Here is a 136,293-nt window from a genome sequence, read left to right as displayed (position 1 = left end):
GCGTGATACACCCCGATACGCACTCGCTGCCTTGGATCACCCCAAGGATCAACCAGGCAAGAGGTTTCAATTTGACTGTCACAGCGATGATTTACAGATGACCAGTCATTTAGTGAAAATGGTAGTGGCACAGAATTGGTGGCATATGGTTCTACCACAGCTGTAAGTCATAGAAGTTCATTGATTAGCCAAGATCAGTTTGTTACAACGCAACACTTGCCACCCCCTGCTCCAACATTTATCTTTAACAGTTGCAACTTTTCAAGCTGTCCAATATCTTTTTCTGGTTCATATCAAGACAGTACAGATGACATTGATGAGCTTTTAAAAGACATATCAGTTGATCAGCTGTTTGACCCATAAAGGACAATATAGAGACAGTGAGAGACTCTCTATATGATTATATCTATGTGATTATATACAAAGTTTAAATGTACAATTATTGCTTAATAATCAATCAAAATAATTATTTCAAAGTCTAATACAACTATAATTGCCATAGAAACAGGCCTCTTATAAGTATCACCTCCTGGGTTGAACAAGTTGCATAATGTTGTTTACTAGACTTTATGGAATGTAAATATTGGGAGTTTGTTGACTGTTGAGACCTGCACATGGAATGCTGTGGGACACCACAAAGTGTGGTATATCAGTTATATACAACAGTCTGAGCCTTTGATCTGAGGTGTGAAAGTGGTAGACTTTGAAATATTTTGATTGATTATTAAGCAATAATTGTACATTTAAACTTTGTATATAATCACATAGATATAATCATATAGAGAGTCTCTCACTGTCTCTATAATGTCCTTTATGGGTCAAACAGCTGATCAACTGATATGTCTTTTAAAAGCTCATCAATGTCATCTGTACTGTCTTGATATGAACCAGAAAAAGATATTGGACAGCTTGAAAAGTTGCAACTGTTAAAGATAAATGTTGGAGCAGGGGGTGGCAAGTGTTGCGTTGTAACAAACTGATCTTGGCTAATCAATGAACTTCTATGACTTACAGCTGTGGTAGAAGAACCATATGCGGATTCTAGACTATATCAAAACTTTCATAGTTAAGGCGTTTCGGTTAAACGATTACAATTCGCCTAAAAGTCCTTTTGTTAAAAGCAAAAATGCTACTAGGTGAATACATGTCGAGTTAGAACGTTTCATTCAAACCCATATATTTGGCTAAGATAACAGGAATTCGCAACACGTTTAAACAAAAGGCATTTCAATTGCAGAGATTCCAGCAGTTGCTGCAGCTACTAAGTATTTTGCTACTTAAATGCCTGTCATTCGCTGAGATCTTGGCGACCTGCATTTCTTTTATTCAAAGGAAATGCTATTCGCTGAGATCATGGCGACCTGCATTTCTAACCATATGCCACCAATTCTGTGCCACTACCATTTTCACTAAATGACTGGTCATCTGTAAATCATCGTTGTGGCAGTCAAATTGAAACCTCTTGCCTGGTTGATCCTTGGGGTGATCCAAGGCAGCGAGTGCGTATCGGGGTGTATCACGCGCTTGGACTTCCTGGGCTTGCTGCTTAGCAGCCTTTGTACATTCTCCAACAGTGTTCACAGCACTAGTTGTAGCACTTAATTGCCTTTCGCTTCAACATCAGGCGGTATGACTCACGATTCATGTTGCACAAATCGTCTTTAGCATTGTCTTTAGCCAGCAGAGAAACGCTTGGTGGTGAAAAGTCGCGGCAGTTAACACAGGGACACCAGCCAGGCACTTGTAAACAATAATGGCTTGCTAGTTCATCTTCAGGTAACAATCCAACGTTGTCTTTAACAATCAATGTTTTACTTACGACTGTATTACTACCGGGAGCAGTAGACATGACAATGAAAGTAGTACATAACAGTTATAACCCGGATACTCGGGATATGACAAAAATATATTATGCAACTCGCGCCCTGCGGGCGCTCGTGCATATATTTTTGTCATATCCCTCGTAACCGTGTTATAACTATAAAATATATCTAATCCAAAACAGCCAAGCTGTAAAAAAAGAGTGCGGCCCTCAGAAAGGCTATGGTAAAAAAAGATGTGAAATCTAAGGTGGCGGCCAAGAAATGGCTGTGATGGTAGGTTAATGGTAAAAATTTTAATAACAACAATTCAGGTGAATTTGGTACCGCTTGGTCTTGGCACAAATTCACCTGAATTGTTGTTATTAAAATTTTACCATAAACCTACCATCACAGCCATTTCTTGGCCGCCACCTTGGATTTCACATCCTTTTACACCATAGCCTTTCTGAGGGCCGCACTCTTTTTTACAGCTTGGCTGTTTTGGATTAGATTTCACTTCTTTTTGTATTTGTATATCCCAAAGCTGGACATATTAGGGCTTTTTAACCTATCATTTTTTTCTTTACCACAGGAAGAAGAAAAGATGAAGTAGGGTGATTTCTTTGTAGCTGAACTGTCTACAAGGTGATCCTTCTAGCTAATCTCTCTACCGGATGACTTGTTTGTAGCTGAACTCTCTACAAGGTAACTTCTTCTAGTTGATCTCTCTACAGGGCAATTTGCTTGTAGCTGAATTCTCTACAGGGTGATTTGTTTGCAGCTAAACTCTCTACATGATGGTTTCTTTGTAGCTGAACTCTCTATTAGGTACCTTCTTCTAGCTGATCTGACTACAGGGTGACTTGTTTGTAGCTGAATTCCCTACAGAATAACTTGCAATGTAATATAATTGAGTAAATTATAAACGCAGCTGAATGCTTTATTAGGGTGACTGTTCTATTAGAGTATCTCGATCTCGCATTTGCTACAGGTAGTTGCCTTTCGAATCATAACTCAGTGGTTTGTAATCCGATTCTTCTGTACTACTGCAAGGACTTTCTATGATGATTATTCCAGCTACATACTGATTTTCAGCTCGTTGCTCTAAGCGGTTTGCCCGGTAGACACGAAAACTAATAGTTTTTTTAGGCAGGTTATATAGAGCCGGTACCGGTTACACTGCTTTGCCGGCTATTTTGCCGGCAGTGGAGGGTATAATACTTAGAATGTTACGTGCATTAAAAATAACTTGTACAAAAAACCTAAGAAAGCGAAAAAAAAAGTTGTCTAAGCGAGGGTTCGAACCCGGGCATCCGTACTCATACGCAATGTTTGTAACGATTATACCACCGGTGCTGCAGCTAGTCATATTATTTAGTTTCTACGTTAAAAACATCCGACTGAAGTGACTTCTATATATAACAAGAGTGAAGAAGAAACCAAAGCTGAACCCTAGCCTACCCCTAACGCTAAGGAACTACTTTTCGCATCCCCTAAAGTTGAATGCTCGGGGCAACCTACTAGACGCGTGCCCTAAAGTTGAATGCTCGGTGCAACTTACTAGTGCCGGCACAATAGCCGTTAGTGTTTGCAAACCGGTACCGGCTAAATATACACTTCGTTTTTTTTATTCATAAAAATCAATCGCGTAATTTTGACACAGGTTGGATTTTGTGTAATGCACCTATCAATGTATTGCCCCACCACCCCCCTCCTCGGGCGTAAGTGGGGCTTTACAGAGGGAATTGACACGAAACTGCTGCCCCACTATGGGGCATTTGACGATCGTTCAGTAAGTGCCCAAATATTTTTTGTTGTAACTTACTTCGCTATGTCAAATCCCGAGTTAATCCCGCGTTGCAACTGGGGCCAACGGTGGGGATTTGACACGATAGGTTTGCCCTACTATGGGGCATTTGACATTCGGCTGTGTCAAATCCCCACTATAGCCCCATATATGCCCGAGGGGGGGGGGTAGTGGGGCAATACATTGATAGGTGCATAATATCTCCATGGTTTATATCCCAATTCCTTTCAAACCACAAAAAGGCACTCCTGCGATGGTTGCTCCATCTAGCTACATATCAATTTTCAACTGATTCCTCCAAGGTAGGGTCCTGTCACGGAAATATCGGTCCGGGTAAAATCGGTCCGGCCGGACCGATTTTGGATACCAAAACTGGTCCGGCCGGACCAAATTTGGTTGACCAAGTTTAGTCCAGCCGGACCAATTTTGGCATCCAAAATTGGTCCGGCCTGACTAAATTTGGTCCGGCCCAAACTTTGTTGGCCACATGCACCCCCTGACCACCTGGACCAATTTTGGTTGGTCCGCGGGTGTACCCGGCATTGTGTGGACAGGTCGGTCTGTGCTAAGTATATTGTGATGGATCACTGCAACCGACTTAGCCTGGAAACTATAGAAATGAGTAGCGTAGTTTAATTTCCCGAGTTGATTTACGGAAAATGCATATAGTAGCTAGAAACTAAATTCCATGTCATATAGCTATATATGCAGCGATGAACACAGTCACAAAATTAATGCTGTTTTAATTTAAAGTAGTGTGGTATGATAAAAGTCCTGCATTCTTCTTCTCCATGTCAATAACTTGCTGGGAAGTAGAGGTTTTCTTCCAGCATACATCAACTCAAATGCATGGTCAATGCTGGATTCATGGTGGTCAATGTTGCATGCAAAAACACAGGTATCAAAATATTCTTCCCAAGTACGTTTTTATATGTTCAACCACTGTTTGAATGTGAAAACCTTTTCTTGTATTATTGATATAAATTACCAATTAAATTTTTTTTTAAAATGTTCAATAAACTTCACAAGCATCATCAGCTCTGCAGTGTTTGGTTGAATCTTTCATCTAGCCTGTTTGTGTTGATTATGACAAACAACTATAGAAACATGATGGAAATCACCAACCTATGCTGGATCACTTATACTTGAGGATGGTAAACAATATATAAAATCTATCATTAAAACATGTCTTATCTTCAACTTCTGTATATATAGCTCTGAATTTAATTTGTTAATTCTGACCCTTGGTCAGTTTTTTATTAATCTGGGAATACCCATGCATGCATTGTCATAAACAGATACACATATTATTTCAGGGACTGATCCAGAGGGGTGGATGAGGTGGCTAGCCACCCACCATGCATGGCCTTGTAGCCACTCAGACATGCATTATTTAAAATATTACTGATCATGAACACTTTTGTTATATCAATATGAACTAAATCCCTACATTCAGTGGCGGATCCAGGATGGGGCATTTGGGGCAAATGCCCCCCCCCCCCCCCCCCCCCTCAAGAAATTGCATACAAGATCGATATACTCTAATAGAGCAGTCAATTACTCTAATAAAGCAGTCACAATGTTCATGAGGCAGTGTAGCTTACCTATGAAGCTACAAATAGGATTTTATTTTACATAACAGACGTGATATAGTAGGTAAGGATAACTAGCTATTATTGTTGTGACCTTTTTTTTTTTTTTTTTTTTTGGTCTTCAACTGGTTTTCAGCAAGTTTTTTTTGGTCTTCAACTGTTTTTCAGAAAGGTGCCCCCCCCCCCCCTCTTTCGAAACTCTGGATCCGCCCCTGACATTGCATCAGATTCCAATGCTAGCTGGCTATAACCTTACAGTAGATGGTAGCAGTATACATGAATTTATCTATGATCATGGGCAGTATTAACTATCACCAGGCAGAGGACTTCTTGAAGGAAAATATGGGGTCTGCTTTAGGAGTCAATTTTACTTTTATGTCTGCAGCAACTCACCCTAAGGCTGTGGAATAATGCAACTGCATGCCTCAAAATTTTAAGTTGGCTAAGTAGTAAAAAAACATACTGAGAATATTATAGCTATAACCTTTATAAGGTGATGTTTCTTCCTGTGGGGCATGTCATTAGTAGGAGATGATAGTTCACATTTAGTTATTCAATGGAGTAAACTTAAACTATCATCTCCTACACATCACATATGACAGAGAGGAATGTGCAGTATGTACACATGTGAGTGTTACAGATGTATTGTTCTAACCATTAGTGTTAACTCATGATCAGACATTATATGTGCATAAGAGCACAGTGCACATGCTACTGTGCATGCGCTTCACTGTACAAGCCAAACAATAACATGCAGTGTCAGCTTTTCCTGATGTATATAAATATTAAGACATTTAGGACTCTCAACTTAAAATCTGGGCCAGGCTGGGTAGCCACCTATCTTCATTTATTTCTGGATCAGTGCCTGGTGATGAATGTTATAGGTGACTGCTCTATTAGAGTATCTCGATCTTAAGCACCTCCAATGCGGCTAGCTGATCCTGTACATGCAATGATCCGTGCCCTTGTTGGATAACCTTTTAAGCACAAATCCATGCAGTGATAATGCCTGCAATGCTCATTATTCGAGATTGATAAATGAGAATAGCTATAGCTAAGTCGGCTGCAGTGTTCCGTCACAAACAATTTATAGCTATGCATCATTGGCTGCATGCGTTAGTGGTCCACGCGGACCCATTTTGGTCTACCAATATTGGCCGAGAGGTCAGGAGTGCATGTGGCCAACTAGGTTTGGGCCGGACCAATTTTGGTCAGGTCGGACCAATTTCGGATGCTAAAAATGGTCCGGGCGGACTAAATTTGGTCGACTGAAAATGGTCCGGCCGGACCGATTTTTGCCCCGGACCAAAATTTTCGTTACAGTCCGCAACGTGAAAAATGAAGTAGCAAGAAACAAATCCCCGACTGTCGTAGTATGTTACCCTTAGTGCCCCATCACTAATACCACCCTTGGTTTGGAACTGAGTTCCCTTGTTGGAGAGACACGCGGATTTTAATATCTCACGTGATTGATCTTTATTTCGTGCGCTCCAAAGAAGACGTCCAGAGCTCCCAGATTCTGAGTGTGATATCAAGTGTTGTTGGCCTACCAAACCATACATAGAAGTGAGTAAAACTTTGCCTGTGTTTTCCACGGAGGCTGACTTTCTGCGGATGGGTCGAGAAAATTTTTCGTTCGAGGTGCTCTACCAGCCAAGAGAAGAGAAGCCAATCCTATCACATAAGATGGTAATGAAGTTGGATGTATAAGTATTCTACACACCAAGTTTGAAAGAGCTGCGACCTTTCTAACCATCTGGCTGGCAGAGATGAAATTTTCAGTGTAATGATCTTCAATGATTTTGGTGGGTTGCCTCCTTCCTACTGTTACAAACTGCCCGGCTTCCTAGGAGCTTTAAATCAGGGGAAGATCCAGAAGAACATCTGAGGCTTCTAAGAAGTGGTCAAATCCTTGACCTTTAAAGTTAAAAGGTCATTGGAAGCTACTACTCTAATAGAACATTCACTCTATTAGAACAACCATGTATAGTCACTATACATTTGCCATCTATTATTAGTTGTACCAACTGAACAGCTGTAGACAAGTTGCTTAGTTAATAAAAGTTGCACAGTCTTTATAATATTATTGTGTAAATAATGTAGAATATAATTTCAGATCAAAAACCTTGTGTATCGGTATGTCAATAATCCTGCATAACCTAGCTAGCTAGCAACTTCTTCAATGTTTAGGGCAAAGGCTATAGCTTTAATCATACTGAAGAACACAATTATGTATAATTTGCAATGTTTGAGGTGCATATTGTGCACTTTGATATCCTCATGCAGTGTGGTTGGGTGTTTTATGTACAAGTAAAGTAGTCCTCCAGGGATGGCATCCCAGACATCCTGCAATGTACATGATGATAGAATCGCTGCTAGTTTTCACTAATTGTTGACATGTGTAGTTACATTTTTATCCAAACGCACTTAGTTATAACTGTAGGAGTGTATCTAGCTATAGTTTCATTTGAAACAATGTGGTATATACTTTTAAAAGTTGTACAATGTTAATTTATAGCATTACAATTTCCATTTTGTCATTAGCACTCTCAATCAAGGTGTTAAAGCACAAAAGTGTTCTAGGATGGAATTCCAGACCCCTGCTGTGTAGTTAATCTCATGCTAGGACCAGCACACTGAGTGTTGCATTTCCCTGTGTTCTATGTTGCATACTCATCATCTCACTCACATTACTTTGGAAAGCATTCACCAAAGCTGAATCATCCATGATAGCTGTCAATCTAATGATAGTTCATGGAATGATTGGCACTATGATTTTAATGCCGGCAGGAATAGCAAGGGCGGACATTATTTAAGGGGGAGTCTAGATTGATGATACCATGGTCTAACAGTAAGTTGAAGACCAAAAAAGGTCACTGTACTACCTGCTGGCAATAGTTTCCCTCCACCAACTAGACTATATCTCCTTATTTATAACTACATACACAGCTTGCTACACTGCTCCTCTAAGAGTACTGTGACTGCTCTATTAGAGTATATACTTCAATCTTGACTGCTCTATTATAGTATCTAAATTATTGATACTATTGAGCTAGGCTCTCCATCACAGCTATAGATACCTTTAGGGGGGCTAAGCCCCCATAATTCTTTTCACAGGGGTTGCAGCCTCCTTTCTCTGCTGCCCCTGAGGAATAGACCGTTTTACCATAAAGTTGTATTAACAACTTTCAAGTGTAGTACAATAAGCACATGCTAAATTTATAATTATGAGCATAAGTAAGCATGTTTATCACTGCAATGACTCCTTCATATAATAATTATCTATATTCAGTAGTTGCATTGTGCTCAATAAGTAGATAAATTGCCAGGTCTTTCATTTCTTATTCCAGCTCCTGCATACATTTCCCACATCCTATTAAGCTATATAGTGAGGCATACCATATATACTTGTACATTAACCTACTCACATTCTATAGGTCGCTTCAAGAACAAATTGTGTGATTAGTCTATTACATTACACACATGTAGTTTACAGTAAACAATCATACATATGCATGACCATACGCTTAAATAAATTACGTCACATAAACTCAATCATCAGTTTCTCATCCATCAATACTCAAAATATTGTGCAAGCTTATAGCCAATTATTCTTTACAAACTAGTTGGCTGAATTGATACCCCAAATGATTTGTAATGCTACGTTTTAGTCTGCTCTAGCCATGCATTTATTAACTTTGATGACAGCTTCATACAGCAATCAATGGAACAAACAATCATTGATATGGTAAGGGAAACAATGACATAGGTAGAGATGTAAAATTAATAGATCTAAATGAACAGAAATTTGGCTTCATTATAGCAGAGAACATTGCAGATTGATGAGTATTTTCAAGATAAGTTTGTTATTTTGAACGGGTGTTGTTACACAGAGCAGTCCAATGCATATGGACCTGTGACAAGTAGAAATCAATACAACAGGATAAATGTGTTCTTTGGACAATAAAATTCACTAATGTGTTCAAGGAATTATTCAACCACGCACATCTCCTTACAAAGTACTTGCAATTAAGAAATATGCCAGCATAATAAAAAGCATAATAGGCTGGAGTGCTATGCTGCATAATGCTAGCATATTAGGTGGATATTTCAAGCTATGGAGCTTAATTCCATGAAAATAGATTGATACTCTCCAATAGAACAGTCAGTGCATAGATGCTACAAGCTGAGCACTCAAATGCATTGTAGATTGATACTCTCTAATAGAACAGTCACTTTTAGTGAAATAATCCAACAGAGCATTCACTGATTAAAATGTTCAAAGATAATTGTCAGAATTGTTGCTAACCTGGCTAAGAGCATAATGCAAGCATAATGGGAACATCTGATGAGCATAATAGGTGAAAATTTAGGGAAATTCCTGAAAGAATTTTGGGCAAAATTTTGAGCATATTTGACTCAGGCCTACTTGCAATTGAATGTAAAAAGTTCTTTAATTAGCCCATACAGACACAGATTCCATCTGGATGTATGCCCCAGGGCTCTGCGACAGTACTTTGGGTGTCACTTTAAAAATTAAGCAGTTTGTGATTGCTCTATTAGAATGATTAAGAGCACGTTGATCTTTTGCTACAAGAATTGACCACCAAAACTGGGGGACCATGCATGGCTTGTGGTTCCCTGCCCTATTTTCACTACCTGTGCAAAACATGATAAAAGGACACTTCAAAAATGTGTGTAATCTATTGGTCTACCACACCTATCAAGTAATAAACTACTCTAATAGATAGTGCTGGGTGGTATTGAAAAAATAGCAAACGATATACCTTCCATAAAAAGTATCACCAAGAGTTAATAATAAGATAGGTATCACGGTAGGTACCAGATAGGTACCTCTCTTATTATTAACTCTTGGTATCACGGTATTACTAAATATCACGGTATTGATGTAAAAGCCATTAGTATTAAAGTAACTGCCATTTACCTCAACAAAAACACCAAATACCCATGGTAGCTCAGCATGCCTCAGGTACCAACTACCACTAACAAATTTGCTTACATAGTTTGGGTAGCTGACTACATCAGCACCTGCTTACAAACATTGTCACATGTCTGGTTACCTTCTAAATATGGGATGAAACAAGCCCACAGGGAAGCCATAGTGCCCAGACGGTATAGCAGTATTAAAAAAAACAGGCAGTATCAAACCCGGTATGACTTAAATACCAGATTACTAACAATACCAGTATATTTCCCAGCTCTACTAATAGAACACATTGACAGATAAAACTGTGAAGCTTTACCTCTGTCTTAGTCATGAATCAATAATTTCACAAACTCATAGGCCATATACACAGCAGCATTAGGGTATTATGGCTATATTGCATTACTGAGTTGTTATTTGTTTAGGCAGTTACACAAGATACATTATTATTGTTGTTAATTTTCGTATAGAAAACTAGGTATGTAAAGTGCGAAGTTAATGAGCTGGTCCTGCAATAAAGTGCTCTAGCTCATACAAAATAATTACTCCATAACAAATGAATGGATTTCAAATACTATTAGACTCTCCAGCATCCTGGACTCTGCATTACTTGCATCATCACAAGGTTAAAATTTCAAGATTTAAACATCCATAAAATGCACACTTGCCAAGCAATCTATACAGCTGTTCAACTGACACAATAAAAAGAAGATGGTAAATGTAGTGACTACATGGTTGTTCTAATAGAATACTGAATGTTCTATTAGAGTAGTAGCTTCCAATGACCTTTTAACTTTAAAAGTCAAGGATTTGACCACTTCTTAGAAGCCTCAGATGTTCTTCTGGATCTTCCCCTGATTTAAAGCTCCTAGGAAGCCGGGCAGTTTGTAACAGTAGGAAGGAGGCAACCCACCAAAATCATTGAAGATCGTTGCACTGAAAATTTCATCTCTACCAGCCAGATGGTTAGAAAGGTCGCAGCTCTTTCAAACTTGGTGTGTAGAATACTTATACATCCAACTTCATTACCATCTTATGTGATAGGATTGGCTTCTCTTCTCTTGGCTGGTAGAGCACCTCGAACGAAAAATTTTCTCGACCCATCCGCAGAAAGTCAGCCTCCGTGGAAAACACAGGCAACATTTTACTCACTTCTATGCAAGGTTTGGTAGGCCAACAACACTTGATATCACACTCAGAATCTGGGAGCTCTGGACGTCTTCTTTGGAGCGCACGAAATAAAGATCAATCACGTGAGATATTTAAAATCCGCGTGTCTCTCCAACAAGGGAACTCAGTTCCAAACCAAGGGTGGTATTAGTGATGGGGCGCTAAGAGTAACATACTACGATAGTAGGGGATTTATTTCTTGCAGCTTCATTTTTCACGTTGAGGGCCCTATCCAAGGGGTTTACCTTGTAGCCGTGACAGACCTTCGACCTTATTTTACGCAAATAATCGGTCATAACTCCGTGAATGTTCATCGAATTCTTACTAAAGTTGGTAAGGAGATCCGCCTTAATGAACCCTTTACGTGTGCCAAATTTCAGCCCAATCCGAGCATGAATTCGTGTTTTATGGCGAAGTTAGCGAAGTGTGCGAAATGAAGAAGAAAAAAACGAAGAAAGTAAAACAAAATTTAGTTCGCTCGTATCTCGGAAATGGCTCGAGCGATTTTCTTCACATTTGGTATGTAGACTCCCCTAACTGGCAGGCACTTCTCTAGCAAATTTGGTTCCAATCGGAGTAGGGATCACAGAGCTACATAGGTGTGCAAAATGTGTTTTCTTTCTTCCTGTTAATATACTCACGGTGTGGCGCGCCAACCAAATCAACCTGCAGAGAGATCAGCTACAAACAAATCACCTTATAGACAGTTCAGCTACAAACAATTACCTTGTAGAGAGATCGGCTACAAACAAATCAACCTGCAGAGAGATCAGCTACCCACAATTCAACTTGTAGAGAGATCAGCTACAAACAAATCACCCTGTAGTGAAATCAGCTAGAAACTAGACACAATGTAAGGAGTTCAGCTACAAGCAAATCACCCTGTAGAGAGTTCAGCTACAAACAAACCAACCTGTAGAGCGATCAGCTAGAAACAAATCACCCTGAAGAGAGGTCAACTACAAAAAATCACCCTGTAGAGATATCAGCTAGAAACAAATCACCCTGAAGAGAGGTCAGCTACAAAAAATCACCTTGTAGAGAGATCAACTACAAACAAAACACTTTGCAGAGAGTTCAGCTACAAACATATCAACCTTTAGAGCGATCAGCAACAAACAAATCAACCTTTAGAGAGATCAGCTACAAACAAATCAGCTTGTAGAGAGATCAGTTACACACAAATCAACCTGTAGAGAAATAAGCTAGAAACAAATCACCCTGTAGAGAGTTCAGCTAAAACAAATCAATCTGCAGAGAGATCAGCTACAAACAAATCACCTTATAGATAGTTCAGCTACAAACAAATTACCTTGTAGAGAGATCGGCTACATACAAATCACCCTGCAGAGAGATCAGCTACACACAAATCAACTTGTATAGAGATCAGCTACAAACAAATCACCCTGTAGAGAGATCAGCTACAAACTAGACACAATGTAAGGAGTTCAGCTACAACCAAATTACCCTGTAGAGAGTTCATCTACAAACAAATCAACCTGTAGAGCAATCAGCTAGAAACAAATCACCCTGATGAGAGGTCAGCTACAAAAAATCACCCTGTAGAGAGATCAGCTAGAAACAAATCACCCTGAAGAGAGGTCAGCTACAAAAAAATCACCCTGTAGAGAGATCAGCTAGAAACAAATCACCCTGAAGAGAGGTCAGCTACAAACAAAACACTTTGCAGAGAGTTCAGCTACAAACAAATCAACTTTTAGAGCGATCAGCAACAAACAAAATCAACTTGTAGAGAGATCAGCTAGAAACAAATCAACCTGCAGAGAGATTAGCTACAAACAAATCAGCTTGTAGAGAGATCAGTTACACACAAATCAACCTGTAGAGAGATAAGCTAGAAACAAATCACTCTGTAGAGAGTTCAGCTACAAGCAAAACACCCTGTAGAGAGTTCAGCAACAAAGAAACCACCATGTAGAGAGTTCAGCTGCAAACAAATCACCTTATAGAGAGTTCAGCTACAAACAAATTACCCTGTAGAGAGATCAGCTAGAAACTAGACACAATGTAAGGAGTTCAGCTACAAGTAAATCAGCCTGTAGAGAGTTCAGCTAAAACAAATCAACCTGCAGAGAGATCAGCTACAAACAAATCACTTTATAGACAGTTCAGCTACAAACAAATTACCTTGTAGAGAGATCGGCTACAAATTAATCAACCTGCAGAGAGATCAGCTACACTCAAATCAACTTGTAGAGAGATTAGCTACAAACAAATCACCCTGTAGAGAGATCAGCTAGAAACTAGACACAATGTAAGGAGTTCAGCTACGAGCAAATCACCCTTTAGTGAGTTCAGTTACAAACAAATCAACCTACAGTGAGATCACCTACAAAAAAGCACCTTGTACAGAGTTCAGCTACAAACAAATTACCCTGTAGAGAGATCGGCTACAAACAAATCAACCAGTAGAAAGATCAGCTACACACAAAGCAACTTGTAGAGAGATCAGCTACAAACAAATCACCCTGTAGAGAGATCATCTAGAAATTAGACACAATGTAAGGAGTTTAGCTACCAGTAAATCACCCTGTAGAGAGTTCAGCTAAAACAAATCAACCTGCAGAGAGATCAGCTACAAACAAATCACCTTATAGACAGTTCAGCTAAAACAAATCAACCTGCAGAGAGATCAGCTACAAACAAATCACCTTATAGACAGTTCAGCTACAAACAAATTACCTTGTAGAGAGATCGGCTACAAATTAATCAACCTGCAGAGAGATCAGCTACACACAAATCAACTTGTAGAGAGATCAGCTACAAACAAATCACACTGTAGAGAGATCAGCTAGAAACTAGACACAATGCAAGGAGTTCAGCTACAAGCAAATCACCCTTTAGTGAGTTCAGCTACAAACAAATCAACCTGCAGTGAGATCACCCACAAAAACGCACTTGTACAGAGTTCAGTTACAAACAAATTACCCTGTAGAGAGATCAGGTAGAAGAATTCACCTTGTAGAGAGTTCAGCAACAAAGAAACCACCATGTAGAGAGTTTAGCTGCAAACAAATCACCCAGTAGAAAGATCAGCTAGAAGAAGTTACCTTGTAGAGAGTTCAGTTACAAAGAAGCCATCATATAGAGAGTTCAGCTACAAAGAAATTACCCTGTAGAGAGTTCAGCTAGAAGAAGTCACCTTGTAAAGAGTTCAGCTACAAAGAAACCATCATGTAGAGTGTTTAGCTGCAAAAATCACCTGTAGAAAGTTCAGCTAGAAACAAATCATCTTGTAGAGAGATCAGCTAGAACAGGTCACCTTGTAGAGAGTTCAGCTACAAAGAAACCACCACATAAAGAGTTCAGCTGCAAATAAATCACTTGTAGAGAATTCAGCTACAAATAAATCCCCCTGTAGAGGGATCAGCTAGAAGAAGTCACCTTGTAGAGAGTTCAGCTACAAAGAAAACATCATGCAGAGAGGTCAGGTACAAACAAATCATCCTGTAGATAGATCAGCTAGAAGAAGTTACCTTGTAGATAGTTCAGCTACAAACAATTCACCCTGTAGAAAGATCAGCTAGAAGAAGTCACCTTGTAGAGTGTTCAGTTACAAAGAAACCATCATGTAGAGAGTTCAGTTGCAAACAAATCACTCTGTAGAGAGTTCAGTTACAAAGAAACCGCCATGTAGAGAGTTCAACCTCAAACAAACCACCTTATAGAGAATTCAACTACAACAAATCACCCTGTAGAGAAGAAGTTACCTTGTAGAGAGTTCAGCTACAAAGAAACCATCATGTAGGGAGTTCAGCTACAAGAAACCACCATGTAGAGAGTTTAGCTGCAAACAAATCACCTGTAGAGAGTTCATCTAGAAACAAATCACCCTGTAGAGAGACCAGCTAGAAGAGGTCACCTTGTAGAGAGTTCAGCTACAAAGAAACCATCCTGTATATAGTTCAGCTACATTTCAAGTCACCCAGTAGAGAGATCAGCTGCAAAAAATACCCTGTGGGGAATAATGGGCATGTAATAAATATCTAATCCAAAACAGCCAGCTGTAAAAAAAAGTGTGAGGCCCTCAAAAAGGCTATGGTGAAAAAAGATGTGAAATCCAAGGTGGCGGCCAAGAAATGGCTGTGATGGTAGGTTAATGGTAAAAATTTCAATAACAACAATTCAGGTGAATTTTTGTGCCGCTTAGTCTTGGCAAAAAATTCACCTAAATTGCCGTTATTAAAATTTTTACCATTAACCTACCATCACAGCCATTTCTTGGCCACCACCTTGGATTTCACATCTTTTTTCACCATAGCCTTTTTGAGGGCCGCACACTTATTTTACAGCTGGCTGCTTTGGATTAGATTTCACTTCTTTTTGTATTTGTATACCCCAAAGCCGGCCATAGGCCGGCTTTGGGACTTTTTTAACCTGTCTTTTTTTCTTTTCCACAGGAAGAAGAAAAGATGAAGCAGATGTACTTTAAATATTTCTGATTTTATCAGTAAATGTACAAATTATATATATATAATACATTATATTTATTACAGAACTCTCCATGGTGGTTTCTTTGTAACTGAACACTCTACAAAGTGACTTCTTCTTGCTGCTCTCTCTACTTGGTGAATTGTTTGTATAACTGAACAATATACAAGTAACTTCTTCTAGCTGATCTCTCTACAGGGTGGTTTGTTTGTAGCTGAATTCTGTGCAGGTGATTTTTTGCAGCTGAGCTCTTTACAGAATGGTTTTTTTGTAGCTGAACTCTCTACAAGGTAACTTCTTCTAACTGATCTTTCTACAGGGCAATTTGTTGGTGGCTGAATTTTCTACAGGGTGATTTCTTTGCAGCTGAACTCTCTACATGGTGGTTTCTTTGTAACTGAACTCTCTACAAGGTAATTTCTTCTAGCTGATCTCTCTACAGGGAGATTTGTTTGTAGCTGAACTCTCTACAGGTGATGTTTTTGCAGCTGAACTCTCTACATGATGGCTTCTTTGTAGATGAACTCTCCACAAGGTAACTTCTTCTAGCTGATCTTTCTACAAGGTGATTTGTTGTAGCTGAACTCTCTACAAGGAAACTTCTTCTAGCTGATCTCTCTACAGGGAGATTTGTTTGTAGCTGAACTCTATACAGGTGATTTGTTTGCAGCTGAACTCTCTACATGATGGTTCTTTGTAGTTGAACTCTCTACAAGGTGACTTCTTCTAGCTGACCTTTCTACAGGGAGATTTGTTTGCATCAAAAGAAAGACTACACTTAATAGTACCTACCTCACCACCGTGTGTAGGAAGTATTAGGAAGAGTACACAGAACAATAATGGTAACCCAGTAGATGTCCTAGTTGCTGTACAATTCAATGATTATTAAAACTACCAGATCATTGTGTAAATTCAAGGTAACTACCTCACCACAATGTAATGAACATATCATAGTCAGTTTAAATTACATATTGACATTGAAAAAACAGGAAGATAAGGGAAGCTAGCTAGATTCCGCTACTGATACTAAGCATTGAAGCTTAATACTAAGTGATACAAAAAATTCACTGTTAGCTATATGATACATAGCTAGCTAGTTGTTAAAATATCAGATTGGGAAAAGTGATGATATCTCAGTTCAGTCAAGTATTCATGCTAAACACCATTGTGGATTACTAAATGCCGCTTAATATAAGGTAGTTTTCTTGAAATAGGTAATTAATTGCGTGGGCGACTGATAATATTTGTTAGCTACAGCCTTGCAACCAAACTTTTTCATGAAAAAACAAGCCAAGTAGTCACTTTTTTCTGAGGAACAACTTAACTGCACTACCATTTAATCACAAAAGATTCACCTGCTCTAATACATTAGAATACACACGGAGCAATTGTGACAATACTTGGAAAAGAGTAACTAAGGCTCAAGGGGTCGCCAACGCCCACGAAAACTTCTCTAAGGCTTTGTATTCACTACTTTGTTAGCCCAACCGACCTGGAAACTTAGCTAGAGATGGTTGAAGATACAATAAATGTGTTGAGTGTCTCAGTAGGGTGGCATCTCAAGGGGTAGCCAACGTCTTGGGGCTTTCGTACACTATCTGAGAAATCCAATTAGAAATCCGTTAAATATTTAGAAATCCCAAATCCCGATTTACGTACAAAATAGATTATTCTCATTTTCATTCATTCATGAGTTCAATTACGGTCGCTGCTCTATACAACGTTTCAAATCGACAGTGCAAAAGTACACCTATGTCTCATCTGAAGTTCCCAGCTACTCTCTCAGGTGTCCTTTACAAAACCTCGAGGTAAAAATGTCACCGAAAATAGAATTATATTGTATTACCAAATATATTTTAAATACAGGAATATTTTGAAATACTTAAATATTGGGACTCTCGTACACCATATTGGGTTTTTGCGTGGGCGCTGGCTACCCCTTGTGGCATCTGTAGCCATTTGTCAGTATTACCAATACCGATCTGATACCATTACCATTAGTATTAGCATCAATACTGATACCGATATTGGTATCAGTACAATTGCATGAATTTTGCTGTAGGCTTGTAAATGTTATGAAGATGAACAATATGGTCAAAATTTGCATTTTTGCATGTCCCCAAATTTCACCCAGCCCTTTTTTATCATAGTAACACCAAGTTACACCATGTGTCTAAGTTACATAAGTGAGTGATAATAAGTCTTCTGAGATTTGTTACATGTCCAAGCTACTTTCTGAGGTGGTTTTTAGTTGACTGCTCTATTAGGGATTTGCAAAAATTCCAGTTATGGACCAATACTAGTCTGGCAGCGCCCGCCCCTTCGCATAAAGAGGAAGGGTCTGGTCACTCTAGCATTCAAAATTTGTAGCGCGTTACCGAAAACAGGTAACACCAATCAGATTGTGTTGTTGTAATTACTAAATATTTGTGACGTTGGTTTTGGAGTTACCATAGATACCGTAATGCGTGAAAGAGGTTTTGTGAAGATGCGATATGATTTAGGCTGCTTGTAGTCGCCAATAGGATGTTCTTTAAAAGAACAAAAGATGGAGGTGGTGAAAGAGCCTTGTAGTTAGAATTGATGTACTCGTAAAGCTGCCTAATCAATATGGAAAGAATCTTAAATCACATTATTGGCATTGAAAAATAGGAACATAAAGCAATTGAAACTTTATGTGCCATGCAATCTTGCACACAAGCATAGAAACAATTCTCAAGTTCTGTACACTTGACCCTTCAAATTTCAAAAACTGCTACTGCGAAGAAGCATACATCCACACTCAAGCACATCACGATCCCATTGAAGAGATCATTGTATAAGATTTCATCAAAGATTGCTTGGATACACTACTTCACTATCTGATACTTGTTAAAACTGGAAGGAAAGATAAGAAAGGAGAGTAATAAGTATGTCTCACTGTTACTCCTTTTTATCTTTCACTATATTTGGGATCACGGGATACATCTGAGGTTTGTGGCTGCAAATAGTGTCCATTTTAACCCATACTTGATGACCTACTGATGAGTACCACACACTACTCAAGCATATAAAACCAGATGTGGGGGCTCAGTCAGCATATACAGATATAGCATTCTCATATCATATCAAAGATGCCATAGAAATTGTGTTACCTGGTGGGTGTGAAGAGACCATATAAATGAAGTCATAGAATGAATCACAACAGTATGGATCATTCAAGCCTATAAACATGTGATCAATACCAATATGTGAATACAGCGGAGACATGATGATAACAGTTACTGTACCTCATCATCCACCTTACACAGAATGTTGTATCAGCGCTAGCTACAAGCTAAAGAAAAATGTAAAATATTATCACCACAATAACCTGTCAACAATAATATAGACAGACAAATACCTTTCTTAGTGATGTCATTGCTACTTTTCAGTAATGGTGTTGAGAATACACAACAGAAATTTCTAAAAGTTTCAATGATGTTCTTTAATAAATTGAGTCACATGAATTTTTATTTCAAACATGCCAATGTAAATGCAAAATTCCAATCATCATCTTAGCTTGATGTCACAAGACAGTGTGTCTGGGAATTTTACTATCATACATTCTGTCAATGAAGCATGACATACTTGGCCACATGTTATTACAAAGGACAGATAACACAGTCTTCTGACGAATGCATCCAAGCATTAAAGTGGCCTACCATTCAACAGCGTCACAACTACTTTACTATTTGTTGCATTCATGATAGTCTCTACCACAGGAATTCCTTACCATTTAGTGAACATTTTCAGTTGTCCCAAGCTCCCACAAGGTGTCACCCTCTATCTCTCCGGCCTGTGACATCGTCTATCAATTCGTTTCGTTACTCTTTCTTTGTGAACAGCCCATTTCTGTGGAATACCATACCCCATACCATCCTGCGAATTAAACAGCCACCCTTGTTCTGTTTAGCCCTCCGTCGTTTTCTTTTTTGAATCTTCTGTATACTTAATGTTCTTGTTTTGTTAGTATTTATTTTTGTTCTTGTAGTAGTTTTGTTTTACAGGTGTATTTGCTTATGTCATTGTTTTTGTAATTTCTGGTGTGTATGTGCTTTTTGTGGGAAGTACGCCTACAGGCTTGTCCTTTTGTACAACCCGGTCTTTTGACAAAATTGATAATAACAACAATAACAATAGCATGTACATCTAGTGGTAAAAATTATTTTATATAATGTGTGCTGGCATTACTAGACTATTCATGGATTAATTGGTGAGAACTTACTTTAGCAAAATGGCAACCTAAAATGCACCAAATAAATTCCCGGGCACACAATGGCTGATGCCAGCAAATCAGGAATCCATTCACCAAATTAACAGTCTGACAATATGCTTTATGTACCAAAACTATATCTCACCTACTAAACCATGTAGCTATACAATAACATTTGAGCACCAGGTTGACATGATTGACTAATTATCAATACGAATGATTCGCTGCTACACATGTCAGTGATTATCAAATAGGTAGTGATGAGGACATATATATGTAGATATAATCCCATCCAAAAACAGCTTATAGCTGTAAAAAAAGTGCGCGTCCAAGTAAAGCAGAGTTAACTGCGACAAAAAGTAATGATATCATAATGCGGCCATGTGCGAGGTGTGCAAGTTGTAAAATTAATATTAGCTAATCAGATAATACAATGTTATTGTTAAAGTGTTAATGAGAACTATGTGATGCTGCTAGTTTTTAAGTGTGTGAGCATCTTCATAAATGCCACATAAATTTAATTCTCAATAAAGCAATGTGTATAGATTCTCTGATAGTAATAAATAGTTTGAGTTTGGCCACCTTTCCTTTGTTTGTAGCATTGCTGTATACAGGAAAGGCGGCCAAACTCAAACTATTTATTACTATCAGAGAATCTATACACATTGCTTTATTGAGAATTAAATTTATGTGGCATTTATGAAGATGCTCACACACTTAAAAACTAGCAGCATCACATAGTTCTCATTAACACTTTAACAATAACATTGTATTATCTGATTAGCTAATATTAATTTTACAACTTGCACACCTCGCACATGGCCGCATTATGATATCATTACTTTTTGTCGCAGTTAACTCTGCTTTACTTGGACGCGCACTTTTTTTACAGCTATAAGCTGTTTTTGGATGGGATTTCAATACTTTTTGATAGAATAAGCAATGCACTGTTGATAACAGTAGGTGAGTTTCCATGGTTTTTGACAGAAACCCCAGATTACAGTGACAGAATATTAAAATATAACTGTAATTTTAGTGGCCAGGGCCGCCCACATTGGGGGTAACTGGGGTATTTTTCCCCCTACCACAGCCCGAAAGGGGCCACTTGAATACCTGTTTAAAGAAAGATCGATATACTCTAATAGAGCAGTCAGGATCTAGACCCTTCCTTGCTCCTGGGCCCCTCTTTAACTCTTTTCCCTGGGCCCTCTAATTTCTCTGGACGGCCCTGTTAGTGGCATGCAACTGCAGTCAACTAACACCCATTTAAACTAGTAAACCCTTAACAACACTTTGCCTTTCATCTTGTACTGCATTGAAACGATCAAGATACTCTATTAGAGCAGTCACAAAACAGCTGTAACACAGCAATCAATGTTTAGCATAGTTACAACTTCTGCTTAGCATTGGATTGTATAGTTTAAATTACTAGCTACTTACAGACTTTACAATATAAAAATATGGCACTTGTAGAAATGTGACTGTTCTATTAGAGTATCTCGATCTACTTCAAGCATTGACTAATTCAAGTGAAGAAGCTACGCCCCTGCCAAGAGATCTTGTGAAATGAAATGAGAATAGTAAAGAAAAGGCAAGTATGTACAGAGACAATAGAGGGGCGCATAATTATGTCCTGTTGTAAATAAACGCCTTTAAAATTTATATTGCTATACTACATAAACGCACCAGAATAGGCTTGTGTGGCTGTTGTCTCCAAGGTTGTCTCATTACTTGTCTTTTCGTGTTGGAGGGATTTAGTCGCAATTGGTGAGTTTAACTATACATGTATTTGTGTTGTAAAACTTAATTGTAAAAGGCGATTAGCACATATAATTATCATGATAAACATGTATTTGTCACAGTAGAGTCTCTCACGAAGTCACGATTATTACGAGACATTGGACCAGGGTAAAAAATTTACTGCTACATTTAGAGGTTGTAGCGTTTGTATATCTTAGTATCTTAATAAATAATCCCCCATGATCACTAATCACTAATAGTACAGTGAAAACTGGTCATTATTCAGGCCGTAGGGACAAAATTTTCTAACCTTGCCTTTTAAAGAGGTGGCTGCATTATGCGGCCTTAAAAAAAGGTAAGAAGCATGCTGTTCTAACTAGCTATAGAGATGGATTTAGTGTATGACAGCGTATGAGACAGTGAGTGCTGGCAGCAAGGGGGCAGCCAATCTGTTAGAGCACCAAAAGCACTGCTTCAGACATAGGCAGTTGACTGTCAGCCCCAAGTGTAAAAAGTTTCACTATTGGTCCTTATAAGCTCCTGGTGAAGAAAGTGATGAAGTCATTATCCATAGGATATATTTTTCAGAGTATCCATTTCAGTTCTACAATATAGTAGCCAAGCATAAGATGAACATAACACAGCATTCCAGTAGTTTAGTGGTGACCACAACACTGCCTGAGTTAAACTGTGGTGAGATTTGAGACTACCAGAAGCCCTGGAATGTCTTCAACACATGAAATACCAAATATCAAATGCCTGGCTTTCATCCACAGTGGACCTGTCTTGGTGGCCACTTGTACAGAAGGGAAGCAGCTGCCACACAGTCTTGCGAGCAAAACAGCTAGTTGCCACACCCCTTAATTATCAATTTGTAAAATCTTTAGCAAAATTGTGTGTGCGAGCAAGTGCGATGTGGTAGTGCCGTGTATATGGTTGCTGCCTAGCAGTGACACATCACGAGTATTGAAGTCACAATGCGTTACTGTATCATCCATCTAAATACAATCTCTGAATGTGTCATTTTGTGTAGAGAGCAATCTTCCACAAGAAGTGACCTGCAGGTTTCAGTGTATATTGTTAACCATTAATATTGTGAACTATGTGTACAGTGAAACCTCACTTAGTGGCCACCTCTTTAATAAGACCACCTCATTATATTGGCCACCTCTAGTAGGTCCCAAATATAGCTAAGCATTACTTATGACCTCATTAATAAGACCACCTTGTTATTCAGGCCAAATTTTTTGGTCCCACAGCCTGCCATATTAATGAAGTTTCATTGTACTTATGTGAATTTTTATTTTTCGTAACTTTTCTTCAGGTTTACTGATGGGCACTATGAAGCATTGTTGACTGGTACGTGTATAATGTGGTGACTTGAAATGCTAAAACAGTACGTAGCATGTCTTGTATGTACATGTAATGTGTTGTAATGTGTCCACACATCCACACATCTTAGAAATTATAAATAGTCAGTTCCATTGTGCCACTGGGTCATAAGTTGGTTGAGTATGGATCATCCAGGGTACTTGAGTCACATTTTGTCCTGGCCAAGTGGATCTCATCCACTGACAGAATATACAGGATCAGATCACGTGTATAAATTACGGTGGAACTTGTTTATTGCCACCTTCACTCATTCAGCAAGTAACAGTGTATAAATTCTCAATTGGAATTGGCTTTTCAAGAGTGGTTGTCTTTCTATACTAGTGGCCATTAAGATAGGTTGTACTGATAGAGTGTACATACTAGAGATGCAACAATATCCTCCACTTAGTGTCATTTGATAGTGATGCAATGGAGACTATGTATTATTGCATTTAAATACTATACTATAATATTGCAACTCTAGCACGTATTTATAACAGGAATGTTTGTTAACTGTTTAGACATACTGGAGCCACACCACTCATCTGGATTCTACAAATGGAGTCATACCAACTTGTTGTCATCATACTTACTTGTTACTCCCATTGTGTTTGGATGAATATACATGCCGTCATGTGAGACTTGCTACCATGGTGGGCCACTGGAAAACATTTGCATAGCAGTTATATTACAGTCATTATTGTACAATTCTTACATTATTGTTGTGAAAAGTGTTTGGTATTCATGTGTCTCCTCTGTATGTTGTAATTACATGTGTAATTTTGTGTGGGGGTGCTATAAAATGCAATAATGCATGGTGACAATTGTATTAGGCGATTTTGCACACTTCCTTTTAAGCTAGCTACATGTGCTAATTACTCAAGCTTGTGTCAACAACTGGTAACCGCAGTTGTACTCTTGTGTCATTCTTTAAGCCGCGCCCCTAGAGGGACAAATTATGTGGGGGCGACTAATTTCAAAACGAAGGATGGTATGCAGCACCATAGATTATATCTATGGACTATATAATCTATGGCAGCACACTTCTTGGTGGCTATATGTACTGATTAACTACATAGAGCGCCACTTCATCAATACCCAGTGACCGCAGTTGTGCTCTGCGTCATTCTTTAAATTCCGAGTAAAATTCTTAGAGAGCAAATGACGTGGGGGCGACTAAATTCAAACTAGCCATTCTCGAAAACAAATGTTTCAATCTGAACGAAACTTTCAGAACAGTTTAAAGACACATTGCCCTACATGCCAAGCGAGTATTGCGGAAAACAACAATCCGCTGGGATTTGTATTTGGCCTCTAGGTCGACTGAGGACGACTGAAACTTCGTTTGGTGCTGAAATCACGACTGTAGGGTAATCATGTATGGTGAAATCGATGATGTGAATCTTGAGGTGATTGAGTGAATACTGAAGCGATAACAGGGCGATCAATGTTCGGAATGGACAAAGGAATGCAAGGCATACACCTGCGGTTGCGTCTAACCGCATGCGATAAAAAAAAAAAATGAAACTTCCCCTTTGATGTCGGCAACCTCGATCACGAAACAATCGGCATGGATTTGCTTCACTGCTTGTGTGGTAGTTACTAGTGACACGATGAGTTCAACTCCAGAGTTTCAGAGGGATAGCGTAAGTGACGGGTGGATTACAGGAAGGCCGAATTTGACAACGTTTGTTCTTGTAAAATCCCCACGTAGCTAGTGGTCTGGTCATTTATTGTCTGCGGCGCGCGTTTCTGCTTTACTGGCCGCGCGACTCACTACTAGTCTCGCGTGCCAGACGGTTTGTGTGGGGGCGGCAAATAAACCGTCTGGTCACTGTTGCACACTTTCCGTGAACTCACTGGAATGCAATTAGATTACATCACGGCATTGTTTTGCGCCAAGGATGATGTAATAATCGTTCCAATCACCTCTGTGAGCAGCCGGGCAGACTAAGACGATAATTGTACTGATATTGTCCTGGTGACGTATTCGAAACATTGCTGAACGTCTTCCTCTACAATTCCGCCGTTTCACAAATCCGTAGTGAACCATAATCGTTCTTATACCAACGCTTTTAAGAGCCCTGTACTAGGGAAACAAAGATCCTAAACCCATGGCGTTGTTAAATTTTTGAAAAAGTAATTTGTAGCCGAGATTCAGTTCTTTATTACACGAAGAATTTGAATTATTTAGTGTTTGTTTCGTCACAGAGTCCGCGAAGCGATCTGATTGGCTCTGCCAACATTCCGGCAGTGGTCCCGGAATGTGTGCAACAGTGACCAGACGGTTTATTTGCCGCCCCCACACAAACTGTCTGGCACGCGAGACTAACTCACTACCGTGAGTCTTGATGTATTGCCTAACATGCACTATCCATTCAGCAGTAAGGTGAGACTTCAAAGTGCTAGCTACATCAAAGTAACAAATCATTTGTGTGAAGTAGACTTTTCTTTCCTAGGAAACCACAATACCAAAAATTTGTAGCAACTTCTTTGCTTCATACCAACTCTCCAGCCATTGGTAGAAAATTATTACATAAATACCCATAATGCACTATGTGGGGGAGAATGGTGCAAATTCTTAGCTTATTGCATTGGTGAGTAAAGTTGAAGTGAACATGTACATACTTGTAATCTACATGACACAGTCAGCACACCTCCATATGACAATAATGGCCATTTAATATAATAACATCGGTTGTATATGACCAGGTGTCCTACAGACCACCCTTAGCACTTGTGCTAATAAATAATTGTAGTGGACTACTGAGTTTGGTATATATACAATGGCGGATCCAGGATGGGGCATTTGGGGCAAATGCCCCCCCCCCCCCCCCCCCCCTTCAAGAAATTGCATACAAGATCGAGATACTCTAATAGAGCAGTCAGTTACTCTAATAAAGCAGTCACAATGTTCATGAGGCAGTGTAGCTTACCTATGAAGCTATAAATAGGATTTTATTTTACATAACAGACGTGATATATTTGGTAAAGGATCACTAGCTATTATTGTTGTGACCTTTTTTTTTTGGTCTTCATTTTCAGCAAGGTGCCCCCCCTCTTTCCAAACTCTGGATCCGCCCCTGATATATGTGTGTGCTCATATCTTTCTAAACCCTTGATGGACTTGGGTGATCCTACAGTTTAGGAAGGCCAGTACGTATACTGATACACAATGATGTTGACAAGTGTTAACACATTATTTGTGACCTGCTCAGCAAAACTGAACTCATATTATTAATAAAATTCTATTTTACTTATTGATGCTACATAAAATTTTTATGCATATTTCAATTGTAAGTAAAGCAAACAGGATATAACTTGTGGTTTGTTATTCTGAGTAGTGGGGGCGTGATTGTTTGGACACATTTAAACATTTTTATACTATGCAAGTTTTAATTTTTTACTGTCCTCTTTACACAGACATACAAGTGCTACCGATATATTCAACGGAGAAGTGCTTGCTATCATTGGCTTCTTGGCCTACTTTATTCCACGGACTGGACTGGACTGAGCTGGAAACAGCTTTTAAACAATAATCCAGGAATTATCCATCTCTTGCAACACTGGAGACACCACTATCGAGCTACAACTGCTACTGCTGGCTCTTCCTGACAAGTCATGACACTAGCGCATGCACTAATCAATTAGAATACACTTACGATACATGCCGTACTAGCAGTGATACAGCGTGATAAAAGCTATTCTTGTAGCGTAGGTGTTTTCCTTTATTGCTTTAGCACTATAGTGCTAACAGCTGTATAGAGATGAGCTAGTAATTATTCTTAGCAGGTAACTAGGTGGCACCACCAGGCAAGGTGATGGGGCTATGCAAATAATCTGCAGTGTTGGGAGTAACGCGCTACTTATGTATCGCGTTACGTAATATTATTACTTTTGTGGTAACAAAGTAATATAACGAAATACACTATAAAAACAGGTAACATAACTCAAGTTACTTTACTTACAAGTGTAACGCGTTACCTAAGTAATATAGTTACTGTAACGAATCTAATATTACGTAATATTATTACTACAAGTAACGAAGTTACTAATCTCGTTAGTAATCCTCTGAGTAACGTCTAGCCACAACGGAGTAATGAAGCCTACTGAATGAAGCTTATTCACTAGCTTCTTACTTATAACCAACATTTGCACATTGCCCAACAACGCAATCATGTCACGTGATAAGGTGGTAGTTTCACACGTGACAGCTTAAGGCTGTGGACACAAAGTAATATAATATGTAATATTATTACAGTTACTTTATTTTATGGGTAATATGTAACTGTAACTAAATAGTTCAGTTGCAAGTAATATGTAATATGTAACTAGTTACTTTTAAAAAGTAACTTGCCCAACACTGGTGAGCATCTTCATAAATGCCACATAAATTTAATTCTCAATAAAGCAATGTGTATAGATTCTCTGATAGTAATAAATAGTTTGAGTTTGGCCGCCTTTCCTGTATACGGCAATGCTACGAACAAAGGGAAGGTGGCCAAACTCAAATTATTTATTACTATCAGAGAATCTATACACATTGCTTTATTGAGAATTAAATTTATGTGGCATTTATGAAGATGCTCACACACTTAAAAACTAGCAGCATCACATAGTTCTCATTAACACTTTAACAATAACATTGTATTATCTGATTAGCTAATATTAATTTTACAACTTGCACACCTCGCACATGGCCGCATTATGATATCATTACTTTTTGTCGCAGTTAACTCTGCTTTACTTGGACGCGCGCACTTTTTTTACAGCTATAAGCTGTTTTTGCATGGATGGGATTATTACTACAAGTAACGAAGTTACTAATCTCGTTAGTTATCCTCTGAGTAACGCCTAGCCACAACGAAGTAACGAGGCCTACTGAATGAAGCTTATTCACCAGCTTCTTACTTATTACCAAAATTTGCATATTGTCCAACAACGCAATCATGTCACGTGATAAGGTGGTAGTTTCACACGTGACAGCTTAAGGCTGTGGGCACAAAGTAATATAATATGTAATATTATTACAGTTACTTTATTTTATGGGTAATATGTAACTGTAACTAAATAGTTCATTTGCAAGTAATATGTAATATGTAACTAGTTACTTTTACAAAGTAACTTGCCCAACACTGAGTGTGGGTATGGCTCACAAAAAGTGGACTGCTGCAAGGCTAATTTATGACACATACATACACTATTAGTGGGCATGCCTTCACCGAATGGACATGGCTTTGTGCATACCATCCTATGGACTACAACCCACACCATCCTATGGACTACAACTGATGCTCCACTAGCTAATACATACAGACAGTAGCACAACAATAGCAATAAGTGAGCATGGCTCACAAAAGCTGGGCTGCTGCAGGACTAGTCTAAGACTATAATGATGTTTCCATGTTGTTAAGCTAATTAATTATTTATGATTTTTGAACATCCCCAAATTTCACGCAACTCTTATTTGTTTAAGTTCAATGATTGATGATAAATCTTCTGAGAGCTTTTACATAGCCAAGTCAGCTTTGTAATGGTTTTTAAGTGGCTGCTCTATTGAAAGTTTGCAAAAATTCCCCTGTCATGAACTACTGTTGTGGATTGTTCAACACATTTGTGCTAAGTAGTATGGTTAGTACCCATAGTCTACTCCATGATAGCAGCATGTTCTTTCCAAGTTTAAATTGTCTATTACATACAGTATAACACTTCATAGTACACCTAACTGCTAAGTTACACAGAACAAGAATAGCAATCAGTAGGTGTCCTGGTTGCTATGAAGTCACAGGTAGTTACTTAACTACCGAGGACATTAATAATTAGGAAGAAGACTACCACTACTAGATCATTGTGTAAATAAACGATAAAATTCAAGGTAGCTACCTAACCACAATGTATCATATTGACATTGAAACATAAGAGCATAAGGGAAGCCAACTAGACATTTTATGTGCCATGCAATCTTGTACACAGGCATAAGAGCACTTCCTTTTATAATTTCAAGCTCTGTATACTTAACCCTTTGAATTTCAAAACCTGCTACTGTAAGAAGAAGTACACACACATACTTTAGCACAAATACAATACTGTAGTATATTGTATGTAGCTGCAGCAGCTAGCTACAATAAAAGTTACAATCCCATTTGAAGAGACTTTACAAGATTTCATCAATGATTCCTTGGATACACTACTTCACTATCTGATACTTGATAAAACTGGAAGGAAAGATGAGAAAGGAGAGTAGTAAGGTATTGCTACTCATTACTCATTTTTAAAGTCTACCAGTCGGCGTGAACTTCAGGGACAGGAGGCTCTAACTGTTCTTCCCTGGCTGACTATACCATCACATAACTTCATATGTAACAGTTCATTGAACTACAGTACTACAAAAGTCTGTACAACATGCAGAACAGTAATCAAACGCTCTTTTAAAGAGCTACAAAACCACAACTACTATGAATTGTATATATATATATATGCATATCTAAGGAGTGCGGTTGTAAAAAGTAACCATTTTAGTCCACACTTGTTGACCTACTGATGAGGACTACAGTACATCAAACCTCAAGCAGATGTGTGGCACAAACAGATAGTATCCTCATATCAAAGATGCCATAGAAATTGTGTTACCTGGTAGGTGTGAAGAGACCATTTAGATGAAGTCATAGTATGGATCATTCAAGCCTATAAACATGTGATCAATACCAATATGTGAATACAGTGGAGACATGATGATAAAAATTACTGTACTTCATGATCATCATCCACATCACAAAATTCCTGGGCACAATGGCTGATGCCAGCAAATCAGGAATCCATCAGTTTACCAAATTAACTGTCTGACAATAGGCTTTATGTACCAAAATTATATCCCACCTGCTAAACTATGTATATGACAATAGGCTTTATGTACCAAAATTATATCCCACCTGCTAAACTATGTATATAATAACATTTGAGCACCAAGTTGACATGATTGACTAATTATAAATATGAATGATTCGCTGCAACACATGTCAATGATTATCAAATACTGTAGGTAGTGATGAGGGCTACATCAAAGTATAATAAATCATTTGTGTGAAGTAGACTTTTCTTTCCTAGGAAACCACAATACCAAAAAATTAGTGGCAACTTTTTTGCTTCATACGAACTCTCAGTGGTGGAGGAAGGTATGAAAGCTTGGGGGGGCTGTGTATACATAGCTATATATTGTAGGTATACATGCACAGTGCGCAAAGTGCACTCAGGGTATACAAAGCATGCTCTCCCTCTAGGGGGCCCAGAAAATGTTTGAAAAATAAGTGCTATGAGATTGAATCTGGAGGCAATAATCTTAATCACAGTAATGCTTGATAAATAGTCATATAGCAAGTAAGCATTGCTATAATTCAACATTAAATACTTGAATTATTAGTCGCTACAGTAATCCTGTATGCATACTTACAAGTGTATGCAATGTTGATCACATGATACACCTTATGACATCATAAAACACATTAGGGAGGGTTCTGCCCCTGCTTTTTGAATGTTGGGCTGGGCTTTAGCCCCTGTAACCCCCCCCCCCTTCTGCTGCCACTGTCTCTCCAGCCATAGTACTTGTTGGTAGAAATTATATTTGTAATTACCCATAATGCAATATGTGGGGGAGAATGGTGCAAATTCTTAGCTTATCTTATTGCATTAATGAGTAAAGTTGAAGTGAACATGTGCATACTTGTAATCTATATAACACAGTTCAGCACACCTCCATATGATAATAATGGCCACTTAATATAAAAACATCTTTAAACAGGTTGTAGGACCAGGTGCACCTTCAACACTTGTGCAGTAAAGCCATAATAAATAATTATAGTGGACTATTGAGTTTGGTATATGTGCTCATATCTATTAAACCCTTTTGGGTGATCCTATAGTTTAGGAAGGCCAGTATACCGATACATAATTGTGTTAACAAGTGTCAATACGTTATTTGTGACCTGCTCAGCAAAACTGAACCCATTGTATTCATAAAATTCTATTTTACTTATTGATGCTACATAAAATTTTTATGCATATTTCAATTGTAAGTAAAGAAAATAGGATATAACTTGTGGTTTGTTATTCTGAGTAGTGGGGGCGTGATTGTTTGGACACATTTAACCATTTTTATGCTATGCAAGTTTCAATGTTTTACTGTCCTCTTTACACAGACATACAAGTGCTACCAATATATTCAACAGAGAAGTGCTTGCTATCATTGGCTTCTGGATAGAGAAAATGTACAGTTTAAAGTTTAAATTGTCTATTACATACAATATAAGAAAAACTACACTTCATGGTAACTATATGTATATACCTAACTGTTAAGTTACACAGAACAAGAATAGTAATCAGTAGGTGTCCTGGTTGTTATTAAGTCACAGGTAGTTATTTGACCATTGAGGAAATCAATAATTAGGAAGAAGACTACCACTACTAGATCATTGTGTAAATATACACTAAAATTCAAGGTAACTACTTCACCACAATGTATCATAATCATAATATTGACATTGAAAAATATGAGCATAAGGGAAGCCAGCTAGACATTTTATGTGCCATGCAGGCATAAGAGCACTTCCTTTTATAATTTCAAGCTCTGTATACTTAACCCTTTGAATTTCAAGAACTGTTACTGCAAGAAGAAGTACACACACATACTCCAGCACATTAATCTGCAGCAGCTAGCTACAATAAAAGTTACAATCCCATTTGAAGAGACTGTGCAAGATTTCATCAATGATTGCTTGAATACATTACTTCACTATCTGATATTTGATAAAACTGGAAGGAAAGATGAGACAGGAGAGTAGTAAGGTATTGCTACTCATTACTCATACTCATTTTTAAAGTCTACCAGTTGGTGTGAACTTCAGGGACAGGAAGCTCTAACTGTTCTTCCCTGGCTGACTATACCCTCATATAACTTCATATGTAACAATTCATTGAACTACTACAAAAGTCTGTACAAAGTGCAGAACAGTAATCAAACATTCATTTATAGAGTTACAAAACCACAACTACTTATGCTTATCTCATATTATCAAGAGTTCATAATATAGTAGCAAGAGTGAATAATCTTTTATTATTCACTCTTGATAGTAGTAAGAGAGAGTATCTAACTGGAATGCATTTATCAAACACATTGCTAGTAGTACAGTATCAACACCTCACTCTGTTCTGTAGAATAGAGGCTTCACCATATTCAACACCTATCAACAGTTCTCTCATACCAGTAGAGTTGAATTAAGCACCAATCAATGCCTTTCCATGCTAGGAGAGGCATTGATTTCATCAAAAGTAGCAGTGCATTTGTACAGGGTATATTGAGCATTTGATACTCTCCCTCTTCTAATATTATGAACTCTTGATAATATATTATTATGATATTTGGTATCAGAATGTATATACAGTCTATGCATATCTAAGGAGTGTGGTTGTTAAAAGTAACCATTTTAGTCCACACTTGTTGACCTACTGATGAGGACTACAGTACATCAAACTTCAAGCAGATGTGTGGCACAAACAGATAGCATTCTCATATCAAAGATACCATAGAAATTGTGTTACCTGGTGGGTGTGAAGAGACCATATAGATGAAGTCATAAAATCACAACAGTATGGATCATTCAAGCCTATAAACATGTGATCAATACCAATATATGAATACAGTGGAGACATGATGATAAAAATTACTGTACCTCACGATCATCATCCACATCACAAAATTCCTGGGTACAATGGCTGATACCAGCAAATCGGGAATCCATCAGTTTACCAAATTAACTGTCTGACAATATGCTTTATGTACCAACCTGCTAAACCATGTGTACAATAACATTTGAGCACCAGGTTGACATGATTGACTAATTATAAATATGAATGATTTGCTGCTACACATGTCAATGATTATCAAATACTGTAGGTAGTGATGAGGGCTACATCAAAGTATAATAAATCATTTGTGTGAAGTAGACTTTTCTTTCCTAGGAAACCACAATACCAAAAAATTAGTGGCAACTTTTTTGCTTCATACGAACTCTCAGTGGTGGAGGAAGGTATGAAAGCTTGGGGGGGCTGTGTATACATAGCTATATATTGTAGGTATACATGCACAGTGCGCAAAGTGCACTCAGGGTATACAAAGCATGCCCTCCCTCTAGGGGGCCCAGAAAATGTTTGAAAAATAAGTGCTATGGGATTGAATCTGGAGGCAGTTATAGCCAATAATCTTAATCACAGTAATGCTTGATAAATAGTCATATAGTAAGTAAGCATTGCTATAATTCAACATTAAATACTTGAATTATTAGTCGCTACAGTGATCCTGTATGCACACTTACAAGTGTATACAGTGTTGATCACATGATACACCTTATGACATCATAAAACACATTAGGGAGGGTTCTGCCCCTGCTTTTTGAATGTTGGGCTGGGCTTTAGCCCCTGTAACCACCCACCCTCTGCTGCCACTGTCTCTCCAGCCATAGTACTTGTTGGTAGAAATTATTTTTGTAATTACCCATAATGCAATATGTGGGGAAGAATAGTACAAATTCTTATCTTATTGCATTAATGAGTAAAGTTGAAGTGAACATGTACATACTTGTAATCTATATAACACAGTTCAGCACACCTCCATATGATAATAATGGCCACTTAATATAATAACATCTTTAAACAGGTTGTAGGACCAGGTGCACCTTTAACACTTGTGCAGTAAAGCCATAATAAATAATTATAGTGGACTATTGAGTTTGGTATATGTGCTCATATCTATTAAACCCTTTTGGGTGGTCCTACAGTTTAGGAAGGCCAGTATAAAATTGTGTTAACAAGTGTTAATACTTTATTTGTGACCTGCTCAACAAAACTGAACCCATTGTATTCATAAAATTCTATTTTACTTATTGATGCTACATAAAATTTTTATGCATATTTCAATTGTAAGTAAAGCAAATAGGATATAACTTGTGGTTTGTTATGCTGAGTAGTGGGGGCGTGATTGTTTGGATACGTTTAAACGTTTTTGTACTATGCAAGTTTTACTTTTTACTGTCCTTTTTACACAGACATACAAGTGCTGCCAATATATTCAACGGAGATGTGCTTGCTATCATTGGCTTCTGGATAGAGAAAATGTACAGTTTAAAGTTTAAATTGTCTATTACATACAATATAAGAAAAGTACACTTCATGGTAACTATATGTAGTTACCTAACTGTTAAGTTACACAGAACAAGAATAGTGATCAGTAGGTGTCCTGGTTGCTATGAAGTCACAGGTAGTTACTTAACTACTGAGAAAATTAAAATAATTCAATAATTAGGAAGAATACTACCACTACTAGATCATTGTGTAAATAAACACTAAAATTCAAGGTAACTACCTCACCACAATGTATGTCATAATCATAATGTTGACATTGAAACATAAGAGCCAGCTAGACATTTTATGTGCCATGCAATCTTGTACACGGGCATAAGAGCACTTCCTTTTATAATTTCAAGCTCTGTGTACTTAACCCTTCAAATTTCAAAAACTGTTACTGCAAGAAGAAGTACACACACATACTCCAGCACATTTAAAATACTGTAGTATATTGTATGTAGCTACAGCAGTTAGCTACAATAAAAGTTACAATCCCATTTGAAGAGACTGTACAAGATTTCATCAATGATTGCTTGGATACACTACTTCACTAGTCTATCTGATATTTGACAAAACTGGAAGGAAAGATGAGACAGGAGAATAGTAAGGTATTGCTACTCATTACTCATACTCATTTTTAAAGTCTACCAGTTGGTGTGAACTTCAGGGACAGGAAGCTCTAACTGTTCTTCCCTGGCTGACTATACCCTCATATAACTTCATATGTAACAATTCATTGAACTACTACAAAAGTCTGTACAAAGTGCAGAACAGTAATCAAACATTCATTTATAGAGTTACAAAACCACAACTACTTATGCTTATCTCATATTATCAAGAGTTCATAATATAGTAGCAAGAGTGAATAATCTTTTATTATTCACTCTTGATAGTAGTAAGAGAGAGTATCTAACTGGAATGCATTTATCAAACACATTGCTAGTAGTACAGTATCAACACCTCACTCTGTTCTGTAGAATAGAGGCTTCACCATATTCAACACCTATCAACAGTTCTCTCATACCAGTAGAGTTGAATTAAGCACCAATCAATGCCTTTCCATGCTAGGAGAGGCATTGATTTCATCAAAAGTAGCAGTGCATTTGTACAGGGTATATTGAGCATTTGATACTCTCCCTCTTCTAATATTATGAACTCTTGATAATATATTATTATGATATTTGGTATCAGAATGTATATACAGTCTATGCATATCTAAGGAGTGTGGTTGTTAAAAGTAACCATTTTAGTCCACACTTGTTGACCTACTGATGAGGACTACAGTACATCAAACTTCAAGCAGATGTGTGGCACAAACAGATAGCATTCTCATATCAAAGATACCATAGAAATTGTGTTACCTGGTGGGTGTGAAGAGACCATATAGATGAAGTCATAGAATCACAACAGTATGGATCATTTAAGCCTATAAACATTTGATCAATACCAATATATGAATACAGTGGAGACATGATGATAAAAATTACTGTACCTCACAATCATCATCCACATCACAAAATTCCTGGGTACAATGGCTGATACCAGCAAATCGGGAATCCATCAGTTTACCAAATTAACTGTCTGACAATATGCTTTATGTACCAACCTGCTAAACCATGTGTACAATAACATTTGAGCACCAGGTTGACATGATTGACTAATTATAAATATGAATGATTCGCTGCAACACATGTCAATGATTATCAAATACTGTAGGTAGTGATGAGGGCTACATCAAAGTATAATAAATCATTTGTGTGAAGTAGACTTTTCTTTCCTAGGAAACCACAATACCAAAAAATTAGTGGCAACTTTTTTGCTTCATACGAACTCTCAGTGGTGGAGGAAGGTATGAAAGCTTGGGGGGGCTGTGTATACATAGCTATATATTGTAGGTATACATGCACAGTGCGCAAAGTGCACTCAGGGTATACAAAGCATGCCCTCCCTCTAGGGGGCCCAGAAAATGTTTGAAAAATAAGTGCTATGGGATTGAATCTGGAGGCAGTTATAGCCAATAATCTTAATCACAGTAATGCTTGATAAATAGTCATATAGTAAGTAAGCATTGCTATAATTCAACATTAAATACTTGAATTATTAGTCGCTACAGTGATCCTGTATGCACACTTACAAGTGTATACAGTGTTGATCACATGATACACCTTATGACATCATAAAACACATTAGGGAGGGTTCTGCCCCTGCTTTTTGAATGTTGGGCTGGGCTTTAGCCCCTGTAACCACCCACCCTCTGCTGCCACTGTCTCTCCAGCCATAGTACTTGTTGGTAGAAATTATTTTTGTAATTACCCATAATGCAATATGTGGGGAAGAATAGTACAAATTCTTATCTTATTGCATTAATGAGTAAAGTTGAAGTGAACATGTACATACTTGTAATCTATATAACACAGTTCAGCACACCTCCATATGATAATAATGGCCACTTAATATAATAACATCTTTAAACAGGTTGTAGGACCAGGTGCACCTTTAACACTTGTGCAGTAAAGCCATAATAAATAATTATAGTGGACTATTGAGTTTGGTATATGTGCTCATATCTATTAAACCCTTTTGGGTGGTCCTACAGTTTAGGAAGGCCAGTATAAAATTGTGTTAACAAGTGTTAATACTTTATTTGTGACCTGCTCAACAAAACTGAACCCATTGTATTCATAAAATTCTATTTTACTTATTGATGCTACATAAAATTTTTATGCATATTTCAATTGTAAGTAAAGCAAATAGGATATAACTTGTGGTTTGTTATGCTGAGTAGTGGGGGCGTGATTGTTTGGATACGTTTAAACGTTTTTGTACTATGCAAGTTTTACTTTTTACTGTCCTTTTTACACAGACATACAAGTGCTGCCAATATATTCAACGGAGATGTGCTTGCTATCATTGGCTTCTGGATAGAGAAAATGTACAGTTTAAAGTTTAAATTGTCTATTACATACAATATAAGAAAAGTACACTTCATGGTAACTATATGTAGTTACCTAACTGTTAAGTTACACAGAACAAGAATAGTGATCAGTAGGTGTCCTGGTTGCTATGAAGTCACAGGTAGTTACTTAACTACTGAGAAAATTAAAATAATTCAATAATTAGGAAGAATACTACCACTACTAGATCATTGTGTAAATAAACACTAAAATTCAAGGTAACTACCTCACCACAATGTATGTCATAATCATAATGTTGACATTGAAACATAAGAGCCAGCTAGACATTTTATGTGCCATGCAATCTTGTACACGGGCATAAGAGCACTTCCTTTTATAATTTCAAGCTCTGTGTACTTAACCCTTCAAATTTCAAAAACTGTTACTGCAAGAAGAAGTACACACACATACTCCAGCACATTTAAAATACTGTAGTATATTGTATGTAGCTACAGCAGTTAGCTACAATAAAAGTTACAATCCCATTTGAAGAGACTGTACAAGATTTCATCAATGATTGCTTGGATACACTACTTCACTAGTCTATCTGATATTTGACAAAACTGGAAGGAAAGATGAGACAGGAGAATAGTAAGGTATTGCTACTCATTACTCATACTCATTTTTAAAGTCTACCAGTTGGTGTGAACTTCAGGGACAGGAAGCTCTAACTGTTCTTCCCTGGCTGACTATACCCTCATATAACTTCATATGTAACAATTCATTGAACTACTACAAAAGTCTGTACAAAGTGCAGAACAGTAATCAAACATTCATTTATAGAGTTACAAAACCACAACTACTTATGCTTATCTCATATTATCAAGAGTTCATAATATAGTAGCAAGAGTGAATAATCTTTTATTATTCACTCTTGATAGTAGTAAGAGAGAGTATCTAACTGGAATGCATTTATCAAACACATTGCTAGTAGTACAGTATCAACACCTCACTCTGTTCTGTAGAATAGAGGCTTCACCATATTCAACACCTATCAACAGTTCTCTCATACCAGTAGAGTTGAATTAAGCACCAATCAATGCCTTTCCATGCTAGGAGAGGCATTGATTTCATCAAAAGTAGCAGTGCATTTGTACAGGGTATATTGAGCATTTGATACTCTCCCTCTTCTAATATTATGAACTCTTGATAATATATTATTATGATATTTGGTATCAGAATGTATATACAGTCTATGCATATCTAAGGAGTGTGGTTGTTAAAAGTAACCATTTTAGTCCACACTTGTTGACCTACTGATGAGGACTACAGTACATCAAACTTCAAGCAGATGTGTGGCACAAACAGATAGCATTCTCATATCAAAGATACCATAGAAATTGTGTTACCTGGTGGGTGTGAAGAGACCATATAGATGAAGTCATAGAATCACAACAGTATGGATCATTTAAGCCTATAAACATTTGATCAATACCAATATATGAATACAGTGGAGACATGATGATAAAAATTACTGTACCTCACAATCATCATCCACATCACAAAATTCCTGGGTACAATGGCTGATACCAGCAAATCGGGAATCCATCAGTTTACCAAATTAACTGTCTGACAATATGCTTTATGTACCAACCTGCTAAACCATGTGTACAATAACATTTGAGCACCAGGTTGACATGATTGACTAATTATAAATATGAATGATTCGCTGCAACACATGTCAATGATTATCAAATACTGTAGGTAGTGATGAGGGCTACATCAAAGTATAATAAATCATTTGTGTGAAGTAGACTTTTCTTTCCTAGGAAACCACAATACCAAAAATTAGTGGCAACTTTTTTGCTTCATACGAACTCTCAGTGGTGGAGGAAGGTATGAAAGGTTGGGGGGGGGGGGGGGGGGGGGGGGTTGTGTATACATAGCTGTATATTGTAGGTATACATGCACAGTGCGCAAAGTGCACTCAGGGTATACAAAGCATGCCCTCCCTCTAGGGGGCCCAGAAAATGTTTGAAAAATAAGTGCTATGAGATTGAATCTGGAGGCAGTTATAGCCAATAATCTTAATCACAGTAATGCTTGATAAATAGTCATATAGTAAGTAAGCATTGCTATAATTCAACATTAAATACTTGAATTATTAGTCGCTACAGTGATCCTGTATGCACACTTACAAGTGTATACAGTGTTGATCACATGATACACCTTATGACATCATAAAACACATTAGGGAGGGTTCTGCCCCTGCTTTTTGAATGTTGGGCTGGGCTTTAGCCCCTGTAATCACCCACCCTCTGCTGCCACTGTCTCTCCAGCCATAGTACTTGTTGATAGAAATTATTTTTGTAATTACCCATAATGCAATATGTGGGGGAGAATGGTGCAAATTCTTAGCTTATCTTATTGCATTAATGAGTAAAGTTGAAGTGAACATGTGCATACTTGTAATCTATATAACACAGTTCAGCACACCTCCATATGATAATAATGGCCACTTAATATAATAACATCTTTAAACAGATTGTAGGACCAGGTGCACCTTTAACACTTGTGCAGTAAAGCCATAATAAATAATTATAGTGGACTATTGAGTTTGGTATATGTGCTCATATCTATTAAACCCTTTTGGGTGATCCTACAGTTTAGGAAGGCCAGTATAAAATTGTGTTAACAAGTGTTAATACTTTATTTGTGACCTGCTCAACAAAACTGAACCCATTGTATTCATAAAATTCTATTTTACTTATTGATGCTACATAAAATTTTTATGCATATTTCAATTGTAAGTAAAGCAAATAGGATCTAATCCAAAACAGCCAAGCTGTAAAAAAAGTGTGCGGCCCTCAGAAAGGCTATGGTGAAAAAAGATGTGAAATCCAAGGTGGCGGCCAAGAAATGGCTGTGATGGTAGGTTAGTGGTAAAAATTTTAATAATGACAATTCAGGTGAATTTTTGTGCCGCTTCACAAAAATTCACCTGAATTGTCGTTATTAAAATTTTTACCACTAACCTACCATCACAGCCATTTCTTGGCCGCCACCTTGGATTTCACATCTTTTTTCACCATAGCCTTTCTGAGGGCCGCACACTTTTTTTACAGCTTGGCTGTTTTGGATTAGATTTCATTTCTTTTTGTATTTGTATACCCCAAAGCCGGCCTATGGCCAGCTTTGGGACTTTTTTAACCTATGTTTTTTTCTTTACTACAGGAAGAAGAAAAGATGAAGTAGATGTACTTTAAATATTTTATCAGTAAATGTACAAATTATATATACTGTATAATACATATGTGACCGGATTTGCGAAAAGGGGTCCAATTTGCCAACTTTGACAATTGATAACTTCAGATTGGAAAGAGCTATTGCCTTGATATTTGGGCAGTGGTGAGCACCACTATAGCTGAATACATGGTGAAATGTTCAGGTTAATAATTATGTTACTTGAACACTGAGTTATGGTCTCCAACATTTACGGAATTGGATGTGTGTGGAAGACCCCTTTTCGCAAATCCGGTCACATATATTGATTACAGAAATCTCCATGGTGGTTTCTTTGTAACTGAACACTCTACAAGGTGACTTCTTCTAATTGCTCTCTCTACAGGGTGAATTGTTTGTAGCTGAACGATCTACAAGGTAACTTCTTCTAGCTGATCTCTCTACAGGTGATGTGTTTGTAGCTGAATTTTGTATAGGTGATTTGTTTGCAGCTGAGCTCTTTACAGAATGGTTTCTTTGTAGCTGAACTCTCTAAAAGGTAACTTCTTCTAACTGATCTTTCTACAGGGCAATTTGTTTCTGGCAGAATTTTCTACAGGGTGATTTCTTTGCAGCTGAACTCTCTACATGGTGGTTTCTTTGTAGCTGAACTCTCTACAAGGTAATTTCTTCTAGCTGATCTCTCTACAGGGAGATTTGTTTGTAGCTGAACTATCTACAAGGTAACTTCTTATAGCTGATCTCTACAGGGTGATTTGTTCGTAGTTGAATTCTGTACAGGTGATTTGTTTGCAGCTGAGCTCTTTACAAAATGGTTTCTTTGTAGCTGAACTTTCTCCAAGGTAAGTTCTTCTAACTGATCTTTCTACAGGGTGATTTGTTTGTAGCTGAACTATCTACAAGGTAATTTCTTCTAGCTGATCTCTCTACAGGGCGATTTGTTTGTAGCTGAATTCTGTACAAGTGATTTGTTTGCAGCTGAGCTCTTTACAGAATAGTTTCTTTGTAGCTGAACTCTCTACAGGGTGATTTGTTTGTAGCTGAAATCCCTACAAGGTAACTTCTTCTAGCTGATCTCTCTACAGGGTGATTTGTTTGTAGCTGAACTCTCTACAGGTGATTTGTTTGTAGCTGAACTCTACAAGGTGATACTTCTAGGTGATTTCTCTACAGGATTCCTTGTTTCTAACTGAACTCTCAACAGGGTGATCTGTTCATAGCTGAACTTTCTACTGGGTGATTTGTTTGCAGCTGAACTCTCTAAATGGTGGTTTCTTTGTAGCTGAACTCTCTACAATGTGACTTCTTCTAGCTGAACTCTCCACAAGGTGACTTGTTTCTAGCTGATCTCTCTACAGGGTGACTTGTTTCTAGCTGAACTCTCTACAGGTGATTTGTTTGTAGCTGAACTCTCTACATGGTGGTTTCGTTGTAGCTGAACTCTCTACAAGGTAACTTCTTCTAGCTGATCTTTTTCACTGCATATTTGTTTGTAGCTGAGTTCTCTACAGGGTGATTTGTTTGCAGCTGAACTCTCTACATGGGAGTTTCATTGTAGCTGAACTCTCTACAATGTGACTTCTTCTAGCTGAACTCTCTACAGGGTGACTTGTTTCTAGCTGAACTCTCTACAGGTGATTTGTTTGCAGCTGAACTCTCTACATGGTGGTTTCTTTGTAGCTGAACTCTCTACAAGGTAACTTCTTCTAGCCGATCTTTCTACAAGGTGATTGAGTTTTTTGCAGCTGAACTCTTTACATGGTGGTTGTTTTGTAGCTGAACTCTCTAAAAGGTGACTTCTTCTAGCTGAACTCTCTACAGGATGATTTGTTTGCAGCTGGATTCTCTACGTGGTAGTTTCTTTGTAGCTGAACTCTCTACAATGTGACTTCTTCTAGCTGAACTCTCTACAGGGTGACTTGTTTCTAGCTGATCTCTCTACAGGGTGACTTGTTTCTAGCTGAATTCTCTACAGGTGATTTGTTTGCAGCTGAACTCTCTACATGGTGGTTTCTTTGTAGCTGAACTCTCTACAAGGTAACTTCTTCTAGCTGATCTTTCTACAGGGTGATTTGTTTGTAGCTGAATTCTCTACAGGGTGATTTATTTGCAGCTTAACTCTCTACAAGGTGACTTCTTCTAGCTGAACTCTCTACAGAGTGATTGATTTTTTTTGCAGCTGAACTCTCTACATGGTGGTTTCTTTGTAACTTAACTCTCTACAGGGTGATTTGTTTGTAGCTGAACTCTCTACAGGGTGATCTGTTCATAGCTGAACTCCCTATAAAGTAACTTCTTCTAGCTAATCTTTCTACAGGGCGATTTGTTTGTAGCTGAGTTCTCTACAGGGTGATTTGTTTGCAGCTGAACTCTACATGGTAGCTTCTTTGTAGCTCTACAATGTTACTTCTTCTAGCTGAACTCTCTACAAGGTGACTTGTTTCTAGCTGATCTCTCTACAGGGTGACTTGTTTCTAGCTGAACTCTCTACAGGTGATTTGTTTGCAGCTGAACTCTCTACATGATTGTTTCTTTGTAGCTGAACTCTCTACAAGGTAATTTCTTCTAGCTGATCTCTCTACAGGCCGATTTGTTTGTAGCTGAACTCTCTACATGATGGTTTCTTTGTAGCTGAACTCTCTACAAGGTGATTTCTTCTATAGCTGATCTTTCTACAAGGTGATTTGTTTGTAGTTAAACTCTCTACACGATAGATTCTTTGTAGCTGAACTCTCTACAAGGTGATTTCTTCTATAGCTGATCTTTCTACAGGGTGATTTGTTTGTACCTGAACTATCTACATGATGGTTTCTTTGTAGCTGAACTCTCTACAAGGTAACTTCTTCTAGCTGATCTCTCTACAGGACAATTTGTTTGTACCTGAACTCTCACATGATTGTTTCTTTGAAGCTGAACTCTCTACAAGGTGATTTCTTCTAGCTGATCTTTCTACAGGGTGATTTGTTTGTAGCAGAACTCTCTACAAGGAAACTTCTTCTAGCTGATCTCTCTACAGGGAGATTTGTTTGTAGCTGAACTCTCTATACATGATTTGTTTGCGGCTGAATTCTCTACATGATGGTTTCTTTGTAGCTGAACTCTCTACAAGGTAACTTCTTCTAGCTGATCTCTTTACAGGGTGAATTGTTTGTAGCAGAACGATCTACAAGGTAACTTCTTCTTACTTATCTCTCTACAGGGTGATTTGTTTGTAGCTGAACTTTTTACAAGGAAACCTCTTTTAACTGAGCTCTGTACAGGGTGAATTGTTTGTAGCTGAACTATCTACAAGGTAACTTCTTCTAGCTGATCTCTCTACAGGATGATTTGTTTGTAGCTGAACTATCTACAAGGTAACTTCTTCTAGCTGATCTCTCTACAGGGTGATTTGTTTGTAGCTGAATTCTGTATAGGTGATTTGTTTGCAGCTGAGCTCTTTACAGAATGGTTTCTTTGTAGCTGAACTCTCTACAAGGTAACTTCTTCTAGCTGATGTATCTACAGGGTCACTAGTTTGTAGCTGAATTCTCTACATGGTGGTTTCTTTGTAACTGAACTATCTACAAGGTGACATCTTCTAGCTGATCTTTCAACAGGGTGATTTGTTTGTATTTGAACTCTCTACAAGAAATCTTCTTCTAACTGATGTTTTAACAGGGTGAATTGTTTGTAGCTGAACTCTCTACAGGGTGATTTGTTTGTAGCTGATCTCTATACAGGTTACTTATTTCTAACTGATCTCTTTAATTCTGTTCAGGGTGACTGCTCTATTAGGATGACTGCTCTATTAGAGTATCTCGATCTCGCACTTGCTACACCAAGTTGGATTTCGTGTTATAACTCCGTGGATTTAAGTCTGATTCTTCTACACCATTGAAGAGCCTTTCTAAGATGATAACTCCATCTGTACAGCGATTTTGAAAGCATTACCCCAAGCGGTTTACCTGGTAGGCGTGGCAAGCATAATAATAATAATAATAATAAAATAAAAATATTAAAAATTAGCTAATCTCGATTGCGTAATTGTTACACACTGTTGATTTTTTCGCTGTATCTTCCTGGTTTTTAGCTCGATTTCTTTCAAACCACAAAAGGTTTGAGGTTCAATAGTTAACCTATTCACCCACCGATTTTCAGCTTCTTCCCATACGCGGTTTACCCTGTAGGCGTGACAACATATTGGTGTTATTTTTCGTGCATAATCGCTCATAACTCTTTGTCTGTTTATGGTATTCCAGCCAAAGTTGGTACCGAGATGTGCCTTTATACCCCCCTTCTGTGTGCCAAATTTCAAGGCAATCGGATAACGCGTTCGAGTTTTATAGCAGTTTTTGTGAGTGTGCGACAAGAAAAAGAAAAATAAGAAGAAGAAGAAGAAGAAAAAAAACGAAGAAACTCAGCCAATTTTTGAAGTCGCATATCTCGGGAACGCGCGAAGCGATTTCGCTCAAATTTGGAATGTAGAGTGCTGCAGTTGGGGGGCATGTCCACAGCAAAAATCGTCTTGTTTCATCAAGGAAGCACAGAGCTACGGAGGTGCGAAAATTGCGTTTTCTTTCTTCCTGTCAATATACTCACGGGTGTTACGCGCCGGCTTCTTGGGCCGCACGACACACTACCGTGTGTCTTGATATAACTTGTGGTTTGTTATGCTGAGTAGTGGGGGCATGATTGTTTGGATACGTTTAAACGTTTTTGTACTATGCAAGTTTTACTTTTTACTGTCCTCTTTACACAGACATACAAGTGCTGCCAATATATTCAACGGAGATGTGCTTGCTATCATTGGCTTCTGGATAGAGAAAATGTACAGTTTAATGTTTAAATTGTCTATTACATACAATATAAGAAAAGTACACTTCATGGTAACTATATGTAGTTACCTAACTGTTAAGTTACACAGAACAAGAATAGTGATCAGTAGGTGTCCTGGTTGTTATGAAGTCACAGGTAGTTACTTAACTACTGAGAAAATTAAAATAATTCAATAATTAGGAAGAATACTACCACTACTAGATCATTGTGTAAATAAACACTAAAATTCAAGGTAACTACCTCACCACAATGTATGTCATAATCATAATGTTGACATTGAAACATAAGAGCATAAGGGAAGCCAGCTAGACATTTTATGTGTCATGCAATCTTGTACACGGGCATAAGAGCACTTCCTTTTATAATTTCAAGCTCTGTGTACTTAACCCTTCAAATTTCAAAAACTGTTACTGCAAGAAGAAGTACACACACATACTCCAGCACATTTAAAATACTGTAGTATATTGTATGTAGCTACAGCAGTTAGCTACAATAAAAGTTACAATCCCATTTGAAGAGACTGTACAAGATTTCATCAATGATTGCTTGGATACACTACTTCACTAGTCTATCTGATATTTGACAAAACTGGAAGGAAAGATGAGACAGGAGAGTAGTAAGGTATTGCTACTCATTACTCATATTCATTTTTAAAGTCTACCAGTTGGTGTGAACTTCAGGGACAGGAAGCTCTAACTGTTCTTCCCTGGCTGACTATACCCTCACATAACTTCATATGTAACAATTCATTGAACTACTACAAAAGTCTGTACAATGTGCAGAACAGTAATTGAATGCTCTTTTAATAGAGTTACAAAACCACAACTACTTATGCTTATCTCATATTATGATATTTGGAAACAGAATGTATATATATATGCATATCTAAGGAGTGTGGTTGTAAAAAGTAACTATTTTAGTCCACACCTGTTGACTTACTGATGAAGACTACAGTACATTCAAGCAGATGTGTGGCACAAACAGATAGCATTCTCATATCAAAGATACCATAGAAATTGTGTTACCTGGTAGGTGTGAAGAGACCATAATATAGACGAAGTCATAGAATCACAACAGTGTGGGCTTATAAACATATGATCAATACCAATATGTGAATACAGTGGAGACATGGAGATGACAGTTACTGTACCTCATCATCCACCTCACACAGAAATGTTATATCAGCACTATAAGCTAAGGAAAATATAAAGCATCATCACCACCACAATGACCTGTCAACAAATAATATAGACACGATACATGTGATAATTATTTGGACAATGAAACACTACACATGTCTACATCTCATTTAGAAACTTGGATCTAGCAGTCTGGGGATTAGCATCAGTAATCTAGCTACTAACTGTAGGATGAGTGTCTTGCACTTAAAGGCCAACAAAAGGTAAGGCAGTGGATACCGAAGATTGGTCACTGAACTTATTTGTTTATTAAAATTTTAGAAACGTACGTTGTGTATAGTATTGCTGAAAAGTGGCAATGATATCACTAAGAAAAGTATTTGATGTCACACAAACCTTTTATTTCAAAAATGCTTCTAGAAATTGAAAATTCCAATCATTATCTTAGCTTGATGTCACAAGACAGTGTATTTATTATCTTGTATTCTTCCAATAAAGCATGCACATGTTATTGTAAAACACATAGTGTAGCAACTACCTGTAGTGGTAAAAATATGCTATACAGTGAGTGTACACATTAACTACTAGACAATATACCACACACATGGATTAAATGGTGAGATTAGCGAGTTGGCAAAATCGAGATACATGCACCAAAATAAAATACCAGGCACACTAGCTAATGTCAGTGAATCATAAACCCATTCACCAAAATGAACACTCCCACCTATATGATTTATTAGTAAAATTGCCAAATATAGCTAATTCCCACCTACTAAACTACGTATACAATAAAATTTGAGCACCAGATTATCAATGTGGATAATTTGCTGTAACACACAAGTCAATGAGTAAATCGGTCATGTCACCCATGAGAGCAGGTTTTATTTCATCACGAATACAGAGCTACATGAATACACTATCAAATTTCACTGTCGAAATCATCCAGGCTGCTTTTGCTGGCTGCTTCCAGTGGCAAGCTGTAGGGGAGGTCTGGGAACTCTAGCCAACCTGGGGATGGCTGCATGTGGCTGTACAGCTCCATGATCAGAAGTTAAGTAAAGACCTATGCTGTAAATGTATACAAATTAGCCTACTACAAATCACTCTATGAAGCAAAGAAGCTACTGAATTATGTCTTTGTACATACATACTGGGTTACTACCAAATGAGGGCAAGCACCCAGCAGGTGATTTGATTAGCACTATTACACAGATGACAACTAGGACTTGCAAGAATAAGTATTGTAGTATTATAAGCCCTAGTGAACCTTGCTTGATCTTGCGCTGCCACAAGAAGGGCCTCATTGCATCTCGATTGCTAACTTTGAAGTACATAGCCACTTGCACACACAGTGAATAGTTTTATGGTTTCATCTGATTAGGAAACTGGCCATGTAGTGGTATATTCTTCTCCAATATATTTATTTGGTAATTCAGTAGCAAAGCCCTTTAAGGGTAAATTCTAATGCACAAAACCATTGTTTAGTAATTACATAATTAAATCATGTAAACGGTCCTTAAAAGAGACCAAATCTAAATTGTCAAGGTCCAAAATACTCCAGCCTGGAATCATCCTTGGTAAAAATAGAGTAACTGTACGTAACAGTTTGTTCTATATATGCATCAGTTTTAGAGTGATTAGCCCTGGTACTATAGTATGTACCAGTTGAACCGGATCCTGAAAAACAGCAAAAAAATTTAAAGTGTTTTTTTCTGAACAGAGTTAACATTTCAGTCAACCAGATGATTAATGGTGACAGCAAAGGTGTCAACAACAGGCATGTATGGTTTGGCTCCATTACAAGTTCGGAAAAGGGCTGTAATGGACACTGTACTTTTATGGCTTCTCATAGGAAATGTATGGTGAAAATTTTGATTGGCCGTAAATATTATGTCAGACATTTGAACGAAAAGATTTTGAAATATTTTTAGTGGGTCAAGAGCCAAATTTCCAAGATCGTGTGTAATTGCATCCATGAGTTATTAAATGTTTTTGAGGATCCAGCTCAATGCATACATACTATAGTAAAGGGGGATAGGTACTGAGTAGGAATGTGTACTGATTAATTTGCTCAAACAACTTAAACAGTGGCGTCATGCGTGACATTATGGCCCCAGACTGCTCGCACGCATTGCCACTGCATGGCACTAGTCAGTATGTGGTTTTAAACTTGCAGAAAACCCTGGCTGTATGTTCGTCGACCTGTCATTGTTACCAAACGATATCGATGTTAAAATTCTTTGGTATTTTGAAGTGAGAACAGATCATGTCATTCTAGCTCAAAGACCAGACATTATTGTTCTAGATTATAAAAAAATATGTGGGTTCTTAATTGGTGTTTCCATTCCTGCAGATGTAAACATTATTGAGAAGGAGAAAGAAAACAAGTTAAAATATCAGGATTTGCAAATCGAGCTAAAGAAACTTTGAAATACCTGTTAATTGTTAAACATATTATACAACTATCATTTGTTATCTTACTTAACAGAGATCCCAGACTAGATAAACTCCTTAAGAGTGCACTACTTGGTTCAGCTCGCATTCTGAGAATGTCCAAGAGCTTGGGTAGAATTTCAATATCTGTGAATCTACAGTATATACACCAGTGTAACTCCTCCACTACTTTTTCCCAATGTATAAAATGCACACTATAGTTATAAATTACATAGTAAAGATTTAAAATGTTCTACACTTGATACATTAATTATGAATCCCTGAAGATCATTCACTCAATTTTGAGGTCTTGCACAGTAAAAGAAAAGAAAATAATTGTATTATGCTTGTTGCATTTATTTGTAGTTTTTCTGTGACATTTCATCAATATAATAATAAAGAGCAACCTGTGTTGTAAATCTAAGTTCCCTTTCATTTTAGCTAATTTTGAGACTTGAATGGCCCAATTCATGCATCTGTAGGTGTTCCTCTTCCATTTTATGAATGACCCATAACTCATCCCTAAGTGTTCCTCTTTCATTTTGTAAACATCCTCCTTCCCTTCCCTGCAGGCCTCTCCCATCACCCCTTGTTTGAAATCTACATTCAACATCTAGCTATACTATTTAAAATGGTGGGAAACTTAGCCATGGCTATTTGTGCAGTGGATGCTATCATGCTCGTGTAAAACGTGTGACATGCAGATACGAAAGAAGTGTACAAGTCAAATGTACAAGTCTATAGTTGGGTTGATACATAATAGTCCACAATCCTTTTCTTAAAGCCATCTGTATTTTGTGCTTCAATTGTTGTAGCTGGGAGGCTGTTCCATAATTAATTTGATAGTGGCAGGAAAAAATGAGTGTAAATATATGTTTATGCGAGCTGGCACTTGTCTACCGGAATCTCTGAAAATGTCCTCTTGTGCATGTATTTGATGGTGTAGGAAGGTGGTGGTTGGGGATAGAGAATTCATTACAATTTTTAAAAAACAAAAACATAATACACCGGGATATTTCTCGTCTACATTCCAAAGACATCCAGCCAAGCAATTTCAACATCCCGTAACCCTAGATGTGAAGCCATAATCACTAGTCGCAAACCTAAGTACATTGCACTGACTCAATCAGATTAATGTATGTCTTCATAAATGGTGACCACACAGCACTGGCATATTCCACAACTAGCCTTACCATAGACTTATAGCAGACTTCTTTGACCATAGCTGGACAATAACCAATGTTTCTTTGTAATAAAAGACTTAACTTGATTTGCTTTATTGGCAATCTTCTTAATAATGTTCATTGAATGTTAATTAATCATCTAGAGTAACTCCTAAATACTTAGCATTAGACACAGATCTCACCTCCTCACCATTCATATAATAAGAGTATCTTATGGGATTTTGTTTGTTTGTAATGCACAACAGCTCACATTCAGATAAATTGAATGTCATTTGCCATGTTTTAGCCCATTGTATTAGTGAATTCAAGTCCTGTTGTAAAATGTCATGGTCTGCAGGAGAATGAATTGCTCTATAGAGTACCACATCATCTGCGTAAAATCTAACAGACAATCTAACATTACTGGGAAGATCTCTGATATAGCTAACAATGGCCCTAAATCCATCCCTTGTGGGACTCCAGATATCACATTACTATAGCTGCTGCTATATCCATTTACAATCACTTGTTGAGTTCCATTTGTCAGAAATTTCTGAATCCAACTAAGAGTGGCATTACAAATCCCATAATATCATAACTTGTAACACAAACGGAACTTTGTCAAACGCTTTCTTAAAGTCTAACAACAACACATCAGTTTGCAAACTTGCATTCAACTTCTTTAGCAAATCATCCCAGTTGTTAGTAGTTGGGTTTCACAAGAGTGGTCACTAGTTTAGTAGGTGGGACACTAGTTTAGTGGGTGAGGAATTATTATTAGTATTATTATTACTAGGACCGCGTCACATACAACCAAGTTCATACACCAATGTGACAGCCCCCCTGGTGAGGCTATTAGGTGGTGAAGGCGCGATCCCCAAATCAACTCAATATGTCACAGTAGTGACAGATACAACACAATTATAGTGGCATCGTAACTAAAGGCCACCAGTAGCTGAGTGCCAGTACATCATTGGTGTGGTAATGGTGTATACAAAACATACAGGAGAGAACTATACATTATTGCAGTATTGTATGCAGCAATACATTATAGGCAACATCACCAGATACAAATTATTAGCACAGTATCAACATCAACTAGTCTAAGAGCTAAATAAGGTTCATGACAGGTGACACACTATACATACACAACTTGCAGGAGATAGTTACACAATACTGTAGGAGTATGCAAGTCAGCTAGATGAACCAGATAAAGGAAGACAACCAAGTCAGCCAGAGCCTAGTAGCTAAGCCAGGTGAGGGCAAAAACGATTAAGCCGGCACGTAGCTATTGAATTGCCTGATACCAACACAAAGGAAGTTCGCCATACCAGCTGCACAAGACAAGATTGTTTAATTGTAGTTTATATGTAACTGTATTGCAAAGAGCGTGGCATGTGTTTTGATGTTTTCTTGTATTGCATATTTTATGTGAATGCATCCACTGGCACCTGGCATGTGCTGCAGCGTTAGGATTAAAGATTCTCTTGCTAGCTAGTTGATAGTATTTTTAGGCAGCAATGATCACTCCTTAATAGGTTGATTTTTGTCATTATGGCCTTTGCAGATGGTTGCGAAGTGTTTAAAAGGCTATGGAAGTGTTTAAAAGGTTATGAAAGTCTTAAACACCAGAAATAGATCTACAATAATTATTTTAGAGCCGCTTAGTACGTACGAAAGTTCAAGCGAAAGTTTGATACTTTTTCACTTTAGTTTCAGGTGAATTTAAAATAAATGGTATAGTGATAAATATTATACAATTTTCATGAGTTAGCTATATAAATTGATTTTGGTCTAACAAGGTGTATAGTGTTTCTATCGAAAGAAGCAGCTTAGTACATAATGGCTCTTCCACAGAAGGGGGGGATTCGCCCCAAACTCCCCAATGGCATCCTGGCATGTAGCTTCAGCCATGTATTGCAATTGGTAGCTAAGCTACAACACACTAAATCGCTATAGCTAGATACTTAAAACCAGCATTTCTCGATAGCTACCTTCAGTTATAGGCAGTTTTCAAGTCCCAGGCTAGGTCACAAACATCTAGAGAATCTGCATGTGACGTCATTATATGGAAAAGGTTAATTTGCTCATACCGTTTCGGGGTATAAAAGCAGGTGCTGGATAGCTCACTTTTCACTTTGGTTCTTGCATTCTGCCCGAGGTGCAAGAATGACAGGCAACTCGTATGGAATTTTCCTTTTGTGCTTGTTACAACATGCTCTCTCTGTTCCAATGAGTGATTTCTTTATGCTGGGAACGGGAACGTTTACTACGCTTGGTGATACTAGAGACTCAGAGTGTGCAGAGGGTTCTGATAGTATTACCTCCGAATATTGTGACAACACCTTTGATACAATATGCGTAAGTTTCTCAATAGCTAGCTAATTAGCTAGATAGCTATATTTATTTATTTATTACTGTGTAGGACTCCATCAAGGAGTATAACACACAGATACAAAACAAAATCAAAGTAAATTCAGATGATTTAACAAAACGTCCTTAAAACAGTTTATAGATGGCTTATTGACCACATCTTCTGGCAAAGTATATACAGTCACAGCTAGCTGCATAGGGCCGAAATTACAGGAGTACGGCTGAAGTAGCGCGGTCTCGGCAAACAGTAAACCGAAAAGCCGACGGCTCCCCATGGTCACAGGATGCTGTACGCGCGTCTGCATGGGTGTTAGCTCAGGTAGTCATATTTATTCGGCGGACGCGATAGCTACATATCAAAATGTAGCTAGCTAGCAGTAATATACATTTAATAAAGCAGTTATGATGTGCAAAATAAATGTACAGCAACCTATGGAGGGGAGGTAAGTTATACACAATGTAACTTACCTCTCTAGCTATTCAAATAATTGGATCATGTTTGATGAATGCAAGTGATAACCGAAAACTACGTGACCACAATTGATATTTTTATTCATGTGAAGTGCTGTCGTATCATTTTGTGCAAGATTTTGCGTTCTAAGTATTGATTTCTATAAGTTTAATTCGTAATTCTTCCATGGAATTAACGAGTTATATATGTAACAAAATACACAAGTGGTGGTTGCGCCTATTTTCCGTGTTCTGACATTGTCAAGAGACTGAAGACACGCGCAATGCCATGCTGATCAGCCCCATCATGAATCAGAGGCAGAGCAGCACATTTGACTTGTATAAATTCCTATACCTGGCGAAAATGGCATTTTTGACGGACTTTGACCTCGCTAACGGAGCCGCCAGGCCGGATCAGCCTGTCAGTGAATAAATGTAACTCAGTAACCATGGCTACAGCAAGAGTTCATAGAGGTAAAGTATCACATTTGATGTGCAAAGTTTCTTATGCGTGGTGAAAATTGGTCTAGATCGCAGAGTTTGAGCTCTCAAGAAGAGATGCCATACCGCCAGGTCTATGCATGGACTAACCATGGGCCTGGAAAGGTTGTTTAGAAGCAAACTAGTATATGATGAGCGTGCTAGAGAGGTTGAGAGAGCTTGCAATTGCTTTTCCCCATTGGTGTTTGCAGCTACTGGTGGCATGGGTACAACACTGCAGTTTTTAGGAACTGAGCTTGTGAGTTTTTTTTAAGATAATAGTAATATAAATCAATAATACTGAAAAGAAAAGGTCTTTAGCTATGCTTACTGACAGCGGGCAGAGAGGCAAACTCTGCTGTATAATTCTGCTTCTACGTTGGCCGAGAAACGTAGTATTAATTGCAGCAAATGCTTAACTTATTCTGGCTGCAATGTAGGCTTTGCTTTTCGATTTTAAGATCTTCAGTGATGTGCTTGCATGAGGGGTCATCGCTCTTCGAATCACAGTCCATCAACATCAAATATTGATCTGACCTGTTCCGAGGGTTGCTTGGAGTCTGGTGGCCTTATTTGATTGCTGGTATTTCCAGCTATCCAGCACTTTAACACCTAGTGCTTGGGGTGGTGGAAAGGACAGTCCATCTAGCCTGGGGAAAATTTATTGAAGTCTCTTGTTCTGGCAGCCGGAAATATTTTGTCCCGAAGAATTATTTTGTCAGGGCTATTGTTCCGGCATTCCACTAGATTTCTCTCACCATCAAGCACGCTAGTTGTATGCTATGCCGGCCCCGAGTATTCACGCGTCTAGTAGGTTACCCCGAGCATTCGACTTTAGGTGACGTGTCTAGTAGGTTGTCCTGAGCATTCAACTTTAGGAGACGCGTCTAGAAGGTTGCCTCTAGAATTCAACTTTAGGGGACGTGAAAAGTACTAGCGTTAGAATTAGGGTCTGGTTCAGCTTTGGTTTCTTCTTCACCTTTGTCTTCAATATATCATAGGTTATAATCTATGAATATATATAGAAGTTAGTCCACTTGGAGACATATAAGGTAGAAACTTAGAGGTAGCTGCAAGCCACCTAGCACAATGGCTAAGATTCTGGGCTCACGCACCGGAGGTCGTGGCCTCGTGGGTTTGATTCCCGATTTTGTGGGTTTTTTAATTTCAGGACCCTTTTTTGTCTAAGTTATATTTTTATTCACGTGACTGCTGGAACAATAGCAACAGTGAAAAATTATATTTAAAAAGCAAACTAGCACATTAGGCCAGCTTGAAAACTGTGACTATAGCTACGCTGTAAGATCTGCATTCAGTTTTGAAGAATTTTTGAATGCCGTTGAGTTTAGCCACTGAGATGGCAAACCGTTTTGAAATTCGATGATATTTGGTGTGGTAGTAGTTGAATCCATGCCAGACCTGTTTGACCTGGGAGGGTTAGCTACTTTGGCATCAATGCTTCTAGTATGTTCCAGTGGCATCAAAACTTTATTTGAGTCCAAAATTTCGATTTTGCAAATCTGCGGCTGAAAATCACTCCTAACAATGCAGCCACTCACCGTTTGGATTTAGAATACAGCTAGGCCAGGCAAACTTTATTACTTGTTTCACTCGACTTAATTGTTTCTCATCCACGATTTCCATGTGGGTGGGAGGTCATTTTTCATTAACTACTGTACTCATTAAAGAAACTAGCTACTCCAAATCAAGTGTTTTACCACCGTTTTTGAGGTGCAAGTGACATTTGCTATGCTGTAAAATGATGGTCAGCCTTCTTAGTACCACAAAAGCTTTTCCCGGGCTAGATGGAGTGCCCTTGCCACCACCCATAGCACTAGGTGTTGGGGGTGGTGGAAAGGGCCAAAATATGTGCGGCACATGATGATAGCTAACAGCAATAATGACATTATAAATTATAGAGGTGGTGGGGTAAAAAGGCCAGATGCGGGTGGAGATGAGAAACAATTGATCAAGTTTTCCTGGCCTTAATATTCAAAAAAAATTATTTTGTTGATTAGCAAAACCCATCAAGGGTACAACGCTAATGTTCAAAAATCACGTACATGTATAGTGGTTAACTAACAATGAGATAAATAACCTTTAAAGGAATCTAAATCACAATTACTTAAGTCCTCAATGTTCAAGTTGTTCCAGTCTGGGATTGTCCTTGGCAAAAATGAATAAAGATATCAGTTTGTTCTGGCAAACAGTTGCATGATCATGAGCATTTGATTGTGGTAGTTGTTAAGGGGGATGGCGCTGGCAAATACTGGGTAGGAATGTTTATCATATTGTTTACAAACTTAAATAGCAGAATTAAACATGAGTGTCTTCTATGATTCTCAAAGGATTGCCATTTCAATCTTATTAGCATGTCAGCTATACTGTCTGTATGGTTCCTCCTCCAAGGTTTGTTTATACAAACCGTGCAGCACGATGTTGTATTATTTCTAGCTTGTGGATGGATGTTTGCTGGTAAGGGTCCCATATAGCAGAACAATACTCAATGGATGGTAAAGTAATCTCTTTGTAAGCACGCTCTTTTAAGTGGGGTGGACAGGTTTCTACATAGGAATCCTAGTAGGTGATTTGCTTTGTTGCAAATCGAGTTAATGTGGGGGGTCCATGATAACTTACTATCTAAGAGCACTCCCAGGTAGTGATGCTTCTCGATAACACTACCTGGGAGAAAGGTTGAGAGTGAGTATCGTAGCTTGAAAAGACATTTCCTTCAATATGTAGGCTAGCAAAAATTCATGTTATTTGTAAGCATTTCGGCCGATTTATACAACAAGGTGTTTGTGAAAATATCGCCAATTTGGCATTTTCTAATTGGTACCTAGCCTAGCATTTGTGTGTGGTTTGGTAGTTGATTCTCAAAGGTCGAAATTTCACATTGTAGACCCTACCTTTGTTTGTTGTTTTTAATGTGTGTAGCTAACATTGTTTCCTTGCCATGCCCACAATGGATCTACTGCACACGTGTGGATCTGATGTGTGGTCACATGGATTCACATAGCTACTATTTAATTGTTTTATTGTACAGTTCCATCATAGCTGATCATGATGGTTTTCTCTCACTAGTGAATTAAAAAAAAGCGTATTTATTACTACAAGTACACAGAAAAATTTGGAATTTTCAACTAGAGTAGGGACCATAGCACATCCATAAAAAGTACTGAAACAAGTTAGAGTAGTGCACGATATTAAATCACAGTAAAACAATAAGAAGTGTTATATCCCTACTGTGCTCATGATACCATAATGGAAATGCACAGTAGGGATAGAACACTTCTTATTGTTTTACTGTGATTTAATATCATGCACTACTCCAACTTGTTTCAGTACTTTTTATGGATGTGTTATGGTCCCTGCTCTAGTTGAAATTTTTCTGTGTACTTCACAGTGTTTGTCAACTTCTTTTGTAAATAATTATTATGACTGGTGAACCCACGTATACCGCATGGCACCGCGCGCCTCAATTACCGTCTGAAAAATAATACTTTCCATTACACTTCGTTGTCAACTTTGTTCAACCCGTTATGCAGCATTTCGATGCTCGAAAATCACCTCTGCAATCCACGCATACCAAAAGAAATGGTGCCGCACGCCCCGGTTAATTATATCAACTATCGTCTGAACAATAAATGATTATCCATCACGCTTCGTTGTCGGCTATTTTCAACCCCGTTACACAGCAGTACGAATCAAGAACTGTTTGAAAAGCACCTCTGCTATCAAAATAGCCATTGTGACAAATTAAAAAACAAAAACCAAAAAAAATTATGACAAATACGGACGATTTTCGTTATCGTTACGAAGGGAAGCCATCACGCGCTATCGACACTTTTCGCTGTCAGCAAAGATGAATGGGACGCAAAGAAGGACACTGGTAAGTCCATGAAGAATGCATTGTACATACTTCGGTATGCCAAAAGGCACCTGTCGGGCCAAAGCAGTGAAAAAATGAAGCCCGTAGCCTAAGCTGTTCAGTATCGAGTCATGCTTGTCTGAAGGCATCATCAGTTACTCAGTCAGTCAGTCAGTCAGTCAGTCAGTCAGTCAGTCAGTCAGTCAGTCAGTCAGTCAGTCAGTCAGTCAGTCAGTCAGTCAGTCAGTCAGTCAGTCAGTCAGTCACTAGAAAATTCCGTTAAATAAATTTTTATTAAGTTAAAATTCCGTAGCAACTTGTTGAAAGCGTTTCGGGTCGATCTGAAAGCTTGTTTGGGCTTATTAGTTATCAAGCTCCATACACTGTTTGAAGTTCTATTGAGAAAGAGTTTATACTGTTATCGCATTCAATTGTATACTTGATCAGGGTAAAATAATTGTTTCAATCTTAATTGTTTTGCAGTATATGGAAACTTTGCTGGTGAAAATAAGTAAACGAGTTTGGCAAAATAAAATGCCTTGGATGATATAACCTGATTGATCTTTCCATTGAAATAAAAATGGGAGGAACTGATCGTCAGTAATCTTGATGCATTATCTTAAAAAGAGAGTTGTAGCTAATAGTAATTTTCCTTTGTAACCTGAGGCTAGACAAAGAGATGCTGTATCATAATTGCACATTATGTTCCCCCCTTGTAAATCCCCTTCCCCCTTGTAATTTTATTTCCTCTGGGCATAATCAGTAAACACTCTGCCTGCCCAGTAATAATAATAAATAAACATAGATGTAACTGAGCTATATCCATTGAAATCATTTAGGACTCATCTAACTGTCCTACGCTGTACTTTCTATTAGAAAATAAACTCCTGATTCTTGTCCACCGCCCCCATCTGTTTACTCCAGATATAAAAGTTCCATTATTCTGTCTTCTATTATTTTCCAGTTTTTCTTACATATTGTACAGGCTAAGTAAAATTGATCTTGTATAAGCTTGTCAGCTCATGTGTCCAGTGTGCTATCAAGTTGGCACAAATTCACATTCATTCTTATTAATTATCAAAGCCCACCAGATGCAACACACTAATGTACTTTTAATTACAAATGATTTATTTGTTTTATTTTAAATGCTTGTAATCTATACAATAAGAAGAAAATTAGGATTAAATCCACAATTACAATACTACAGTGAAACCTCTCTAATCTAGAATACCTCTGACATTGTTTAAATGACTTTTTCTACCTCACATCCTCACTAACTAATCTAACACAAATTTCCAGTCCCAATGAGCTTCAAGAGGTTTCACTATTGTAACGTCCTCCATAATCATCATTGTGCCTGTAGATATGAGGAAATTGGGTAAAACAAGTCCCATAGCCAGTTTATAGCTGGCTTTGTGGTTATTTAAATTGCAAAAATTGAAATCCATGTAAAACAACTAAGGGTGCAGCCTTTAAAACCTTGTAACGATGGCTTGGAATGAAATATTGCCAACTGAACAGTGCTAACCTCATTGCAGCCACTTTTTGACTGCCACCTTTGATTTCACAACTTTTCACCCAGAGTTTTGAAGGCTACACCCTTTTTTACAGCTTGTTGCTTGTGCATGGATACCATTAACTAGAAAGTGCTATTATAAGTTGTAAATACTTAATAATACTAACTAGTATGATTAGGGATGCATATAGTTAATCACATGTACAGCTAACTTGTCCATTTATTTGTTGTAGGTGACAAGAGATGGTGCCCTCCAACTGTTTGATGGATTGTTTGGTACTGGACCACCAATGGGAGTACCGCATTCTGCAGGTGCACTTGAGGATGTGGGGCCTCCCATGGTTGCACCATATTGGTGTGATAGTTCTAATGGAGAGGTTACATATGGATCAATACGTATGGGTGTTGCTGGTGCAGATATACAGCTTCAAAAAGCTGATGACTGTGTGGGAAAAGGATTTCCTTTGAAAGCACCACCTTTTCGGAGTGCTTCATTATTTATTGCTACATGGACTAATGTTCAACCTCCTGGTGGTGGTCAGGTAAATATTTTGTTTTATTATGGGGATTTTTGTGGGGATTTCGGTGGTATTACTTCACCTTACAAAAGTAATACCTACTTGAAAATCATGAAATCTGTGTGTAATATAATGAGATTGGGTACAGTAATCTTTTAATGCATATTCTCAAACTTGTCAAAATACCCTTTAGTAGTTGAATAATGTTATGTTAAGTACTTTGGTGTTACCATAGATCAAAACTACAATGGATTAAATATTATCAAAAAGGGATAACTCTGTTTATGGCTTCTCACTATGGAACATAAAAATATTGTCTAATTGCTATAAAATAATCATGCTATTAGGTCACTCCAAATAAATTCTCTGTTTCCCATCCTGGACTCAGGCATCTTTGCATGCGGGCAAGCGGTCCATTTCCATTATTTTGTTATAATATTGGCAGCTTTTCAAGCCCTTATTTGTCTGGCACAACCACAAAAAGCTGCATAAGAGCATGCTTACGCTTGTTCCTTCCTTTTAAGTTGGAGTTAGTGCCGAACTGCTGACACGTGAATGGACACTACTTTTAATGAGCCTGACAGTATGCAAGAATAACTGAAAAATAATGAAAGAATACAGAATAGTGGAATATTATGAGCTGATAGTAACCAGATGCGGGCAGTGGACGGGAAACAGAGAATTTATTTGGAGTGGCCTCAGCCTAATAGACTTAGAGTATGCATCAGTTATGTTGTCAGCACACTATCATATTAGTGTTGTTTCAGTTCTCAGTACTGGAACTAAAAGCAGGGGTGGATGTAGGGTTTCCAGAAACTGGTCAAGTACATTCAGGCAATATTTAGTATTGGAGTATCAAAGGTTCAAATCGAGATACTCTAATAGAGCAGTCACCTTTTGTAGTTTACCAGTAAAAGATGGTCTGAAACTTTTCCTGGGGTCATGCTCCCAGAATAGTGCCATCTCTGTTGTATGCTTTAAACTTCACATAGCCCCACCTAGGTTTTACTTCTAGCTAAAGAAGTGAGGGTGGAAGGGAGTGCCATTAGGGTCGGATAAAAAATAAAATTAATAATATCAATAGAGGTAGCATATCCTGATAGTTTAAGAGGTATGGGCCCATTGCAATTGTTTTAAAAGCCAAGCTTAGCTACAACCTGATACTACCATTATCAAGGATACTACAGTCTGTTATTGAAGCACCTATATAGTTTTGTGGCATCTTAATACATTTACGGTAAGTGTCGATACAGAAAATTAACATCTTGGTATGGTTTCCTGGCATGAAGAAGAAGACTTAATTGAAGATATAAGGAATGGCAAAGCGGAACCACAAAAGGCACAACCCACCAGTAAGTCTGCATCATGTTGCTGTGGCATAAAATAGTGGCTGTGTCACTGCTTCATTTGGAACCTAGCCTTGCGACTGTGGTCAGTGAGGCAGGCAAGCTGACAGGAAGATGAAAATACAGGTTTTGATGATTAAAAACAGTTTTATATCTGGCCTTCTGTAAGTTTTAAATGCTGTATGTATTTTATGTTGAATGGAATAATGCTACTCCATAAAGGTAATTTTTGTCCCATGTGATATTTCTACACTCGGTTTTTGATTCAGCATTTTTAATGGCACGTGTCACTTTAGGGGAATCCTACTAAACAGTACTACTGTACTTTTGAAGTAGTACTGTTTGATATGTAATGGCCTTGTTTGAGTATCTGGCTGAACCTGTTCAGAAAATTATGCATTAAACTTGAATTGCACACAAAAACTTTGAAACTTCAGAATGAATGCTAGAGGTGAAATGAATATCAAACTATGGGATACAAATATTCATCAAATTATCTAATGAACTGACGAATCATTCTTTAAGATTGTCTATATAACTAGGTGTTTGAAAGGAACAAATTCACATCAATTACTACTACACTTTGAATAATGTTACACAATGAAAATTTTTTCACATACATGTGTTTGTTCTATCGAATGACAGTTTAAAAATTACAGCATGGTTTGACAGTAACTTGTGCTGCAACCTTTGAGCATACCTAAACAGGATTTGACAACTTTGACACATTACTTAACATGGCTAATAATGTGAAACAGAAATGAGCCAAAGAAAGGAAAAAAACCCTCCAACCCCAGTACGTATATGTGCCACCCAATATCTAGTTGGGTGCCACACTGAGTCTCCTTCATGGCCTGGAGGAATGGATTTTCTTCTAAGTATTTATTGCTATTACTGCCTTACAGTGACCAGCACTGAATGTCTGACAGCAACTTGTGATTTGTTTCAACCTTACTAAAACCATAATCCCTAGATAACACACATACTAGTATACGTACCCATTCTCAATTGTGTTGTCACTGCATCCTTGGTATCTTTCTTGATATGTGTATATGTTCATATGTATGTTATAATATAATTACTAGTGTAACAGTGTGTGTTCTTGATGTTTTCATAACATTGTAATTATACTGTACTTTGTACATTACAGAGAAATACTTTTCAATCAGTTATTGCAACAAATGCGGCTGAAGATGAAACTTATGTAATAAACCAATATCTTGACAATGGTATCAACTGGGGTCAGTGTAACGGAATTAATGCGCAAGCTGGAGTCACTTCAGCTACGGACTCCTTAGGCCCTCCTTCTTCTAATACAGCTGGCATTGTTAATGTAGAAATGGGAAGTAATGTTGGTGATCCAGGCAAATATGTTTATTGTGTTCATGAAGCTGATAAGCAAGAACCAGTCAGTAAGTACATCATGGTTGTTTTATACTACAGTAACTTGTATGACATTGTTAACCATATACACATGATTGTTCTATTACAGTTAATGGCTGTGTAGCTACTCATCCAAGGTCTATTAGATCCTTTTACAGCACTTGATTCAAGCTTAGTATCATTTTGTCATATTGTTTGCCCCAATGGTATTTAAATTGTGGAATAGGATCACAACAATAAGGAAAATCTTTTGCTTTTCAGTTTTGACCATGAAACCTTGTTGCTATTTTCATCCCCAAAATTGGAAGTGTATTTACGTAGCTAGCCACTGGATATTATAATTATGTAGATGTTTCCTTTTTCAATTTTATCTTTTGATGGTTTCTAGTCAAATAGAACAGGGTATCTGTAACAATCAGTCTCTTCAATTTATAACCAAGTAGGTTAATGTTAACTTAAGCTATTCTTCTAGTGTGTGTATTATATTGTTACTTTCAATTGCAGCTTGTACTAGAAATGGCATACAGTACCAAGTTAATGAGGAAGTAGTGACAAATTGTGCAGAAAGATGTACCTGTCAGGCCTCTGGAATGTTTACATGTGTACCACAAAGGTGTCCACCAATTAATGGCCCAACCTGTACTGCCAGTGGCGATCCTCATTATGTAAGCTGGGATGGACGTAGATTTGACTTTCAAAGATCCTGTGAACATGTCATGGCTCAATCTTGTGGAAGCAATGACTTTGTGATTTCGGCTAATAATGATGTTTGTGGAAGAGGTGTTTCATGTGTTCGAGGTGTGAGGATCAGTATTCCAGGTAGCAATCCCAGTGAAATTTATATTGACCAGGGATCAAGACTATTCTTCAATGGGATACAACAATCCGGTCATGATCAGACATACCCTTCTGATGTTGATGTTAATATACGACGTACTGGTGGACGTGTACATGTTACCTTAAGACAACATGGTGTCTATGTTCATTACGATGGAGGTAGTTATTTAAGAATTCAGGTATCAACTGATTATCGTGGAAGGAATAGGTTGTGCGGACTATGTGGCAATTACAATGGCAATCAGTTTGATGATATTACTGCAATAGGAGATTTACGTTGTCCAGGTGGAAGAGGAAGAAGAAGTGCACAAGGAGATGGTACTGATCAATGTGACAATAGTGCAGGTACTCAAGCAGCAGCCAGGGCAGAGTGTCGTGTAATGAATACAAGTAGTATATTTACTGTCTGCAATGCTGCAGTTGATCCTGGTCCATTTATTAGAGACTGTGAATTTGATTACTGCTGTGGTGACACTAGTCTCCGTGAAGAGTATGTCTGTGATGCATATTCTAGTTATGCTGCTGCATGTGCTGAGGCAGGAGCCCAGCCATCAAACTGGAGATCAGAATTCTGTCGTAAGTTTGTATGTATAGAGAATTGATCCTTTAAATCATGTGTTTTTCAATGATATAATACATACTTGTACCTTCATGGTAACTTTGTTTAATGCCACCCCTTATATAGTAACTGCACTGAGCAGCACAAGAGGCAGCCAAATTACTAGCCAATTAGAGTTACAGGGAATTAATTAGGAATGCAGCAAGACCGCATGAGGCAATGATAAAGGACCAAATTTTTATAAATTATAGTGATAAAGGACCAAATTTTTATAAATTATAGTTAGTTGCCGGTATTAACATTCATTTCTTGGCCTCAACAGATAGTGGCTCCTTTAGTCATCAGTTACTTTTGGTTTCATGGGCATGTCATTTTTTTATAGCCAAGCTTTTTTGCATGGGGGTATTGCTGCATTGCAAATCATATATCACTCTGACTTTTCTAGGCATGTTAAAGACCATCCTATGGGAATACACTCTAAAACAACAAGATAGCAGCAATTTAAACATTAATGTAAAACGGTCTTTAAAAAGAGGTGATAGTTGTTAGAAGGTGGTCTTTATAAAGAGGTGAGTACTAATTGAAAAATTACCTATTCCAGTAGTCAGTGCACCATTCCACTCCACCATTCCATTCCACTGAATCCAGATTCCCAGCACACTTGGGCAAATACAGTACAGTTAACTATGCAGAGAATTTATTTAGCTAAGTGTTACAAAAACAACCCCACTGGGACAGCACATGTGTGACACTGTAAACTGCTGAAACCAGCCAAACTAATCCTACCGGTTCATTTTACAGCTAGAAATAGATTGCATAAACACTTACTGATCTCAGTACTGATCGTCTGATCACAAAGCTATTTAAACACGACTCCATGACTGATCACATGCGTGACATTGTAAATCGCTAAAACTAGCCAAACTAATACTATTAGTTCGTTCTACGACTAGGAATAGATTATATAAACACTTACTGATATCCTGATCACTGAAAATCGCAGTGGTTTGAGTACTAGAGAAAATCACTCCATGAGCCGGATGCAACCAGGAAGTACAATAACAGTTAAAGCACTGCCTATGCTTAAGTGTATGAAAAATACAGCACTCAAGAGGGTGTCTCAAGGCAAATACAGCACTCAGCTTCTCCTCGTGCTATATTAGCCTCTCGACACCCCCCTTGTGCTGTATTTCCGTATGCGGTGCTTTAACTATAACTAAAATTCATAACTTTGACCCGCCTTACTTTTAATTGTTACTAATTCACCAATGATATTGATAACTGAAGCTTGCAGAAGCATGTTAAAAGGTACAGTATATAGGCTGTGACTGATGCTACGAAGACAGCGGGTTTTACTATTTTACTAAGTTCAATGGCGGATCGGCATTTGTGGCAAATACCCCCCTCTCCCCCCCATCCTCCCTTCCCCCATCCTCCCATGTATATATGTGACTGAATTTGCAAAAAGATACTTTTACAGACAAAAATTTAACCTATTTTTCGAACTTCAAAACCTCATAAGTCGCATTTAATTCTCAAAAATTTCTATGGGTGAAGCCACAGTATCTGACTGCATTTTGATAATTAGAAGCCTAGGATCAGTTGTTATATATAACAATTTGCTTGCCGGCATGCAAAATGTGTGAATAGGGTACCTTTTCACAAATCCAGTCACATATACATTTAAGTCTCCAGTTCTTGTTAGGTTAAGTAATCCAAAGGCTGCAGCACATGTTGTTGTCAGACCTTCAGTGCTGGTCACTGTAAAAGTGCAATAATAATAATAATAATAATAATAATAATAAGAAGAATTTTGTGTAGATAAAGAGTATTACTGCAAACACTTCTGCAGATGGTATATTGTTCATTATGGACCAATTAATTAATAATGCAGTTGTAAATGGTTGCATTATCTATGTACTGTAATGTGTCTGTAATTTCCCTTTAGCTGCAAGTTGTCCAGAAGGAATGATATTCCAACAGTGTGGCTCATTCTGTCCTAAGACATGTGAAGAGATGGACTCTGATGAACTTTGTGAGGGAAGATGTGCTGAAGGTTGTTTCTGTCCTCCTGGCCAGTATCTCCTTGGTGGAAGATGTGTGGATGCTGAAATTTGCACAGGTAAGTTTAGTCAATGGCTATTGAATTAAATTGCAGCAGCAGCAGCAGCAGCAGCAGCAGCAGCAGCAGCAGCAGCAGCAGCAGCAGCAGCAGCAGCAGCAGCAGCAGCAGCAGCAGCAGCAGCAGCAGCAGCAGCAGCAGCAGCAGCAACATTTTCCTGGTTCAAAATAGCACTGCATGACTTAATATTGTACTAAAAATAAGAAACGGTCAACAAAATATTATGTCTATGTGAATTTATTTCGATATCCATTGCTGTTGGCTTTGCTGAAACATTATTTTCCCAATGGCCCAACACATATTAATTGCCATCCACAGCATCAACTATTTATACAACATAAATAAATATGTTTATAGAATTGCATATGTGAGTTCCACACCAAAGTTTTCATTTGTGTGTTTGTGTGTGTGTGTGTGTGTGTGTGTGTGTGTGTGTGTGTGTGTGTGTGTGTGTGTGTGTGTGTGTGTGTGTGTGTGTGTGTGTGTGTACAAACAATGCCATAACCAGGAATTAAACCTGGAACATTTCAATTACCAGGCTGATATGCTTTAGTCACTTAGTTATGCTGCCTAGGTTCCAGGTTTAATGTCCAAATTTGCAATTGGTGTTGTTCCTTGAACAAAAGCTTTACTTAAATTTATATTACTCCAGTCTACCCAATTGTATAATGGGGACCTGGTGGCCTAATGTCAACTAGGAAAGCAGTGCATCCAGCTGTAACTTCAGTGGTTACCTAGTGGGGGAAGCAAATGCCAACTGTCATTGTCTAGCTTTTCACTTAGCAGTTTTAGGGTCGTTGTGGAAGTTCAGATTCAGCAGCCTCTCTCTGTCAGACCTGAAAAGTTGTCTTACAGGTTGCTTTCGACACTGGATGGAAAAAGCTGTGTTTTGCATGCCTGCCAGAGGTTTTGCTTTTCTTTGTGTGTGTGTTGGGGGGGTATGTAAACATTTATAGCACTGCCATGCATTGTGTAAACCACTAATGTTACTTCATTATCTCATTACATTATTTAGCATGTGAGTACAATGGAGTAACTGTACTTGATGGTCAGCAGATACAACCAAATTGCACTAGCAAGTGTACATGTCAACGTGGAACATTTGTCTGTGAAGCACAAACTTGCTTACTTGATGGACCTACCTGTGTTATTGCTGGTGATCCTCACTATCAGACATATGATCTTCGCTACTTTGATTTCCAAGGAGATTGTGAATATACAGTATCTAAGCCATGTAGCAGTAATGAGTTTGATATTTCTGTTCGAAATGAAGCACACAATGATAGAGTATCATGTGCTGATCAAGTGACTGTTACTGGTGGAGGTCTCACAATAGTACTAGGTAGAGGTAATGGAGGAACGATCACCATTGATGGTGTTCTACAGGCTAACAAAGGTGATGGTATAATTAGGGAGAACAGTGTGGTGCAAGTCCTACGAACTGGAGGACATCCTAATATATTATTTCCAACACATGGAGTTAGAGTATATTTTGATGGACTATATCGTGTTGAAGTAACTGTATCTAAAAAATGGCAAGGTAGGCTTTGTGGACTATGTGGGAACTACAATGGTGATGATGATGATGACAATCAGAATCCAGGTGGAATGGCACTTACTGACCCAAATGATTTTGGTAACAGTTGGATTGTTGGTAACTCAGCTGGTTGCAATGCACCCAATACTGATATAAGGCGAATCTGTCCAAGTGCACTTCGAGTTGGAGTGGGTCAAGCATGTAGTGTATTTACAGGTGACTTTTTTAGTGCTTGCAATGCTTTGGTGGATCCGGCACCTTATCGATTGAATTGTATTTTTGATACATGTGGTTGTAATGAAGATGATCGAAAGGAATGTTATTGTGAGAGTTTGGCTGCATATGCTGCTGCATGTGCTGCTAAAGGAGTAGCTTTGCCAGACTGGAGAGAAAAATATCGTTGTCGTAAGTACATATTACAGCAATAAATACTGGTCTATATAATGTATTTAAAGGAACTCTTGAACTTTTAAAAACTTATTAGCTATTAGCACCATTGTTACATTGTTAATATTTTATAAAACATCATTCATTTACTCATATAGCAATGATGGAACATATTAGAAAAGCAATCACTCAAGTTTGTGTGGGGTTGGGTTATTAGCTAATTTACAAGTTGTTGTAATTTGCAGAAAAAATGTAAGTACAGTCCTGAATAAAAGCGTTGGCCTGTATACCTGTAATTACTTATATGGGATAAAGTAGTGATTAGATTTGCAGGTGACCTTACTTTTTAAACTAGATCCATCTCTGTAAATGAAGACTATTAACAGACTGTTATATGCACCCAAGTTAGATGGCCTTGTATGTTGATAATCATGGAATGAAACAAAGTAATTTTTACACTATGCCTTCAAAGTGAGGGGATTGATTGTGAATGTGCATCCCATAGTGTTCTCCATATGTAACAATCAGAACACAAGTAGCTGACAACTAAGTGAAATGTCTATTATTGCTTGCCAGTATCTAGTATTTGGGCAGCATACGTATATTACCATATACAATTCACAGTCTAATAATACACATGTCTGGCATTATTCTTTTCTTGATGTGGTATATACACCCCCTGTACAAATTTGGTTATGTTACAAACAATTCACAAACAAGTATAAGGAAAAGTATAAGCTATGTTAGTCATCATAAGAAATGAAAAGTACAGAACTAGTCCAGAAACGATTTGATATTGTGCTACTTCTTAACTGTTGTACAAAGCTAACAATATTGTATTATGTCTACAGTTTAGCATTAATTTTAATTATTTGTCACTTTTTTTATAGATACATGTATTTGAGATAACAATATGATGTTGTTCTTTTGTAGCTGTGACATGTCCAGCTAATATGGTATACCAGCAGTGTGGTTCTATCTACCCTCAATCTTGTGATAGTGTTGGTAGACCAAGAATTGGTGGATGTGCTGAAGGTTGCTTCTGTCCTGCTGGACTAGTTGTCGATGACAATGGAAAATGTGTTGAACCAACAACCTGTCCTGGTTAGTTGTTGAACTACATACATAATTCCAGTACACAGAATTATTATATACTGTTTTGCTGATGTTTTTTGTTTGGCTACATGTACAGTTGGCTGCATTTTCACCACAAAAATCTTATTGGCTGGTTGTATTTATTGGTGAAAATACTGCATTGTATTATATACAAGAGTAATATATTCATACATATGTTGTGAATCATTAGAGCATGCAACTCAATAGTATGCTCTGGAACCTGTTAATCAGGACACTTGAAAATTAGTACACCTGTACCATCTGGACACTTGGTAATGGTCTTAAAGTATCTCTTAGTTTGTAAACAAAGTACAGTTCTGATACAGATGTATAACCATTCAAGATTTTAACAATTCATTTTATAAAGCATTTAACAGGTGGACAAACAGATAAAAAACATGTGTAGTGGCCCAGCCTTAGATCACAATTACAATCATGCTTTAATATTGTCAGTAATACTGTAACTAGCTTTATTTCATTGTAAAATAATTTTTGTAAGCAAAACTTGTGCAAATCTTTTTAACACAAAATTTTACAAGTAAATCATTCTTACACAAAATTTTTTATAACGAAACGTTTTTGTGCAAAAATAAAGCGAATTACAGAAGTTACCTAGTCCAATTGCAGCAGCTTTCATTTGAATAGAAAATAGAATTATTGTCTTATTAAGGAAATGTACTAGTCTATAATTATTGTTATTGAAATATAGTGTTCAGAGTTTCAACACAATAATTATAAAGAGAGTGATAACATTAAAGCTTATAATTATCATTATATTTATCATGTAATAACATTGATCATATGGTTGATATGGAAGTGATGAAATTCAGAACAACAATAGTTTCTAAACACAAATATACACAAGGAAGTGTCTACTCAGCTGTTTATGTATGCTCTTCTAATTATCCTGCATCCTTAGCCAAGACCCTTGACTCAGTATGTAGCTCACTCAAGGGTCACCTAATGTCTGAAAATCAGGTCCATAGTACCAGCATTGTATAGTTATTGCTATAAGCTGTGCCTGTCTGACAGCATTAGCTAGTCAGTCCAATACGTTAAATAAATTTTAAAAAATCATAGCCATACTATGGTAATGTTTGGGTGTGACTATTCCTGTCAAGACATTGTGAATTTAGTATGAGACTAGTTTCTGGTCTATACAGTGTATATACAAACCTTCATGGGATATATGGTTCCTTCTGTTTATAGGCTGATTGCTGAGTTTCAGAAAAGTGAATTTGCAATATGGTATATAGACAACTTATTAGGCAATAGGATTGTTTGTTTTACCAAAGGTACAAATATTTTAACCAAGGACAATGGAAATGAACTTATGCAGCATTTATGGTGTTATGGTCATTGCAAGGAATTCATTACTAAAATAGCTTGTTTAATTATACAGTGTACAAGTATGTATATTATCAATTTCACTTCAGATCTCTGTTCACCACTTACTGCTCCTGGAAATGGAATGGTCGACTGCTCAAGTGAAGGCACCTGTGTTTTCACATGTAACACTGGGTTTACACTTAGTGGCAGTGCTGTTAGAAGATGTCAAGAAGATGGAACATATACTGGGACTCAGCCTACATGCACACAAGGTACATTATAATGTTGCAAAAAAACTTTGCATACATGTATATGTTGGCATGAGCAAGTGCATTTCAATATAATGTATAAGACTAAACTTACATGAGTCCTTACAAGTGAATAATATCTTACAGTGTCTTTGACAGCATGGCACTTCATGTAATCCAAAACCTTATGAATTGCATTAATGCTTGACAATCGCTCTAACATCACTGTGCTGTTAGTTTATACTACGTAACTATATACAGTCATGCTCATATCCTACACTCCCAGCAAGCATGTTAACTTAATAAATATATTGCGATGCAATAACGATGGCGCTCATTACAGCATTATAAGTACAAGTATGGACAGCAACAAATCTCATTTCCACTACTGAACCTCCAATTTAGCAATGCAGTATGATAATCTGTTATCCACTGTAAGTATTACTAAAAATAGCACTGACTTGCCTTCTTTTGTGCTTGTGCTGTGTTTGTGATTACCAGAGAACTGTAAATAAATTTGGCTCAACTCAATAAATTGGTGATAAAGGGTCCAGAAAATCGTGACTTGGTGAGTCACAAGCTCTAAGCAGTACCGCATGCTGACACATCTTGCATGTATCCTCTCAATTACTTAAAACAAACAGTATAATTTTTTGCTACATTATTGAAGTCGAAAACCTTATACTGGTTAAATCACAAAAGTTGTAGAATATTGATGTTTAATCTTGGCTTCACCTCGGACTTGCATCAATGACTAAGATGTTCTATGTGTTCTTACTGCACAATGTGTAACTATATCATGTCTTTTTACTACTTAGGATGTACTCACAATGGAGGAACAGTTGAAGAGGGACAACAGATCCAACCAGATTGTTCCATGAGGTGTACATGTCGTGGTGGAAATCTTCAATGTGAACCACAAGAATGTCCAATTGATGGTCCAACCTGTTATGCTGTTGGTGATCCTCATTACAGAACATTTGATAGTCGCTTTTATGATTTCCAAGGAGGATGCAGTTATGTTTTAGCTCAACCGTGTGATAGTGATGACTTCTCTGTGATAGCTAGAAATCTAGCACACAATGAAAGAGTGTCTTGTGTTGACCAGGTGACAATTTCAGTTCCTCGTGAGAACAACTTTACAGTGGTACTTGGAAGAGCCTTAGGAGGAACTGTGACCATCAATGGTGATTTACAGACACACACTGGTGATGGAGAAATTTATGCTACAAGAGATGTTCAGGTACTTCGAATTGGAAGACGTCTACATGTAATCTTACCAACAATTGGTGTCAGAATATTCTGGGATGGGCGGTGGCGTGTTGAAGTTACTGTCTCAAAACAATGGGCAAACAGAGTGTGTGGATTGTGTGGAGACTACAATGGTAATGCAGCTGATGACTTTCAGGATCCAGATGGCAATGCATTGGCTACTCCAGATGAATTTGGTGAAAGTTGGGAAACTGATGACACAAGGCTATTTTGCATGCCTACTGTAGATGCGATGTGTTCACCTGAAGATGGAGTGCGAGCAAGAGAAAGATGTGCTGGAATGAGGTCAGCAGTTTTTAGTGCTTGCAACAGAGTGGTTGACCCTACTACATACATAAATGACTGTGTTGTTGATGGATGTAACTGTGAAGAAGAAGATAGAGAAGAATGTTTCTGTGGAAGTTTCGCTGCTTACGCTTCTGCTTGTACTAGTGCTGGTGTTCCAGTACCAGGATGGAGGAGCCTACTTGAATGTCGTAAGTACACTTATTGTTGTATGTTCAGCTTCTAGCTACTATAATAATGTAGGGCCAGTAGCTATACAATATTCTTGCTATTTACTTTGTGTATGTATATGCATACATATATACATATGTTCATCTCTATCTGATTGCTTTCATTACTTTGATGTCAGACAATTATCTTGCCAACTGCTGCATGCATTGAGATTTTTTTTGTGCCAAGCAAAGCCCTCGCCATCCAAGCCAAGTTAGCCAAAAAGTTACTATTCATTGCTATTTGATGTTAGCACATTGAATATAAGGGTGTAGAGAAAACTTGTTGACAAGTTTAGCTACTATACATTTCTATCACAACCACAGACGAACACCTTTGGTCGTAGCACCACTCACTGATAACAGCATTACTGGAACTTCATGTAACACAAGCTTTTTGTGCAAACCACAGAATGAATTGTTTAAATGTTGGCAAGCCTTGCGGTTAGGACATTGTGTAAGTTCGAATTCTGCTGGTGGCACAGTTATTAGATGGTAAAAGGGTAACTAAAAGAACTAAAAGAAACTCCCCTTGGTGTTGCTTACTTTTAAAATTTAATCACTTAATTTGTAACATGCTGACATGCAAAACTACCTTCATGATCTATCAAACAGTATGGTAGTATCAAACAACACAACAGTACTGTTTAGTAGGGATTTCCCCAATAATGAATGGAACCTGCCAAACTTCTGCCTCTTAAAACCACCCTAGAAATATCTTAATTGGCAAAAATTACCTTAATGGAATAGTCTTGGTGTATCCAATGTCAAATATAGCATTAAATCCAAAATGAAACCTTATGCATGCACCAATACTGAATTTTAAGAAAGTAAGTGGTTACTAAGCCAAATAATTTTGTCAATGATGCAAATTTACTGGAGTTTCAAGCACACTAGGTGTATGATGGTAAGTTCAAGGTAAGCTAGGGTTGGAGTGAGTGAAATGAGAGTTCCAACAAAGCTGAGCCAACCCTAGCTCACCTTGAACTCACCAAAAACTTACCATCATACAGACATCATTAACAGGCAAATGTCAATTTAGCATTAGGGTTAGGGTTGGGCTCAGCTTTGGTTTCTTCTTTACCCAGGTATAGGTTCTTCTTACTATAATATTATACAAGTTACTTCTTGAGTCACATTTGTTAGATAGAAAGTAGGGGAGGTAGGTAGCTAGCAGTGATGGTACAGCTGGTAGCACACTGACCCCACACACTGGTGGTCTAGGGTTTGAGCCTCGTCAGTTTTGTTTTGTATTAGTAACCTTTTTGTCTAAGTTTTACTGTTGGTTCAATAACTGGTGCATTAGATTTGCAGTTCAGTAACCACTGCCTTTCAAAACCCAATCTTTTGTCTGCCTGCCAAAAAAATTCTAATGTTTGGTCTACCTACCTGGTCACAGTCGCAAGGCTAGAGGCTTATGATGCCGCATCAAAAAGCTACCATTTTCACCACAATACTTAGCTCAAGAGTGGCATGAGCCTTTTGGGGGTTCCAACAAGCGATCTAGCAAAGATTTCAAGATTTCTGATAAGTTTCACAGAAATTACCAAGGCTTTTTGGACGTCTAAGAGACCATAGATATGAAAATTGCACTTAAAAACCACACATAATTTCTGGGAATATCTGACAGATTTCAGGAAAATCTAGAATCATATTTCAAGAATTGACCTGTATATGAGATTTTTAGCTTCCCGCAGGTTTCAACAAGTGTCTGCCCTCTGTGCCAATTGTACTGGTCATCTTTTTCATGAAATGAAACCATATTGAGGCATCAATTTTCCATAACAACACCTTCCATATTTGATACCACAAAATTATTTCAAGTGGCACTCTAGCGTAATCGTGGAGAACAGATAGTAATGGACACCGTAAAGAAAACTTTACTCCAGCTAATACAGCTCACAAGACAAACGTACAAAATGTGGTACTATAAATGTATGTTTGGACAATTGTCACTACATCAAGTGCATTAATATATATTATAGTGTTTTAACTACACGGTAGGCTTGGAACTACTGATAACATCTTTGTCCAGTATATTTATACATATTTCTGTCTTTCAACTATTTTGTTCATAACCAGTTAATAATTTTTGTATTATTGTCACAGCAGAAGTAGAATATCTTACTTCTTGATATGTGTCTGTGATAAAGTTGCTGACAAATCTTAATAGCTATATTTGATATAACTGGCTTACATGCTTCCATACAAAACTACTGATGTTGTTTGCCTTTAAATAGTCCTTAGAGCTCATAATATCTATGGACTGTACAGATAGTTACCTTATTCTTTGTCTTCGACGGGCATCATATCACCTTAGTGACCAAGTTACAAGTGCATAATATTGCAGAATTAAATTGGCTTCTCTTGGCAACAAAACAGGCTTCTGTGTGTTTATACTAAATGTATATGTAAGAACATAAAATTAATAGTGACTATACCAAATAAATGCACACTATAATTTAGCATCGCCATGTACTGGAGGCCAAACGTTCCAACAGTGTGCTCCCCTCTGCCCTCAAACATGTGAGAATATTGGTGCTACCTGTACTGGAGGATGTGCTGAAGGATGCTTCTGTCCACTAGGACAAGTGGTCAATCGTGATGGAAATTGTGAAGATGCATCAACATGTGAACGTAAGTTACAGTGCTTGTAAAATAGCAGACAGACTCTACACATATATGTGATATTGTCATATATTAACCATGACTGCAACGGATTTGTAGCACTTGGGCTTTCAGGTGTATTTATCAGCAAATCGAGGTAGTTGTGGTATAAGTGATATATGTCACTCTAGGCACACTCACCTGATAGGTGAAAGAACTAAAGAGTACTCACCCTGTTTCTTTTATACATCAGTGTATTAGTGCGGGCTAATAGCCCTCAGAGCATTATTTATATGTCATTATGCTTTACACACAATGCCAGAAAAATTACAATTGTGAGATCTAATTTTTTATTTTGTACTACATTTAAGTAACTAACTTTGCTATTGGGACAGTAAGTAGGTTAATACATTAAGTTAAGTACTGAGGACTCATAGTGTGTTCTCTTTGTGTTGTTCCGTGGTCTGCTCAATGACTGACACATGATGGGTAGAAATATTCATCCATACATAGCCCAAATGATCATTTTACTGATCATTACATAGTTTAGTAATTATCTACTAGTTGAAATTAGCAAGTACACCTAACTTATAAACCAAAATCCACAATTAAATGCTCCATGTTGCTCAATATAACGAGTCGAAGCAAATCACATCTTTACCACTCAGACAGGAAGTGTTTTTATTATCCTTGCTATCCTATGAGTTGAGGCTAAGTGAGAACTAGTGCTATGGCAAATTTTCCACACATTTTTGAATACAGGCCACACTCACATTGCTGATTTATTACCATTCTACATGATATAATCACTCTACAAGCAAGCCTACCCATCTGGGCCTATTGTAAACTCCGTAATTATGTCATAAATGATTCAATAAAAACACGGTTTTTTAGAAGTAACACAATATCAACTTGTCTCATAAGTAAAACTGATATACTATTCATAGCTGTGTGGTTTACTCATGTCTGGTTTTCATAACTGTTCTGTACCTTCCACATGTCAATTGTTTTGTATACATAGCCCTTGCTTCTAAAATAGCATACTGTGATCCTCCCATACAAATTTCAGTGTCTTTAGATATTCAAAGTTATAATGATGTAATAATTACTATATGTACTTTGTTTACATTCAATAGCTATATGTCCAAGAATCTTTGCACCTGTTGATGGTATGATTTCCTGCCAATTGGGAGCTAATAATGTTGCTAATCCTGGAGAAACTTGTACTTTTACATGTGATGATGGGTTTACACTAACTGGTAGTTCTAGTAGGACTTGTCAGAATGATAGGACTTGGAGTGGTACTGAACCTATGTGTGGGACAGGTATGTTTGTTCAATTGTACACATAGAATTTTAAGTCATAGCAGAGATAAGGTGTAACTACCTGTGGATATTAAGTAAAAGTAATGCATTGTAACACTTTCTGTGCTTATCAATACAGAATTTGTATGCTGACTACACTCTGCACTGCGTGATTAGTCATGTGCATGTCTCACACCAGTGTGCTATTGAGAAGCTTATTCATCACAAATTGAGTAGCAACTTCACTACAACCCAAACATGTGTGTCTTTCAGTTTGGTTTCCGTGCTGATTGATCAACCACTTCTTTGCTACTGTATACAGTATACATGATGGGTCAAAACTTAATAAAAGATTGTCCAAATGTTTTCATAGATTATGCTAAAAGAATTTGATTATGTCAGATGCATATGTTTGATAGAGTAACCATCTGTTTCTAGGGGGGTTTCACCAGTTTTTGAAAACCAGTGAGTTTTTTAAACTTGAAAAAGGGCATTAAGTGCCTCTGAGCATTTTAGCAAGTTGTGAGTATTTTCACTTGTAGCTGGCTAATAGCTATAACTTGACATAGTTATATATGAGAGTGGAGCTCTGTTATCCATGACATTCAAATTTGCTACTGTGTTGATCATAAAGAGCTAACCTTGGTTATAACATAATATTATGTGTATAAACCATGTTGCACAAGGCTGCAGTTATTTGTCTGATGCCAAAGATACACAACAGAGTTAATTGGTTATCTACCTTCTTAAACTATGGTGGAACTCACATGAGTTTCTTTGCTAAGTTGGTACCTTAATGGAATGGAGAATTAGTAGACCATAACTAGTTCACAGTATGCATGTGTGCTCTGACCTCAGACTCTGTTCATACAAGTGGAATATATAGACCTTGTAACTATGTTTTATATATTACACATTTGTATACAACATGCATAGTTCTTCAATATGTTGTAGTAGTGCTTATCGCTGTGTTGCATAGGCCCAACGTGTCCACCACTTACTGTTCCTGATAATGGAGATATTGATTGTTCACTGGGAGATGATGGAGAAGCTAATGCTGGAGACACTTGTACCTTCACATGTGATGATGGTTATGAACTAGGAGGTAGTACCAGTAGAACATGTGGAGATGATGGGAACTGGAGTGGTACTGACACTACTTGTACAATAGGTATGTACACTTTTTGTTTACTGTATATTATATTCATAAATTAATAATAAAACTTGCAAAGTTTAATTTTCTATACCTCAAAAAAGGAAAGACTAACATACATGCTACAGATGTAGGAATATAAGAACTTACACATAATTGCTGGGACCTTAAGTGCACACTATGACCTATGTACTGCAGTAATGTTGAATGGTTTCAAGCATTATGTAATTGGCAAACTGGTTTAACAGGTTTGTGTCACATGACACACTACGTTCTCAAAAGGTGAATAGCCTAGTAGAAGCTTACGGCTATTGGTGCACATACCGGCTTACTTGGTTGCATGCTCATTTAGTATTGTCATAGTTTGCTATATACCATCTCGATGTGTCATCTGTTTCATGCATATCTGTGCTATGTGTAGTTATTCTAACTAGCAATAATATACTGTCTGTGTACTATCATGATTTATTATATGTGGAGTAAGGCAAGCTCAGGCAACTGGGGAAATTTGGAGGAATTTGGGTGAATTAGATGCTAGTTATGTAGCTGTAACGCTTTACCAATTTATACCAATATTAATGTTCGTGACATAGCTTGTCTGTCATCAATTTCTGGGGTTTGACATGTCTTAGCAGTTTGCTATCATCACTTGTTTTCCAGACAATACTAAGTCGCAAATACTATGTTCATTCAATTACCCTATTTATGGAAGAGCTTACTACCCGCCCTATAATTTCCACAGTTGCCCATTATTCATCCAAACTCATCCTCTCTCTATATATATCATATATTGTCATGTCATACATGATCTCGTGTATATATAATCTCATTTGCTATTATAGTGTCATTGTGTTCTTGTTGCATGATTGTTGTGTATTGTTATGTACACTACCAACTTTGTGGAAAATGTTATCAAGACACACGGTAGTGTGTCGTATGGCCCAAGAAGCTGGCGCGCCACACCATGAGTATATTAACAGGAAGAAAAAAAATGCAATTTTCAAACCTTTGTAGCTCCGTGATCCCTTATCCAATCAAATATTTAATCAGACAAAAGCTATGCACACAATTGCTTTGTTTGTTCCACAATTCCTGCAGTAAAGAAAAAAAACAAGTTAAAAGGAAGCACCAAAGCCAGTTTATGGCCAACTTTGTGGCTTGCAATACAAAAGAAGTGATATCTAAACCAAAACAGCCAAGCTGTAAAAAAAGAGTGCTGCCCCCAAAAAGGCCAGGGTGAAAAAAGATGTGAAATCCAAGGTGGTGGGCAAGAAATGGCTGTGATGGTAGGTTAATGGCAAAAATTCTAATTACGACAATTCAGGTGAATTTGGTGCCGAATCCTAGTGGAGGAGGCAATACAAATTCACCTGAATTATCGTAATTAAAAAATTTGCCATTAACCTACAATCACAGCCATTTCTTGGCCACCACCTTGGATTTCACATCTTTTTTCACCGTGGTCTTTTTGGAGGCCACACTTTTTTTTTACAGCTTGACTGTTTTGGATTAGATGTAATTAGCATTAGGGAAAAGAGTATGCAATAACAGAGCTTGGTGTGGTGGAAGGGTTTTTAGCTAGGCCAATAAATGTACATATATGAGCACATATGTGTAATTGAATCCTCAATGAATGGTGGCAGTTGCCACTACTCCCAGGGATGGACCACAGCAACCAACATGTTAATAGTGACCTCATTCACACTAGTTTATTATATAAAATGAATCATTAGAATGATATAATGATGGTTGTGATGAATGATTGAAATGGTAGATTGAATATTCCACTAAATACAGTGTAGGTCTCTGATTGCTTATAACTACTTCTCATACCTTTCAGGTATTTTTACAGACTTGCTTCAAATCAACCTAATTACCTACTAATATGTTAGCCAATGTCATCTATCATTTCACTTGTCTTGATAAGTGACTTGTTATTATAATTTATATAATACAGACTCTATTTTTATAGGTTGTGAAAATTCTGGTATTGATTTGGTTTTTGTACTGGATGGCTCTGGAAGTGTTACAGCAACTAGATTCCAACTCATAAGAGAATTTGCTGAAAGTGTATCTGATACTCTGACCATTGGTCCACAAGATAGCTTAGTTGGAGTGATAGTGTTTAGTGGTAGTGCATCTATCGAATTTAATCTACAGCAACACACCAGTACAGCAGCTCTTTTACCTGCTATCAATCCTGGTATACCATACCCCACTGGAGGAACTAACACAGCAGCTGCTTTACAGCTTCTGTTATCCAGTGCACAAGATGGTACAATGGGAGTGAGAAATGGACGTACCCAAATTGCTATTGTTGTGACTGATGGAAGATCTAATAGTCAAAGAGCTACTATAGCTGCTGCTGATGTTCTTCATGCAGCTGGTGTCTATCAGGTTTATGCTGCAGGATTGGGTGGTGCTAACATTGTTGAACTGAATGCCATTGCTAGTGACCCATCACTTGTGTTCTTCACAGATGAGTTTGATATGGACACTGTTATTGAGTTAACAGAAAACTTTACTCAGACGATATGCAAAGAAGAAAGTTAGTTTTTGAACAATAATTAATGATGCAAACTAGCATTTAGAAGTATAAATAATTCCGGAGAAAGGGTTAGAATGATATAATAATAGAAACAAAAGTACAGTCAATACTTCTACTGTACAATTCTAACCGCCACGAATTATACTTTGAGGATGTTGCAGCTTTCAATGTCTTAATGTGCAATTTGTTGGTTAGCTACAAGTTTTTCCACGATTCTAGCTGCTATGGATTATACTTAAAGATGTTACAGCTTAATGTCTTAAGGTGTAATTTGTGACTGGATTTGCGAAAAGGGGTCTTCCACACACATCCAATTCTATGAATTGGAAGACCATAACTTTGTGTTTAAAAAGATCCAAACCTGAAATTTTACCATCCATTAATCTATGGTGGTGCACACTACTGACCAAATGTCAAGGCAATAACTTTTACCAAACGGAATTTATGAATTGTCAAAGTTGGTAAATTGGATGTGTGTGGAAGACCCCTTTTCGCAAATCCGGTCACATTTGTTGGTTGGTTGTTAGCTACAAAGTTTTAGTATCAACCTAGTTACCTCTGAGGTTCTCAGACACAAAGGCATTCGGATATCACAGTAAAGTTCAGTTCCTATAAATTAAGTTTTTAATACTTGTCCTGCACAACTGATTTATATTTTTAATATCGTATGTGGCCACAAAATATTTCCCAAGCTCAAGGGTTGTAATCTTATATATAATACATAAGCAACCGTATATCCCAGGAGATTTTATAAATTCATAATGATGTTGGATTCAGTTTTAGTCAGTTTGCTTTTACCTGGCCTGTTGTTTTTCCTTGTTACTCCTTAAAAATTAGCAGCGCTGTGAAGCCCTTTAAACACCAGCACTATTTATTAAAAAAGCACTTTGATACAAACAAGAAACAAGAGCAAGTGGCTTACATTCAATACAGTTAGTATATATGGGCCACTCCATGAAAGTATGCTTGTTCCAGTACAAAGCCATTGGGAGTGAACACATGCTCACCTCTTTAATATTACTAGTTTTGGCAAAGGAGTAGGTGAATGCAAACCATGTCTTTCTTCAACTTTTCGAATTTAGTGCTATTAGGTAAGTTTATGCATAATTTAGTATATCAGTAAATAATTCCAACTACTTCTTTCTGATAGCTGTGACTGAATCAACAGCTCTTATATACTTTTACAAACCTGTTGATGTTAGGTGTGCATTTGGAGAATGAATTCACTACAGACTTTTTTGCCTGCTTACACTATTAATGATGGTTGATAGTAGTAGTTACAATACATGGCTTCATCACTTGTATACCCAATTTGAAGTTGGTTGTAATGTATGTTACATAATTTCTAACCAAATATTGCAATTAAACTTGTGCGCATTTCAGATCATGTGAAGTAAATATTAGGTCTACATAGCACTCAGTAGCTAATCCACAGAAACTTAATTCATTTATGCATCACACCTTTTGTATACGTTCTTCATTGTCTACTCACACAGCATGTCAACCACTTACTGCTCCTGATAATGGAGATATTGATTGTTCACTGGGAAATGATGGACAACCTAGTCTTGGAGACACTTGTACTTTCAAATGTGACGATGGCTATGAGCTAAGTGGTAGTACCAATAGGACATGTCAGATTGATGGAAGCTGGAGTGGTACTGACACTGTGTGTACACGAGGTATGTTAATGTCACAGTTTAATGTGTAGAAACCTCTGGTATTCTGACTATCTCACAACAGCAGTTTAACTGGAACCAGAACTATAATTTGAAAACCAGTTTTAATAATTCAAAGTGTTTATAGCACGATAATGGTTGAAGCTATCTATGCTTACTGTATATAAGAATCTACTCTCAAGTAGCTACAGTAACTACTAACTGTTGATGTTTTGTAAGATTGAAATATCAGGCAAGTCCTTTCCAATGAAATGGCAACACAAGCATTGATTTGATTTTAAATGGCTGAGGATAGCATTGATTAGATCTAGGCCAAGTTTTGGGTGGATAATAGCTCAGAAATATTTTATATTTACTGTAATGTACTGTAGATCCTGTAAACTAAGACTTTTACAGAAGATAAAGGTATATAGCTGAACACAAAAAGCAAAATATTCATTAGATAAGTGCAACTATATTACAAGTGTCCACATTGTGGTAGAGAGTGAAGAGTACCAATGAGAGGTACAACTCAAATTTAATAAGAGTGCGTTGGCATGTGCCAGGTTAAAGTATACTTCCTTGGGAGCCCTCACCAGCACAAACACACACATTTCACATTTGGTTAACTTTAAAGTTTGGCTAAAATGATCACACTATCTTCAGTTATTTAAAGCTGTTGACTCCCACATCAGATATGTATATATACCGGTATTTAACAATTAAACCAATGTACATATACAGGGATTAGGCCTGCATCAAATATACCAGCATAATAAAAGGGCATGATAGGCTGGAGTAGTAGTATGCCAGCATAATGCTAGCATATTAGGTGTATATTTCAAACTGTGGAACTTAATTAAAATAGATCAATACACTGTGATACTGAGTCAGTGGAAATTACAAATTGCAATAGAGCACTCAAATGTGTTTACATAGCTCCTTAGATTGATACTCTCTAATAGAACAGTTACTTTGTAGTGAAATGCTCTAATAGAGCATTCACTGATTAAAATGTGTCAAGATAATTGTAAGAAATGTTGTTAACCTAGGAGCATAAATAATAGTTATACAGGCACAATGTGGAGTCTATGAAATTTATAAACCCAAAGGCCTGGGCTGTAGTGCACGAGCAAAGCGAGGGTGTTACTAAGGGCCTGAGGGTAAATTTTTCATAGACTCCACATTGCATCCGTATAACTGCTTTAGACTTTGTTTCACATTACACTCAGATTACTTACCTCATTCATGGCTGTTTCTGCTGTAGGGTTGGCAAAAGCAGCTGGTTTTCTTGTGATAATACTAACGCCATGGCAACTATGCATCCTAACATGACAAAATAATTGCACTCGTTAAATCACTGCACGTGAACAATGCGTAGCGATTGGATAGGCCTAGATTCTGAGCATATGTTATATTGTTCCTGAAGGTGTGGAGTATATTAGAAAACAAGGTGGAGTATATGAGATTTATTACCCACCCAAAACAGCCTAAATAGAGTCTAATGCAAGGATAATGGGAACAATGAAGAGCATAATAGGTTAAAAATTGAAATTCCTGAATACATTATGGACAAAAGTTTGAGCATATTTGACTCAGGCCTAACAAGGATGACTCTAGGCCGCATACCCTGTCAATTTAGATTAAGGAAGAGTTAGTGTATAGTAATGTCAGCTCATAATAGTGGTATTTAATTTTGTTTCGTGCCAAAATGGATTGTTTATGAAATGTGGAATTATTTAATTTTCTGATTGCAAATTTCTAGCTGGGAATATCTACAAAGGAGTAATTTGAAAAAAAATAAACCAATTTGTATTTATTATGCAGTGGTAACATGTCCACCACTCACTACTCCTGATAATGGAGATATTGATTGTTCAGTGGGAGGAGATGGAGAAGCTAATCCTGGAGACACGTGTACCTTCACATGTGATGATGGTTATGAACTAGGAGGTAGTACCAGTAGAACATGTGGAGATGATGGGAGCTGGAGTGGAAATGACACTACTTGTACAATAGGTATGTACACTTTTTGTTTACTGCAGCGTTTTATGTTAATGAATTAGAAACCTTGCTAAGTTTTTTTATCCATCAAAACCATACCTCAAATGAAAAACAAACAGAGAGTATGTTGTAGTTAAATTGTATCTGTGATGGAAGTAACCCATTCAACTATTTAAATATTGAAGTTGACTCTGTAGTGCATGTGCTTATTAAGGCAATAATGATACCCTACTTACAATTGTTATTGCCAGGAATTTGTGATCTAACATATGTATGTAGTGACAGAAAATTTGTACTTTGTGTTTGCTAGTCATTTCCTTGTTCATGATTGTTTGTGTGTTATATACACTACCTGAGCATGTGTAAGATCAAGGTAACCTTGGATTTGGTGTGAACGAAGCCACATGTGTGTATCTAGGACCATAGGTGGCAGGAAGAGGGAGGGTAGGGGCTGTTCAGCCCTCAATCTATTGAGAGAAGGCTTACCCCCCTCAGAATGATTCTTGCCAAAATTATCCTTCTTGGAGTGGGGCTGAAGACCGTGCAAAAGATTGATATACACCCAACCCACTACAAAAAATTGACTTGTACAATTTCTTCTGTAATCAAACTATGGAATAGTTTACCCCGATTTGTAATCAACTGATCAACTACCCCACCCTTAATTGTTTTGTATTAATCCTAGATAATAACATGCATGACACCTGTGCGTTATAAATTGTACTCGATTTCTGCACAGAAAGTACCCTAATAGAACAGTCAAAGTGCTTCTTATCTAAGAATAGTTGAAAATGGAAAACAAATTGTTGCCTACAGTAGGAATCAAAACACTGGCATCTTACTTTGAGAGTTGGTGTCTTCCCACTGTACCAAGTGTTTCCAGGTGTCTAAAGGCTGATTGTAGGTGCTGCATGTTTATTAACCCTCCTGTAGTCAACAGCTAAAAACTTTGCCAAAAAAGGTTTTTATTGACTACAAATAGTCTGTTTATATACTTTTGACTAAAAGGTTGGTATTCTACTTGAAATACTTGAAATACTTCAAATTGTACTATGAATTAATTCTGGTGAACTTTGAGGCACCATGAAAGCTAAAATGGTTACAGCTTCTGGGGAACTGCACCCCACAAGACTCCCTGCTGCCAGAGATTCTATACTCTGGTCAGCCCCCTCACATCAACTACTTCCTCTGTCACTGTGTAGGACCTAGATCTTCATCATTAGTGTGCTATCTGTCTTTCTTTAATAGTGACCTTATTCACACTAGTTTATTATATAAAACAAATCATTAGATGATAATGACCACTGTGATGAATGATTGAAATGGTAGACTGTATTTTCAGGTCTTTCTACAGGATTGCTTCAAACCAACCGAATTGTCATTTAAATATGTTAGCCAATACCATCTATCATTTCATTTCTCTTGATGTTGTACCTATTAAAATTTACACTGGATATAAACAATATGAGTGTGACCCAAATGTTCTGTTTGTTTGTATCAGTATCAATAATGAAGTATCTCTGACTACTTGTACAAATCTGACTCCTTGTAGTAACAGGTTCAGTCTTCTTATGGGACCCTGGTGGGATATGTTTGTGAAATGTTTTAATAGATTACAAGGATTTATGTACTGTACACCCTATTTGTATAGGTTGTGAAACTTCTGGTATTGATTTGGTTTTTGTACTGGATGGCTCTGGAAGTGTTACAGCAACTAGATTCCAACTCATAAGAGAATTTGCTGAAAGTGTGTCTGATACTCTGACCATTGGTCCACAAGATAGCTTAGTTGGAGTGATAGTGTTTAGTGGTAGTGCATCTATCGAATTTAATCTACAGCAACACACCAGTAAAGCAGCTCTTTTACCGGCTATCAATCCTGGTATACCATATCCCACTGGAGGAACTAACACAGCAGCTGCTTTACAGCTTCTGTTATCCAGTGCACAAGATGGTACAATGGGAGTGAGAAATGGACGTACCCAAATTGCTATTGTTGTGACTGATGGAAGATCTAATAATCGAAGGAGGACAATAGCTGCTGCTGATGCTCTTCATGCAGCTGGTATCTATCAGGTTTATGCTGCAGGATTGGGTGGTGCTAACATTGATGAACTGAATGCCATTGCTAGTGACCCATCACTTGTGTTCTTCACAGATGAGTTTGATATGGACACTGTTATTGAGTTAACAGAAAACTTTACTCAGACGATATGCAAAGAAGAAAGTTAGTTTTTGAACAATAATTAATGATGCAAGCTAGCATTTAGAAGTATAAATAATTCCGGAGAAAGGGTTAGAATGATATAATAATAGAAACAAAAGTACAGTCAATACTTCTACTGTACAATTCTAACTACCACGAATTATACTTTGAGGATGTTGCAGCTTTCAATGTCTTAATGTGCAATTTGTTGGTTAGCTACAAGTTTTTCCATGATTCTAGCTGCTATGGATTATACTTAAAGATGTTACAGCTTAATGTCTTAAGGTGTAATTTGTGACTGGATTTGCGAAAAGGGGTCTTCCACACACATCCAATTCTATGAATTGGAAGACCATAACTTTGTGTTTAAAAAAGATCCAAACCTGAAATTTTACCATCCATTAATCTATGGTGGTGCACACTACTGACCAAATGTCAAGGCAATAACTTTTACCAAACGGAAGTTATGAATTGTCAAAGTTGGTAAATTGGATGTGTGTGGAAGACCCCTTTTCGCAAATCCGGTCACATTTGTTGGTTGGTTGTTAGCTACAAAGTTTTAGTATCAACCTAGTTACCTCTGAGGTTCTCAGACACAAAGGCATTCAGATATCACAGTAAAGTTCAGTTCCTATAAATTAAGTTTTTAATACTTGTCCTGCACAACTGATTTATATTTTTAATATCGTATGTGGCCACAAAATATTTCCCAAGCTCAAGGGTTGTAATCTTATATATAATACATAAGCAACCGTATTTCCCAGGAGATTTTATAAATTCATAATGATGTTGGATTCATTTTTAGTCAGTTTGCTTTTACCTGGCCTGTTGTTCTTCCTTGTTACTCCTTAAAAATTAGCAGCGCTGTGAAGCCCTTTAAACACCAGCACTATTTATTAAAAAAGCACTTTGATACAAACAAGAAACAAGAGCAAGTGGCTTACATTCAATACAGTTAGTATATATGGGCCACTCCATGAAAGTATGCTTGTTCCAGTATAAAGCCATTGGGAGTGAACACATGCTCACCTCTTTAATATTACTAGTTTTGGCAAGGGAGCAGGTGAATGCAAACCATGTCTTTCTTCAACTTTTCGAATTTAGTGCTATTAGGTAAGTTTATGCATAATTTAGTATATTAGTAAATTATTCCAACTACTTCTTTCTGATAGCTGTGACTGAATCAACAGCTCTTATATACTTTTACAAACCTGTTGATGTTAGGTGTGCATTTGGAGAATGAATTCACTACAGACTTTTTTACCTGCTTAAACTATTAATGATGGTTGATAGTAGTAGTTACAATACATGGCTTCATCACTTGTATACCCAATTTGAAGTTGGTTGTAATGTATGTTACATAATTTCTAACCAAATATTGCAATTAAACTTGTGCGCATTTCAGATCATGTGAAGTAAATATTAGGTCTACATAGCACTCAGTAGCTAATCCACAGAAACTTAATTCATTTATGCATCACACCTTTTGTATACGTTCTTCATTGTCTACTCACACAGCATGTCAACCACTTACTGCTCCTGATAACGGAGATATTGATTGTTCACTGGGAAATGATGGACAACCTAGTCTTGGAGACACTTGTACTTTCAAATGTGACGATGGCTATGAGGCTAGTGGTAGTACCAATAGGACATGTCAGATTGATGGAAGCTGGAGTGGTACTGACACTGTGTGTACACGAGGTATGTTAATGTCACAGTTTAATGTGTAGAAACCTCTGGTATTCTGACTATCTCACAACAGCAGTTTAACTGGAACCAGAACTATAATTTGAAAACCAGTTTTAACAATTCAAAGTGTTTATAGCATGATAATGGTTGAAGCTATCTATGCTTACTGTATATAAGAATCTACTCTCAAGTAGCTACAGTAACTACTAACTGTTGATGTTTTGTAAGATTGAAATATCAGGCAAGTCCTTTCCAATGAAATGGTAACACAAGCATTGATTTGTTTTTAAGAGGATAGCATTGATTAGATCTAGGCCAAGTTTTGGGTGGATAATAGCTCAGAAATATTTTATATTTACTGTAATGTACTGTAGATCCTGTAAACTAAGACTTTTACAGAAGATAAAAGTATATAGCTGAACACAAAAGCAAAATATTCATTAGATAAGTGCAACTATATTGCAAGTGTCCACATTGTGGTAGAGAGTGAAGAGTACCAATGAGAGGTACAACTAAAATTTAATAAGAGTGCGTTGGCATGTGCCAGGTTAAAGTATACTTCCTTGGGAGCCCTCACCAGCACAAACACACACATTTCACATTTGGTTAACTTTAAAGTTTGGCTAAAATGATCACACTATCTTCAGTTATTTAAAGCTGTTGACTCCCACATCAGATATGTATATATACCGGTATTTAACAATTAAACCAATGTACATATACAGGGATTAGGCCTGCATCAAATATACCAGCATAATAAAAGGGCATGATAGGCTGGAGTAGTAGTATGCCAGCATAATGCTAGCACATTAGGTGTATATTTCAAACTGTGGAACTTAATTAAAATAGATCAATACACTGTGATACAGCTGTCAGTGGAAATTACAAATTGCAATAGAGCACTCAAATGTGTTTACATAGCTCCTTAGATTGATACTCTCTAATAGAACAGTTACTTTGTAGTGAAATGCTCTAATAGAGCATTCACTGATTAAAATGTGTCAAGATAATTGTAAGAAATGTTGTTAACCTAGGAGCATAAATAATAGTTATACAGGCACAATGTGGAGTCTATGAAATTTATAAACCCAAAGACCTGGGCTGTAGTGTGCGAGCAAAGCGAGGGTGTTACTAAGGGCCTGAGGGTAAATTTTTCATAGACTCCACATTGCGTCCGTATAACTGCTTTAGACTTTGTTTCACATTACACTCAGATTACTTACCTCATCCACGGCTGTTTCTGCTGTAGGGTTGGCAAAAGCAGCTGGTTTTCTCATGATAATACTAACGCCATGGCAACTATGCATCCTAACATGACAAAATAATTGCACTCGTTAAATCACTGCACGTGAACAATGCGTAGCGATTGGATAGGCCTAGATTCTGAGCATATGTTATATTGTGCCTGAAGGCATGGAGTATATTAGAAAACAAGGTGGAGTATATGAGATTTATTACCCACCCAAAACAGCCTAAATAGAGTCTAATGCAAGGATAATGGGAACAATGAAGAGCATAATAGGTTAAAAATTGAAATTCCTGAATGCATTATGGACAAAATTTTGAGCATATTTGACTCAGGCCTAACAAGGATGACTCTAGGCCGCATACCCTGTCAATTTAGATTAAGGAAGAGTTAGTGTATAGTAATGTCAGCTCATAATAGTGGTATTTAATTTTGTTTCGTGCCAAAATGGATTGTTTATGAAATGTGGAATTATTTAATTTTCTGATTGCAAATTTCTAGCTGGGAATATCTACAAAGGAGTAATTTGAAAAAAAATAAACCAATTTGTATTTATTATGCAGTGGTAACATGTCCACCACTCACTACTCCTGATAATGGAGATATTGATTGTTCAGTGGGAGGAGATGGAGAAGCTAATCCTGGAGACACGTGTACCTTCACATGTGATGATGGTTATGAACTAGGAGGTAGTACCAGTAGAACATGTGGAGATGATGGGAGCTGGAGTGGAAATGACACTACTTGTACAATAGGTATGTACACTTTTTGTTTACTGCAGCGTTTTATGTTAATGAATTAGAAACCTTGCTAAGTTTTTTTATCCATCAAAACCATACCTCAAATGAAAAACAAACAGAGAGTATGTTGTAGTTAAATTGTATCTGTGATGGAAGTAACCCATTCAACTATTTAAATATTGAAGTTGACTCTGTAGTGCATGTGCTTATTAAGGCAATAATGATACCCTACTTACAATTGTTATTGCCAGGAATTTGTGATCTAACATATGTATGTAGTGACAGAAAATTTGTACTTTGTGTTTGCTAGTCATTTCCTTGTTCATGATTGTTTGTGTGTTATATACACTACCTGAGCATGTGTAAGATCAAGGTAACCTTGGATTTGGTGTGAACGAAGCCACATGTGTGTATCTAGGACCATAGGTGGCAGGAAGAGGGAGGGTAGGGGCTGTTCAGCCCTCAATCTATTGAGAGAAGGCTTACCCCCCTCAGAATGATTCTTGCCAAAATTATCCTTCTTGGAGTGGGGCTGAAGACCGTGCAAAAGATTGATATACACCCAACCCACTACAAAAAATTGACTTGTACAATTTCTTCTGTAATCAAACTATGGAATAGTTTACCCCGATTTGTAATCAACTGATCAACTACCCCACCCTTAATTGTTTTGTATTAATCCTAGATAATAACATGCATGACACCTGTGCGTTATAAATTGTACTCGATTTCTGCACAGAAAGTACCCTAATAGAACAGTCAAAGTGCTTCTTATCTAAGAATAGTTGAAAATGGAAAACAAATTGTTGCCTACAGTAGGAATCAAAACACTGGCATCTTACTTTGAGAGTTGGTGTCTTCCCACTGTACCAAGTGTTTCCAGGTGTCTAAAGGCTGATTGTAGGTGCTGCATGTTTATTAACCCTCCTGTAGTCAACAGCTAAAAACTTTGCCAAAAAAGGTTTTTATTGACTACAAATAGTCTGTTTATATACTTTTGACTAAAAGGTTGGTATTCTACTTGAAATACTTGAAATACTTCAAATTGTACTATGAATTAATTCTGGTGAACTTTGAGGCACCATGAAAGCTAAAATGGTTACAGCTTCTGGGGAACTGCACCCCACAAGACTCCCTGCTGCCAGAGATTCTATACTCTGGTCAGCCCCCTCACATCAACTACTTCCTCTGTCACTGTGTAGGACCTAGATCTTCATCATTAGTGTGCTATCTGTCTTTCTTTAATAGTGACCTTATTCACACTAGTTTATTATATAAAACAAATCATTAGATGATAATGACCACTGTGATGAATGATTGAAATGGTAGACTGTATTTTCAGGTCTTTCTACAGGATTGCTTCAAACCAACCGAATTGTCATTTAAATATGTTAGCCAATACCATCTATCATTTCATTTCTCTTGATGTTGTACCTATTAAAATTTACACTGGATATAAACAATATGAGTGTGACCCAAATGTTCTGTTTGTTTGTATCAGTATCAATAATGAAGTATCTCTGACTACTTGTACAAATCTGACTCCTTGTAGTAACAGGTTCAGTCTTCTTATGGGACCCTGGTGGGATATGTTTGTGAAATGTTTTAATAGATTACAAGGATTTATGTACTGTACACCCTATTTGTATAGGTTGTGAAACTTCTGGTATTGATTTGGTTTTTGTACTGGATGGCTCTGGAAGTGTTACAGCAACTAGATTCCAACTCATAAGAGAATTTGCTGAAAGTGTGTCTGATACTCTGACCATTGGTCCACAAGATAGCTTAGTTGGAGTGATAGTGTTTAGTGGTAGTGCATCTATCGAATTTAATCTACAGCAACACACCAGTAAAGCAGCTCTTTTACCTGCTATCAATCCTGGTATACCATATCCCACTGGAGGAACTAACACAGCAGCTGCTTTACAGCTTCTGTTATCCAGTGCACAAGATGGTACAATGGGAGTGAGAAATGGACGTACCCAAATTGCTATTGTTGTGACTGATGGAAGATCTAATAATCGAAGGAGGACAATAGCTGCTGCTGATGCTCTTCATGCAGCTGGTATCTATCAGGTTTATGCTGCAGGATTGGGTGGTGCTAACATTGATGAACTGAATGCCATTGCTAGTGACCCATCACTTGTGTTCTTCACAGATGAGTTTGATATGGACACTGTTATTGAGTTAACAGAAAACTTTACTCAGACGATATGCAAAGAAGAAAGTTAGTTTTTGAACAATAATTAATGATGCAAGCTAGCATTTAGAAGTATAAATAATTCCGGAGAAAGGGTTAGAATGATATAATAATAGAAACAAAAGTACAGTCAATACTTCTACTGTACAATTCTAACTACCACGAATTATACTTTGAGGATGTTGCAGCTTTCAATGTCTTAATGTGCAATTTGTTGGTTAGCTACAAGTTTTTCCATGATTCTAGCTGCTATGGATTATACTTAAAGATGTTACAGCTTAATGTCTTAAGGTGTAATTTGTGACTGGATTTGCGAAAAGGGGTCTTCCACACACATCCAATTCTATGAATTGGAAGACCATAACTTTGTGTTTAAAAAAGATCCAAACCTGAAATTTTACCATCCATTAATCTATGGTGGTGCACACTACTGACCAAATGTCAAGGCAATAACTTTTACCAAACGGAAGTTATGAATTGTCAAAGTTGGTAAATTGGATGTGTGTGGAAGACCCCTTTTCGCAAATCCGGTCACATTTGTTGGTTGGTTGTTAGCTACAAAGTTTTAGTATCAACCTAGTTACCTCTGAGGTTCTCAGACACAAAGGCATTCAGATATCACAGTAAAGTTCAGTTCCTATAAATTAAGTTTTTAATACTTGTCCTGCACAACTGATTTATATTTTTAATATCGTATGTGGCCACAAAATATTTCCCAAGCTCAAGGGTTGTAATCTTATATATAATACATAAGCAACCGTATTTCCCAGGAGATTTTATAAATTCATAATGATGTTGGATTCATTTTTAGTCAGTTTGCTTTTACCTGGCCTGTTGTTCTTCCTTGTTACTCCTTAAAAATTAGCAGCGCTGTGAAGCCCTTTAAACACCAGCACTATTTATTAAAAAAGCACTTTGATACAAACAAGAAACAAGAGCAAGTGGCTTACATTCAATACAGTTAGTATATATGGGCCACTCCATGAAAGTATGCTTGTTCCAGTATAAAGCCATTGGGAGTGAACACATGCTCACCTCTTTAATATTACTAGTTTTGGCAAGGGAGCAGGTGAATGCAAACCATGTCTTTCTTCAACTTTTCGAATTTAGTGCTATTAGGTAAGTTTATGCATAATTTAGTATATTAGTAAATTATTCCAACTACTTCTTTCTGATAGCTGTGACTGAATCAACAGCTCTTATATACTTTTACAAACCTGTTGATGTTAGGTGTGCATTTGGAGAATGAATTCACTACAGACTTTTTTACCTGCTTAAACTATTAATGATGGTTGATAGTAGTAGTTACAATACATGGCTTCATCACTTGTATACCCAATTTGAAGTTGGTTGTAATGTATGTTACATAATTTCTAACCAAATATTGCAATTAAACTTGTGCGCATTTCAGATCATGTGAAGTAAATATTAGGTCTACATAGCACTCAGTAGCTAATCCACAGAAACTTAATTCATTTATGCATCACACCTTTTGTATACGTTCTTCATTGTCTACTCACACAGCATGTCAACCACTTACTGCTCCTGATAACGGAGATATTGATTGTTCACTGGGAAATGATGGACAACCTAGTCTTGGAGACACTTGTACTTTCAAATGTGACGATGGCTATGAGGCTAGTGGTAGTACCAATAGGACATGTCAGATTGATGGAAGCTGGAGTGGTACTGACACTGTGTGTACACGAGGTATGTTAATGTCACAGTTTAATGTGTAGAAACCTCTGGTATTCTGACTATCTCACAACAGCAGTTTAACTGGAACCAGAACTATAATTTGAAAACCAGTTTTAACAATTCAAAGTGTTTATAGCATGATAATGGTTGAAGCTATCTATGCTTACTGTATATAAGAATCTACTCTCAAGTAGCTACAGTAACTACTAACTGTTGATGTTTTGTAAGATTGAAATATCAGGCAAGTCCTTTCCAATGAAATGGTAACACAAGCATTGATTTGTTTTTAAGAGGATAGCATTGATTAGATCTAGGCCAAGTTTTGGGTGGATAATAGCTCAGAAATATTTTATATTTACTGTAATGTACTGTAGATCCTGTAAACTAAGACTTTTACAGAAGATAAAAGTATATAGCTGAACACAAAAGCAAAATATTCATTAGATAAGTGCAACTATATTGCAAGTGTCCACATTGTGGTAGAGAGTGAAGAGTACCAATGAGAGGTACAACTAAAATTTAATAAGAGTGCGTTGGCATGTGCCAGGTTAAAGTATACTTCCTTGGGAGCCCTCACCAGCACAAACACACACATTTCACATTTGGTTAACTTTAAAGTTTGGCTAAAATGATCACACTATCTTCAGTTATTTAAAGCTGTTGACTCCCACATCAGATATGTATATATACCGGTATTTAACAATTAAACCAATGTACATATACAGGGATTAGGCCTGCATCAAATATACCAGCATAATAAAAGGGCATGATAGGCTGGAGTAGTAGTATGCCAGCATAATGCTAGCACATTAGGTGTATATTTCAAACTGTGGAACTTAATTAAAATAGATCAATACACTGTGATACAGCTGTCAGTGGAAATTACAAATTGCAATAGAGCACTCAAATGTGTTTACATAGCTCCTTAGATTGATACTCTCTAATAGAACAGTTACTTTGTAGTGAAATGCTCTAATAGAGCATTCACTGATTAAAATGTGTCAAGATAATTGTAAGAAATGTTGTTAACCTAGGAGCATAAATAATAGTTATACAGGCACAATGTGGAGTCTATGAAATTTATAAACCCAAAGGCCTGGGCTGTAGTGTGCGAGCAAAGCGAGGGTGTTACTAAGGGCCTGAGGGTAAATTTTTCATAGACTCCACATTGCGTCCGTATAACTGCTTTAGACTTTGTTTCACATTACACTCAGATTACTTACCTCATCCACGGCTGTTTCTGCTGTAGGGTTGGCAAAAGCAGCTGGTTTTCTCATGATAATACTAACGCCATGGCAACTATGCATCCTAACATGACAAAATAATTGCACTCGTTAAATCACTGCACGTGAACAATGCGTAGCGATTGGATAGGCCTAGATTCTGAGCATATGTTATATTGTGCCTGAAGGCATGGAGTATATTAGAAAACAAGGTGGAGTATATGAGATTTATTACCCACCCAAAACAGCCTAAATAGAGTCTAATGCAAGGATAATGGGAACAATGAAGAGCATAATAGGTTAAAAATTGAAATTCCTGAATGCATTATGGACAAAATTTTGAGCATATTTGACTCAGGCCTAACAAGGATGACTCTAGGCCGCATACCCTGTCAATTTAGATTAAGGAAGAGTTAGTGTATAGTAATGTCAGCTCATAATAGTGGTATTTAATTTTGTTTCGTGCCAAAATGGATTGTTTATGAAATGTGGAATTATTTAATTTTCTGATTGCAAATTTCTAGCTGGGAATATCTACAAAGGAGTAATTTGAAAAAAAATAAACCAATTTGTATTTATTATGCAGTGGTAACATGTCCACCACTCACTACTCCTGATAATGGAGATATTGATTGTTCAGTGGGAGGAGATGGAGAAGCTAATCCTGGAGACACGTGTACCTTCACATGTGATGATGGTTATGAACTAGGAGGTAGTACCAGTAGAACATGTGGAGATGATGGGAGCTGGAGTGGAAATGACACTACTTGTACAATAGGTATGTACACTTTTTGTTTACTGCAGCGTTTTATGTTAATGAATTAGAAACCTTGCTAAGTTTTTTTATCCATCAAAACCATACCTCAAATGAAAAACAAACAGAGAGTATGTTGTAGTTAAATTGTATCTGTGATGGAAGTAACCCATTCAACTATTTAAATATTGAAGTTGACTCTGTAGTACATGTGCTTATTAAGGCAACAATGATACCCTACTTACAATTGTTATTGCCAGGAATTTGTGATCTAACATATGTATGTAGTGACAGAAAATTTGTACTTTGTGTTTGCTAGTCATTTCCTTGTTCATGATTGTTTGTGTGTTATATACACTACCTGAGCATGTGTAAGATCAAGGTAACCTTGGATTTGGTGTGAACGAAGCCACATGTGTGTATCTAGGACCATAGGTGGCAGGAAGAGGGAGGGTAGGGGCTGTTCAGCCCTCAATCTATTGAGAGAAGGCTTACCCCCCTCAGAATGATTCTTGCCAAAATTATCCTTCTTGGAGTGGGGCTGAAGACCGTGCAAAAGATTGATATACACCCAACCCACTACAAAAAATTGACTTGTACAATTTCTTCTGTAATCAAACTATGGAATAGTTTACCCCGATTTGTAATCAACTGATCAACTACCCCACCCTTAATTGTTTTGTATTAATCCTAGATAATTACATGCATGACACCTGTGCGTTATAAATTGTACTCGATTTCTGCACAGAAAGTACCCTAATAGAACAGTCAAAGTGCTTCTTATCTAAGAATAGTTGAAAATGGAAAACAAATTGTTGCCTACAGTAGGAATCAAAACACTGGCATCTTACTTTGAGAGTTGGTGTCTTCCCACTGTACCAAGTGTTTCCAGGTGTCTAAAGGCTGATTGTAGGTGCTGCATGTTTATTAACCCTCCTGTAGTCAACAGCTAAAAACTTTGCCAAAAAAGGTTTTTATTGACTACAAATAGTCTGTTTATATACTTTTGACTAAAAGGTTGGTATTCTACTTGAAATACTTGAAATACTTCAAATTGTACTATGAATTAATTCTGGTGAACTTTGAGGCACCATGAAAGCTAAAATGGTTACAGCTTCTGGGGAACTGCACCCCACAAGACTCCCTGCTGCCAGAGATTCTATACTCTGGTCAGCCCCCTCACATCAACTACTTCCTCTGTCACTGTGTAGGACCTAGATCTTCATCATTAGTGTGCTATCTGTCTTTCTTTAATAGTGACCTTATTCACACTAGTTTATTATATAAAACAAATCATTAGATGATAATGACCACTGTGATGAATGATTGAAATGGTAGACTGTATTTTCAGGTCTTTCTACAGGATTGCTTCAAACCAACCGAATTGTCATTTAAATATGTTAGCCAATACCATCTATCATTTCATTTCTCTTGATGTTGTACCTATTAAAATTTACACTGGATATAAACAATATGAGTGTGACCCAAATGTTCTGTTTGTTTGTATCAGTATCAATAATGAAGTATCTCTGACTACTTGTACAAATCTGACTCCTTGTAGTAACAGGTTCAGTCTTCTTATGGGACCCTGGTGGGATATGTTTGTGAAATGTTTTAATAGATTACAAGGATTTATGTACTGTACACCCTATTTGTATAGGTTGTGAAACTTCTGGTATTGATTTGGTTTTTGTACTGGATGGCTCTGGAAGTGTTACAGCAACTAGATTCCAACTCATAAGAGAATTTGCTGAAAGTGTATCTGATACTCTGACCATTGGTCCACAAGATAGCTTAGTTGGAGTGATAGTGTTTAGTGGTAGTGCATCTATCGAATTTAATCTACAGCAACACACCAGTAAAGCAGCTCTTTTACCGGCTATCAATCCTGGTATACCATATCCCACTGGAGGAACTAACACAGCAGCTGCTTTACAGCTTCTGTTATCCAGTGCACAAGATGGTACAATGGGAGTGAGAAATGGACGTACCCAAATTGCTATTGTTGTGACTGATGGAAGATCTAATAATCGAAGGAGGACAATAGCTGCTGCTGATGCTCTTCATGTAGCTGGTATCTACCAGGTCTATGCTGCAGGACTGGGTGGTGCTAACATTGATGAACTGAATGCCATTGCTAGTGACCCATCACTTGTGTTCTTCACAGATGAGTTTGATATGGACACTGTTATTGAGTTAACAGAAAACTTTACTCAGACGATATGCAAAGAAGAAAGTTAGTTTTTAAACAGTAATAAAATGATGCAAGTTAGCACTTAGAAGTAAAAATAATTGCAGATGAAGGGTTAGAAAGATATAATAGAAATGAAAGTAGACTCAATGCTTCTACTGCACAATTCTAACTGCCATACTTTAGGGATGTTACAGCCTTTCAATACTTTAATAATGTCTTAATGTGTACTTGTTGGTTAGCTACAAATTTTTCCACAATTCTAACTACCATGGATTTATACTTAAAGATGTTACAGCTTAATGTCTTAAAGTGTATATTTTGTTGGTTGGTAGTTAGCTACAGAAGTTTAGTACCAACCTAGTTACCTCTGAGGTTCTCAGTCAGAAAGACATTCAGGTATCACAGTGAACTTCAGTTCCCATAAAATTAAGTTTTTTTATTACTTGTCCTACATATATGTATGTGCATGACTGACTTATATGGTATTTTAAATGTCATATGTGGTTGATGCTGGATTCATTTTGTCAGTTTTGCTTTTACTTGGCCCCTTGTTCTTCCTTAATAATTCTTGTTACATGGGCCAACTTCCCAAAAATGTAGCAGTGCTGTAAACTCCTTTAAACACCAGAACTATTTATCAAAAGTGCTTTGATACAAACAAGAGCAAGTGAGCTATGAGGCTTATATTCGATACAGTTACTATGGGTCACTGTGGCATGCAAACATGTTTACAGCATGAAAACATGCTTGTTCCAGTGCAAAGGCATTGGGAGTGAACACATGTTCATGTCTTTAATGTTACTAGTTTTGGCAAGTGCAAACCATGTCTGTCTTCAACTTTTTGAATTCAGTGCTGTTAGGTAGCTAAGTTTCTACATAATTTACTAGTATTTTAGTAAATATCTACAACTAATTCTTTCCAATAACTGTAGCACAAATTGAATGAATTAGAAACTGTTGCTTTTTACAAACCTGTTGATGTTAGGTATGCATTTGGAGAATGAATTCACTACAGACTCTTTTACCTGCTTACACTATATTAATGATGGTTGATAGTAGTAGTTACAACACACGGCTTCATGACTTGTATACCAAGATGGTGATCAGTTGAAATGCATATTACAAAATTTCTAACCAAATATTGCAATCGAAGTTGTGCACATTTCAGATCTTATCAAGTAAATATTGGGTCTATGTAGTACTCAATAATCCACAGAAACTGAATGTATCTTCAAACTACATTACACCTTTCATACATTCTTCATTGTCTACTCACAGCATGTCAACCACTTACTGCTCCTGATAATGGAGATATTGATTGTTCACTGGGAAATGATGGACAACCTAGTCTTGGAGACACTTGTACCTTCACATGTGATGATGGCTATGAGCTAAGTGGTAGTACCAATAGGACATGTCAGATTGATGGAAGCTGGGGTGGTACTGACACTGTGTGTACACGAGGTATGTTATTGCCACAGTTTAACCTATACACACCTCTGGTATTCTGAATATCCGACCAGAACCATAACTTGATAAACAAGTTTATTTATTCAGGGTGTTGGAACTTGGAACTATAAGCTTACCAGATTTTTCACTAATTAGCTTCCTAGGAATTTACTCTCAAGTAGCTAACTACCAAATGTTTTGCAAGTTTGAGGTGTAAGGCAAGCCCTTCCCAGTGATGGCAGCACAAGCATTGACTTGTTTTCAAAATGGTAGAGGATAGCATTACAAGAATTTGCCAAGTTTTGGATGGATAAAAGCTCAAACCAAATTGATTTTACAGCACAGGTCTTCATCCAACTCCAAAGATCTGCACAGACAGTTCAAAGCATGGAAATAGTATTCAGCAAAAGCAGACCAGTTGATTTTGATAGTGAAATCATCTAATAGCGCATTGATGTAGCTGTACATATACATAGTGAGAAATCATTACTGTCACAGGTGATAAAGACTAGTTTCCCAAACCTGCTAACAGAATTATATTTACTGTAATATACTGTAGATCCTATACACATAAGACTTTTACTGAAGATAAAGGTATACAACTGAGCACAAAAAGCAAAATATTTCATCATATTAAATAGATAAGTGCAACTACAGTATATTACAAGTGTTCACATTGTGTTAGAGAGTGAAGAGTACCAATGAGAGGTATGACTCAAAGTTAACAAGAGTGCGTTGGCATGTGCCAGGTTAAGGTATACTTCCTAGGAAGCCCTCACCAGCACAAAATACACACATTTCACATTTGGTTAACTTTAAAGGTTGGCTGAAGTGATCACACCATCTTCAGTTAGTTAAAGCTGTTGATATTAAAATGCTCCAAGATAATTGTAAGAAATGTTGCTAAGCATATTGAAAGCATAACTACGATGGGAACACTGAAGTGCATAATTGGTGAACATTTGAAATTCCTGAATGCATTATGGACATAATTTTGAGTATATTTGCCTCAGGCCTAACAAGGATGACTCTAGACTACATACCCTGTCATTTACGATTAAGGCAGAGTTAGTGTATAGTAATGTCACCTCATAATAGTGGTATTTAATTTTGCTTCTGTGTCAAAATGGATGGTTTATGAAATGTGGAATGATTAAACTTTCTTATTGCAAATTTCTAGCTGTGAATATCTATAAAGATGTAATTTGAAAAATAAGCAACTGTAAACCAATCTGTATTTATTATGCAGTGGTAACATGTCTTCCGCTTACTGCTCCTGGTAATGGAGATATTGATTGTTCACTGGGAGGAGACGGAGAAGCTAATCCTGGAGACACTTGTACCTTCACATGTGATGATGGTTATGAACTAGGAGGTAGTACCAGTAGAACATGTGGAGATGATGGGAGCTGGAGTGGTACTGACACTACTTGTACAATAGGTATGTACACTTTTTGTTTACTGTATATTATGTTCATAAACTAATAATAAACCTTGCAAAGTTATATTATACTATGCCTCAAAAGAAAAAGAAACAGAGAGTATGTTGTAGTTAAATTCCATTTGTGTGTGTATTGAAGTTACCCCATTCAGCTATTTAAATATTGAAGTTGATGCAGTAGTGTATGTGCTTATTTATCGAAGGCAACAATGATATCCTACTTGTGTAATATACAATTGTTATTGCCAGGAATTTGTGATCTAAGACAGAAAATTTGTGCTTTGTGTTTGATAGCCAATTCTTTGTCTTTTGTGTTATGCACACTACCTGACTGTAAGTAAGATGAAGGATTTGGCTGCATGCGTATAGGACATAGATCTTCATCATTAGTGTGCTATCTGTCATTCTTTAATGGTGACCTTATTCACTCTAGTTTATTATATAAAACAAATCATTAGATGATAATGACCACTGTGATGAATGATTGAAATGGTAGACTGCATATTCCACTAAATACAGTGTAGGTCTCTGATTGCTTATAACTACTTCTCATAACTTTCAGGTATTTTTACAGAATTGCTTCAAACCAACCTAATTACCTATTAATATGTTAGCCAATGTCATCTATCATTTCACTTGTCTTGATAAGTGACTTGCTATTATAATTTATATAATACAGACTCTATTTTTACAGGTTGTGAAAATTCTGGTATTGATTTGGTTTTTGTACTGGATGGCTCTGGAAGCATTACAGCAACTAGATTCCAGTTGATAAGAGAATTTGCTGAAAGTGTATCTAATACTCTGACCATTGGTCCACAAGATAGCTTAGTTGGAGTGATAGTGTTTAGTGGTAGTGCATCTATCGAATTCAATCTACAGCAACACACCAGTAAAGCAACTCTTTTACCTGCTATCAATCCTGGTATACCATACCCCACTGGAGGAACTAACACAGCAGCTGCTTTACAGCTTCTGTTATCCAGTGCACAAGATGGTACAATGGGAGTGAGAAATGGACGTACCCAAATTGCTATTGTTGTGACTGATGGAAGATCTAATAGTCAAAGAGCTACTATAGCTGCTGCTGATGCTCTTCATGCAGCTGGTATCTATCAGGTTTATGCTGCAGGATTGGGTGGTGCTAACATTGATGAACTGAATGCCATTGCTAGTGACCCATCACTTGTGTTCTTCACAGATGAGTTTGATATGGATACTGTTATGGAGTTAACAGAAAACTTTACTCAGACGATATGCAAAGAAGAAAGTTAGTCTATAAATAGTAGTAATTCAAGCTATAGCGCTATAAGTATAAACAAGTGTTAATAACTCCTGATACAAATAATTCCAGAGGAAGGGTTAGAATGATATACGTACTAGAAATGGAAGTAGAACCAATTATTCTACTGCACTATTCTAACTGCTATGGATTATATACTGTACTTTAAAGATGTTACAGCTTTCAATATTTTAATGCCCTTGAGGTGTATTTATTTATTTATTAATTATCAATTTACCACGAGGGAAGGAACAGCACAAAAGGCAAGCCTGTACAAGTTACTGTCCTAGTACAAAACACATACAACAACTAAACAAAACACACACAAAATAACACTTACAAAATAAAACAAATCAACAACAATTATAATTACATCTACAAAACAACAAATCAACAACAATAAATTACATTTAAAAATTACAACAAAAGTGTGTAAATAGCGTGGCAAAAAACAGAACAGCTCTCAATTCCCAGAATACTGATTGTTACTTTGTTCTACACAAAACAAACACGGACACAATAATAATATCATCTAGTATTGATTGATGATGGTGGGGGTATGAGGGTAAGACAATGGCTACGCATAGGCATAGTGTTGTATGTACAATAGTTTGAAAACTTAGCATGTCGAATGTCTTGAAGAGCACACACTGACAAATAGTCACTAGGCGTTAGGGAGAGCACATTAGCACTCCGTGAAATTAAAGCTCACGTGATCTCACGTGACCTTATGACATCACACAAACACACGTTGTGTGATACGTCATCGTCCGGGTGCGTTCACTCCGGACTTGCAGCTCCAAGGCCGTGAATTTCAGTGCATCGTTTTTATACCCCTCCTAGCTGAAATCGATGGTGGGTATCTATAAACAACGTCTTGAAACGTTTTCAGACTGTACTGAACTTAGAAAAAACTGAAAAGTCTCGAGTGAAAAAAAAAAGTTTACTATAGCGGGAATCGAACCTCCGACCGCTCGGTTTCAAGCCTCATGCACTACCGCTTTGCTACTGTGACTACTTGTATAATACTTCCTAATTCTAGCTATAAAAGTCAAACACTATTGAGTTCTGAATGGCTGCCTAACCCTAACCTCGTACATATATTTTAAAACTATTTCCTAACCCTAATATTACTACCCATATCCAGTTCCCTAATCCTAACAGAATAGAAATGATTGCCTAACTCTTACCCTAACCCTAACCTAGCAGATTATAAATGATTGCCTAACTCTTACCCTAACCCTAACCTAACAGATTATAAATGATTGCCTAACTCTTACCCTAACCCTAACCTAGCAGATTATAAATGATTGCCTAACTCTTACCCTAACCCTAACCTAACTTTTACTACCCGATGTGACATTAAAGCGAGTCAGTTCTCTAACCTCGAGACGAAACAGGCTCAGGAAAGTGTCCCTTCACTACCATTCTAATCTCTATAGACTAAATAAAAGACTAACCGGTTGTATGAATATCCGTACAGTATTCCGCGAGGCATTTCATCATTACCTCCTGGCCAGGAAGACCAGACTAATCACATGATATAGATTACGCGATAATTTACGGTATGCTAATGTGCTTTCCCTAATGGTTACTCAAATAGTCCCACCTGGCAGATAAGGATGGTAAACACAGCTTTCTATAGCACACATCATGAGGAATAGACCAAGAGTGCGTAGTTTGGTTCCAGCGACTGCCACAAACCCACTGTGCAGTATGTCTCTGAACAGCCTCTAACAGGTTCACATCTGTTAGAGGCTGTTCAGAGGCATGCTGCGCGGTGATTAGCTACAATTTGTTAGTACCAATCTAGTTGACTTTGTTACCAGATATCACACTTTATAAATTTTGTTTCTTAGCTACAGTAGAACCTCCATTATTCGAACACCTGCGTGTCAGCTGAATCACAAGTGTTCAGATAAGTGATAAATGAAGTCCATTGATTTATATACAGAGCTCTGTTGAACTACTCTAAATTATAGTTAGACGTCAAGAACCAGGGTTCTACGGGATTTAGAAAACTCGAAGGCCCTGGGCTGTAGCGCCCGAGAGCAGCGAGGGCGCTACTAAGGGTCTGAGGGTTTTCTAAATCCCGTAGAACCCAGTGGTTCTTGACGTCTAACTTATTTAGTCTACAACTCGTTATTGTACCTTGAGTTGACAGCTGCTTGTAAATGGGAAATGTATGGCTAATTACTAGAAACAAGCCCTCTACACCTCCCTACATGGTGGGACCTCAACGTGGCTGTTGCTACCCGTTTAAACGCCCATGCGTTGCCAATGTTACAGGCGCGTGCTATGTATCGAAGTACTGGACTCAGCGACTGGACTACAACTCATTGTTGCTGTTGTTGTGCCCCGACAGCTGCTTGTAAGCAAGTAATGTAGTGTTGATTAGTACAAACAAGCTTAAGCCCATTACACCTCCCTCTAATTCAGTACGGCTGTTACTAGCCATTTAAACGCCCATGCGTTGCCAATGTTACAGGCGCGTAATTATCGTGTTTTGTATCGCAACAGAGCGTGGTCTCTATTGGACATGACCGTGGCTCTACGAGATTTAGAGACCACGTTTTCAGCCAATCAAATTTCAGTATCAAACTTGTTGTAGTCTAATAGGACATACATCTTTGACAAAATACTCTAATAGAACAGTCACCACTACGTTTCGGATAATCGAAATTCGGATAATGAAGGTCCTACTGTATTTATGTATGTGCATGACTGACTTACAATAATATTTAACAAGCTCAAGTGTTATCTTATAATGCATAAGATTAACCATATCTGCCAGGAGATTTTATTAATTCATAATGATGTTGGATTCATCTTTAGTCAGTTGCTTTTACCTGATTCATTGTTCTTCTATAATACAAACATTTAGTAGACTGTGAAACCCTCGAAACACCAGAACTGTTTATACAAGCACGTTATGAGGCTTCAAAATATCCCATACATTAAATATGGGCAATTGAGGTGTGCAAGCATGAAACACTTGTTCCTGTACAAATTCATTGGAGTGAACAATTTAAGTAAATAACTGCAACTAATTCTTTCCAATACTTACAGCACAAATTGGCTTAATCAACAGCTATTACTTTTTTCAAACCTGTTGATGTTAAGAGGCATTTGGAAAAGACTTATGTGCCATCTTTCTGCTTACACTATTAGTGATGGTTGATAATAGTATATAGATACAACACACATGGCTTCAAATTTACACAATGTGACCTTATGTAAGAATGAATTTAGGTATCTGCACTGATTCTTTGCACTGGTGACACAAGTTTAATTTCTGCTGCTATTCTCAATATTTGAGTTGCATACCAAATACTGTAAACAAAGCTAATAATATTTATTAGCATGGAAATGATCTTTGCATTAATAAACTTCTAAATACACATACCATTATCTTTCTTCAAACCGTACTGATGGTCAATCAGAATTTTGACAGACATTAACAAGAGGATGTGCCAGTTGACATCTCTTTTATCAGTGACATACATAACTGTTATAATAAGTCTTGTACCCAAGAAGTGGTTGGTTGCAATGCACATTATCTAACCAAATATTGGCAATTAAATCTGTGCACATTTCAGATCATGCCAAGTACAGTAAATATTAGGTCAAGTACAATACTGAATAAGCAACAGATACTTGACCATTGTACCTTCAAACTACATCACACCTTTCATACATTCTTTGTTGTCTACTCACAGCATGCCAACCACTTACTGCTCCTGATAATGGAGATATTGATTGTTCACTGGGAAATGATGGACAAGCTAGTCTTGGAGACACTTGTACCTTCACATGTGATGATGGCTATGAGCTAAGTGGTAGTAACAATAGGACATGTCAGATTGATGGAAGCTGGAGTGGTACTGACACTGTGTGTACACGAGGTATGTTAATGTCACAGTTTAATCTACGTATATGCACCTCTGGTATTGTGACTATCTTATGTTATCCACAATATCCAGCTGCAGTTTAACTAGGTCCAGAACCATAACTTGAAAAACCAACTTTAACTGTTCAGAGTGCCAATTTGTAGGTGGATAAAATCTCAAACCAATTTTGTTTCAAAACAGATCTGCACAAACAGTACGCAGTAGTGAAATAGCATCCAGCCAAAGTAGACCAGTTGATATTGACAGTAAAATCATCTAATAGTGCAATGATATATAGCTATATAATGCCTGTGGTGAGAAATCATTGCTGTCACAGGTAATAAGACTAGTTTACCCAAATCTGCTACCAAAACATTATTTTAATATTTACTGTAGTAATAACTTTACTATTATGCACATAAGACTTAAAGGTAGCTAAGCCCAAGAAGTAGTCCAAGTGTTCACAATGTGGTAGAGAATTACGAGTGCTGATCAGCGCTTGTACTGATGAGAGATACAACTCAAAGTTAACAAGAGTGTGCTGGCATGTGCCAAGTTAAAGTGTACTTCCTCAGAAACTCTTGCCAGCACAAAACACACACATTTCACATTTGGTTAACTTTAAAGTTTGGCTAAAATGATCACACCATCTTCAGTTATTTAAAGCTGTTGACTCCCACATCAGACATGTACATATTATTAATAATTATACCAATGTACATATACAAGGATGACTATAGACTGCAGACCTGTTAATTATGATTAAGGCAGAGTTAGTGAGGTAATTGTTAGAACCATGATTATAGTAAAGCCACATTGTAATAGTGTTATTAGATGTTTTTCTGTGCCACAATGGATAGTCTACTAAATTTGGGTTGCAAGAATGATTTAATTTTTCTTATTGCATATGTTAGGTGCAAAAATCTACTTAGAAGCAACAGTTCATAATAATTATTATGTAGTAAGGGAGACATGATGTATTCAACAAATTCACTGCCATTAGTAGAGTATAAGCACCTCACTTTGTTCTTTAAAATAATGGCTTTACCATATTCAACACCCATCGACAGTTCTTTTCTACCAGGTGGAGTCGCATTCAACACCAATTAACCGACAGAGGCATTAATATATGGTGAACTTGTGGCAGTGTGTTTGTCCAGGGCATACTGAGTGTTTAATATTATGAACTCTTGTCATCAAGAGTTCATAATATTAGAAGCAAAGGATCAAGACACACGGTAGTGTGTCATGCGGCCCAAGAAGCCAGCGCGCACCACCCATGAGTATATTGACAGGAAGAAAGAAAACGCAATTTTCGCACCTCTGTAGCTCTGTACTGCCTTGATGAAACAAGACGATTTTTGCTGTAGACACTCCCTCCAACTTCAGTACTCCGAATTCCAAATTGAAGCGAAATCGCTTCAGGCGTTCCCGAGATATGCAACTTCACAAATTGGCTTAGTTTCTTCGTTTTTTTTCTTCTTAATTTTCTTCCTCTTTTCGCACACTTACAAAAACTGCTATAAAACGCGAACGCCTTATCTGATTGCCTTGAAATTTGGCACACAGAAGGGGGGTATAAAGGCGCATCTCAGTTCCAAATGTGCCTGGAATACTATAAACAGGCAAAGAGTTATGAGCAAATATTCACGATAAATAACACCAATATGTTGTCACGCCTACAGGGTAAACCGCGTATGGGAAGAAGCTGAAATTCGGTGGGTGAATAGGTTAACTGTTGAACCTCAAACCTTTTGTGGTTTGAAAGAAATCGAGCTAAAAACCAGGAAGATACCACGAAAAAACCAACAGTGTGTAACAATTACGCAACCGAGATTAGCTAATAAAAAAATGACTGCTTGCCACGCCTACCAGATAAACCGCTTTGGGTAATGCTTTGAAATTTGCTGTACAGATGGAGTATTCATCTTAGAAAGGCTCTTCAATGGTGTAGAAGAATCACACTTAAAACCACGGAGTTATAACACGAAATCCAACTCTGTGTAGCAAGTGCGAGATCGAGATACTCTAATAGAACAGTCATCCTAATAGAGCAGTCACCCTAATAGAGCAGTCACCCTGAAGAGAATTCAAGAGATCAGCTAGAAACAAGTAACCTGTATAGAGATCAGTTACAAACAAATCACCCTGTGGAGAGTTCAGCTACAAACAATTAACCCTATAGAGAGATCAGCTAGAAGAAGTTACCTTGTAGGGAGTTCAACTACGGAAAGAGATAGTTCAACTACGGAAAGAGATAGTTCAGCTAGAAGAAATCACCTTGTAGAGTTCAGCTACAAAGAAACCACCATGTAGAGAGTTCAGCTACAAACAAATTGCCCTGTAGAGAGATCAGTTAGAAGAAGTTACCTTGTAGATAGTTCAGCTACAAACAAATCATCCTGTAGAGAGATCAGCTAGAAGAAGTTACCTTGTAGATACTTCAGCTACAAACAATTCACCCTGTACAGAGCTCAGTTAGAAGAGGTTTCCTTGTAGAGAGTTCAGCTACAAACAAATCACCCTGTAGAGAGATCAGCTAGAAGAAGTTACCTTGTAGATCGTTCAGCTACAAACAATTCACCCTGTAGAGAGATCAGCTAGAAGAAGTTTCCTTGTAAAGTGTTCAGTTACAAAGAAATCACCATGGAGAGTTCTGTAATAAATATGCATTACATATATAAAATGTAAATTTAGAGAAATATTTAAAGCATTCAACATTTGTTTCATCTTTTTCTTCTTCCTGTGGTAAAGAAGAAAAGATAGGTTAAAAAAACCTCAAAGCCAGCCATAGGCCAGCTTTGGGGTATACAAATACAAAAAGAAGTGAAATCTAATCCAAAACAGCCAATCTGTAAAAAAAAGAGTGCGGCCCTCAAAAAGGCTATGGTGAAAAAAGATGTGAAATCCAAGGTGACGGCCAAGAAATGGCTGTGATGGTAGGTTAATGGTAAAATTTTAATAACAACAATTCAGGTGAATTTTAGTGCCGCTTGGTCTTGGCACAAATTCACCTGAATTGTTGTTATTAAAATTTTTACCATTAACCTACCATCACAGCTATTTCTTGGCCGCCACCTTGGATTTCACATCTTTTTTCACCATAGCCTTTTTGAGGGCCACACTCTTTTTTACATCTTGGCTGTTTTGGATTAGATGCTAATAACAGGATATTAGATGCAGATATTAGATGCTAATATCTGCACTTTACAAGTGTTTTCATTTAGTAGTTAATATTTTGAACTGGTTTAGCTGTCTAATATCATTTATTTTATGGTTTCAGTACATTACTATTAGTATCCACAACATTCAGTGGTTGCTCAGCATTGCATTTGACTATAGCTGTTTTTTTCTATATATATAAATATATATCTTAAAGTGATTCTTCAATGTACAACTGTTTTTAGGCGGTCCACCGGATATTGACGAGGGACCATTTGTACCACAACCAGATCCTATTACCCCTGGAGACAAAATGGTCCAAATAGGGACACCTGCATATGTTATTGGTGGAAATGACATTACCATTAAATGTAACATTGCCAGTGGAACACGTCCAATAACTATTAGTTGGTTTAGAAATGGACTGGAGGATACATCATTTGGAAATGTTTCAACGATCACTGTATCAAATGTGAATGATGGAGACATTTATTCGTGTAGAGCAGACAATAGATTTGGGTTTGATGAGGAAGCCACCATGATAGTAGTTCAACGTAAGTGATATATACTGCATTTTGTGCTAGTTGGGGATAGCGTGTTGCAGTTATGTAACACTATTTACGTAGTCCACCACAGCAAGATAAAATTCATTGGCCACTTACACAGGTATCTAAATCCTGTAGATCCCTTGTTTATCATCAAGACTCACGGTAGTGAGGCGCGCGGCCAAGAAACTACGAAGCGCATGCCCAATTAAAAGATGCGGCCACTACTGTGAGTTATTTACGCGTAGGGTCGGTTTCACAATATTAGCCCTGGATTATGCAATATCTCTCAATAGATTTGTATTGCGTTGTGTAATAAAAAAATCTTTAATCATGGTCGTTTTCTTGTGACCTTGCTAAAATAAAAAATATAGCCGTATTTAGACATATTTCACTTTATTTCTCTACCTTGTGTTGCACATATCGTCACGTTATACCAGTCATCTTGCCCGTGTTTGCACCGGCCATCTAGGCCGACATTATCTAATTCTGGTTGGCCGTACGCGTATTTTCTCCATTTAAACCTGTAATCCCTACAGTAACTTTTAAAGGCACGATGTGGACACAAGCCCTAATGTCTGACAAACAAATTGTGAAAACGTGCAGACCCGTAAGTGATGAGGCAGTATTGGTTTGAGGCAGTATGGATTTTGAGGCAGTATTGGTTTGGTAAAACGAAGCCCAAACAAGTTTTCAGATTGACCCAAAATGCTTTCAACAAGTTACCATGGAAATTTAAAAAAATTTTTTTAACAGAATTGTCTATACTGACTGAGTAACTGACTGATACCTTCAGACAAGCGTAACTTGATAATGGCTAAGGCTAGGGGCTTGATTGTTTTCACTGTTTGACGTCGCTTCGGCCGGACATGTGCCTTTTGGCATACTGCAGTACGTACAGTGCATTCTTCATGGACTTACCAGTGTTCTCCTTTGTGTCCCATTCATCTTTGCTGACAGTGAAAAGTGTCAATTTGGCGGTAGCACATGATGGCTTACCTTCATAAATTGTCTGTATTTTTCATAGTGGCTATTTTGATAGCAGAGGTGCTTTTCAATCAGTTCTTAATTCGTACTGCTGTGTAATGGGTTGAACATAGCCGACAAAGAAGCGTAATGGATACTTCACTTTTCAGATGATAATTGAGGCACGCGTCACTATTTCAGATGTGGTATGTGTGGGTTCAATAATAATTATTTACGAAAAAATGTTAACAAACAAGTACACAGAAAAATTTGGAATTTTCAACTAGAGTAGGGACCATAGCACATTGATAAAAGTACTGAAACAAGCTGGAGTAGTGCATAATATTAAATCACAGTAAAACAATAGGAAGTGTTATATCCCTATTGTGCTCAAGATACCATAATGGAAATGCACAGTAGGGATATAGCACTTCTTATTGTTTACTGTGATTTAATATTGTGCACTACTCCAGCTTGCTTCAGTACTTTTATCAATGTGCTATGGTCCCTACTTTAGTCGAAAATTCCAAATTTTTCTGTGTACTTGTGTCTCAATAGATTCCTGTCTCTGGGGTGATAAAAAACAGCAATTATGTGCCTGCAACGTTGGCAATGCATGGGAGCTTTACTGGATAACCAATGCCATACTAATTGGGCTTGTTGCTGTGTCGGTACACCAACAAGCTGTGGTATAAATAATCTAGAGTTTGAAACAAAGGGTTCCACAGGGTTCCATGGTCCAGAAGTCCAAAGTAGTCATGTGGCTTGTAGTCTATTGACAATAATAAAGTTGTTAGATCAACGTACAAGGAGGGAGACTAAAGGTTGCTGGTTACCTGTTTGATGGCTGCTAAAAATAGGTACCACTTAGTTGCTAGCTGATATTACATTTTTAGAGAGTGAACGTGACTTCTCTGTTAGTAACTTCCTCCTCTGCTTATAGCACCAACTAATAAGGACCTTACTTGTATTCATATCCTAGCAAAGCCACACTTCAAAGAATTTACTTGGACAATATGATATTTATTGCCTGGGTAATATCTACCATATTGTCTAGTAAGGTGTTTAACCCCAAGTGTGCAATGTTGGCAATCAAAATGCAGTGTCAGTATAATCTAATCCAAAACAGCCAAGCTGTAAAAAAAGAGTGCGGCCTTCAAAAAGGCTATGGTGAAAAAAGATGTGAAATCCAAGGTGGCGGCCAAGAAATGGCTGTGATGGTAGGTTAATGGTAAAAATTTTAATAACAACAACTCAGGTGAATTTGGTGCCGCTTGGTCTTGGCACAAAATTCACCTGAATTGTCGTCATTAAAATTTTTACCATCAACCTACCATCACAGCCATTTCTTGGCCACCACCTTGGATTTCACATCTTTTCTTCATCATAGCCTTTTTGAAGGCCGCACTCTTTTTTTACAGTTTGGCTGTTTTGGGTTAGATAGAATAAACAAGTATAAATCAGTATGTATTTTACCTGTAGTGGTAACATGTCCACCACTTGCTGCTCCTGATAATGGAGATATTGGCTGTTCACTGGGAGATGATGGAGATGCTAATCCTGGAGACACTTGTACCTTCACATGTGATGATGGTTATGAACTAGGAGGTAGTACCAGTAGAACATGTGGAGATGATGGGAGCTGGAGTGGTAATGACACTACTTGTACAATAGGTATGTACATACACTTTTTTGTAGTTTATGGTAAATGAATTATTATAATATTAAACTTTGCAAGCTTTTTGTCCTTGTATATATTATTGAAACCATACCTCAAAGGAAACGGAGAGTATGTTGTAGTTAATTTAACTCCATCTGTGCACGGAAGCTAACTGTTTCAGCTGTTTAAACATTGAAGTTGACACATAGCATAGTGCTTATTTAGCCTGTTACTTATGCAACAATCCTACTTGATGGTTATATACAATTGTTATTGCCAAGAATTCATGCTCTTACTATTATATGGTGACAACACACTACCTGAATGTATGTAAGATCTAGATAACCTTGGATTCGGTGGGAAAAACTGTATGTGTGTAGGACCCTAGGTCTTTATCATTAGTGTGTGCTGTTTCTCTTTCTTTAGTAGTGAGTAGGGACCCACCTATTATGCTCAAAAATTTACCTATTATGCTATGCTGCATTGCTCAAAAATTTTACCTATTATGCTCAAATTATGCTCAAGCTTTATGCCTCGTTTCCCATGTTTTGCTAATAAATTTGTAGTTATGGACACATAATAAGTGGCTGAAGCACCTCTTTGCTCTTCATAATGCATCTGACAGAAAAGATCGATATACTCTAATAGAACAATCAGCTCTTTGATTGTTCTATTAGAGTTATTGACTGTTCTATTAGAGTTATTGACCATTCTATTAGGGTATATCAATCTTTTTCTGTGATATGTATTTTGACCATCAAAGATTTGTAGTATGGTTCAAATATTCTTCCTATTATGCTAGCATTATGCTCAATGCTTTCAGGTACCTATTATGCTCATAATTATTCCGGCATAATCAGCGGGTCCCTAGTGATCCTATTCACACAAGGTTGCCTAATCATTAGAAGATAACGACTGTTGTGATGAATGGTTGAAATGATAGACTGCATATTCCACTAAATACAGAATACGCTCCTGATTGCTTATAAGTACTCCTCTTAACTTTCAGGTCTTTTTACAGAATTACTTCAAACAAACCTAATTGCCCATTAATGTGTTAGCCAATGTCATCTGTCAGCCAATGTCATTTCACTTTCTTTATAAGTGCCTATTAAAATTTACATTGTATGTAAATAATATAAGTGTGACATGAATATTTTGTTTGTTTGTATCAATATCAATAGTGAAGTATCTCTGATACAAATCTGACTCCTAGTAGTAATAGGTTCAGTCTTCTTATGGGACCCTGGTGGGATAGTGTTTAACATTAAACTGCTTGTGAAATGTTCAATAGATTACAAGGTTGTATGTACACCCTGAAATTATTTTTTGTAGAATGTGAAAATTCTGGCATTGATTTGGTTTTTGTATTGGATGGTTCTGGAAGTATTACAGCAACTCGATTCCAGTTGATAAGAGAATTTGTTGAAAGTGTATCTGATACTCTGACCATTGGTCTACAAGATAGCTTAGTTGGAGTGATAGTGTTTAGTGGTAGTGCATCTATCGAATTTAATCTACAGCAACACACCAGTAAAGCAACTCTTTTACCTGCTATCAATCCTGGTATACCATACCCCACTGGAGGAACTAACACAGCAGCTGCTTTACAGCTTCTGTTATCCAGTGCACAAGATGGTACAATGGGAGTGAGAAATGGACGTACCCAAATTGCTATTGTTGTAACTGATGGAAGATCTAATAATCGAAGGAGGACAATAGCTGCTGCTGATACTCTTCATGCAGCTGGTATCTATCAGGTTTATGCTGCAGGATTGGGTGGTGCTAACATTGATGAACTGAATGCCATTGCTAGTGACCCATCACTTGTGTTCTTCACAGATGAGTTTGATATGGACACTGTTATTGAGTTAACAGAAAACTTCACTCAGACGATATGCAAAGAAGAAAGTTAGTCTTTAAATAGTAGTAATTCAAGCTAGCGTTATAAGTATAAACAAGGGTTAATAACTCTTGATACAAATAATTCCAGAGGAAGGGTTAGAATGATATACGTACTAGAAATGGAAGTAGAACCAATTATTCTACTGCACTATTCTAACTGCTATGGATTATATACTGTACTTTAAAGATGTTACAGCTTTCAACATTTTAATGCCCTTGAGGTGTATTTATTTATTATCAATTTACCACGAGGGAAGGAACAGCACAAAAGGCAAGCCTGTACAAGTTACTGTCCTAGTACAAAACACATACAACAACTAAACAAAACACACACAAAATAACACTTACAAAACAAAACAATCAACAACAATTATAATTACATCTACAAAACAACAAATCAACTACATTTAAAAATTACAACAAAAGTGTTTGTAAATAGTGTGGCGAAAAACAGAACAGCTCTCAATTCCCAGAATACTGATTGTTACTTTGTTCCACACAAAACAAACATTAACAAAATAAGAATATCGTCTAGCATTGATTGATGAAGGTGGGGGTATGAGGGTAAGACAATGGCTACGCATAGGCATAGTGTTGTATGTACAATAGTTTGAAAACTTAATAGAACCAGCATGACAAATGTCTTGAAGAGCACACACTGACAAATAGTCCCACCTGGCAGATAAGGATGGTAAACACAGCTTTCTATAGCACACATCATGAGGAATAGACCAAGAGTGCGTAGTTTGGTTCCAGTGACTTCCACAAACCCACCGTGCAGTACGTCTTGAACAGCCTCTAACAGGTTCACATCTGTTAGAGGCTGTTCAGAGGCATGCTGCACGGTGATTAGCTACAATTTATTAGTATCAATCTAGTTGACTTTGTTACCAGATATCACACTTTATAAATTTTGTTTCTTAGCTACAGTAGAACCTCCATTATTCGAACACCTGCATGCCAGCTGAATCACAAAAGTGTTCAGAGAAGTGATAAATGAAGTCCATTGATTTATATACAGAGCTCTGTTGAACTACTCTAATAGGACATACATCTTTGACAAAATACTCTAATAGGACTGTCACCGCTACTTTTCGTATAATCGAAGTTCGGATAATGAAGGTCCTACTGTATTTATGTATGTGCATGACTGACTTACAATAATATTTAACAAGCTCAAGTGTTATCTTATAATGCATATAAGATTAACCATATCTGCCAAGAGATTTTATTAATTTATAATGATGTTAGATTCATCTTTAGTTAGTTGCTTTTACCTGATCCATTATTCTTCTATAATACAAACATTTAGTAGACTGTGAAGCCCTCGAAACACCAGAACTGTTTATACAAGCAAGTTATGAGGCTTCAATATATCCCATACGGCAATTGAGGTGTGCAAACATGAAACACTTGTTCCTGTACAAATTCATTGGAGTGAACAATTTAAGTAAATAACTGCAACTAATTCTTTCCAATACTTGCAGCACAAATTGGCTTAATCAACAGCTATTACTTTTTTCAAACCTGTTGATGTTAAGAGGCATTTGGAAAAGACTTATGTGCCATCTTTCTGCTTACACTATTAATGATGGTTGATAATAGTATATAGATACAACACACATGGCTTCAAATTTACACAATGTGACCTTATGTAAGAATGAATTTAGGTATCTGCACTGATTCTTTGCACTGGTGACACAAATTTAATTTCTGCTACTATTCTCAATATTTGAGTTACATACCAAGTACTGTAAACAAAGCTAATAATCTTTATTAGCATGGAAATGATATTTGCATTAATAAATTTCTAAATACACATACCATTATCTTTCTTCAAACCATACTGATGGTCAATCAGAATTTTGACAGACATTAACAAGACGATGTGCCAGTTGACATCTCTTTTATCAGTGACATACATAACTGTTATAATAAGTCTTGTTTCAAGCAGTAGTTGGTTGCAATGCACATTATCTAACCAAATATTGGCAATTAAATCTGTGCACATTTCAGATCATGCCAAGTACAGTAAATATTAGGTCAAGTACAATACTGAATAAGCCACAAAAACTTGATCATTGTATCTTCAAACTACATCACACCTTTCATACATTCTTTGTTGTCTACTCACAGCATGCCAACCACTTACTGCTCCTGATAGTGGAGTTATTGATTGTTCACTGGGAAATGATGGACAACCTAGTCTTGGAGACACTTGTACCTTCACATGTGATGATGGCTATGAGCTAAGTGGTAGTACCAATAGGACATGTCAGATTGATGGAAGCTGGAGTGGTACTGACACTGTGTGTACACGAGGTATGTTAATGTCACAGTTTAATCTATGTATATGCACCTCTGGTATTGTGACTATCTTATGTTATCCACAATATCCAGCTGCAGTTTAACTAGGTCCAGAACCATAACTTGAAAAACCAACTTTAACTGTTCAGAGTGTAATATTATGCCAAGTTGTAGGTGGATAAAATCTCAAACCAATTTTGTTACAAAACAGATCTGAACAAACAGTACGCAGTAGTGAAATAGCATCCAGCCAAAGTAGACCAGTTGATATTGACAGTAAAATCATCTAATAGTACAATGATATATAGCTATATATGTCTGTGGTGAGAAATCATTGTTGTCACAGGTAATAAGACTAGTTTTCCCAAATCTGTTAACAAAACATTTAATATTTACTGTAGTAATAACTTTACAATTATGCACATAAGACTTAAAGATAGCTAAGCCCAAGAAGTAGTCCAAGTGTTCACAATGTGGTAGAGAGTGAAGAGTGCTGATCAGCGCTGGTACTGATGAGAGATACAACTCAAAGTTAACAAGAGTGTGCTGGCATGTGCCGGTTAAAGTATACTTCCTTGGAAACTCTTGCCAGCACAAAACACACACATTTCACATTTGGTTAACTTTAAAGTTTGGCTAAAATGATCACACCATCTTCAGTTATTTAAAGCTGTTGACTCCCATATCAGACATGTACATATATTTAATAATTATACCAATGTACATATACAATGATGACTATAGACTGCAGACCTGTTAATTATGATTAAGGCAGAGTTAGTGAGGTAATTGTTAGAGCCATGATTATAGTAAAGCCACATTGTAATAGTGTTATTAGATTTTTTTCCTGCTACAATGAATAGTCTACTAAATTTGGGTTGCAAGAATGATTTAATTTTTCTTATTGCATATGTTAGGTGTGGAAATCTACTTAGAAGCAACAGTTCATAATAATTATTATGTAGTAAGGGAGAGTATCTAACTGACATGATATATTAAACAAATTCACTGCCACTAGTAGAGTATAAGTACCTCACTTTGTTCTTTAAAATAATGGCTTTACCATATTCAACACCCATCAACAGTTCTTTTCTACCAGGTAGAGTCGCATTCATCACCAATTAACCAACAGAGGCATTAATGGTGAACTTGTGGCAGTGTGTTTGTACAGGGCATACTGAGTGTTTAATATTATGAACTCTTGTCATCAAGAGTTCATAATATTAGAAGCAAGGGATAAAATAAACAAGTATAAATCAGTATGTATTTTACCTGTAGTGGTAACATGTCCACCACTTACTGCTCCTGATAATGGAGATATTGGCTGTTCACTGGGAGATGATGGAGATGCTAATCCTGGAGACACTTGTACCTTCACATGTGATGATGGTTATGAACTAGGAGGTAGTACCAGTAGAACATGTGGAGATGATGGGAGCTGGAGTGGTAATGACACTACTTGTACAATAGGTATGTACATACACTTTTTTGTAGTTTATGGTAAATGAATTATTATAATATTAAACTTTGCAAGCTTTTTGTCCTTGTATATATTGTTGAAACCATACCTCAAAGGAAACAGAGAGTATGTTGTAGTTAATTTCTCTCCATCTGTGCACGGAAGCTAACCCCTTCAGCTGTTTAAACATTGAAGTTGACACATAGCATAGTGCTTATTTAGCCTGTTATTTATGCAACAATTTTATCCTACTTGATGGTTATATACAATTGTTATTGCCAAGAATTCATGCTCTTACTATTATATGGTGACAACACACTACCTGAATGTATGTAAGATCTAGATAACCTTGGATTTGGTGGGAAAAAAAACTGTATGTGTGTAGGACCCTAGGTCTTTATCATTAGTGTGCTGTTTCTCTTTCTTTAGTAGTGAGTAGGGACCCGCCTATTATGCTCAAAATTTTACCTATTATGCTATGCTGCGCTGCTCAAAAAGTTTACCTATTATGCTCAAATTATGCTCAAGCTTTATGCCTCGTTTCCCATGTTTTGCTAATAAATTTGTAGTTATGGACACATAATAAGTGGCTGAAGCACCTCTTTGCTCTTCATAATGCATCTGACAGAAAAGATCGATATACTCTAATAGAACAATCAGCTCTCTGATTGTTCTATTAGAGTTATTGAGCATTCTATTAGAGTATATCAAACTTTTTCTGTGATGTGTATTTTGACCATCAAAGATTTGTAGTATGGTTCAAATATTCTTCCTATTATGCTAGTATTATGCTCAATGCTTTCAGGTACCTATTATACTCATAATTATTCTAGCATAATCGGCGGGTCCCTAGTAGTGATCCAGTCTCACAAGATTGCCTAATCATTAGATGATATTGACTGTTGTGATGAATGGTTGAAGTGATAGACTGCATATTCCACTAAATACAGTATAGGCTCCTGATTGCTTATAAGAACTCCTCTTAACTTTCAGGTCTTTTTACAGAATTACTTCAAACAAACCTAATTGCCCGTTAATGTGTTAGCCAATGTCATCTGTCATTTCACTTTCTTTATAAGTGCCTATTAAAATTTACATTGTATGTAAATAATATAAGTGTGACATGAATATTTTGTTTGTTTGTATCAATATCAATAGTGAAGTATCTCTGATACAAATCTGACTCCTAGTAGTAATAGGTTCAGTCTTCTTATGGGACCCTGGTGGGATAGTGTTTAACATTAAACTGCTTGTGAAATGTTCAATAGATTACAAGGTTGTATGTACACCCTGAAATTATTTTTTGTAGAATGTGAAAATTCTGGCATTGATTTGGTTTTTGTATTGGATGGTTCTGGAAGTATTACAGCAACTCGATTCCAGTTGATAAGAGAATTTGTTGAAAGTGTATCTGATACTCTGACCATTGGTCTACAAGATAGCTTAGTTGGAGTGATAGTGTTTAGTGGTAGTGCATCTATCGAATTTAATCTACAGCAACACACCAGTAAAGCAACTCTTTTACCTGCTATCAATCCTGGTATACCATACCCCACTGGAGGAACTAACACAGCAGCTGCTTTACAGCTTCTGTTATCCAGTGCACAAGATGGTACAATGGGAGTGAGAAATGGACGTACCCAAATTGCTATTGTTGTAACTGATGGAAGATCTAATAATCGAAGGAGGACAATAGCTGCTGCTGATACTCTTCATGCAGCTGGTATCTATCAGGTTTATGCTGCAGGATTGGGTGGTGCTAACATTGATGAACTGAATGCCATTGCTAGTGACCCCTCACTTGTGTTCTTCACAGATGAGTTTGATATGGACACTGTTATTGAGTTAACAGAAAACTTCACTCAGACGATATGCAAAGAAGAAAGTTAGTCCATAAGCAATAGTAAAACAATGCAAGCAAGTACTTGCAAGTATGAATAATTCCAAAAGAAGGGTTAGAATGATATAATTATTATAGCTAGAAACCAAAGTACAGTCAATACTTCTCCTGCACAACTGTAACTACCATGTTTTTATTAGGATGTTACAGCTTTCAATATTTTAATGTCTTAAAGTGTAATTTGTTGGTTGGTGGTTAACTACAAATTTTTAGTACCAACCTAATTCTTGGCCGCCACCTTTGATTTCACAACTTTTTTCACCCAGGCTTTTTAAGGCCGCACCATTTTTTCACAGTTTGGCTGTTTTTGTGTGGATAATAATATACTACAAACAGCTTGTCAACACAATTCTGTCTTAAGTGAAAATGATTAGATGTATCTGCATCTTGTAGTAGAGGTCTAGAAAGACATCTAACTATATAAGGCATACTGATGATATAGTTACAACACAATATCAAGTAACAATATCGTACTGCTTATGAAATATCAAAACTGCTCAGCAGTAGTTGTCAAAAGTAGTTAATACACATGGCTTAATATTCACACCATGTTAGAATGAATAGATATTTTGCACAAAGACTTTTGGCTGATAACACAGGGTTTAATTTCTTTGCTGCTATTCTCAACATTTGAGCTGCATACCAAGCAGTATATTTATTCTAGAGCTGGTAGGAGGAGGGATACTTTCCAAATATTTCAGATTCTACTTAAAAATAATTGTGAGGGACAACTTCACTGTACTTAGGTTATTCTTGTTCTTAAAATGACACACATAATGGTCAAAATACCCTCATATCCAATGTCAGACAGTTGAATGGTTGTGAACTTGGAAAAGGATAAGTATAGGAAGCTACCCATAGACTTTTACTCAGTTACCCCTCAAATTTCTGACCCCCAAAGGAGAAATCCTAGTAGAATAAACCTTTATGCCAAGCACTAGAAACAAAGCCAATAATCTTGACAATGATCTTTATAATGGCAATGACTTTTACTGATATGATACACATACCATTATGGTAAAGCATTTATATTCAAATTGTACCGATGGTCAATCAGAATTTTGACAGTTATCATCATCAAGAAACAGAGAGGATGTGTCTGTTGATTGATATATCTTTTATCACTGACAAACTTTTATACTCTGAATTTAATGTTTACTAAATCTTGTGTACCCAAGTGGTGGTTGGTTGTAACGCATGTTACACAATTTCTAATCAAATATTGCAATTAAACTTGTAGTAAATACAGGTCTACATAGCACTCAGTAACTTAACAAAGTGCTATGTATGTAGACCTAATTTGCAATAACTGAGTACATTGTAGACCTAAACTTGTGCATATAGCAACTTAACACAGAAACTTAACTGGTGTATCTTCAAACTACATCACACCTTTCATACATCCTTCATTGTTTACTCACAGCATGTCAACCACTTACTGCTCCTGATAATGGAGATATTGATTGTTCACTGGGAAATGATGGACAACCTAGTCTTGGAGACACTTGTACCTTCACATGTGATGATGGTTATGAGCTAAGTGGTAGTAACAATAGGACATGTCAGATTGATGGAAGCTGGAGTGGTACTGACACTGTGTGTACACGAGGTATGTGTTTAATCTATAGGCACCTCTGGTATTCAAACTATCTTATATTATCATCTAGAACTATAGCTTGAGAATTTTAAGTATTCAGGGTGTTGTTGCTTGCTAGCTAATTGTTGAAGCCATGAGATAATTGTAATGTTATCTATGCTTGCCAGATTTACACTAATTAGCTTCCTAGGGATTCACTCTCAAGTGGATCATTACCCAATATTTTGGGAGTTTGAGGTGTCATGCAAATCCTTCTCAGTGGTGGTTGATTGGGAATTAGCAGTGCGAGCATTGATTTGTTTTTAAAGGATACTGTAGCATAGTCAAGAATTACTGTAGGCCAAGTTGTGGATAAACAAAGAGAATTTTACAGTACACATTGTCATCCAATTTTAAAGATCCAAAAAACAGTACATAGTGTAGAAATAACATCAAGCAAAGGTAGACCAGTTGATTTTGACTGTGAAGCCATCTAATAGTGTATTGATGTTGCTGCACACACAGTGGGTGAGAGTGAAGGGTGCTGATAAGAGGTACACATTTAACTATGGCTCAAAATTAGTACATTTCCATGTTAAATTATATTTCCTTGAGAACCCTCACCAGCACAAAAATACATTTCCACATTAATTTGATTAACATTAAAAGGTTGGTTAAGTGAACATTGTGGTGTGATTATTAAAAATGATTGGCATTAGTATCATTGCAACCATTTCTTTGCCGCCACCTTTGATTTTACAACTTTTTCACCCAAGTCTTTTTAGAGGCCGCACCATTTCATCACAGCTTAGCTGTTTTGGTATAGATAATAATCATTGGTTATCACGTATGTGTGTAGTAACATGTAGTTACAAACAATGCAGCTAATTTAGCTATGTGTTTGTTAATTATAGTGTTGGGTGTTTGTTACATAAATGATGAAACAGCAAAAACATGATCTAACAATAACATTCTCTTTAGAGCAATTACTTTAGTACTGCGCAATCACTCTAGCAGGAAACCCAGCTTTAACAGTCCTTCTTCTTGAATCTATGCATTCATACTATAGTAAGTCTTGGTATTATTGCAAGTTACTACGAAATACTTGTTATTATGCTTGAGAGTTTGTTTGATAAATGGATGAGTGACTACATGTTATGTAGTATAATCAATAGCCACAGTAGAATACATACAAAAAGCAGCATACAGAAACAGCAGTAGCAGCAGTAGTAAATCTGTAGAAACACCGAACAACTCACTATTATATACAACACAATCATACTAGACTGTATACTTTCACACATGTGATTGCGATTAGCAATTAAAACTGGCTATAGGTCTTAGCTTGCTCATTTTGAAACACTGATAGTGGTATAGGTAAAGTAATCGCGAGTCTTGCTGTGAAATCAGTACTGTCCGTGCACTCACGCTCATCCTCACTTTTTCAAGTTGCAGATGCATTTCTTTCTAGTTTTACTTTAGCTCAAAAAAGTATGTAGTATAGCTACTGCTCACTCAAGAGTGGGGTGTTATGTTAAAGCAGTATTGTATATAAATATGTGCAACTTAGAAACAATTGAAATTGTATTATTATACAGTATGGTACTACTGTATATTAAGGATCATGGAGATTTTGGCATTCTTGCATATAAGTATCACTCAGAAACCAGCCTCACGACAGCTTGGCAACATTGGTTGGGCATGGCCAAACCCACAAATGTGTTCAGACTGACCCCAAACCCTTCCAACAAGTTTTTGTGAAATTTTCATTTCTTTTAAATTATATAACTGATAAGGCTACAGGATTGATTTCCTCACTGTTCAGTGTTGTTTCATCCCAAGATGTGCCTTTTTGCCAACCACAGCATGTACAATACACACATCACAGGACTTATCTTTGTTCTCCTTTGTGTCCCAGTTCTTTTCACTGACAAAGCAAGGCATAAATTTGCAATAGCATGATATGGTTTCCCTGTTGCTGTGATGACTAACTATCATGCTAAATATCTGTACTTCCTTAGCAAGTGGATTGATTGCAGAAACACTTCTCATACTGTTGTTTGTTTGTAACACTGCGTAATGTGTGGAACATACTGTCAATTTCATGGGAAATTGCTTATTGTGTAAAAGAAGAAATTTTATGGTTGCATGGTATGGGATTTTCAATGGAGATGAAATTCACAGTAGCTGAAAATCAAGTGTAATGGACACTTCACTTTTCAGTAATTGATTGGGCACTTGTTCAGACACAAAATTAATTTTAAGGCATCCCTGGTGCCACACTTTAGACCTTAGGGAATTATGCTCCAAATTCATTATTCTATTCTAAATTTCTCGAAAAAAGTTATCATTATGCTCTTATTATTCCCAAATGTATCCATTATTCTCAAAATTATTCCCAATTTTTATAAAAAATGTTCAACTTTTGCAATTTATGATGTTTAGCAGGATTTTGGTATAGTAATTATGTTGTTCTATTAGATAGGAAAGTTAGCTTTTAGCTGCTAAGATGCTTAGTTACTGTTGCAATACATACAGTAAGGATTACTCCGCTCACTGTTCTAGTAGAGTATAGCTGACTGCTCTATTAGAGTATCTAGATCTCAACCTATGTGAAATTGCATATTATGCCAATTTATGCTCTTCAATCACTTCAAAATACCAGAATAATTCCCTATTCTTTTACCCCATCATTATGTTATGCAGACATTACTCCCAGATCCCCAGTGCCATTCTTTTTTTTGATGCAGGTTCAGTAGTCATAATTGTGTTGTAAAAATTAAACATCTCAAAAGGAAAAATTAAGAATTTTTAAATTAGATTCGGGATCAAAAGTGAAAAAGTTGTAATAGCTAAAAAGTAGTGAAACAAGTGAGATTGCTATAGCTGCAGATTTACTAATGGACATTTAATACCTAATTCATACAATGTTATTGACTGAAGAATGTCCATTACACCTCCAAACTCTCCACTTGCAGTCAAAATCAGAGACTTTATTTTCCTATACACTTCAATTCTTGCTGCTAAATTAGACCAATGATTCATGTGAAAGAGCATGCACATTGGTTATAGATTACAGCTCCATCGGGCACTTGTCGTAATATTAACATGAATTAAACTTGCAAATAATGAGGTGCAATATATCACACTATCTGTGTTATTTAGTTACAATTATATGTCACTTAAATGATTCTGATAGTAGTAATAGTAGTATAAATTTCATGGTGAAAAGGTTTTGTGGTTCATTTGAGAATTGACTAATATGTAGTTATGGGATACTTGTACTGCTGTGTGCATATGCAATCATAGGAAATTCATTCAATCTTGCAAAATCCATCATCTGTTGTAGTTATATTGAAATTAGTTTTATGGTATTCGATGTGTCTGTCATCAATTTTGAAGCAATAAACCAATGTACCATAGCCCAGAAAATTTTGCTTGAGATATTTCTATTGTACAAAAAAACTTAATGCATTATATTTTTGCAGGCTGCCTATACTATCAGCAAAATATTTTATCAGAAACTTTAGCAACTATTAAAATGCATTTCTATCACTTTGATGCTGTATCTTAAGTCAGTATGCTGCTCTCTGCACTATAGAATATTGTTGATCCCTAAAGCTCACATGTGTCCTTGCAGTCTTGTGCACCATGGCCTGGCATAAACAGGAAAGATTCATTCTATGTTTTGTTACAGGCACTGTGTGCCGTATATAGTGAGGAACTGGGTGGTGGTTGTGTGCATGTTCATAATAGCAACTGAGCTACAAGAGTAGGATTAACGGTGTGATAGAGAGAGCTATGCAACGATTAAGATAACTCTGACTCATCCTCTACTGGAGGAAATACACTCATTCCTTCACTCCAACTGTGTAATATAATATTATGGCCTCCAAAAGTGCTAAATCTATAACTATTTTCATTAGTAGACTACATTTCTGTGTACAGTGTCATGTAAGATGACCAAAGCAACCACGAAGTACTCTTGCTAGTTGATATCACCCAATCTACATAATTAAATACCTTAAAGATTTAATTACATTCTAAACTAGCTCTTTTTATTTCTACTACTATAGTGATAACGATAACATGTCCCCCACTTGTTGATGCTCCTCGTAATGGAGATATTGATTGTTCACTGGGAGATGACAGAGAAGCTAATCCTGGAGACTCTTGCACTTACACATGTGATAATGGTTTTGGACTGCAAGATGGTAGTACCACTAGGACATGTCAGAATGATGGCACCTGGAGTGGAACAGAACCTAGATGTAGACGAGGTATACATAGATAAAATCTTTAACTAGGCTGTAGGACCAGGTGTCCTACAGACCGTCATATGTATACCTGTGCTGTAAAGCCTTAATAAAATAAATACTACTCTGTACTAAGTATGCAATATGAATTCTTTTTACTTTAATATTTAGTGTGTAACCTTCTCACTGCTCCTGATAATGGAATGATTGATTGTTCACTGGGAAGTGATGGTGCTGCTAATCCTGGAGACACTTGTACCTTCACATGTGATGATGGGCTTACATTACGTGGCAGTGCTACGAGGGAGTGTCAGTACCAACGCCGTAAGGGGACATCATGGAGTGGCAATGAAGTCAGATGTGTAGCTGGTATGCACAGAATGTTTTGTGAAGCACCTATTGTCACTACACCAATAGTTTATCTTGTATAATTATTTATCCTAAAAATGGCCAGTGTAATGACCAATATAAAATCTTGAAATCAAATGTGGTAGCTAAGCAATTGCTGAAACTAAAAATTTATAGACGTAAGAATTTATACACCAATTAAAACTGTGCCTTTTCGTGTGGTTGTAGGTGTGGACAGATCCACAGACATACACACATACAATTGCATGATATACACAAATCAGTTTCAGGAATCATTCCAGGAATAATTTAATATGTCTACAGTTAGTTTTGGGAATTAAGATTAATCCTTAGTTTTTCTGGAACCATATAGAAAAAGTAAAATGGGCTTAAATATGTAAAAGACATGCTAATATCAGAATTTCTATAAACACATTAGAGAGTAATTTTGAGTGAGCCATGTTTGAAAGATGTTTGTTTTATCAGCTAGAAAACAGCATTGCAATAATTGTTCTGACAATTCCTTTTATGCAACAAAATCTTTGATATTTCTACTTGCAATTAAGTACTTACTGTAAATGTACAACAAGTACTGAAGAGTGTATATTTAAGAAATTTCCAAAATTACGTGAAGTTTAAAACAAATTGAACATCTCCCTTACTGGTTATAAGAAATGGTATACTGGTAGTCATAAAACTTGGAGAAATAGATTTGTAGTTTGGGAATCAATGTGATATACTGAAACCACTGTTAAAAATGTTAATGATAATGGCTCTGGAGGTGTTTTTTGAATGTAATGTTGGGCCATTTCATCTGCAAAACTAGGGTAACTAAGGGTTAATTAATTAGAACTGTAGAAGTGTGTAGTTTGTGGAATTGTAAGATCACTACCGTATCTCACCAACTTATCTGAAAGTTGATAGAATCATTCACATGCTTCCCTCAGCTAGTGTGTGGCACTTGGTGTGATGGGTACCAGTTTGAGTTTGCATGCAGCATGTGCTTAAAACCAGATGATTAGCTTTTTAGTACTTCACAAATTGCAATTGACTGTCCTAGATGATTTAAAATGTTCAGCTAACAACATTGTCTTTACTACATGTTAGTAAAATTAAAGTATTGCTCACCTACTTGTTATATGAATTTCATGATTTCAAACTATTGGCTTACAATATCATATCACTGATATAGGTATATCAACTTGATACATTCATAGCTTTTGTATTTTTATGCAGACAAAGTCATTGAATAACCATCATATTATTTTTTTACTGAGACAGTTACAATGTGATGTGTATGTACTGTATATGTACAGGATGAGTATAACATGAAATGATGCTTCATGTATATGCTATTGCTATTAGGTCGTGTATGTCCACCACTAATGGCACCAGACAATGGAATGATTGACTGTTCACTGGGAGATGATGGAGCTGCTACTAATGGAGACACTTGTACTGTCACATGTAATGATGGGTTTACTCTACGTGGTGATGCTACAAGAACATGTCGAATTAATCGTCGTGGGATAAGGTGGCTTGGTGATGAAGCTCGTTGTGTACAAGGTATGCATGAAGTAATAGTTTAATTAATATACCTAGAAGATTTGTATCTGTGTGATGATTATAGTTGTTGATTCCATAGTTAATAGATATTAAATACGTACATGGTTTATGACAAGTTTTTAGACATTTGCCATTATACTGATAATACTGTGTATGCTAGCATAATACTATTGAACTATCTTACACAGATCATCTATGTTTTGTAGAATCAGGAATTATGTTGGCATTATGTAAAGCTGAGAAATAAAATATCAAATACTCAATGATAATCATAACAGCATAGCTAATGTCTAGATTAACTATTAAAATACCTCTTGTATCTTTACAGTCACAAGACCTTCATGTAACCCTCTGTCTGCTCCTGATAACGGAATGATTGATTGTTCACTGGGAGGTGATGGAGTTCCTACTGCTGGAGATACATGTAGATTTACTTGCAATGATGGATTTGAGCTAAGTGGTAGTCAAACAAGAAGGTGTCGAATCCGAAATAATAGAGGCAGATGGACTGGCAATCCAACTACTTGCAATAAGGGTATGATATAAAGTATTGTATTATTGTTACTATTATAAATAAAATGCATCATGTACAAGAACAAGAAATAAATAGTTCTGAATCTATTCTATCAGTTTATTAATAAACTGGTGAATGACAGTTTTGGGGTGAAGCACTATCTAATACTCAAGAGCTCTAACATCTGACAAAGGGGTACAGTTTGTATCCACATTTTGCCCAATTTCCTACATATCACAATGCCTTTATAGTGTATGTTGAACATCATGTTTCTACAAAATGACCTAAACTACTTTCTAGTTAGACTTCAGGAACCAGGGTTCTCTGGGATTTACAGTAGAAAACTTGAAGGTTCTGGGTTGTAGTTCCCGAACACAGCGAGGGTGCTACAGTGGAACCTCTCTTATCCAGGCAGTCTGGTACATAGTATTGTCAATGTCTATATCTAAGAAATACTTGCTAATATGCTAAAGTATTTGACTTAAATACAAATAATGGTTGTCATTGCTATCAGTTAGTACTATAAAGTTTAAAGGGCAGAGAAGGAAGTTACTACGGAGCAATCATGGTTACTCCCCTGGGCTGTACAACTGTATTATTACCCAGCAACCAAGTGGTAGTTATCATTAGTAGAATAAATTAACAAGTAAACAGCAACCTTTAGACTCCCTTAAGCTTCTTGTACTTTCCAACTTCATGGGTAGTTGGGAAAGGCGGATATGGGCAGACACGAACACAGACACAGGAATTTTCAAAATACATTTTACATCTATACAGCAGTTAATTATCATACCTAACATTGTTCTGTATAGTAGTGTTTGTTTCTAGGCCCAGACATGGTCTTTACATAGTGCTTATCCATTTATAAGTGCATGTGCGAAAGATTGGCTAGCACGCTACAAGTATTATAGACCATGTGCTGTTGTACATACCATAATTTGCTTTATTTTCGTGCTAAAAATTTTCATGTAAAAATATTTTCGTATAATTTATGTAAATGACTGCTCTATTAGAGTAGTTCGATCTTGTATAAAAATTTTTGTGCAAGAAATTTTCATACAAATTTTGCATATGAAAATTATTTTACAACAAAAAAAAGCAAATTGCGGTATGCTCTAGAAGCATTGTAATTGTAAAAATCCATCCTAGTTTACTGTCGCAGGCCAGATCCAGGGCTCACAGCTTTCAGCATAAGGTGCAGGTGTTTATACCTACTAACATCCTGGCTTGCAAGGGGGCATGCCGAACATGCCAGTTGAACGTTTGTCTGAGTCTGTGAACATGCATTAGATTTCTAGAGTGTGTGTACAACAGTATATGTGACCTAGTCTGGGAATACCGAAGTATCGAGAAATGCCAGTTTTAAATATTTAGTGTGTTGTAGCTTGCCAATGGTTAAGGCTATGTGTACAAAAGTTTCATACGTTTTACACCAATTCCTTACCTTCTAGAGCATTCACTGTACAAGTAGCCTACAGTCTGCCATTTTGGATAGTTTTTAATCTGAGGTTAACTGTGTCAGGCAAGCTTCTAAAGGGGTGGGTGGCAGCAGCCCGGAAGAAGGGCAACGGGCTGTTTAAAAATAGAAGAGGAAAGCGTAGAGGCTGTTTAAAGAATTGAAAAGGAAGGCATAGGGATGAATTAGGCCAAGTTATGGACCATCCAGGTCTCAAAACTGACTTAAATGAAAATAAATTTATAGCAGAGGTCTTTATTCAACACCACGGATCTGTACAGTCACACACAGCTATCCCCAGGCTGACCAGAGCTCCATTAAGGCCCCACGCTGCACGTACAAATCGCCACTGGGCTTGGGAAAAGCAGCCAGCAAAAGCAGACCACTCGAGTCCAGCTGATTTTGATTGTAAAATTTGATAGTTTATTCATCTAGTTTCATGTTCTTGGTGAAAAATCAAATCTGCTGACATGGGCAATAAGACCGGTTTTCGCTGACCCTGTCACATACGTATGGCATGCTAGCCAATCCTCCGCACATGCACTTATAATAGATAAGCACTACGCAAAGACCATATCTGGGCCTGGAAGTGAAGACTACTGTACAGAACAACATTAGAGTATGAAAATTATCTGTTGTATAGATGTGAAAGTGTATTTTGAAAGTGTTGGTGTCCGTGTCCGTGTCCACTTATACCTGCCTTTCAAACTACTCCAACTTCAACCACATACTGTAACTGCTTTGGGCTGTCTGAACAATGGAGGTGCCCAGATAATATGGGTAAGGGAAGGTTCCACTGTACTAAGGGCCTGAAGATTTTCTAAATCCCATAGAACCCATTAATTCTTTATGTCTAACTTACAACTCGTTATTGTACCTTGAGTTGACAGCTGCCTGTAAACAAGAAATGTAGTGTTGCCAGCCCTTTACTACTCCCTCTAATTTGGTATGGTTGTTACTATCCATTTAAATGCCCATGCACTGTCAATGTTACAGACAAATAATTGCCGTGTTTTGTATTGCTTCAGTGCATGGTCTCTATAGGACATGAGCATGGCACTATGGGATTTAAGGAACACATTTTTAGCCAATCAAATTTTAGTATCAAACTAGTCGTAGTCTAGGCAATTGAAAATTGTTAATTTCAACAAATTCACAATATGCATAAGACTGAGTTGCTGCCTGAGTAAACAAATAAACCTGCAGTTATAAAATAACAAAGAAAATCAATATTTAGTCTACTGTTACTGCAGGAAATACTTTACAATATGTGACTCAGTCTTTATCGCCCACGACAGCAGATTTGAATAACTATCAAATTTCATAATCAAAATCAGCTAGACTTGAGCGGTCTGCTTTTATTCGCTGCTTTTCCCAAGCACAGTGGCGATCTGTACAAGCGGTCTGAAGCTTTAATGGAACTCTGGCCAGCCAGGGGATGGCTGTATGTGGCTGTACAGCTCCATGGTGTTGAATAAAGACCTGTGCTGTAAATGTACTTTCATTTTAGCCAGTTTTGAGACCTAGATGGCCCATTACTCAGCCCAATTCATTCCTTTGCCTTCCTTTTTAATTTTTTAACAGTCCCTTGCCTGCCTCTAGCCCCTGCCTCTAGCCCCTGCCTCTAGCCCCTGCCTCTAGCCCCTGCCTCTAGCCCCTGCCTCCCATTCTATTTGGAGCTTGCCTGGTAATGTCAACATCGAGTTAAAACTATCTAAAATGGCAGGAAACTTATTAGTGTTGGTTACTTCTACTGTGGATGCTCTTAAAGGTAAAAGAGTTAGTGTAAAACGTGTGAAAATTTGGTACACGCATCTTCAAACATTGGAAAGCTACAACATATTGAATACTTAAAGCATTTCTTCATACTTTTAAGCAGGTGATAATACCGGTTTTCCCAGACTGGGTCACATATATCATAATATTAGGGATCATGAAGGTTTGGGCTTTTCTAACCAAAATTATCACCCTAAAAATGTCCTCACATACTTTCATGGTGTCTTGGCAGTATTTGCTAGGTATAACCAAGCCCAAAAGTGCCTTTGAAACACTTCCAGATTCCTACAAAATTAAAAAAATATATATATTCATAACTAACTGTAGCCTTTAAACAAGCATACCTCGATAATGGCTAAAGGTACAGGCTTGATGATTTCACTGTTCAACGTTGCTGCTGCCTGACAGGTGCCTTTTGGAAATCCAGAGAAATTATATACAGTGCATGCTTCATGGATTTACCTGTGTCCTCCTCTGTGTCCCATTTATCTTTGCTTACAGCTCAAGGTGTTCATTTGTGATAGAGCCATGTGACAGCTTCCCTATAACTATTTGTAATAAAACTTGTCCGAGTTTTCTGTTGTGACTGGATTGATTACATAGGTCTTTCTCTTTGTGTTCTTTGTCTGTATTGCTGTGTAACAGGCTGAACATAGCTGAAAATGAAGTGCAATGGCTACTACTAATCAAACTAATTTTTACTTGCATATTAATTTTGTGCTTATCAAGCTTGTTGATGTAATTTGTGCTTAAATGCTTCTTTTATGTACATTAATGTAATTTGACTAACATTAATGTAATTTGACTAAAATTAATGTTATATATACTGCATGCTGATCATTATTTCTTATTAATTTATATTATCACTCATTGCATTAGTTACGACATGTCCAGTACTTTCTGCTCCCGATGATGGACAGATTAGTTGCTCACCAGGAAATGATAGTCCAGGAGACACATGTACATTCACATGTGATGATGGGTTTGAAATTAGTGGTACTCAGAGTAGGATTTGTCAAGATGATGGAACCTGGAATGGTGCAGATGATACTCTGTGTTTAGGTTAGTATAACATTAGCAGATTTGTAAAATACAGGAAACCGCACCAATGCATCCACATGGGTAAGTTTAATATATGATTCGGCTTGCTGTGCTACGTGTTCAATAAAAAGTACTGTTACAAAATTTATTGGTGATGAATGTGTGAATGATGATACTGTAGTGAGTATATCTGCGAGTGCATGTCATGCTTGTTGGCTAATTAAATAATAAGTGTAACGTATAGTGTGTGATTTAGCTAGCTGATTATCCATCCACCAAAACACTGTGGTTAAAAACCATCATAGAAATATTGTATCATACATGACAAAAAGTACCTTTAAGGAAGTATCTTAGCATCAAATCTAGTATTAAAAACAGGAAAACACAGAAGGGTGAACATTGATTTAACAAATGCCAAAAACCCAATTTTAGATCCACTTAAAGTTAATTTTTTTAGCTCAACTGCAAGTACAAAATACTTGGGATCCACTCTCTGAATTTGAGGTGTCAACATCAAACAGTTCTTTTAATTAAACAGCAACTAGGCTTTTACTGGGAATTTGATTAAAGATATGGTCATGAGCAAAGGCCCAGTAGCTAAAGTTGTTTTCATATATTTATCCAGTATATGTGTATCCATTACCAATAATGAATAATGCTTATTTTAGGTTGTTTTGATATTGGAAGCATTACTGTAAGCACTGTCACAAGAGGAACTACAGCAACCATCACATTTTCATCACATCAGGATGCCACTTTTACATGCCAGTTAGATAGTGGAACAGCAGTCACTTGTAAGTTGAACCTTAAACAGTATAGTTTGCAAATTTTGCAAAGTAATAATTTTGCCAATCGTGGAACATTTTTAACTAGAAAGTCTTGCCAATTTTGGAAAGTATGGTAAGTATTTTTAATTTGGCCAATTTTGGAATTTTTACAGAAAATCTTGCCAGTTTTGGAACTTGCCAAACAAACCTCACCACAATTGGCAAATTGCTTACTCTGCTTATATAGTATAGCAAGGGAAATTCAATTGTGGATATCGGTTTCTGGTATTGGATTTACCATTGCATAAATGGATTAGGAAATCTACAGTAGTAGTGTTAGAACTGTACTATTATTATTAAGAAAATGTGCTACCAGACTTAGAAATTACTAGTAGGGCTAATTAGGATATTTGCTATTATAGTAAGGAATTTATTAGTAGAGTATAATGAACTATAAAGCAAGCCAAAACAAAAAGTACTTCTGTATAAAGTATTGCCAATTAATCCTGAGTCAAATATACTCAAAATTTTTCCCAAAATGCTTTCCGAATGTTTTTACACATTGTGATCTTCATTATGCTTGCATAATGCTCCTAGGTTAACAACATTTCTTACAATATCTTGGAACATTTTAATCAGTGAATGGTCCATTAGAACATTTCACTACAAAGTGACTGTTCTATTAGAGAGTATTGATCCAAGGAGCTGTGTACAATGCTCTATTAGGGAGTATCGATCTATTATTTTATGGAATTTTGCTCTTTAGTTTGAAATATACATCTAGTATGCTAGCATAGCACACTAGCCTATTATGCTTTTTATTATGCTGGCATATTTGACGTAGTCCTATTGCCAATAGTTGAAACTTTAACCCACAATCAAAGTTCAATGGCATACTATATAACAATGGAGGATATTTACTTTGATATAAGTGTGTACGTGCTTCAAAGTTGGCAAGGTCACAGGATGCCACATTTGGCTACTAACGAGAGAGTTGCTTAAATTAGCAACAATTGAAGTAGTTTGTGAAAATCCTTGGGTTGCCAAATTAGGTGATTTGGTGACTTCTATAGTATGTTCTTGTTGAGTTGAATCCTGAAAAACAGCGAAAAATCAAAAGTGGACTTTTTCGCAACAGAGTTAACATTTCAGCCAACCAGATGATTATTGGTAACAGTAAAAGTGTCAACAACAGACATGTACGGTTTGGCTCCATTACAAGTTTGGGAAAGGGCTGTAATGGACACTGTACTTATATGGCTTCCCCATAGGAAATGTATTATGAAAATTTTGATTGGCCGTAAATATTATGTCAAACATTTGAGCAAAAAGATTTTGAAATATTTTTGTGGGTCAAGCAGTACTACAAATGAGCCAATTTTCAAGATCATGTGTATTTGCATCCATAAGTTATTAAATGTTTTTGAGGATTCAGCTCAACGTGAACATACTATAATGATTGTTGCCATTTATGTTAATCACTTGATTCCAAAATTTGCCAAAAATGATAACTTTTAGGCATATTAAAAGTGGTTCCATTCTTTAATGCTATGTGTAGGTTAGGAATAATTGTTATGCTTAATAGAGTTTTTTTTCCTGTCTTTGATTATTGCACATACATATAATAATCTGCAATTTAAGTTGGTAAAGCTGCATAACTTCTTCACAAAGTTAATAATAGTTGCCAGTATAAACTCTTAATAAAATTTCCCCCATCTCCCTGTGTCTATCACCTGGAAAATTATAGGATTGTATACCACACAATGGTAGTTAACAAATAGAAGGACACTAGTTAAACTTTTTGGTAGCTTTAGAGAGTGAACTGATTATTTAATTCAAATTGTTATACCTACTAATGTTCTTGTTAAAACTTAGAAAATACAGTACATAATGTCTTGTGCATACATCATCTTTATAATTTCTCTAGGCACAAGTCCTCAAGTGTACACTGGACTAAGTGTTGGAAGTCATTCAATCACTTTGGTGTCCACATGTCCTGGTGAAACCAAAGGAATATCCAATAAATCAACTTTCAGGATCCGTAACTAACTGAATTAATAAACTAGTAGTCTGGACTGATACGACACTTGTTATTTAGTTGTAGAAACATTTTGTGTGTTGTCTCTGCATGCTCTGTAGATATAGCTATGAAATTGTGTTGATTGTATATTGTTACAAAGTTACAATAATTAATTGCTGACCAACAGGTGCCTTTTGGCACACCACAGTATGTTGATTAGCAGTAGCATGTGATGACTTCCCTATATTGTATTGTCTGTATTTCCATGGTGACTGGATTGATTGCAGAGGTACTTCTTCTACTGTCCTTTGTTTGTAACACGGTGTAATGCACTGGACATAGCTGAAAGTGAAGCAAACTAGTCACTTCACTTTCAAGTCAGTAATTTATAGTTGGGGCGCACATTCAGAAGAAAACATTAACACTGAAATTGCTCTTTCTTTTGATGTGGTATGTGAGGGTTCACCACTCCTTTTCTGATCAACCTTGCTAAGCATTAACAGGGTTAATGTTCATCTCTTGCAAACAATAGGAGTTATAACAACTGTTAGATGACCTTTACTTCTACATCGCAGGATTGCAATTGAAGGGGCAAGTGGCAAAAAGGGACAAGTGCCATTTGACAATTCAGATGACCATATAGTGGGTATTAAACAGAAGCCATTCCTAGAAAATGGAAAATCTAAAATGGTACATGTCCCTCTTTTCCACTGACCCCTTCAATTACTGTACAGTATGTCATGCACGTCACAACGTCTTTAAGTCAATCACACATTCATTTTATGAAATTGAGAAGGAGAAAACATCCTGACCGCCTGGCAGACTCCTGTAGCATTTGAGCATTAATCAGATGGCCGCAGGTCCGAGGCTGCCTAGGTACAGTCATGGATTTTTTCTCCTTTGTCCACCTTTTCAAACACACTTTCTGTAATAACATTAAACAGGCTGTAGGACCAGGTGTCCTACAGACCTTCAGCACTTGTGCTGTAAAGCCTTAATAAATAAATAAATGAAATACATTTCCATTATTGAGCAGCAGTCCATTTCTTGCATTTACATACATCTTTACAGAAATTGGTTTTCATACTTGGTGTATTTTCTACATTAGAATAAAGTCATTAAAATGAAGTTTCAGACATATGCTAGCACAACATTCTGCCATATGGCACACAGTCCACGATGGAAAACATTCACATTCCTTATAACAGCAGAAAACTTTATAGCACTATCTTGCCAGATGGTATATTTGTACATAGGAAACTTCCTAAAGCCAATTCAGATCTATGTGTACACAATAAACCACAATGCTATGTATGTCAGGCCACTCAAATGCTATGTGAGGCCACTAAAAAGCACAGGCTACAATAGGTAACTTATTGCCAATTAAAAAACAATTTCTCAATCCAGTACTCCCATATGGCATAAAAATGATTTTGTCATAGTAACCAACTTCATGTTATTTCAGATGCAAAACCAAGCAACACAGTTCAAAAATTGTATTTTGCAACACAAAAATTGTTATGGCACAACCGTTAATACTGTGATATCAGTAGGTGTCGTTCCAAGTAGCCTACATAGAGAAAAACACATATTTAAAGTGGGCATGGCATTGTACATATTACTTACCCCACAACTTACTGATTAATAGGTGGCTTAACGTATGTCTATGAACATTCCTGATAAGTGGGCGTGATTCACCAAAGAAACTGAACTGCTCAAGGCTAAATTATGACATGTACATTGCCACAGTGACACCTGCAGGAAATGAATTATCAGTAGTAGTAGTATAGTAGCGATTATATATATATCAGGTGATATCATTGACTAATTTCTTATATAGTTTTTTTTTATCTCAGCCAATGATTCATCCTCAGATAGTTGGTCGCTTGTATGCACTAGCATTAGCATCTATTGGCTTGGCTCAAGAGAGGTTCCAGCTATCTCCAGCTCCTCAGTTTCTTTATCTC

The 136,293-nt window shown here is 37.1% G+C and overlaps 1 protein-coding gene and 1 long non-coding RNA gene across 2 annotated transcripts; both read left to right on the top strand.

The window, feature by feature from the left end:
- Positions 1-21,678: 21,678 nt before the first annotated feature.
- On the top strand, positions 21,679-23,961 carry LOC136256200 (uncharacterized). Its single transcript, XR_010701369.1, has 3 exons — positions 21,679-21,769; positions 23,067-23,138; positions 23,635-23,961. It is a non-coding gene; the product is annotated as an uncharacterized lncRNA (long non-coding RNA).
- A 29,429-nt stretch (positions 23,962-53,390) lies between these two features.
- Positions 53,391-134,562, top strand: LOC136255112 (uncharacterized). Its single transcript, XM_066047831.1, has 40 exons — positions 53,391-53,537; positions 58,899-59,207; positions 61,680-61,941; positions 62,417-63,325; positions 65,257-65,430; positions 66,446-67,372; positions 68,288-68,458; positions 69,907-70,071; positions 70,866-71,795; positions 74,280-74,450; positions 75,557-75,745; positions 76,704-76,895; positions 78,850-79,425; positions 80,922-81,107; positions 82,911-83,102; positions 84,739-85,314; positions 86,812-86,997; positions 88,795-88,986; positions 90,623-91,198; positions 92,696-92,881; positions 94,679-94,870; positions 96,507-97,082; positions 98,319-98,504; positions 99,739-99,930; positions 100,625-101,200; positions 104,932-105,117; positions 108,510-108,818; positions 111,258-111,449; positions 112,771-113,346; positions 115,477-115,662; positions 116,926-117,117; positions 118,416-118,991; positions 120,430-120,615; positions 124,659-124,862; positions 125,010-125,207; positions 126,552-126,752; positions 127,081-127,287; positions 131,378-131,560; positions 132,208-132,333; positions 134,234-134,562. Exons 1-40 carry the CDS (start codon positions 53,391-53,393, stop codon positions 134,353-134,355), a joined length of 12,582 nt encoding a protein of 4,193 aa, XP_065903903.1. The 3' UTR covers positions 134,356-134,562.
- Positions 134,563-136,293: the final 1,731 nt, after the last annotated feature.

This window comes from Dysidea avara, chromosome 5 (genome assembly GCF_963678975.1).
Source record: "Dysidea avara chromosome 5, odDysAvar1.4, whole genome shotgun sequence".
NCBI classification, from domain to species: Eukaryota; Metazoa; Porifera; class Demospongiae; order Dictyoceratida; family Dysideidae; genus Dysidea; species Dysidea avara.
This window is presented reverse-complemented; position numbering and strand designations above follow the sequence as displayed.

What these genes read in the sequence shown, in the direction of transcription:
- LOC136255112 (XM_066047831.1), top strand. Translation starts at nt 53,391, where the DNA reads ATGGGCCTGGAAAGGTTGTTTAGAAGCAAACTAGTATATGATGAGCGT. An exon ending in TGAACCTATGTGTGGGACAG is followed by an intron (nt 75,746 to 76,703) that starts GTATGTTTGTTC and finishes TGTGTTGCATAG; the next exon opens with GCCCAACGTGTCCACCACTT. An exon ending in TGACACTACTTGTACAATAG is followed by an intron (nt 111,450 to 112,770) that starts GTATGTACATAC and finishes TATTTTTTGTAG; the next exon opens with AATGTGAAAATTCTGGCATT.